This window comes from Vombatus ursinus, unplaced genomic scaffold (genome assembly GCF_900497805.2).
Source record: "Vombatus ursinus unplaced genomic scaffold, bare-nosed wombat genome assembly UNPS02011334.1, whole genome shotgun sequence".
Classification (NCBI taxonomy): domain Eukaryota; kingdom Metazoa; phylum Chordata; class Mammalia; order Diprotodontia; family Vombatidae; genus Vombatus; species Vombatus ursinus.
In genome coordinates this window covers 1,946,324-2,054,404 of record NW_020951112.1, presented here as the reverse complement: position 1 = coordinate 2,054,404, position 108,081 = coordinate 1,946,324, and the positions used below count along the sequence as shown (strand labels likewise).

Genomic DNA, 108,081 nt, shown 5'->3' with positions numbered 1-108,081 from the left:
ATTTCCTGTGCCTGTAAAATATTCTCTCCCTACTTTATGAAATTGTTGTGAGATCCAAATTTACACATACACTTATTTTATTTTATTATTCTATTTATTCATTCAAAAATATAAAATTTCCTATATCTGTAAAATATTCTCTCCCTACTTTAAGAGATTGTTGTGTGATTCAAATTTACACACACACATACATACACACACTCTTATTCATTCATTCATTTATTTATAGTGCTAGGTTTGAAGTCAAGAAGACCTCTAACATGTTTTAGCTCTATGATTATGGGCAAATCACTTAACCTTTTTGTGGCTAAGAAAACTCTATAAGACTGTAATTGAGGGAAGGTTACTATGATAAGTCTCCTGTCATTTATGCCTTGGTCAGAACATTTTTAGAGGATTTCGTTCAATCCTGGGCATTACAGTTTAGGAAAGACTTGAAAAATAAACTTGAAAAAAAAAATCACAATGGCAGCCAGAATGGGGAAAACCTTGATTCCATGCCTTTTGAGGATCAATTGGAGTAATTGGGTATGTTTAGATTTGGTGGAAGGAGTGAGAGATGCTAGCTGTCCACTACTGTCTACAAGTATCTGAAGACCGAGCATGTGAAAGGTGGATCAGGCTTGTTCTGTTTGACCCCAGGGCCAGGAGTAATGGGGAGGAATTACCAAGAGGCAAACTTGGGTGTTGTGTTGGAAAAATTTGACCAAAAATCACAGCTGCTCACAAGCGGAATGATCAGTGTCAGAGATGAGAGGAGGCTGGAAAAATGAATGATGAGTCATGTGCAAAATGTTTTTTAAAGTCTCCCCATTGTAGGTGTCCAAGCAGAAGCTGGATGACCACTAGTCATGTTGTCATGGGGATTCCTTTCATATAGGGGAGAGGTAGACCAGACAACGGCCAAAGTCCCTTCTAACTCAAAAATTCTGTGATTCTGTGATCTCTCATGTAATGGGTTTTCCCTCTCTTTTCTTTTCTAAAGCTGTAACCAGCCCACCTACTCTTCTGGCTATTGACTCTGTAACTGATACTACCGTGACGATGAGATGGAGGCCCCCGGACCAGATTGGTGCAGCAGGTTTAGATGGCTATGTGTTAGAGTATTGCTTTGAAGGAAGTAAGTAACGACTATGAAAGTGTCTTCCTAGGGTTTACAATAATGACAGCAGTCATTCGGGGAGACCTTTCTCACCATGTTTTCTCCTTTCCTTGGTAGGTCATCTCTTTCACACTAAGAACAAGGCTGAAGTGAATTCTTTAAAAAAATATATATATGTATATATATGAAATTTAGCTCCTCCAGGATGTGTTCTTAATTAGCCCTTCCTATACTGATTGGCTAATGCTCCCAACATAAGCCTCCTCTTACTAAGCCTAGTGACCTTGGTGCTGTGCATTTCTGCTGAGACACCGAAAGTAAAGGTCCCAAAAAGGCAACTTTAGGACTCATAGTCCTTTCATCAATGGAATTGATTCTTCCACAAGATAACCAATGTTTGTTTAGGATGAGCGGATTTGGCAATCCTACCACAAACTGTGGTGCAGGGAGAGAGCTCAGGATTTAGAAATCAATGACCTGGATTTGAATCCTGGCTCTGCCGCTCATCACCTGTGTGACCTTAGGCAAGTCACTTCTTCTCTTTGGCCCTCAGTTTTCTTATCTGTGAAACAAGTTCACCTCCAAGGCCCATTCCAGCCCCAAATCTGTGATCCTATGAGATGAGATATTAGCCTAACTGCCCACCCAAGTAACACTCCAAGGTGTTGAGCCACTGACTCACGTGCAGAGACTTCACACTGACCTGAGCTTCCCGTCCTTCACAGGATAAACGAACAATAAGTAAACGTAAAGAACATGTTTTTTTAAAAAAGTTCTTTCTCAGTTTGTGAAGTTGACAGCCCTGTGTCCTGATAGTCAATGGAACAGGTTCAGCCCCTGATCAATGCGCCTTATCCCATGTCTTAGGGATAGAAATCACCCTTAAGAACGGGAGGGGAGAGAGAAGCAGTAGAGGCCCAGAGGAAGCAGGAACAAGGCGGGATACAGAACTAAGAGGCAAGGAACACAGAGACGAATGGTTGGGAAAGCACAAACCAGGGCATTGCTTACAACCCTAAGAGGGATGGGGTAGGAGCAAGGCCTCCTTAGTTCTTCACTGTATCCTCGTCAAGAACCAAAGACACAGTCATGGTAGTCGAGTGCAGAAATCAAGGAGGTCCCAGTCAAAGATCGGTAAGCAAACCTGACCTCCTTCTAGCTTCCGTCTTCATTCTAGGACATGTTAGGTAAAGATATCGTTAGAGAAGCCTACTAACTTTTCTACAAAAACAGAAGAAATGAGATTCCCTTTCATGTTTAAAATTCACCTTCTTTGAATAGTTCTTGGACCCTACAATCTTAAAACCATCAGATGAGAAAGATTCTGGATTCAGAGATTCTGGGGGTGGGTTGAACAGAGGCTTATAGAAAAGAAAATTCTTGTGCAGAGAGACTTCACAAAGAAATGCCCATCCCCAGGATTAGAGCATCGTCTCTGGTCAGGACGGAAGAACAGATGGGAACGAGATGAAGACATAGTCAACTTGGTTTCAGCTGTCACATGCTTCTCACCCTGAGATCTGCCCCAATACTTCCAATAAAAGATGCCATCCTGAATGAATGGGGGAAACCAAGGGAAAGGGGAAGAGAGATCACAGCCTAGAACCTCCATCACACCACCCCAAGCCACCATCGCATTATAAATACTCACAAGATGCTTTGAGTGACATAATTTCTCGAATGCCTCTCAGGGTTGATGTACTGAAATTCCAATTCTTGCAACATTTCGAATAACCCTGAACTTCCTCCTCCCCCATTTATAATAATGTTTACAGTTAACCATACAGAATTGTTCAGTCTTATGTTTGATGTGGCCATTGACCACAGATGTTTGTGTTGTATGAAACAGAGCAAATTCTTTACTCTTTTCTTTCCGATAGGTTTAAAATGTAAGAAGATGCCACAAAATGATAGCTGGCTGTCATTTTGGTGTTACCCACCTTTAGATAAAATACAATGAATGTATTTTACATAATTTTGTGTGTGAGCTGTGTAGATACATATGCATATATATGCCCATATATACATATGTATATGTACACAGTCATTATTATGTATCTATTTTGCCCCCCATAACACGACTTTGGAGTCACCTGTCTCTGAAAGTTTAACGTCTATATCTTTCTAGTTTCTTCCTGTGGTCTTTTCTTTCTCTCTTTGGCTGCCCTGTTCTTCAGTCTCTCAATGGCTGTGTCCCCCAAAACTAATTTTTCTATAATGTTTTAATGCTTTTGGAAAATGTCAGATTTTGTTCTGTAAGAAAAACCTTTCTTTGTAAGATGGTGTGTTATTTCTGGCTCTGCCTTTCTCTTGTTTATGCCTGCCGTATTTTATTCTTTCTTCTACACGTTTTCTTTTTCCCCTTGCATTGTCGATGGTCTTCTCTTCTGTATGACGTGGTGTTCATTCCCTTTCCTCACCACCCACCCACTCCCAGCACTTCTTTCGTCTTCTTCTTTAGAGTGATTTACTTTTAAAGGGGGTTGGGGATTTTAACATTTTTATCCCCTCCTTCCTCGTGCTTCATTTTTATTCTGCTTCCTCTTGTTCCCTCCTCCCCCATTTATTGTTAACTTTATCGTTTCTCCTTTGTTTTCTTTTCAGTCTCCTGTTTTCACTCTCTCTTCGCCCATCTTTCTCCTCTTTAAGAGACCCACCACAACAGGCATTGCACGATCTCTTTCTTTTAGGACTTTACCTACTTCTCTGTCTCAGCTGTAAGAAAATCCCTGTTCCTGGGTCCTTCTCCCCTTCAAAGCCATAGTCTCTTCTCCTTATAACTCTCATATCCTCAGGCCTCAGGCCATCAGCTAAGCCGTCCTTCTTCCCTCCTCCCATCTGGAACATGGGAACTGAGAACTCAGTTGCTTCCTTGGGAGTTTCAACAACTGCCCGCTATAGTCTCAGATGCTTTCCAGCTCCTTTTGAAATTCAAACATGAATCCCTTAGAACTAAAGGCCCTGTTGTCATGGAATGGTGGGCTGGAAATGAAGGCCTAGGGGTGACCCTAGGATCTGAGAGAATCCTGGGAGAGCCCACAGGAGGAGGACTGTGATCCCTGGGGAGCTTTGGGGCTGCTCCTGGGCCTGTGTTACTTTTCCATGACCTCCTATTGGCCCTCTGACAGCCCTAGAGAGAAAAGGTGGGTGAGGGGGAATTTAAGCAGGGAGTTCCAGACTGGGAACACGGATAAGTCTCCCATGTGCTCAGCCTCTGTGCCGAGACCTAGGTGGTGTCTCCTTCCCTGGACTCTGTGTCTTCAGAGAGACAGAGGAAGAGCTGTAAATCACCTCTATCCCACTCTCTGCAAACCTTAAAGCACTCTATGAATGTGTGGTCTAACGATTACTGAGAGGCAGTGTGGGGTAGTGGATAGAGACTTGGCCTTGAAGCCAGGAAGGAGACCTGGGTTTAAGTCCAGTCTCTGACACACACTGATTGTGTGACCCTGTACAAGTCACAACTTCTCCGTACTTAGTCATATCCCTAAGATTTGGGAGGTTGCCGAGAAAGCGCCAACCTCCACGGACAGAGGGAGTTTCCTTACCTAGGAGGTCCTATGTGACTGACGTCCCAATTCCAGTCTCTTTTCCCTCTCATTATTAGTTGTTGTTGTTATGATTATCATTATTATTGCAGAGTAGAAAGGTCTAGACAAAGAACAGAGATGAACACGGCGCTACAAATAATGTCTGGGGAGGCGCGCTGGGTGGTTTCATGCCCCGCCACACCTGGATCCCTATTCCCCGTCAGCCTGTTGGTCTTCTTCTTATCTCTTCCTCTCTGCACTTGGAGGTGCTTCGCTTCGCTTTTCTTTCTCTCTTGCCCTTCTTCACTGTGACTGGAGCCCGGGGCTCAGCATGACCATGAGTAGGCTCCTGAGCGGCCACCCACAGGATAGGAAACTTGACCTCACGAGAACTCTACCTAGAAATTTGTTGGTGTCTCTCTCCTGATCGCTTTCCTGAAGATGGATATCTTTGCACACTTTGCATTACTTACTAACAGAGAATGCTAACTACTGATACAATACTCCTCTTTGTGTGAAAGTGGGTGTCTTGGATTAATTTTAATGATGACCTCTTACAAGGTACATCGCCAAAACAGTCTGATGAAAAGGGGGAGGCTGCGTATGATCTTTCAGGTACAGTATTCCGTGGAAGTATGAAGCTTTTTACTCAATGGTGTAGATGTCTGGGAATAGCTCATGGTGAATGGTGAAATTAACTGACCCTCTCCCTGCCATCTCCACATAAAGGAGCCCCTAGAAATCAGAGGAAAAGTTTAGGGATCTGAGTCTTCTCACCCCATCCTTATGCAGCCAATGGAAACATAACTGCAAAGAACAGCGTAGAAACTGGAATGCTTGCAACAGTCTTCACCTAGCCCACATCCTGCGGGTGAGGATGGGCCACCCCCTCACTTGGTGCTGGGTTTGGGCTTAGGGGTGGAACCTCGAAGTGTTTGAGCTTTTTAGGCAGAGAGGAAAGAAAGACCACTGGCGATTTGGATTCAAATTCTGGCTCTTCAGCTTACTCCCCGTATGATCTCAGGCAAACTGCTTAACCTCCAGGCTTCAGGTATCTCACCTGGACTTAGTCATCTCTGAGGTTCTACCTGGCTTTAAAGCTGTGACGCTCTGAATGATAGCAAATGCAAATTGGCTCTCTGGTCAATGGACCCAGTTTTCTCCTCACCAGTAGTGATGTATCAGTCTTCAATCTGGTTCCCCACCTTAATATTTGAGTCTCGGTGATGCACTTGCAGAGAGGAAGCGTACGTAACTGTTTATAGCTATAAATTATGCTGATGCCTTCGTCATCCGTATCGGTACTTTTCATTGCTTTCTGAATTTTTATGAATACAAATAGCTAAGTGGAATGATGATATCAGTTATTATCAAACCACAGAGAGAAAACAAGTAGAAGAGTACTCTAGGTACGTAATGTCCCCTTCTGGCGTGTCCTCTTGTGGTAGACGTGAACCTGCAGTCCTCAGATGCCATGCCAGCAAAGCACCAGTTCTGACAGTACCTACCAAGCTGGAAAACCTCTGAATATGGGCCTGGTTCTAGACTCTGTCTGCCTCTGTCTCCCAAGAGTCAACCTAAATAAGGTGCTTTGGCCGCAGGTGCTGGGGTTTTTTTAGATATATTAATTCTCAGTGACCATCTGCCAAGTTCCAGAGGGGTCATCGGTGGAGGATGAAATAACAGATTCAGTTCAATTCATCAGGCATTTATGAAGAGCCTACTATGTGCAAGGGAGTATGCATGTGCTGGGAATAGAAAGACAGAAACAAAGCAGTCCTTGCCCTCACAGAGCTTACTTTCTGCTCTTGAAGCACAGCTGCCACTATAGATTGCACATTATATTATATAGCCAGAAAATTAGAGGGTATTCAGAAATCACAGAATTCCCTTCTAGTAACAATTTATTTGAGACCTCAAAATTAAACAATTTTAATGCCATTTTCCGTTTAAATTTTTTAAATGTCTAGCCCTTTTTTCTCTGTCTGGACCCAAAGTCTCATGCCCTAGTTTCATTATTGATAATAAAATACAATTTGGAGTTTCTGCTGCCTGAGATTTCAGGTTAAATACTGCATGAGAATAACTAGAGAATTCTTCCTTCTTTTTCCTTTCTTTTTTACTTATTAGCGGAGGACTGGATAGTGGCCAACCCAGAACTGACTGATAAAACTAAATACACCATCACTGGCCTTCCAACGGATGCCAGAATCTTTGTGAGAGTGAAAGCTGTGAACGCTGCTGGCGCCAGTGAACCCAAATATTACGGACAACCAATCCTAGTCAGAGAGATTATTGGTAAGTTATGACAATTTTTTATTTCTCACCTGTCCCCTCCTCTGTTCCTTCCTCCTCTCCACTCTCCCTTCACCACGCTGAATCTTCTCATATCTTCTCTCCTTAAATGATATATTTACCAATGACTCCCAGAAGTTAGAAATCAAAGAACCATTGATCTCTGTTCAAGCAGAAAGAGCATCAGTCCTGAGTGAAAAAGATCTGAGGTTTTCAGTGGACTACAAGTTCCCTATGAGCCAACATATAACATAGTAGCCAGGAAAAAAAGCTAATACTTGGATAAGGAGAGTCATAACAGCTGGCATATAGAGTGTTACAAGACTTAATGGAGCTTTCAAATGTAGAATTGATATCAAAATTGCTTCCCTTTTCAATGGGTGGGGGAGTGGCAGAAAGGAGGGAGAGAATTTAGAACTCGATTTTTTTTAAACATTAAAAGTAAATAAATGATAAGTTGTTAAAAATACCTTGCAGAATGCCTTGAACATGGGTTAGGTAGTTCTTCCCCAACAGATCAATAAAAAGACATGGACAGAAATGAGATGAGATCAGAGACATTGAGCAAGTTGTGTTCTGCACCATTGAAAAGACTTCCCACATCGTTTTAAATCATGTGTCCAATGAGGTAGATGACAGATCAATAGTGCTACTGCATTCTCCTTGTTCAGACTCCATCAGGAGCATTTTGTCCAGCTCTGGGCAGCCTCTCTTAGGAAGGACATTGGTCACTGGAGAATGACCAGAGAAGAAGAGTAGGACGGTGATGGGGCTGGACACCATGCTGTACAGAAACGAGGGATATTAAGTGTAGGGAGGAAGATACTTAGAGAAGATGAGATAGCTGCTTTCACGCATATGAACTATTGTCATGTTGAAAACCTTTGCTCTGCTTGATCTTAGAGTATTTCTATCCAGAGAAAACGCTTTGGCTAAACGTGGTGTAAATGAGCCGCTAACTGCATAGACCTGGTCAATGGAAAATGTCTCCATTTGGGGCACCATGAAGTTTGCTGTTTCTGTTATGTAAGCTCATTTCCTACATAGTCTGGGAAAAACCTGACAGTTCAAAAATGTTGTTTCTTCTGTTAGAACCTCCCAAGATTCGTATCCCTCGACATCTGAAGCAAACCTATATTCGAAGAGTTGGAGAGGCTGTAAATCTTGTCATTCCTTTCCAGGTAACAATGACATGGAAGCCTTTTCTCTGTTCTAAGGGCATCTGGTCCAAGATGTTAGGAAATGGAGATGGGGTGACAGTGAGGTTTAGGCAACCATGAGGAAGCTCTTTCTGAAAGGGAAGGTCGTTAAACACTGAAATTGGTTTGGACAAAGCCCACAGAATCAAGGAAAATTGCTTTTCTGTCCGAGATGGATTAGGTCTGTTCTTAATTTAAAGTTGGAGGTAAGGAGAGGGGGAAGGAGGGTGGGCCTGGGAAAATAAGTGACCCTTTAAGGTCCTTTCTAGTGGAAACCTGGCTGTCCTTTTAAACAAAGCCCAACATTCAGAAAATAATGCTTTCTGCTATGGAAGGGGCTTCCTGGTTTTAGGTTAAAACTAATCCATTTGAAATATAATCAGGAATTTTAGATGGTTGTATGAGTCATACAAATATGGGCCTATATATGCCTTCAAAAAACATTTTCAGAAATCACTTTGACCCACCAAATTCTATATGGCTTATGAAATTAAAATCAGTTTCTACTTAGTACCAACCCTCTACCTTGCCAGTAACTGTGCCTTCGTGAAAGGGTGAGACTCAATGGGGGCTTGCCTTATGTAGTCAACCACCAGCCTAAGCCCTTCTGAATTGACTTGAATGTATTAACCATTTTTTTATTGCTGCCCCAAAATACACATCGAGGCAGCGTAATACAGAAGATAAATCCTTGAGTCAGGAGGGCCTCGATTCGAACACTGCAGCCGTGTGACCCCTTTGTGTATTCTCAAAGAACACAGCCACGTTAAATAGCTTCTTTGTTTCACTTTGGGTTTTTATTTTCCTTTCTTTTTAGGGAAAACCAAGGCCAGAGTTAGCTTGGAAGAAGGATGGTGCTGTTATGGATAAGAACCAAATAAACATACGCAACTCTGAAACGGATACCATCATTTTTATCAGAAAAGCAGAGAGGAGTCACTCAGGGAAATATGATCTGGAAGTGAAAGTGGACAAATTTGTGGAGACTGCCTCAATAGATATTCAGATAGTTGGTAGGTTTAAAGAAAGAAAACAATGTATTTTTGTCAAAGTAGTATAGAGCTCTAATTTTACCAATTATAATAGCAAGTGTAGAAATGAGGCTTTTTTTTTAGATTAATACAGCTATGCCCCACTTTCAGAAAATCAGTTGCACAAAATTCCAAAATTTAATAAACAAATCGGTTCCTCTTTCCCTTTCCACCCACCACCCAATTTTTCATGTTACAATTTTTTTTTTTATTTTTGCCAAAAAATTCTCCATGAGTAGCCTTTCAACTGCCTTCTGAAGGCATTTTATGTCCAGGTACATGAAGGTGTGCTAGGTGACCCAGCGGATAGAACCCCAGGCCTCGAGTCAGGAAGACTCATCTCCTAGAGTTCAAATCCAGCCTCAGACCCTCACTAGCTGTGTGACCCTGGGTGTGTCATTTAACCCTGTTTGCCTCAGTTTCCTCATCTGTAAAATGAGCTGGAGGAGGAAATGGCAAACCACTTTGGTATCTCTGCCAAGAAAACCCCAAATGGGGTCACAGAGAGTCAGACATGACTGAAATACAACTGAACAACAACATGAGACTTTCCCAATGGCCAAATGATTTTCAGTTGTTGCCTGTAGTACTGTTCTAGAGGGAAATTACCATCTCTAAGCAGTTTTATGGATTCTTTCTGGATGTTCATTATTGGAGTAGATTTGTGTCAGTACACGTAGGAGTCATTGACTGACGTTTCTAAATTCAGCCTCAGAGCTACTGCAGACCTCAACAACTCAACTGCCCTGCCTTCCTTGCTGTTCTAACACTCTTCTAGAATGCTAATCTTTAACCAAAATTTGGAAAATTGCTAACAGAAAATTCATCATAATCAATAAATCGTAGTCATTTCTAAGCATTGGAGAGTGGAGGAGATGACTTCCCAAAGTCCCTCCTACTTCTGTCATTCTATCATCTCGGCAAGGTCAAAAAGTGTGTTGAAGACTAGCAGAGGTAAAGAATTCTTATTGGAACTTCTAATCCATCTTTTGACTACCCTCCCCCCTGCACCCAAAGTAGTGATTTCTTATGGCAAAAGTCAGCACTTTGGGGCTAATTTATATAACCCAATTATATTAACCATGCTTTTCTGGCTGAAAAAAAACTTAAATGAAGAAGAACATTGAGGTTGTAATGTGTTTTGAGATATGCCATAGCTGTGTTGTAAAAGAAAACACATTTTCTCCACAAAGTAAATTATGAGCATCCAGATTATGTACTACTCAAAGTGGGAAGAAAGAGATTCAGAAATGTTCTTCTGACAGCTATAGATAGAAAGATAAATAAATAGATAGATAGATATAAATACAGATACAGATTGGTGGAAAATGGCCTGACTGTAACATTGTGCTTTTTGTTTTCTCAGACCGTCCTGGCCCGCCCCAAGTTGTGAAGATTGAAGATGTCTGGGGAGAAAACGCTGCCTTGACATGGACACCACCAAAGGATGATGGAAATGCTGCCATTACAGGGTACACAATTCAAAAAGCTGACAAGAAGAGTATGGTAAGTTTTTATTTCTCTGAGGCAGCAAGGAGAAAAATTTTTTATTTCAAATTTGTACTATCTAATTTCATTGGTGAAATATATGTGTGTCTATTTATGTGTGCGTGTAGATAAATGAATCAATCAATAAGCATTTATTAAGCGCCTACTGCATGACAAATCAAATGAGGAAGCAATTTTCAAGGAGCTTACATTTTAACAGGGGAGACGACAAGCACATATAGAGGTCCATACACAACAAATATAGAGAGAATAAATACAAAAACCACAAAGCAGTTAGAGAGGGAGGGCACTGGGGAGTCGGAGGGATCAAGAAAAACCTTGTGTGGAGGGTGGGACTTGATTCTAGGAGGCACAGATGAGGAGGGAGGGCACTCCCTGCGTGGGAGCCTGTGCAAAGGCAGGGAGGTGAGATATAGAGTGTTTTGTGTGTGGAGCATAGGGAAGGACAGTGTGGCTGTATCAAAGAGCGGGGGGGGGGGGGGGGGGGGACTAATGTCCAGGAGCCTAGAAAGAGAGGTTTTGGGCAGGGACTTTAAAAGCTGAACAGAGGAGGCAAGACGGAGACACCCTGGCCTACTGAGCAGGGAAGCCACATGTCAGACACGACACGTGTTTAAGGAAAACCATTTTGGCAGCTGTTTGAATAGGCTGGAGTGGGGAGGCCATTGCACACGTCTAGGTGAAAGGGGAGACCTAAGGGGAGAGAAAAAACTTAGTGTAACAGATGTGGTGAAGGTAGAAATTGCAAGCCTGGTCAACCTGACATTTGGGCTGAGGGAGAAAAAGGAGTTGAGGATGACAATAAGCTTAGGAATCTGGGAAAATCAAGAGAGGGCAAGGCCTTCAACAGAAACAGGGGAGTTTGGAAGAGGAGAGGTGTTGGAGGTAGGGGAGAAGTTGGTGGTGTGCGTCTGATGCACGTCAATCCGTGAATCATCGTCACAGAGACAAGAATCGAACTCGGGAAGCAGGTGAGGCCACCAGGAGAGTGAGAATGGAGAGAGAAGAGAAGGCACGCCCAGCTGGCTTTGGGGAGATCGTGAGCAGGCAGACGATTCAGCTGATGAACCAGCAAAGGAGGCTGAGAAGGAACAGTCACACGGGGGCAGTGAAAACCCAGAGGAGAGAGAGCGTCACAAATACAGCAGACAGATCAAAAAGGGCGTGAGGAGAAAGGATCATCAGACCTGGCAATGGAGAGATTGTTGGTATCTTTGGAAAGAGTAGTCTCCTTTGGGTGATGAGGTCAGAAGCCAAATTACAAAGGGGGGAGAGTTACAAGCATAGACAGCTTTTTCTAGGAGTTTGACTGGGGACGGGAGGAGAGACTCAGGATGATGACTTGGAAGGATGATAGAGTCTAGTGAAGGTTTTTTAAGGCTAAGATTTCGAATGTTTGAAGGCAGCCGTGGGGAAGGAATCAGTAGGTGAAAATTGAAGATTAGAGAGAAATGATTAAAAGTTCAATTGACTGGAGGGGATGGAATCTGGGGAGTGTTAGTAGAGATGCTGGCCTATCAGGGATTAGGAGAAGGAGGAGATAATGGGAGATAATGCCACCGGGTTTGAGATGAAGAGAGAAGAGAGGGCTCACAGCAAAGGGCTTCAGTCTTCTCGGTAAAGCAAGAGGTGAAGTCCTCTGCTGAGAGAGTGAGAGGAGGGTAAAGGTGTGGGAGGCTTGAGAAGCAAAGAGAAGGTTTGGAACAGCTTCTGTAGGCAGTGAGATGAGGAAGGATTGAGGGAGGAATGACAGGATTGCCTTGCAGTGAGGGCCCAGTTAAAGCTGGCTAACTAACATTAACTTATAGTGTAACCACTGTTGTGACTTTCCCCAACTCTCTTCAGCAGTACTGTAAGTGAGAGCAGAGGATGGGAAATACACAGGGGAACGTGTATCCATCCTTTCAGATGCACAGCCAAGTCTTAAGAGTGTCTTAATGACCTATCATTTTAAAAAAAATCCAGGAACACCCAGAATTTTTAAACTGGATTGTTTATATTGAACAGGTTATTTTTGAAGAAGTGCTTTGAATTACTAAATGTTTGTTGGAGATTCTTCTATGAAGAATCAGAAGCAGAAATTCCCTCTTTGTCAGAGTCCTTTGAGTACCAAGATGTCCCCTGGCCTGCACCGCTGACTCGCTGTAAGGGGGAGAGCAGGTCTGGCTTGCTGAGATACTGTCCAGGATGAAGTGGTCACTGAGTTTAAGTCACAGAGTTATCGCAAAAAATCTGCTTTGATTTTTTCAGTATGACCCAATGTCTGGGAACCCAAATGTACGAATCACAGGTCTCAACAATCCAGCTTTGACTTAGAAGCTAACTCCAAGGAAATCACTTGAGATCCTCATAGAGATTAAGTGACTTGCCTAGCTAGAGTCACAAGGCTAGGCAGGTATCTGAGGTGAGATTCGACCTCAGGTCTTCCTGCCTCCAGGTGCAGCACTGTCTCCACTACCCCAGGCTGCCTCTGGCCAGATAGGGAGAAGAGTTGGGGTGAGGGGCAGGGAAAGGTATCATACAATACATCTTAACAAAATAAAGGCAAGCTAACCCAGGATCAGCTTAAAAATAGGTTTGCTCCATACCCCTTTCTACCATCTGAAACCTCATCACCTTTAGTGTGCTTTGGTTTTCTTTCTTTTTTTTTAAATCATTATCATGTATGTGCTGTCCTGGGCCTGATGATCTTCCTTTGCATCCCTTCACAGCTTCATTCCATATTTCTGTGTGTGTCCTTTGCTGTCCCCACTTTGACAGCTACAAATAGTTTTGTACAAAGATAGCCTTTACTTCCCTTTCATGATATCTTTAGGATAGATCTCAACAATGAGACCACCGGGTCAAAGTCAGTTTTGTGACATATTGTCAGACTGATCTCAATTCAATTCAAAAACCATTTTGGGCTACAAGCTGGATAGGAAAAGACAAAACAGTCCCTACCCTCAAGAAGCTTTCAGTCTACTGTTGGGATACAAAAATATACACAAATACAAGTACTTACTAAAAAAATGGAAAAATAAATACAAAATGATATGGGGACAGGGCACGAAATTAATGCTGGTACAGAGCTTTACGTAGATAAAAACTGAAGGCTCAGTTGTAGCTCTTTTGACGAGTCATAGGGCTTATTCACTGGCGCTAGAGCTGGCCTTGTCTAGTTCACCCCCTTCTTTGGACAGACTAGTGAGGAGAGAACCTAAACCCTTTTTGCTGCCCTTTCTTTCAGTATTTGCATTTCTTGTATTACCACCTCAGGCTTGGAAGAGAAGGGAGTGGTCATCTGGTGCAAGCCACTACCCACTGCCAGGCTCTTGTGTTTCAAAGTCAGATAAGTTTCTAGAAGCTTTCCTGGACTCTTCAACATGAAAAAAGATCTTTTGAAGTTTCTTCCTAAGTGTAGGGGAGTTAAGACACCCCTGGATCACCTCAAAGCCCCTGAAAATTAACTCCCAGAAAGAGGTAGTGAAGTTTTCATTCCTATGAGCCCCTGTTTTGATAAGTCTCTGGCGCGTTCTGTGACCAGGCTCACGACTGGATGCAGTTTTATTCCAAACGTCATAAGAGGAGATTCTGTCTCTTCAAGATGAAGCTAACAAAGTCAGGTAACTCCACCGCCTCCCTTCTCCGGTAGCTGGAAGGAGACCTCAAAGGCCGCCTCAAGGCCCAGGGAGGTCACTTTGGCAATAAGTATCAGAGGCAGGACTTGAACCCACGTCCTCTGATTCCAGAGCCAATGATCCTTCCAGTGTGCCATGCTGAAGTCCTATTCTGCCGGCTTATCAAGGCATAGAGGGGAAAAGGTACCACAGTGGATGGAATGTGAGACATGAACTCCAGAAAGCCTGGGTTTGAATCCTACCTTGGACGCTTGCCAGATTGCGAACCTAGACAAGTCACTTATCCTTTCTGGGCCTCAGTTTCCTCATCTGTAAAATGAGAGAACTGGACTAGAGTCAGAGATCTCTTCTAACTCTAGATTTGTGATCCCATTATTTTAACTCCATTGTATGTTGATAAGCATAGGTAACTCTGGAAGGGCTCCTCAGCAGACTAACCACAGGGTGAGGAAAGATCATCCACTAAATTATGAAGTTGATGGAAGGAACAAAACCACAGGGAGTGGCATAAAGCAAAGTGTGTGTGTGTGTGTGTGTGTGTGTGTGTGTGTGTGTGTGTGTGTGCATTTCCCCCCAAACAGCCCCTGGTGTGGAGTGTGGACCGACCACGGTTGAAAATCATTCCTGTTACTGATAGAAAGTCTTTTGGCATTAATACCTCTCAGCATGGATTTATTTACTGAAGGCGTAGAAGTAATAGGAGACAAGGAGAAAATTGGAAAGGGCAGTGTGAACGTGCTATGGAAAGAGAGCTGAATTTGGAGACAGAGGACTAGGTTTAAATCTTGGGTCTAACACTTACTACCTGGCTGACTTGAGTTAAGTCACTCCACCATTCTGCACCTCAGTTTCCTTATCTGTAAAATGAAATGGTTGGAGTAAATGACCTCTAAGGACCCCTTCTAGCTCTCAGTCTAGAATCTTAGACCAAAGGAAGAAGCAGAACTCTAGAATTTCAGACACCCCTGAGCAGACTATTTTTATATCTCATCTTCTTTCCATTTTTCTGGATAGATATTACATAATTTGATCAGATTTGGTATCTGGAGTATTATCTTTCATCAAAACATGGGCCTCCAGGGAGTTGGGCAGATGGATGACTTATAAGCTAAGTGTCTGAGCATCTAAGACTTCCTAAGACCTGCGGGCTGTGCCAGAAATCACAAGTTCAAAAATAGTGAAAGGGCATATCCAAAGCTGATTCTAAATGTTGATCCTCAGAGCGCTCGAATACAGACCTGGCAAAAAAGTCCACAAAGTATGAGCTGCGGCCTTTTCACCAGCCTTCCCTTCTCAGCAGTGGCGTGACCCTGAGGACCTTTACTGCAAATGATAGCCACCTACAGCTGCTGCACATTACATTGGCTAAGCCAGGAGTTCTTCATCTGGGGTTTTGTGAACTTGGTTTTTTTATGCAAATAGTATTTTATTTTTCCAATTTCATGGTAAGATAGTTTTCAACATTCATTTTTCATAAGATTTTGAGTTCCAAATTTTTTTTCCTCCCTTCTTTTCCTCCCCGCTCCCCAAGACAGCAAGCAATCTGGTACAGGTTATACGTGTGCAATCACGTTAAACATATTTTCACATTAGTCATGTTGTGGGAGAAGAAACAGAACAAAAGGGAAAAAACACAAAAAAAAAACAAAGAAAGTGAAAATAGTCTGCTTTCACCTGCATTCAGACTCCATAGCTCTTTCTCTGGATACAGATAGCGTTTTCCATCATGAATGTGTTGGAATTGTCTTAGATCATTGTATTGCTAAGAAAAGCTAAGAAATAGTTGATTATCTCACAATGTTGCTGTTACTATGTACAACGTTGTTAACTTGTATTTTTAAAAAAATATTTTAGTAACCATTTCAATGTACTTGGCTTCCTTTGTACTCCTATGTACTTTATGTTCTGCATTTAAAACCATGATTCTGAGAAGGGGCTCACAGGTTCACCAGACACTGCCCAAGGGGTGAGTCCATGACACAAGAAAGGTGAAGAATTCCTGGTATTGGCTACATAGGATGTGTGCTTCAGCACAGGGGCCCAGGGAAGCCATAGCCTCCAGGTGTCCCCAGGTGATAGTTCCAAGTATTGTGCCATTCTGGGCAGCTAGTGGGGTGGTACAGGGGATAGAGCATAAGGCCTGGAATCAGGAAGACCTAAGTTCTAATCCAGCCTCAGACCCTACCTAGCTGTGGGACCCTGGGCAAGTCACTTAACCTCTGTTTCCGCAACTGTAAAATAGCAGTAATAATAGCTCCATCCTTGCTGCCCCGATCACTGGCTATTCTAACATGATATTGCTAGCCTGCTGACAATTGATAATCCCCCTCTGATTCTATATTTCTAGGACTACCTATCCTTGTCAGGTCAGTGCCCATAGCACTCAAAGACCAGCACAAGGTTAGCTAGCAAATGGGACAGCACCCTTGTGAAATGGCCATCATTTAGACATTTGGGGCTGGCCAGAGCAGGGAACAGAGGAGAGAGAGAAGAGAGAGTGACCAGAGAGTGACCAAGGAAGAGAGAATTCCTAATTGCCCAGGAAGCAACCAAGCCACCCCTTTTAACTCTGAGTGTTGAGTTTTTCCCAATCAATCTGGGTCCAGTTCCAATTTAGTGAAAAAGAATATTCTTTAGAGCCTGGGCCTTGTGTGAATTTGTTTCATTATACTTGATAAAATGAGTATTTGACTTAAATAGTCTTTTTCTCACTTAAAATACCAAAACTGCAAAGAAGGGAATTGTGACCCATGTAGAAAATATATTATATTTATAATTATTCTTTTATCTAAAAAAAGCCCCCTCTATATATGTATGTGTGTGTATATTTATACACACACATACATATATACATACACACACACATATATGCATAGTTTTTTCTCCATCAGCTGTACTAAATGTGAATGACAAGGTATATATATTCTATCAGTCATACTAAACTTAAACATTCTTTGAATGATTAAGAGATAATTAAAAGTAACTGTTATTTTAATACAACTACTGGTGCTCATTTGTTAATATTATAATTAAGCCAAATTGTTACTATAAATGATGACTAATTTTTCTCTAGTGATTTACTTTAATTTACTTCCAGAGATAGGTAAGTTGGTACTAAAAAGTAGCACAGTTTATTGGTAAGGATGCTGGACCTGTGGTCAAATCCTTGCTCTCATACTTGCTGGTTGTTTGAACCCTTAACCTCTGAGCCTCAGTTTCCTCATCTGAAAAACCTCATCTGTGGGCTAACAGGCCCACAGAGATGCTGTGAGGATCAAATGTCATCCTATATCCAAGGTGCTTTGCAAACTTTAACGTACTATATTAGTTGTTACTATTATTATTTAAAATTGTATTGCTATATAATCATATTACTATAATTTTGTTGAATGGCAAGTAGCAGAGTTGGTATCTGGACTCAGTTCATAGGTCTCCACACTCAGTGTTTTTTGACTGCACTACATTATAAAGACAAAAATTTAATTTTTTTTAAAGGGGGCAACCACACCTGCCCCGAAGGCCTGAGTTTCACCCGACTCTTTGTGGGCTCTGTTTTCCAGGAATGGTTCACTGTCATTGAGCACTATCATAGAACTAATGCTACCATCACTGAACTCGTCATAGGAAACGAATATTACTTCCGGGTGTTTGCTGAAAACATGTGTGGTCTCAGTGAGGAGGCGACAATGACGAAAGAGAGTGCAGTGATTGCCAAGGACGGTGAGTTTGGAGCCTTGGTTCCAAACAGCTGAGTCGGGCTGGAGGGGGTGGGGAGAAGTCACTCTAGGAAAGGAAAAAGAAAGCTAACTGTTCAGAGATTTTAAACTAATAAAGTAAATAAAGAAAGTAAATGTTCAGAGATATTAAAAGTAGTATTAAAAACCAATATTAGTTTTCAGTCACCGTCCTTTAAAACATAACCCTTTAAATCCTTTCCAGTTTCTGGCCATTTGTCTTGGCCGCTCATGTGCCAAGACAAAAATCCAAGGGGAAAAGGAATCTTTGTTTCATTAACACAAGCTGCCTCGAGGCTTGGACATTCCTGAAACAAACCCTAACTTGCTTGGCAGGGAGGAGGGGGCAGATTGAATTCAGGCAACAATCCTTTCATTTCTGAATACAGCCTCTAGCATGTAAGCTCCTCAAAGGCAGGGACAGAGTCGTCTTTGCTTTTGTCTCTCAGTCCTGGTGCAAAAGAAATGCTTGTTGTTGCATTAACTTGGTCAGGAGACTTTCCTATAGGAGAAAGCACACTGAGTTTGTCCTCAGAGGAGCTACTAGGTCATATTCTGACTTCTTACCTGTATGATCTTAGGGAAGCTCCCCATCTGAAAAATGATGGGGCTGGACGTGTGTTCACATTCAGGCTCTTTCACGCATTATCTGTATGACTTTGGACCTGTCAACTAACCTCTCTAGACCTCAGTTTCCTCATCTAGACGACCTCTCATTTCCCTTTCACTTCTCAGTCTATGAGCCCATGATCACAAGGCCGCTGGGATCCCTTCCATCTCTAAATCTGCTCCCCATTAGCATCTCTCCAGGGCCTTCGTATCCCACGATCCTTCTTCCTAGACAGGAAGGCCATAGAAAGGGGATGAGAAGTGACTTCTCCAAATCACGTGCCAATTTGAAAAGCAACTTCTATTTTCCTGCTCAGTGCATGTCTGATTGAATACCTCGTTAGTCAAGGGAAGGCAGAGAGGGCAGAACCAGCAGAGGGATGCCTGTGGGTACCTATTTACATGTATGCACACATACAGGAAACCAAAGGACTGACTGCATACGTGCCATCTGATGTTTGCCAGGCTACTTTGAGGTTGGAAAACATGCCATTTGGGACGTGTGTGTGCTCCAAATGTTCATTTTTTTGGGCTATTTCATAGATTTTTTTTTCCCCTCTGTGTGTGTTGTTTTTCCCTCTAGGAAAAGTCTACAAAAACCCTGTGTATGAAGACTTTGATTTCACTGAAGCACCGATGTTTACTCAGCCTCTGGTGAACACTTATGCCATAGCAGGCTATAACGCAACCCTGAACTGCAGCGTCCGAGGAAATCCAAAGGTACGATCCATCAGTCCCTGTGCTGTGTGCTGCGTACAAGGTTGCCCTGGACAAAGCTGCCGGGCAAACCTTGTCTCACAAAAGCCTCCATAGGATGCTAAAAACATGGCACAGTGGAGAGAGCAGTGTCTCTGGAATCAGAGGCCCTGAATTCAAATCCCACCTCTGCCACTCACTACCCACATCACCTTGGGCAGAATGCTTCTCATCTGTGAGATGAGACTGGTTGAACTAACTGGCCTTTGAAGTCGCCTCGCCTCCCTGGCCCTCAGTTTACTGATCTGTAGAATGAGGACCCCTGAGGTCCCTTCCAGCTCTTTTCCTGTGAGGTTATTATGACCCCATTGGGCTGTCATGTTGTTCCTCTGGAGTTAGCTTCCCCTGAAGTTAATGAACGGCATTTTCCAAGTGTATTCAGTTTTGCCAGAAGCCAATTCCTATCAGGCAGGATGTGCCTGTGTGTGCTTTTTAAGTTTGCTACTATATCATCAGAAAAACAAACAATATGTTAGCCTTTCAAATGCTATTTTCTCTCTTCCCTGGGGATAAGTAATCATTTGCACAGTAAATACAGTAATATGGGAATGCTAATGATTCTTTAATTCTCAGGGCTGGCTTCCATCAGGAAAGACAGGAGGTTTGGGGGTGAGTGTTTTTTAAGGGAGGGTTAGAGGCGGCAGGATAGTGTGATGGGGAGGAACATTTGCTTTGGTATCAAGGGTCCGGGGTTCAAATCCCGTCTCTGCTGCTTCCTAGCTTTGCGATCAGCTAGTAGGTAGTGAGTGAAGTCATTCGGCTGAAGAAAAGCTATTTCAGTGAAGTCTGACCCTGGGTTCTGGAGGAGACTGCTGTGAAAAAAGAGAATGTTCCTCCAAGAAGTTCCATAGTGAAGGAGAGGAGGGTGTATTGGAAAGAGAGAGTGGATCGGAGTCAGGATCTGAGGCTAGATCTGAGCTCTTCACTGTTTAAACCAAGTCACTTAATGCATCTCGGCCTCAGTTTCCTCATCTGCAGAATGAGGGCACTACTTGTCCTACCAATCTCTCAGGTTTTGAGGTTTGAAACACTTTGTAAGCCTTAAAGTGCTAGAAAAACAAAACCTTTGACAGGGGGAGGAGGCAAAAGTAGTCAGTAGTGATCCTTTCTGAAGTGTCTGCAAAGGATCTCAAGACATGACGGATGAGTTAATATCATGGCCACTACAGATCTGTAAAGGGGTGCTATCTCTCTACTCTAACACAGTAACTCTGAATAAATCTGTCTTCTTTCTCCAGGACTACTCATTAGCATTCTCTGCCCAAATAGTAAACATAACTTAATCAAAACAACAACAACACCAAATGTTGTTGCTGTGGATTCTTTTTCCTCTTTCCCTATAAATCTTGCTTTGAAATTCTGTGTTACACACCAAAAAGCAGCTGAATGTTGACTCTTGTCATGACCAAATGTGGTCTAGGAGAACAGATGATGAGAACACACCTCCCTCCTCTCTGCAGAGAGTTGGGGGACTCGAGGTGTGGAGCGTTGCGTACGTTGTTAGGCTTGGTACTGTATTGATTAGTCTTGTTCAAATGTTTTTCTTTGTAACAAAAAAAAAAAAAAGAAAGAAAGGTTTCAATGCCGGGGGGGAGATAATGTAAGGAAATGACTGTGATGTAAAACCAAAAACCATCAATGTAACTTATGTTCATTGGCTTTGATGCTCCTCTTTTTATCATTTTTTATCATACATTTGCCTCCATTTTCTTCCCCCTCCTATCATAATTACAGCCTAAAATAACCTGGTTGAAAAACAAAGTTGCCATCTTGAATGACCCGAGATATAGGATGTTCAGCAACCAAGGAGTGTGTACTTTGGAGATCCGTAAGCCCAGCCCCTATGATGGAGGAACCTACAGCTGCCTAGCAGTCAATGACCTGGGGACGGCGGAAGTGGAATGCAAGCTGGAGGTGAAAGGTAGGGTCTCTAAAATCCTTCCTAATGCGCTGAAGTGAACGACATCCTGCTCTTGTATTTTTTAATCATCTCTGTTAAGTCCAAAGACAAAAAATAAGTTTATAGTGTTTAAAATGGGAGAGAAGCTTTTAAATCTCCCTTCATACTGACATCATACGTAAGGGCAACAGAGTCATTTAATGTGGGTCTGTGTTATCCTCTGTAAGTCTTATCTGCTCAAGGTACAGTGACTGACATCAGTGGACTGCCCAGGGGTGAGCAGTTTGGTGAGTATAGATGGAACAACAGTGATGACATCCCAGGAAAGTGATCTCAGAGAAATGAATTTATTGAATGAAATGGTGATTCAAGAGGAAAGATTAACTTTTTTTAAGTTTTTGAGCCAAATAATCATTTTAACATCAGGGGAAGGATATAATATATACCTGGGTAACTGCTATTGGCATACTTAAGAACACATTAAACACATGCAACAGGTGGATGGGATGTCATCTGAAAAGCTGATTTTAAAAAGTCCGGGAGAACCTATGTTTCTATTGATGCTTTTTATTTGTATTTGTTTTGAAAGATGTTACTTTAAAAAAATGCATTTTAAGCCATGAGGATGCTTAAGGATATATGGACTGCAGATTTCCTTGGCATAACTTGCCAAATCATGGTTATTCTTTGTCAACCCATTCAACATGGCCCCTTTGGCCACAATGTCCTAAGAACTCTTTGGGGAAACAAAAAATACCAGAGTAAGTGTAAGTATTTTTGTTTACCCATGGAACATAGCATGATGGGTTATGACCTTTATGCCGTATGTTTCTCCTGGAAACCAGAATGTGTTTTGAGTTTCCATTGACCCCCTTCCACCAACAGGATGACCTTGACTAGAACGTCTGGCATGATCCTGAAGCATCCTTTCTTGCTCTCATTGCATTAAACTCTTGAGGACATGAGTTTTCTTACATTTCTATAAGATGGAATCCTAAACTAGGAAATGGGACATGGACTTGGAGTCAGGAAGACCTGAGTTCAAATCCTGGTTCTGATATTTACTAGCTGTGCAACTCATGGCACTTCTTCTAAATCTGAGTTTCCTTCTCAGTAAAACGAGTGGGAGTTGGGAGAGTGAGAGTGGGAACTTGATGGCCTTTGAAGTCCCTTGCAGCCCTACATCTATGTGCCCATGTTCCTGGGGTGGGTTGTTTTTTTTTAACCCTATTTACTCATGAAAAAGCTCCCCTTTGATGTCTGTTTCTGAAATTCAAAGAACAAATGCTCAAGGGATTTCAACTATGAAATTGATTTTTTTAATCTAAAAATCTACTAAAAGGATCTTCTAAAAGTCAAATGAGTAAATATGATAGAGAATTGAATATGTACCTTTAAAAAAAAGAATTATCATGTAAGCTTAATTTTAAGCCTTTTTTTCCTAATGGTTTTGTCTTTGGTTATATAGCAGAATTTATATTCACTGTGAATGCATAACAGGAATTATTTTTTTCTGAATAGGTGACTTTCAAATCAAATATAAAGGATATTACATTTTTACAAGTTTTACAGCTGTGACGGTCATTCCAGTATTTTTCCTGCTGCTTTCTTGACTTAATCAGAGGTTTGTTTTGGATTCAAACCAAACAACCAATAGTTAAAAATACTTTATCTTGCATCTCAGCTGATACCATTTCAGCTTAATTTCAACAGTTAGCATTGTTATTTTTATTACACTGACAGTGTTTATGTAGAAATTTGAAAGGCACCTTCTAAAAAATAATTCCTCTATACCATGTTTTGAAAGTAAATTAAATCTGCTGATCGTATAAAATTATAATATCATAAAAGCAATTTAGAAAAATGTATTTTGGGGGGATTAAATGTGGGACACTCCTAATGCTTTGCCATTTGAATTTTAAATAAGAATTTTGTTGTTAGGAAATCATGTATCAGTCAGTGAATTCATGAAAATGTGATGTGAGCTTTGATAGCTTGGAAAACATTGTTGGTACTGAAGGCAATAGCTGATTAAGCAGAGTTAAACTGTTTAAAATTTAAAAGGTAAGAATGTCGGCTGAGAATTGATAAATACCAGTCCCACTATTCTAATTCTGCAGTGATATATCAAGGATTAAATACCCCAGGACAACCAGTCTTCTTGGCGGGGCGGCAACAGGTTTAAAAAATTCATATCCCACTGGATATTACTTTCCATTCCATTCCTATTTTACATGAAAATGCATTTTGCATGTAAAGCTTGCCTTTCCTTCTGCTTTTAGACTGTCCTCATTAGTACTCATGGCATACAACAGCTATGTCATGAGTGAGGAAGGCCAAATTATTCAAGAACAGTAAACTAACAGAGATAAGTTATCAGGTAGGAAGTCAGGTAGCGTAACAGGTCACAAAATTACAACTACGAAGCACCTTATTTTTAACAACAAGGCCACTATGAGCTTGGGAACCAACAAAACCGTGTCTTCACATGTCTCAGACTCCCTCTCGGACAGGTGTCAAACATGCACCGCACAGCATTCCTGAGTACAACTGAACCAGATTAAAACATAACTGAGAAAAATGTAATAAAATAAATAAAAATGAGAGAAAACGTGATGATATCACAATTTAAAACCAAATCCACATTCGGTCCGTGGGGATCCTTGTGAGTGGAAGAAGAGCCCCTGTTTCTCTTTGAGACTGACACCACTGCTTCAAGACGAGTTTATGAAGAGGTTTGGGACCCTTTGGCCATAGGTTTGACCTTTAGGGACTTGACAAGCCCTGTCTATGTCTACAACAAGCCCTATCAGGCAGTCGGAACATTTTCATGTGGCTGAAATTAGTGTGGAGATTTATGTCCCTAAATGAAACCTGAGACCCTTCCAGGACCCTGCATGAAGGCGTGTCATGTATAAAGCTAGGCTTGCTTCACACATGATATATATATTTTCAAATCATAGCATAAGCAGGAACAGTCATTTTAATTTGGGATACAAAATATGTGAAGTAGAGTATCTGAAGGAAAAGAGTTTTATGGAATCTGACTGGGCCTCCTCACCTGTAAGATCAGGGGCTGGACTGAATGAGAGACCTTCAATGTCCATGTACATCACTGATTTACATATATATGTGCATATGCTCACATATGTATGTGTAGATACAGACACATTTTTATGTTCAATTCTTCCCAATCCAAAAGCATCGATTAGGATTCGGTCTGTGAGGTGGGTGAAGAAGAAATTTGTTACCCTCAGACATAGAGGCCACAATAAATTTTCCTTGTGCATCCCCAGAGCTTACCACAATGCCTGGCAGTCAGTGCTTAATAAAGGTTTCCTGATTGACTGATTGATTGATTGATTGATTGATTATGAACTTTCAGAAATTATATTTATAGCCTCCAAAATAGGAGGAAATTGAAACTATCTTTTAAAATACATTTTCTGGATTATAATCATAAAGGTAGCCAGGTAGTACAGTAGATCAGGTTCTGGGCTTGGAGTCAGGAAGACCTGAGTTCAAATCCTACCTCAGACACCTACTAGCTATATGACCCTGGGCAAATCACTTCATCTCCCTGGGCCTGGGTTTCCTCATCTGTAAAATACCTCTTTGGACTCAATGGTCCTTTCTAGTTCCATGTTTGTGATCCCGTAATCAACCAATCAACAAGTATGTGATATGCCAGGCATATTTCTCGGCACTAGAATTACAGAAACAAAAATTAAATCGTCCCTGTTCTCAAGGAATTCACATCTTAAGTATTACGTCATAGCCATTCAGTCCGAGCACTTAATACTGAACTCCTCTCAGTCGTCCTCTAGATCAGGGGTATGCTAAGGGCTTCTGTTCATTCAAACCCTCCAATTTAAAACGTGAGACTTTATATATAACGAGCTCAGATCACAATGTCCAACAGGGCCCCGCAGGCTAACCTAGATTTACTTGATAATTTTGCCTTTTTGAGTTTCCACATATATATATGTATCATAGTGCGATGTCTGTGTTTTTCTTTTGTTGAAAAACACCATATATATATGTTGTAGTTTCTTTTAAGCTTACGGTTTGGAAGCTATTACCATAAACATCCACCTCACAATCTGATTGGCTCTACCATCCGCTAAGGCAAAAGACTAGGAGTTAATTCCCCTGGTCCTGCCTATTAATAAAGCTTTCCCATATTAATGAGCCCTTTGAAGTGGTACTGGATCCTGCCTTTATTTTCCATATGCTTCTATTTTCTCCATCTTTTACATGACTAAGGATACATTAAATCATCTCCTCATCTACCGTAACTGTGAAAATAATTTTATCCAACAAGTCATCCACCTTGGTGTCAGCCCTTTATTAATGCTTATAACTTCTCTCTCTCTCTCTCCCTTAGTTGTAGCGCAGTAAGGATTTTTGAATGTATAGTGTCATCTCAGGTAAGCTTTCATATGGTTTCGGCCTATGAAGCTTATGACTGTCATAAGCCATACAGAGCCTGTAGAGTATGGCATGATTTTCATTATGTGACCTAATGAAAATGGTATGTCCTTAATCATTAATTGAGTAGTTTAAATGTGTATTTCAGAAACTTTGAAATTAACCGCTAGTACTCACCCATCACAATAACCCCAGCATCCTAAGAAACTTGTTTATGTCACAAGATAGAGCATGAGGCCTTGAACATAGCTGGAGACTGCGGGACAGCACCTTGCAGCTAACTGCATCAAGGAATGGACCCATAAACAAATGGCAGCATCTCTTCTGAGACGTGATTGGATTTTTTTCTTTTTCACTTTAAGAAAAGAATGGTTTTCTGGGACTTGCATCGGGGAAGTTTTCTAAGAATGTCAAACAGCATGCTGCTTTTGTCTGAATTGCACCTTTGTTAGAGATTAGTAAAGCCCTTCCCTAAGAGGGGTTGGTAGGTTGTTCCAAAAGGTTCTCTCTGAAAGGATTCAATTTTTTAGAAAACAAACTTAGAAACAAAGGTAAGTCCAAGGGATCAGTGGGTGTTCACACCAAATACAAGGGCAGTCCTGTTACTTTCAGTGAATTCAATTTTCAATAAATTTTTAATTCATCGTCTTCCCCACATTGGCCCCCAGAAAGAAAACAAAAAAAGATATCCTGGTTGGCTTATTTAAGCTTTATTCAGGAGTTGTCCCATTGTTCCTACCCCTATTTTGCTGGGTCAGAATCCCCGCTTAATTAGAAGATTGAAGGTTAAGCTGGAGAGGCGGCATGGCGTACAAGTAGCTAACGGAGTGGGGAAGACCTGAGCTTGTATCTGATCTCAGATGGTCGCTAGCTACGTGAACCTGGGCAAGTCACTGCCTCTCAGTTACCCAGGCACCACTCTAAGACTACACGCTGAAGGGGAGATATTGGTCTGCATTAGAGGAGGGAGTTTCGCCAGAAGGAAATCACAGATGGAGCCCTCCATCCTTCACCTTTCAGGTGAAAGTGGATCTTGGTGCTCATCCACAGTTTGGGTGAATTCACTCCACTGTGTGGCTCGTACATATACACACACAGAGTATTCTCACCTATGCTCAAAGAGGAGCCGATATTTCGAAATCACCAAATTTGAACCACAATGTGTATCTGGAGTGCTTAGGAGGCCTGCTCTGAAACTTGCCTCTTCCTCTGCAATGCCAGCAAACACCAAAGTCAGGACACGATGCCCCAGCAGGAACCGAAAGGCTCTTTGTCCCAGCTTCTCAGAGCAGCTAGCCCCCCCAACAACAAAGTCAGCCTGTCTCTCTCAGCTATGTTGAACTATTTCCTTTTCTCCTCCTTTGTAGGTGGCCTTTCCTTCTGCAGGCTTCTTTTGCAAGGTGTTCCTCCAAACATAATTGATTCATATTTGCGAGACGTGGAATCAAGCAATCCTGAGGGAAACTGAGTCTGCCCAGTGCTTCCCTGCTACTGTAGTGAAAACTGGTTGCCAATGGGAAAACATTTTTTTTTTGTTATTGTTCTTCCAATAGCAACCCAAGTGTGGTCATTTCTTTCCTCCTTCTGTTGAAAATAAAATATTCCCACGGATGGCTTAGAGTGGGCATTCTTGGAAAGACCCAGATTGGAAGTCAGGCTTTCGGTAATGTTCAGCCTTGCTTTGTGTTTGATGATAATTGTATTTAAAAAAAGAAAAAAGAAAAAAGAAAAAGAAAGAAAGGAAAGTGGGGAGAATAAGCATGTACTGTGATTTGTGTATGTCAAACTGCAGAGTGCTGTAAGTGTATAGTGCTAAGTGAGAGGCAATGCGGGACAATGTCAAACCTAAAATCTAGCCATGGGGAAAATGGATTTTTCTCAGCTTCCAGTATCGTTCGTCTAGGACGGCACACCCCTCTTTGGCCCAATACCAGCGGCCCCCTGCATTAGCCAGTTTCAATCTAATTCACTAAAAGTGTTCTATTCCCAAGACCTCACCTTGAAAATCAATTTGTTCTCAACAGAAGGCAAAATGTGTTCAGTTAATTGTATAATAATCTTAAAAACAAAGTGTTTATGTTGGAGAGAAAAAAAACCTGCCCGCATCTTGTTGTGTGTGTATCTTTTTTTTTTTTTTTTGGTGGTGGTGGTGGTGGGGAGAGGAGTAAACTTACCTTAGATTAAACAGCTAAAAACAACAGGCCAGTCCCTCCACTGATGCCTAGTCCCCCACCCTGGCTGAGGCTATAGGTGTCCCACCCATTCCCAGGGCCACATGAAAGGAAGCCTTACAGATAGATTTGTTTTAAAGTTGAGCAGCCCACAATAGTTTTGCTGTCATCTTTCTGGCAGCTTCTCCCACATTTCCTGGGGTGGTGGTTGGGGCGGGGTGTGGGGGGAGGGTTGGGAGAGGAAGTTGGCTAGGGGAAGATGAGGAAGAATGTAGTTCTTGCTATTTTTTTTGATAGCCCACACATCCATAACTACTCAGGAGCCCCAAAGCATCGTGGGCTGATTTTTTATAGGCATAATGTAGAATTACAAAATCTTAAGTGGTTCTTGTTGTATTGGAGCTGGGGGATAATGGTAGTAGTAATTAATAAACTAATTAATGATGCTTGCTCATATTGATAGAATGTTTTAAAGTTTATAAAGTGCTTTATATACATTATCTCATTTGATCCTTACAAAAACTCTCTGGAGTAGCTGCTATAGGTATTATTATCCCTACTTTACAGATAAGGAAACTGAGGCTCAGGGCATTAGGCAGCCAGGTGGCACAAAATAGGGTGTGAGACTTGGAATCAGGAAGACCTGAATTCAAATCTTGCTTCAGACATTTACGAGCTGTGTGGTCTTGTACGAGTCACTTAACCTCTCTCAGCCTTAGTTTTCTCATCTGTAAAGTGGTAATAATAATAATAATAATAATAACATCTACCTCACAGGGTGGTTGTGAGGATCAAAAGAAATAGTATGCAAAGTGTGTTGCAAAACTCAGAGCACTCCATGACTTGCTCAAGGTCTCATGGCTTATATGTTTCAGGCAACACTTGAATCCAGGTGCTGTCGCTGTCCATTACGCCATGTTACCTCAGTGGGTACAGATGATTAGGACTGGTGTGACCAGGAAGAGGAAGAAGGGGGTGGGGGAGGGAGTGCAGGGAGTTGCAGTGTTTGGGGAGAAGGTAACAAACTGGACCTGGCTATCCCATCTCTCCCCCTGGCTGCCAGATTTGAAGAAAGTGCAGCCTACATTCACTGCCTCTTCTCACTACCACTCCCTTCTCACTCCACAGCAATATGGTTTCCCATTGCCAACAGTCTACTGAAACAGCTCTAAGTCTGCTAATGACCTCCTTATTGCTCAATCCCATGGTCTCTTTCCTGTTCTCATTCTGCTGGGCCTCTTTGTATCATACGATACCTTTGCCTTCTCTGTCTCCTGTGCGGGCTTCTCTCATCATCCCATCTCTTCATCTCATGCAGGAGATGAAATATAATGGAATCGCATCTCAACTTCAGTCATCTATACCTTAATTGATGTGGATATTCCTTCCAATGCTACTACTCATACTCCCTTTGCAGTTTAGTAGCTGATAGCTACGGGGGGCCAGGGACCTACTCAAGGGGTTTCAACTGGTCCTTGGACACACACACACACACACACACACACACACACACACACACACACACAAACACACACACACACAGAGCTACCAGGCCCCTACTCTAAATATCTTCAATTTTATAGCCATAGTGTGAAATAAAAATTTAATTGTATAGCCCCAGGATTAATTTAACATTAAGAATTCCAGTTTTTGCCAACTTGTTCATTTGTAATACATGAAACACTATGTTTGTAATAAGGAAAAATGTGTACATTCACAACCTCATCACCTCTTACCTAGGCTGTTATAATTGCCTCCCACGTGGTCTACCTACCTCTAGTCAATGCTTTCTCCATTCCATCCCTCACAGAGTTGCCAAAATAATCTTCAAAATGTTCCTGTCACACCATTTCTCAAAACTTTTTCAATGGCTCTCAATTGTCTATAGAATGTAACCTCCTTGGTTTAGCAATTAAGGTCCTTTGTAACATATCTCTAACCTCACTTTCTAGTCATCTTTCAGAGTACTCCCTTCCACACATTCTGTATTCCAGCTAAACTGAACTGTTAGCTGCTGTCTGATCTCATTCAGCCCTTTCCCACCTTGATACATCCATGCAGCCCGTCCCTAGGGCTTAGAATACTTCTCATCTCCCCTCAAGCCCCAGCTTAGGGTCCCTTCATTAAGCCCTCCCTACCCCTAAGCGCTCTCTCTCTCTCTCTCTCTTTCTCTCCCCCTCCCCCTCCCTCCCTCTCTCTCTCTCCCTCTCTCTCTTCACATTTTTCTAGAGTACTTTGTTTTAGTATCCGCCTTGAGCTTAACACATGAGTTGAGCGAATGTCTCCTCCAAGTAGACATTCCCCCAGTGGAATAGGAAATGGGCAGATGGGAACAATTGTTTCCATGACCATGAAGGCAGCTGAAGCAGGCTCTGTGGAGTGATGAGAGCTTGGTCAGACATCAAAGATGCCAAGGTCATCCACTGTATCCCTGGCCATCACCAGTCATCTTGACTTTTGTCCTGCCCCCGGATTTGATGACTGGAAGAGAGTGAGGCACACGACTTTGCACAACTCTGCCTCAGTTAAATCCAGTTCACACACGTCATCGCTCCATGATGTCACTGGTCCTCTTCAAAAATGAAAGACAAACAATAATAACAGCACATTCACATATTATCCTAATGGGTCTAAAATATTCCCACACATAGACCCCATCGAATATTACACCTCTGAAAGCAGGGATTGTTTCATCTTTCTTTTGATCCCTAGTATCTTCCACATAAGCATTTTTTTAAAAAAATGTTTTGAATTGAAATAAGCATAGTTGTCTGGCTCTCCCCGATCCTATTAACAGGAGCAATGGGGAATGGTGGGGGGAGAGGTTGATGGGAAGACAAATGGTGAGACATGGATGGGACAGAAAGCACTCCCCTCACTCCTACTGAAGGTCCAGGAGAAAGGACATAAGGACCATGAGTCATGACTCTCTACTAGGGCTGACCACTCCTCAGTGACTGACATAAGCTAAAGTCAGAAGTCAGAGATCTCTGGGGAAATCATCCTCCTTACGGCCACCATCTTGCAGCAGATTGCAAGTTTGAAGCTCCAGGATGAGCTAAGAGTCCAACACCAGAGTTTGTGTGTGGGGTGTGGGGTAATGATCATTCCTATGGGAAAAATGAGTTGAACATATGTGGGCACTACCATGACACTGTTTTGCCTGCTTGAGCGAGCACTCAAATGAAACAGTGACTAGAAGTGCTAGGTCCAGATCAATCCTAGAGGTGATTGCCTCATCCTAGTTTGACGAGACTTCCAGGGTTGGTACAAGCAGTGGGCTGGAAGCTGTTTGGTGCCTGGTTTATTATTTTATTATGCTTTCTGTTCTCTGATCATTATGTACTATTTATTTGCTTATGGATTCTATGTCAAGAGTAGTTGCATGTCCTATCTAAGTGCATTTATCTGCTTCTGTATAAAGCCTCCATCATCATGCCAAAGTTGTATGACTAGCACTTACTGAAGTAGAGACAATATAAAAGAAGGAAGTGTAGTGAGTCAGTGGATGGGACTCAGAGCTCATTTTGATTAGGTAGATAATAATAATAGCTAGCATTTATATAGTGCTTTAAGGTTTATAAAGTACTTGTTATGTTATTTCATTTGATCCCAACAACCACCCTGTAAGGTAGGTGATATTTATAGCCCCCATTTTACAGATGAGGAAACTGAGGCAGAGGAAGGTTAAGTGACTTGCCCCATATCCAGGGTTATACAACTAGTAAGGGTAAGTGGCAGGATTTGAACTCAGGCCTTCCTGACTCCAAACCCAGCACAGAACTGGCTTAGCACTTCCTCCTTATCAAAGTGTGCTGGACAGCAGAGGCTTCTACAGAACTCTTAAACGTACTGTGCTAGAAATACTGCCTGGTGATTAAATATGCGAATCAAAAATCTCAGTGTGTCAAAAAAGAGCCCCCCAGGCTCCCCATGGATCTGGTGTTGGACCAGCTAGAGACATTGTTGTGACCCAAGCAGGAAGGACTCACCTTGTGGAGCTGTGCATTAAAGAAGCCATGACTCGGGGCAGCTAGGTGGCGCTGCAGTGGAGGGAGCGCCAGCCCTGGAGTCAGGAGGACCTGAGTTCAAATTTGACTGTGTGACTCTGAGCAGTCAAAAAAAAAAAAAAGCCATGACGTATGTTCTGTCATTTGGTTCTAAATAACTTGGCCCCTTTTCTTTCTATGTATAGATGTTCCTAGTCTTCCCATTGGGCCTTCCAGGACACCTAGTTTTGTTTTGGAAAAAGTCAGCACAAAACAATACTTGGAGTGTGTTTGTGTGTGTGTGTGTGTGTGTGTGGTCACTCTCAAAACATTTTTCAAGATAAACTTTTAATTTGTAAATATAAAGCACAATCATTTACTACACATTTCTTCCTTGGAAATTAAATACTCATTTGTTTTCTTGGACATGCATATTGAACACTTTAAAAAACTTGTTATATCCAAAGACAAGTAAATTAAGCCATTAGTAAAAACAAACAAACAAACAAAAATGGAGGGTTTAATGCTTTGCCAGTTTAGATTTTAATTAGGATAGATCTCAAATAGTGAAAGGCAGCAGGGCTGGAGGATAGAGAATCACTCTTAGTATCAAGAGAATCTGGGTTCCAGTCCTATCGCTGGCATCTTGTAACTTTTACAACTCACTTAATCTTACTGCCCCAGACAACTTTCTGGGCTTATAAATCGCAGGCGCCAGATATCGATATGCTTGGGTAGAGGGAACACCTTACTGTGAGTTCCTTAGATTAATAAATCACAATTCTGATCTTAAAAAAAATTGAAATGACATTATTTATATCTGTTATAGAGGCAGCTAGGTGGCCCAGTGGGTGGAGTGCTGCGCCAGAAATTAGGAAAACCTAAACTCAAATCATGCCTCAGACACTCGCTAACTGTGTGACCCTGGGCAAGTCACTTATCCTCTGCCTGCTGAATTTCCTCAGCTGTAAAATGGAAATAATGCCTACCCCACAGGGTTGTTGTGAAGATGAAACAGGGGGCTGTGCTTAAAAGCACAGTGCCTGGAATGAGGTAGGTTTTTAATAAATGCTCATTCCCTCTTCTCCCCCCCCCCCATTAATAAACACTCAATTGTGTGCTATGTGTGTTCAGTGGCACGCTGAAAGGTGAACAAAGCTGAGGGGCACACACACACACACACACACACACACACACACACTATACATAATATATATATATATATATATATATATATATGCCTCTACTGTCCCAAGCATGCCGTGTTGTTATATAGGGAGGACAACAAACAAAATACATTTAGGGGAGTGTGGGGGGAAAGAAACCTTGGCCCACCATTGTTAGGAAAGAAACCACCGTGGGGAGGGAGCCGAGAAAGGGAGCTGGGGTAGAAGTGCGTGTGGGACTAGGGGGAGGGGTTGAGGAATGACATCTGGCAGCTTGCAGAAGCTTGCATCTTGTAATTCGTCTCAGTAGAGATGTTTCTACCTGTTAAAGGCATACAAGGGATATTGGTGCCCCCTAAATTTCCTGAACCCTAGTGCAAAATTCTGGTTGCCTCACCTTTGTTGCAGTTCTACACAACAAAGACAAAGAGGTCTTGGTTCACTCACAGGAAGGTGCACTCCTCTACCTAGCAGAAAGCTGGAACTCTAGTAAAGGAAGTGGAAAGCAGCCCTTCTTCAGAGGAGAAAATTGTTTGAGAAATATGTGAAAACGGGATATTGCATGTACTTTCAAAGGGTTGAACCTCTATGTCCCAGAAGCCACGGCAGCTTCCCAGAGAAGGTCCCATGCTCAGGACAACGTCAGTAAGGGCAGCCTTGTTGGGCTTCAGTCCAGCTATCAGACTCTGGTGCTTGAAGCTCAAGCAGCATTCACAGATGGTCGTTCAGGCTGATTGGAGAAATGTGGAGCCCACTGAAGAGTCCGTGAAAAATCTCCAGCAGCTGCTGTGGAGGCGGCGTGGAAATAGGGTCATGCCTTAAGGAGTGGGTCTCAAGCCCAGGGAACTTATGGAACTGGTTTGTTGGGTCCTCTCTTTCCACGCTCCCTGTCCCTAAATGGAGTTTCTCCCCTCTAAACCGTGTCTCCAAGGTGTACAACTGGAACTGGATTCTTCCAGGGGGTAGAAAAGGAGATTTCTTTTTCTACCCAAATCGGAGAATTACTTTGCTTGGGTTTTGGCAGTGCCTTGAAGGTAGCAGATAATTGAAAAATGCTTGTTGTCACTTACTGGCTCCGTGACCCTGGCTCACTCATGTAGCTTTTCTGTGCCCAGCTTCCTCATCTATAAAATGAGGGGGTTAGAGTCGATGACCTCAAAGGTGCCTGACACCTCTAAATCTCTGATCTTTTGAATAATATCATTTGATGAACTGGTTTTGTTTCTGGTCAATTCATTAAAGGAACTTAAGGGATATTAAAGGAATTGAATTTTTGTATCATAGTCTAATCATTGTGGAGAGCAAATGGAAATCTGCAATGTCAAAGAATTACTTTTCAACCCATTCTTAGGACTCTGTCTGAAAATTATCATAAAAAGGAAAACACATCCAAAAAAAAAATGTTCTGTGTAATAGGTAGAAAATTGGATGGTACAGATAGTTCAATAATTGGAGAATGACTCAATAAATGACTATGTTAATAGAATATTCAGTTGCCATAAAAAAATTGGAACCATATAAGGACGACCTCGAGCTTGTGCACACACAGGCACAGACAGACAGACAGACAGACACACACACACACACACACACACCTGGAGAAAATGATGCAAAGGTCAGCAAAACCAGAGCTCTACGTGCATTGACTACAGTACAGAAAGGAAAGGAAGTAAAGAAGGAGGGAAGGAAGAAAGGAAGAAAGGAAGGAAGGAAAGAAGGAAGAAAGGAAAGAAGATTTTTAGGAAGAAAAGATTACTTGTAGCTGAAGGCGGGACCAGAGACAACAGACTGAGATAATCGTAGGAAAGATGCAGTGAGCATGTAAATACCAGGTTCATCAATTGGGGAATGGCTGAAGAGATGATAGTGTATGAATGTAATGGAATATTAGCGCTCCATAAAAACTGATGAGGAAGATAGATTAAAAGAAATATGGTATGATGTATTAATTGATGTCCAGTAAAATAAGCAGAATCAGAACAATTTATGTGAAGGAGAAGCAACTTTGAAAGATCAAAGAATTCTGACCAAAGCACTGATCCATCTTCACGAGGCTGATGAAACATCCCTCCCACCTCTTGGCAGACAGAGGCTAGACTAGAGATCTGGAATCAGAGGCATTCTCTGACACAGCAAATGTGTTCATTTGTTTAGCTTGGCTGTACATATTTGTTACAAGGGAGGCCTTCTACTTTGGTGCTTGGAAAGAAGGCTAGAGGATAGTGAATGATATTTTAAAAAGCATTTAAAAAAACATTTTTAAACCATATAGAAGATATATATCCTCTGACACTGTGGTACTACTACCCCAAAGAGCTCAAAGAGAGAGGGACTATATATGTCCCAAAGAAGTCTAAGATAGAGGGAAAGGATTCATATTTACAAAATTACTATCGTGTCTTAAGAAATGACAAATTTAGCAGATTCAGAGAAACTTGGGAAGATGTATGATTTGATAGAGAGAGAAATGTACCAAAACGAGAATAATTCCCACAGTGACCACAAAAATAATATGAAGGAAAACAGCTTTGAAAGACCTTAGAATTATGATCAAAGCCGTGAGCAAAAGTGTCTGTTGTGATGAAACTTGCCTCCTGCCTCCTGCCAGAGAGTGAGAGAAAGAGATACACAAGGAGATGGGCATCCTCAGACACACACACACACACACACACACACACACAGAGCCGACGCAGTGGTAGGATCATACTCATTTGTTATGAGAGACAGTGTCTACTGAGGAGAAGGGAGGGAGACTATGAGAGCAGGTTAGAGGGTAGTAACACACAAGCATGCACATGCATGCATATACACATACATAGACACACACAACATAAGCATGCATGTACATACATTACAATGCACATGTGTATACATGTCTATACATATATGATGTGTGCGCACATATAGTACTGCACATCTACATATACATCTGCATAGAGGCATGCGAATACATACAATACAATAAACTTACACTGTACACAATACATGTTTACATGTATACATACACATGCATGAGTGTGATGCATATGTACATATATACAATATCCACCTATACATACGCACAAGTACTTCTTAATCAATCATTAGGTATTCATCAGGACTCACTATGTACCAGGGAATGTGCTAGCCACTGGTGCTGCAGCTACAAAGAATCAAACAATCCTGACTCACAAGAAACTTACATTCAGAAGGTGAAGTCAACATTTTATACATACACGCACGCACGCGCACACATACATGTAAACACACATGCATGTATATACATATAGACATAGACATGCATATTTACACATATGCACACACATGTATATACACACAAGAACATATATACATACATACACATACTCATTTGTACATGAGCACATATGTACACGTGCATATATACACACATGCACATATGTGCATATACACGTATATACATATATACACATATACATATGTGCATGTGCTTATATGTTTATACATATAGGCATATACACAAAACACATATGCATATGCACATATATACCTACACGTGTATGTATACATATATGCACGTGTACATGTGTATGCATATATACATACACATACACGTTTATGCACATACACATATATGTATATACACATAAAGCATATATACCTATACACACATACACTGTATGTACAGGTACACACATGCACACATGTGCAGATACATGTATATACACATATACTATATACACATATATACACATACATATATTTACAGCATTAATATAATGTGACTGAATGAAAATATATACAACATAGTTAAATACAAGATCTTTGGGAGAGAGAGCACTAGAAGCTGGAGGGATCTGGAAAGTCTTTCATGAGGAGGATGGTGTTCAATCTGTGTCTTAAAGGAAGAGAGGCCCTCTGATGCGGAAGGAAGGAGAGTGCACTCCAGGCATGGGGGACAGCCAGTGCAAAGGCTCAGAGAGGGGAGATGGGATGTCCTGAGTAGCAAGCGTTGCTCCACACCCACGCTCTTCTGCTTGGCTAATTCCGAGAGCCTGGATTTCATCACTGGCGCTATACCAGTCATCTTGATTTCTGTCTTACCGCTGGACTTCAGTGTCTCTAGAGGAGAGAGGCCTACGACTTTGAGCACCTCCGTCTCCCTTAAATCCAATACATGCATACGTCAGGGAATCTAGTTTGTCCGGATCGCAGAGGGCAGGACGGGGTGTAACCTCCAGTGAAGCTGTTAGGTTGAAACGAGGCTGTCTAGAACTGTAAAAGCTGAACAGAGGAGTTAATACAGTGTTTTAATCGAAAAGTAATAGGAGGGGCAGCTAGGTGGCGCAGTGGATACAGCACTGGCCCTGGAGTCAGGAGGACCCGAGTTCAAATTCGGCCTCACACACATAACACTCACTAGCTGTGTGACCCTGGGCAAGTCACTTAACCCCACTGCCTAGCCAAAGAAAAAGGAAAGACAAGTAATAGGAAACCCCTGGATTTGGTTGAACGATTTGGATTTGCATTTAAGGAAAGTTATTTTGGACAGCAGTCTGTAGGAGGAACTGAAGTAGTGAGAGGCTAAAAGCAGAAAGACCACTTAAGAGGCTGGTGCAATAATTCAGGCAAGAGGTGCTAAAGTCTCGAATTACACAGGAGGGAGGGGAGAGAACGTCAGGAGATGTGACGGACGTAGAAACAGCAAGATTTGGATGTGAGGCATGACTGTCCTGAGAGAAGTCCATAGATTCTTATTAAAATCCCTTTCTTGCTTTTTTTTGCATTGAAATATTTGTGGTGGTTGTTGACGATGAAAAAGTTTATGATGAAAAACATTTAATTTTTTAAAAATTCACAGAAAAAAAAAGGAGGAGACTAAGGCATGTTTGTTACTAACGTTGTTAAACCTAATTATCTGGGAACAGAGACTGGAGCTCAGAGAGTTCAGAGAACTCCCAGATGAGGAAGCTCCCACAATATAGATCAGCAGCTTATAGTTTTAGGGAGGTGCCTAGATCGTGGAGTGGTTAAGTGATTTGTCCAGGATCACACAGCCAGCAGGTACAGCTTACACAAGGGTCATAACACCATCGCTTTAGAGATGGAAGGGACCTTAGAGGTCAATGAGTCCAACCCCCATCCCCACCTCTGTAATCTTGGGAAGATAAAGAGTAACTAATTGAAGAGATCTATATGCAAGTTATTGGATTAAGAGTTGAATCTCTGACAGTCTATTTTCTTAAAAACAGCAGAATTACTTTCTCAAATACAGATTGAGAAGTAAATTTACCATCCCTTGGCTCAGAGCTTTGGTTCTAATTTGCAGGAACCTCTTAGGTTCCTTCCCTCTGGAAGAGAAAAAAAAATCATGATTGAGGGTCTTCAATCCTATAAAATGATTGATTTGGGGAGGGGTCCCCAGACCACAAAAGCTTGACTTTATCCTGGGAACTTTATATGATGAAAATATAAACAAAAAAATTTTTTTAATTCATACCACAATGGAGAATATTGATGCTGAAGTCAGAGGTACTAGGTTCAAATCCTACCTCGGATATTTACCTATATGACCTTGGACAAGTCACTTAACCTCCCTGGGCCTCAGTTTCTCCATCTGACAGAACTGCATTATATGGCCTGTGAGTTCCTTTCCAAACTCTTGATCTACAATTCTATTATCCTAACTATATGGTGTTAAGTAATACTGGTTTATACAACCCATTTCTTACTGTTTGACCTCAGGCAAGTCTCTGAACTTCCTAGGCCTCAGTTTCCCCATCTGCAAAATAAGGAAGCTGGACTAGATGCTGTCCAGGTCTATGGTATTATAAATCTCTTTGCAAGATCTTTGGTCACATTGTTAACCTGTCTTGAAGAATAATTAACACTCTAATAGATTGTAAATTATTTGATCAAATGCTGAAGGGACTATGGGAAAACAGGTACTTGGTTGCACAGTTAGTAGAGTGTAATTTGGAACAATCCAAATTGGAGAGCAATTGGGAGCTACATCCACAGAGCTATTAAACTGTGCATAGCCCTTGACCCAGCAACACCATTACTAAGGCTGTACCCTGAAAAGATCAAAGTAGAAAAGGACCCAAATGTACAAAAATACTTACAGCAGCTCTATTGTGGTGGCAAAGGACAAGAAACTGAGGGGGTGCCCATGATCTGGGGATGGATGAACAAGGCATGGGAGGAAAATGAAGGCTCCAGAAAATTCTGGAAGATGTGCATGAACTGATAATAGAGTGAAGCCAGAAGAACCAGAACCAGTGAAACAGTAACAACAAGATTGCAAAGATAATCAACTCTGAAAGACTTAGGAATTCTGATCAACACAATAACCGATCAGTTCCAAAGGACCCGTGAGAAAACATGATATCCATCTCCTGAGAGAGAACCGCGGACTCAGTGCTGCTTGAAGCAGATTTTATTTTCTTTCTCTCTTTCTTCCTTCCTGCCTCCCTCCCTCTCTTTTTTCTTTCTTTCTCCTTCCTTTCCCTCTCTCCTTTCCCTTCTCTCCCTCCCTTTCTCTTTCCTTTCCTTCCTTCCTCTTTCCCTCCTTCCCTCTTCTTTCTTTCTTTTCTTTCTTTCTGCCTCCTTCCCTCCCTTCTTTCTTTCTCCTTCCTTTCCCTCCCCTTCTTCCCTCTTTTCCTTCCTTCTTTCCCTCCTTCCTTCTTGTTTTTTTTTTTAGACACTAATGCAGGAATTTGTTTTGCATAACCACACATTTTTGTGATAGGTTTTGTTTTTCTTACATTCTCAGTGAGTAGGGGAAGGGGAGGAGAGAGGGAGCTGAAAATACAACTGCATTTTTAAAAATACACAGTCAATGGATTCTAGATTTGCAAACCCCAGGTTTTTTTTCAGCCCCCAAGGAGGGTTAGACCTTCGAGGACTTTAACGTGTTACTGTTGCGCCTGATTCAGCCCTATGAGAAAGTGTAACATTTTGTGGGAACTTGGCCAAAGGAATGGCTGGAGAAGAGCTAGAGAGTGGGTGAAAAGTCACACAAGAACAGCTCGCGTAGGACATGAACCGTGAACCTCAGAACTGGGTTTCCAGTTCCCAGCGTCCTAGCACCTACCCAGGAGCGGCTTTCAGAAGCCCCGATCAGCGCTTTCCAGCAGAGACATCACGGCAGAGAGATGCATGTACCGACGGCCCTGGGGATCCTCTCTTTCCCCTTTCATCACAGGCACTGCCTCCTTCACAGTTTCTGAGCTTGCTCTCCACCCTGGAAGACTGACGGTCGATCCATCCCCATAGGGTGGAGAGCCAGATGGGTATCCGACAGGCCTCCTCATGGCACGTTGTGCAACAGAGAATGTCTGTGACAGAATCCTCCTGCTCAGCAGTTCCATTGTTAGGTATGGGGCCCTGGAGGGTATCTGGGGCAGGGTGCCTGTGGCGTGTAGGGGTCAAGGGGCAGAGAAGTGCAGAGAGGGTCACAATCCAGGGAATCACAGGCTTTTTGATGAGAGAGACAGAGACAGAGACAGAGAAAGACAGGCACAGAGAGAGACAGAGAGAAAGAGACAGAGAGAAACAGAGACAGAGAGAGACAAAGAGAGAGACACAGAGACAGAGACAGAGACAGAGAGAGTGAGGAGATCTGAAATCAACCTGCTCCTTTCATAAGGGAGGCCCTGAGAACTTGACCTTGTCCCCAGAAGAACTAGAAAGAGCCCAGGGCCGGGGGTGGGGAACCTGCAGCCTCGAGACCACATTTGGTCCTCTAGGTCCTCAAGTGCGGCCTGGGCCCCAGGCCCTCTGGTTTCCAGCACAGCCAATGTTCTCCCTCTCCATGACACTGCGTACCCCACCTTCCATGACCCCACGTACCTGGGCTCCCTCTATTCCTGGAGGGAAGAGGGAGGAGTGAGCATCCCTATGGAGGCCTTTCTTAAGAGCTAAAAACACGGCACCCTCTTTTCGTTTAGTGCTGAGAGGGGCCACTCAGGCTTTTCTGTGTCCTCCCGTGGGGCCAGGGTCTATCGCAAGGATGAAGCCCACATGTTTGGTGCTTATGTGAACAATGGCCTTGACCTAGGGCCCTGTCCCTTGCTATCTATGAATCACTGGACAAATCACTTAAGTCTCTGCGTCTCCGTGTGCTTCTCTGTAAAATGGATTGGGACCAGATGGTCTCTAAGGTTCCTTTCGAGGTCTAAATCTCAGGTCTTTGCTATCTCCTTACACAAAGTCAAGCCAATCAACCCACCGATAAACATTCACTGAGTGCCCACGATGTGCCAACCACTGTTAAGTGCCACACAGGATGCCAGGCCTTCCAGCCAAGAGCTGGTTGATAGGAATCATAAGTATCTGTGCCAGGGCTTCAGGACCACGGGCAGGGAGGCAGATATCAGCTCAGTGTAAGGAAAAACTTCCTAACAATCGCAGAAACCAGTATTGCCCTTTACTAGAGGCCAAATAACCCACTTTTTAAAGGATCATTGACCTTGAGCTGGAGGGACTCTTAAAGGCCATCTCTAGACCAGCCCTCTCATTTTATAGATGAGAAAACTGAGGCCCAGAGAAGTGACCCACCCAAGATCGCACAAGCAGAGCTGGACTGGCAGAGGTGATTCCAGCTGGCCGGTCTACAGTTGGACTAAATGACCGGAGGGGCCTGCAGACCTAGCCCCTCATCATGGGACTGCTCAAGGCCTGCCCTCTGGGGGCCCTTCCAGCTTTAGATCGATAGTGCTCTGTAAAAAGGGCAATTTAAGTCATTACACGTGGCATGTGACCTCCCTGGGCCTCAGTTTCCCCAGCTGTAAAACGGGGGGATTGGACCAGATGGCCTCAGGGGTGCCTTACTGCCCTCGGGCTACGGTCCTATGTAATGTGAGACAGATTAAACCATGACCCAGCCATCACGTGCCTCAGTTTCCCCTCTGTGGCCATCCTTTCCGCAGCTCGCCTGGAGGCGGGGCCTCGGCTCGCGTGCCCAAGCCCAGGGCGCTCCCCAGGAGAGGCCTCCCGAGGCCAGTGCGCAGGCGCGCGCGTGCCCGTCCCCAGGGCTGCAGCGTGCCAGGAGCGTGCGCGCACGTGCGCGCGGAGCCCCTCCCCCTCGCGTGAGAGAACTAACGGCCCCGCCCCGCGAGGGGTCCCGCCCCCAAGGCCCCGCCCCGCCCCTCCGCCGGCGCCCGCCTCCCGCCGTCCCTTCCTCCGTCTGCCCTGAGCTCGCTCGGAGGCGGCGGGGGCTGCGGCGGCCATGGCGGCCTCGGAGGCGGGCGGCGGGCACGGCGGGCAGGGCGGCCCCGGCCCGGGCGGCTTCCCGGCGGTCCCGGGGGACTGCGGCTCGGGCTCGTGGGCGCTGTGGGCGCTGTCGGCCCCGCTGAGCCCCGCGCAGCTGCGGCGGCTGGAGGAGCATCGCTACTCGGCGGCCGGCACGTCGCTGCTCGAGCCGCTGCTGCAGCCCTTCTGGCGCTGGCTCGTGGAGCGCGTCCCGCTCTGGCTGGCGCCCAACGCCATCACCCTGAGCGGGCTGCTGGTCAACATGCTCAGCACGCTGCTGCTCATCTTCTACTGCCCCACGGTCACGGAGGAGGTGAGGAGGGCGCGCGACCCCCCGCCGGGCGCGACGCCCCCCGCCGAGCGCGCCCCGCGCGGGGACACCCAGTGCAGACCCCCTCTCCTCCGAGCACGACCCCCGCTAGAACACCCAGTACAGACCACCCCCAGCCGAGTGCTCTCCCCGCTGGGACACCCGACCCGCCCCCACCCCTCCGAGCGCACCCCCCCGGGGACACCCAGTACAGACCCCCAATCCTCTGGTTCACGGAGGAGGTGAGGACCCGCCCCCGGAGGCAGGCACACGCTCATTCACTCTCTCTCCCCCCCTTCTCTTTCTCTGCAGTGCTCCCTCCTTCAGAGACTCCCCGGCGCCCTTCCTTGCACTTGCCCAACAGAGCCCCCAGTGTCTTCCCCTGGAGCTCGTGCCCACCCCCCACTAACTGTGACCAGTGCACTCAGGCACTTCCCCCCAGGGGTCTCCATCTACCTTTTGAGCTCCTGGAGCTGCCCCCCAGAGGGCCCTCCCAGCGGGCCCTCCCAGCATCCCCTGCCCCTTTCTTTCCCCGGGTCCTTGAGCCCCTCACAAAGTAGACCTAAGGAAAACACTTCCCTAAGCACTCATGGGACCAGAAATGTAGCTAGAGCTGGAAGGATTCAAGACACCAGAAAGGCCCTCTAGGCCACCCCACCACCTTTTTACAGATGAGGAAACTGAGGCCAAGAGATGTGATTTGTGACCCACTCACAGCGGGGACCAGAGATTTAGAACTGGAAGAGTCCTTGAAGTTCCTCCTCTCAGTTTACAAATGGGGAAACTGAGACTTGGGGACAGGGTCAAGTGACTTGCCCCAAAGTCTCACAGGTAGTAAGAGGCAAAGCCAGAGTGCACTTTCCACAGCACCAAGTTGAGAGCTCACAAAAGTGATTGTCTTTATTAAAGTAAGAGCCAAGATGGTCTAGTCCAGCCCTCTTATTTTACAGATCAGGGAACTGAGGCCCATAGAAAGACCTTGGTCACTCAGCTAGTAAAGGATCGGAGAACCTCCTCATCTCCTTCCTTCCATGGGGTACTAGGTGGTGCCTGATCAGCTTTTATTGTAGACTTGAAAGCTAGAAGGCCCCTTGGAGCTCATTTAGCCCTCCCTCCCTCATTTTATAGGTGATGAAACTGAGGCACACTGAGAGTCACGCCGGGACCAAGGTCTCCCTGGCCTGGGAACGGGCAGAGCCATCTTTTCTCCCCTCTGCCAGCTGCCACTTTTAAATATTGACTTTGTGTCCGACTGCATTGGCCAAGACCCGAGTGATGCCCTTTGACCACTGTCAGAACCCTGTTTGTTGCTTGTAGTTACAGAAAGTCTTGCATTTCCTGGTACTTATCAAGATTACTTCTTAAATATAGCTTCCTGAAAAACACACACACACACACACACACCCCGCACCCACTCCTGTACCTGGTGCATTTAAAAAAAAAAGAGGTGGGGGCCTCAGGTCCTGCCCCTCTCCCCAAATTCCTCCTCTGGTTGCCTGACACCACTTAGGTGATGTCCCATTATTATGTATTGGACATAGCCCCTGGCCTTTGGGCATCCCCTTTTGGCATGGCTGAGACAGAATGAACTCTGCCGCAGAGAAGTGCATCCCCTTGTTGTCTGAACATCATTTGTTATTTGAAGAGACTTTTCGGAATATCAGGTTACAGTACAGTACGAGGGGGGAATTTCATAATTCATGCTCACAATCTGGCTGTTTCTGATGGGTTCAGTTAGTGAGATTGACTTTGGCAGCTTGGCTTTTGGAGAGTTGTTGTACAAGAAATGTAAAATCAGCTTTTCAGGGTGTGTTGTGGTGGGGGAGCTGTTTGACAGAAAGATGTAAAATATACTGCTCTGCCCTGGTGCCCTGAGGGTGCATTGAGCCTTTGAGAGTTAAACTTCGCCGGGTGCTCAGCTTTGTGAGTTGATGTAGGCCAGGGCATTTAAGTCACAGATCAAGGACGGGCAGAATTTTCCTTCCAGAAGCTTTCCAGAGCCGGGGGGGGGGGGGGGGGGGGGGCCCGGGGGGGGCGGGGGGGGGGGGGGGCAGGGGGGGGGGGGGCTGCACCTGGTCGCCCGGGAAGGTTTCTCCTTTCACTGGTCACAGAAGGGAAAGCCCAAAAGCTCCGGAGCCTCCCATAATGTTTGCCCCTTAAAACCTTGCCCATTTGGGCCCCAGCCTCACCCTGGTGCCCTCCTTCTGAGGGGGCCTCCAGTTTATCCAGTTGTTTGCCCTTTAGGCTATGAGCTCCCTGAGGGCAGGGTCCACAGTGCCTGGTAAAACAGTAGGGGCTTAATAAATGCTGGTTGTTGTGGACGTACTCTGAGGTGCAGCCGGATGGCCAGGGCCGTTGCCGCGTAGGCTCTGCTGCAGAGTGGCTTTCCCCTGTCCCCGGAACATAGCCCCTCCTGTCCTCCTACAGGGCCTTGAGCTGCCTGAGACCACCCTAGAAATGACCTCCGACTCCCTGAACTTGCTGTTTTCTCTGGTAGAAAGGAAACTCCCTGAGGTCAGGGAGTGTTTGATGAGTTTTCTTTGTAACCTCCCATGGTTAGCCCAGTGCTTGCTTCGTGAGTGCTCAATCGATGCTTCTTGGGGGTTTGCCTCTAACCAGCTGAATGGAAGCCTCCTGAGGACAGGGACAATTTCATTTCCGTCTCTGTCCCTAGGGCCTGGCAGAGTGCTTGACACATGGTAAGCACCCAGTTGTAGAATGAATGGATTCATCGAAAGGTTCATTGAGACCAGGTGACTCCATCCAGGATTTACCCGATATTCTACTGTGTCGGCCAACGAGAATTCATTATGTGCCAGGCACTTTGGCTAAGGACTGGGGCACGAGGAGGGTTGGAGAAGGCAGCCCCTCTTCTCAGAAAGCTTGTGATCACCCCGTGACATCTCGGGTGATCCCTAGAGAGCAGGGGGGGGGCGGTCATGGGCGAGGCTGGACAGGGCTGCTGTCGGCCAGGCTGTTGACCCATCCTTGATCCTGTGACTTAGAGGGTGGGCCAGAGACCGGCTTGGGGATGGGGGGTAACCTTCAGAAATGAACTGACTCATAGGTCACCATAGACCTCAGACAAGGGTGATCCTGTTCACAATAAAAGCACTTGTCTCGCCATTCTGACCTGTGCCCTAGAGACTGAGGAGAAAGCACGATCCTGGGAGTGCAGGAAGGGGCCGGGCTCCCCCGAGGGAGTGCCATCGTTAGCGCTGGTTCACCTGGCATGCAGTGCAGGCCTTGCACGGTTCTAGCCTCCTCCTTGATTCGTCAGCGTCTGGGGTAGTTCTGGGAGAGCAGGACAGAGATGAAGAGAGGAGGAACGCAGAAAGTGGAACCCTGCCTCCCCCAGCTTGTCCCCTTGCCCTGGGCCCTCACAGAGAGACCTGGGGAAGGACTGACCGCGTCACGCAATTCAGACTTTTCTCGAAGTCGATGCTTCTTGTGGCATTCTAGGATGGGGAAGAGAAAGGGGCCTCACAGGCCTCTCGTCCTGCTGTATGGTTTTATGGACAAAGCCTGTGATGCCCAGGGGTGAGGCAGCTTGTTTGAGGTCACCACGGAGGGGCACTAGAGCTGGGATTCGAACCCAGAGCCCCGGAGGCCAAATTGTGCTCTTTCCATTTCAGAACCAAGGAGTAGATGGGCCGTGGCCTTTCACTGCCAAGAAAGGCTGTCCCGAATTTGACTTATCTGAGCTCTTGGTCCCCTATGGGTTGGGGAGATTGTTTACTCAGCCTCGAATATCTCAGGCTTGCACACCCAGGGCTGCAAAGCTGTCTTTGTGTCTCCGTTTACAGAAAGCCAGAAAGTCCCAGATTTTGTCTAGAGATAGGAGCCGCTCAGCTCCCTCTGTTGAGGGGAAAGGGCGGGAGGAAGCCTCAATGAAACTAAGGGGTTTGCTCTCATTGAGTAATCACAAATTATAGCTTCTTTTCTGCTATGGCGTGAAGAGAGCCTTATTGGCAGACCCTGGGAATGCAACGCTTCCTGCTCTTTTAACTGGATCCCTCAGACCGGGAGAGCACAGGTTCGGGGCTGATCAGATCTTGTCTTGGAAACCCTTGACTGCATTTTGCTTTGAGCTGTAGCTGTGTTCCGTCATTATTTTGGGGCAGTGCAGACAGACGTGGAGGTCAAATGATTTTACAAGCTTTACTTTGAATATGAGGTAACTGTGCCTCATTCTCGCAGTTTAGCCATTACTCATGGTTCTGTTTTATGGGATCAGCTGGGGAGTCCCTTCTGTACGGACTTGGGGAGTTTTCTCTCATATTTTTGGGGATAATAGCAATCCACTTCCTATGGGGTTTGCCTTTTCTGCCATGTAGTATTACACGCCGTAGAGTTTAAGCTCCCCAAGGGCAAGGCTGGTTTCATTTTTATCTTTTCTCCAAAGTGTAGCAGAGGGCCTGATACGTAGTGGGCTTTTTGAACGAACCAGTCAATGAGCTTCATGCCCATAGACTTGAGCTTGATCTCCTCTCCTCTGATCTCCTGTCGGTGTGCATTCTGTGCATCCTGTGTTAATGAAGCGCCTTGGCTGTTTAAGCTGCTCATTCTTGTCACCTGGTGTGGTCATCGCCACCTGCCGTAAGTCTTTTAGTGGGATCGGGCAGCTGTGGTTGATATACTTCTGAAGACTTCTAAGAGCAAAGAATTACTTTAAAAGTACAAAAATAAATCGTCTCAGGCATTCTAGTGTAATCCTGCTTCTTCCAGGGTCAGCGTGCTGAGTTTAAATGGAATTTAGTTATTTAAAAACATTTATTGAGTCTCCATAACTTGTAGGGTAGAATTTTTTCAGGAGAGGGAGGGTTGGTGGACATATACATTTCCCTCATGTAGGGAATTCGTGGGTGAGGAAACTCTGTCTGCTGAGGCAGACGGCAGCTCTTGTATAGTGACCAGTCTGAGAGAGTTATGGCCAGTGGGGGACAGGGGGGATTGGAGTCCATCATCCCCTCTGGACCAGCCTCTATCCATCCGTTGCTTCATGCTGTAAAGCCACAGACAGACAGACAGGTATCGGGAGAGAGGTGTGCATGTGTACGTGGGGTAGATAGGTTTTTCAGTGGAAGATGTGTTCTTTGAGAAGATTACATGACAGAGAGAAAGCTAACAAACGCATGAAAGGCATATAATATTTTTACTTAGCGCATGGTTTCTTAAAGGTCTGAGAGCTGTTCTTGTGCTCACCCTGTCTGTCCCTCCCCTAATAAGGGAGAAGAGATTCCTTCCCTTTCCCTTCCTGTCCTCATTGGTTTAGAATGAAAGGATGAGGAGAATCCCTCTCATGTTCAGAATCCCTTGGCTAATGTTTCTTAAGGCTTTTCTTGCCTTTCCATGCTTTACAAACGGTGTGAATTAACCTGAGGGTTTCTTTCTGGGAAGTTGGGTGAGGCCTGTTACGTTTTGTGGACACAGAGAAGGTGTATGAATCCCACGTGGCAGGTCCTGGATAAGTCTTGTCTCGGCCCTGCCTGAAAGACAGCAGCTGCCCTCTTTTGAAGGGGGCCAACTGAAAAGTATGATGAAGTTCTATCATCATTACAGTTAACGACTGATTGATAAATTCATCTTTAGATATTAATAATTTGATATTTGTTTTCTTTGGAATTGGAATCAGGAAAGCCTAGGTTCCAGTCCAGCTCAGATACTTATGAGCTATGCAACCAGGGGCATGCTAATTTCTTGAAGCCTGTTGTGAAAATCTAATATTACAACACCTCAAGCTGGTTCTTCCACTGACTGTCAGCTCTTAGGAGAGCCCATGGGGGGCTCCTTGCCAGCTTGAGCTGGCCATCCCAGGTACCTTCCTCACCTGGCCCATCCAGGTAATAGCAGGATGGTCGGTTTTCTAGTTAAATCTTTTGAGGAAGTTGAGTCTGTGTTTAAGTGTAGAGCAAATAGAATACCTCACCATCCACTGGGGATCCTTCACCTTGGACCCTTTATGACTCTTCTCCATTCCAGGGGTGAGTACTCATGTCCCTGCTTTGTGCCAGGATTGATGTTGTTTTTTATCAGGTCACTGAACAGGGTTGTTTGTATAGTTTCATCTAGAAGCTGTGTGAGAACTGGCTCCTAGCAGAGCTGGTTGTTAAATTTTTAGTGTGGGCATTTATACCTCAGAAATCTGTGAAGTCTCCAAATCAGGGATGGATTTGTTTGGTTGATTGTCTAGATGAGGGAAAATGATGGAGAAAATGTTAATCATTCAGGTTAAACTGAGAAATGTGTCTTGGCTGCATTTCTTTGGAGATCCGGTTGTTAAACATTTCCCAGCACACCTGCCCCTGGTGAGCTACTTGTCCTTCTGCACGGCCCCATGATGGTTTGTGAAAGAACCCGGGAGGAGCTTTGCTGAGCCCCATGTGTCTTCATAACTCACAAGTGATGAGGGTGTTGGGACCTCGTGTGCCATGTCTTGGATTAGTTGTGAAATGGTGAAGTCGCAGCAGTCCATGGCAAAGCCTCTGCCAGTGGCAGCTCGTCTCTGGCATTGCCACCTCGGAGTTATTTTGATTTGCATTTCTCTCTTGGGACGTAGAACCATCTTCCAGCCATTCCGTGTTCCCAGTGGCCCTTCCCGAGGCTGAGCTATCTTATATCAGGTTGCAGGGTCCCCCCAGCACGCCAGGAGCAGAACGCAGCGATTTCCTCACCCGGGCCTGTTGTGCTCCTTGACCTTTGGGCCTGCATCGCAGCAGGCTTTGGGACATATCTCAAACTCAGCATGTCTAAAACATAAGCCAGGGTCTCCCCCACCCACCCCAAGGTGGGTCTGAAGGTCTGACCGCTTCTGAAGGTCCTCCTCTGCCGGTCACCCACCTTTGCATCCGTGGTGCCGTCCCTGATGCCTCCCGTGGCCCATCAGTGGCCAGAGCCTGTCATTCCTACCTCAGCAGCCTCTCTTAGTGGCTGACTCTGCTCAGGCAGCCTCCCCCTGGTTCGGGCTTTGATCACTTCCTCCTCCAGTCTGTCCTCTACCAAGCTGCCGGACAGATTTACCTGAAACAGAGAGAGAAGGCACTAGTGCGTTTGGGAAAGCAGGAGGTGGTGTTGTAAAAATGCAGGCTGAGGCTGGAGAGCTAGGCTGAGGCCAAGGGAGTTTGTACCGAATCCTCAGCGGGACTGTATTGGCAGGGGAATGACATGGTCAGAGCTTCGATGGGGCAGAGTCACTTTGGCTGCAGGGTGCAGGATGGGCTGTGAACTTGTTTCTTAAAAAATATTTTGAGTTTCATTACAATTGGCTTCCTTTGAAATCCTACATATTTTATCTTATGCATTTAAAAGCACGGCTGAAAAGGGGGTCCATAGACTTATGCATCGTCAAAGAGCAGTCACCAAAAGGTGAAGATCCCTGATCTCGGTCTAGAACATCAAGGGTGTGGAAGGAGCGGTGCCTGTGATATCCAGTATAAGCTAAGGCCTTGGGAAGAATTGCTAAAAGCAGAAAACCAAAGGCAAACCCCCAAGGCCTCTGGTGGGGACAGGAAAGAGCAGGTGAGGGGGGTGGGGAGCCTTGGGGCCTTTGCATAGGAGGGCGGTCATCAGTGCAGGTGACCGAACGTGGGCAGAATATTGTGCCAGGCACAAGAGATGCTATGCTGGGTGTAAGACTGTGACATGGCTGTGGGCTCCTCAGTCAAGAGTTGGAAGGGATTGGGACCTCAGAGGCCCGGAAGAGGGAACTGGGCTCAGCAGCAAATGCAGGAGAGGGGTCTTCACCATGAGGAATGTACCCTGGGACGCATTCGCTTGCGACACATGGACACGCTCTAGCATCTGTGTCCCCTCTTTGCCTCAGCCCAGCACTTTCAGGCGCCCTCCCCTCCCACCTGTTTTACTCAGCCCCAGACAGGCCCAGGTCTGCACGCGAGGATGGATCACAGGATCACGGTCCCCACGGACGCCAGAGGACCACTTTTCTTTGCACAGATGCTGCCTTTGTACCGAGGAGGCTCCCTTCGTGAAGCTGATTTGTGACCAGATTGTATTACTGTTATTCCTTGTGTCTAAGAGATCCTTGCGCTGACCCAGCACCCCACCCTCATTGTCTTCGCTTAATGTCCCTGGTCTCCTTCTCCCTGGATCTCATCCCCCATCAGCTTTCCATGACGGTCTCCATGACATCCCAGCACCCACCACTCCTGCTCTCGTTCACAGCAAAGCCCGGTAAGTCGAGTTAATTTTTCCACCATGAGGATGGCTATGAATGAAGTCATGACAGCAGCGCACAGCCCCAAACCAAGTTTCCCTAACCCCAGTGTCGTCCCCACGTGTCACAGCTTATCCAGTAGAGTTTTTTTTTAAAAAAAAATGTGAATGTAAACACCAGAAAAGCAATTCTGTGCCCACAGCAGAACACAAAAAGAGGATTCTGTACAAAACCATCCATCTCCGTTTTCTGCAGTTTGTCTATGCTTCCTCCCAAACTTGTTTACTTCTGTGCATTTTTTAAAAAGTTACAATAGGCCTCTTTTTTTTTCCATCATTCTCGCTAGCCCCCTTTCTTCCCAACTGCCCCTGTCCAGTTAAACAGGAGACAGCAAGAGGGGAAAACACCAGGTAACAAGCAGAGTTAAGCAAAACAGACCCACGCAGTGGCCACGTCCAGACCCCCAGACCCGGATGCCTGTTTGTGCCCCGAGTCCGTCCCTTCTCTGTCAGGAGCTGAGTGCCGTGCATCGTGTAACGTGGTTGGTCGCAGCTCTTCAGTCTTGCAGGTACTTTTCTGTGCCCTGACATTCTCTGGGTTCTGCCCACTTCATTCTGCTTCAGTTCACGTAACCCAGGATTTTCTGAAATCATCTCTCATCATTTCTCCAGACCAGTCACATTCCATTTCTTTCCTATGTCACAATGTGTTCAGTCATTTCCTAGCTATCTAAGGGTGATCTAAGGCACCTCCCTTAGGTTCCAGCTCTTTGCTTTGCTTTTAATCCTCTTGTCAGGATCAGGAGGTTTGTTTGGCTTGTGACTGTCCTCTCCCTGACATTATCCTCCTTCTTGGAAACTTGTAGCTTCTGTCATTGACGTCAGGTTCCTGAGCTGTATAGGACCTGGAGAGGAAAAAGAAATTAATCATTGGCTTTCTGAGAGGAGCCGGGGGAGGTCTTTCTCTTGTGACACCTGAGTCGGCCGCTGGTGCCTTCAGATCCTAAGCCTCTGGCCCTTGCTGATGCATACTGTGTTGGCAGTCTTCCTACTCGAGCTTGTCTGGATCTATGACACCTAACCCGGTGTCCCCAGATCTTATGAGATGGGGGCTCTGTTCGTTTTGTTCACTATGCACCAGCTTTGTCCAGTTCTTTCAGGGTAAGGCTGATGACCGTGACCATGGCCATGGCAAATTGTTCACCGTTCTTCAGGATTTCCAAAAATTCTTCCATCACCTTTGTCCAGTTCCATAGCGTGAGGTGATGAGGGCCTGCACCAGGCAGGTAGAAGCATCAGAGGGGAGAAGGGGGTATATACAAAAGGTGTTACAAAGATGGAATCGATAGGGCCTGGCGACAGATTGGATATAGGAGCTGAGAGAGTGAGGAACAGAGGATAACACCTAGGTTATGAGCCTGGGAGACTTGGAGGATGGTAGTGCCTTCCACAGAAAGAGAAAAGTTAGGAAGAGGAGAGAGGCGACTTATGGGAAAAGATTATGTGTTCAGTTTGGACGTGTTGAGTTTGTGATGTCTACAGGACGTCCAGTTTGAGATGTCCAATAGGCAATTGAAGATGCAATACTATAGGTCAGAAGAGGGTAGAGCTGGATAAAGAGATCTGGAAATTGCTTTGTATTTAAATCCATAGGAGCTGATGGTATCACCAAGCAAAAGGGCAGAGGGAAGAGAGGAGCGGGACCAGGACAGAGCCTCGGGGACAGCCAGCCTTGGTGGGCATGACCTCCATGAGTCTGATGGGTAGGGGGAGAACCAGGAGGAGAGGCCGATTTTTGTGTCATTAATATCTAGAGAGGAGTGAGTATCAAGGAGAAGAGAGAGATCGAGGTTGTCCAAGGCTGAGATGAGGGAGAAAAGACCATTCGATTTGGCAATTGAGAGAGGCTTGGGAGAGGGCGACTGTGGTTGAAAGAAGATGTTGGAAGTCAGACTGCAAAGAGTTAAGAAGAGGGTGGGGAGAGAGGAAACGATTGTAGATGGCCCTTCTCAGGTTTAGCTACAAAAGGGAGGAGACATTGGGAAGATCCCTTGTGAGCCAGACGGGATCAAGGGGAAGGTTTTTGAAAGATGGTGCTGACGTGGGAATGCTTGTAGGTGAGGAAGGAGAGATTGGAGGCAATGAAGGAGTGGGGGATGAGAGGAGCAAACTGCTGGAGAGATAGGGTAGAGGGCGGCGAGCAACGAGGTGGCGTGACTTGACCGGGGTGGCACGGCTACATAAGTGTCTGAGGCTGGATTTGAACTCACTTCTTCAGCCTCCAGGTCCAGTGTTCCATCCCATGTGCTGCCAGCCTCAAAATAAAACAGCCTTGAGGTCCTGCCTCATCCATGATCAATGTTACCTCATCATGTGAAAACACGGGTGAAGGAAGAGATAGTGGCTTCCACTGTGACTTTTTATTTTGTGCAGACTTTTCATTTTATTTTAACATAATCAGGCGTATTTAACTCGAGTTCAGTAAGTCCATCTGTTTGTCGAGTTGAGGTGAAAAATACCCTTCCTCATTCCTCCATTGAGATAAATACTTGATTCCATTTTCTTCTGTTTTCTAGAGTTCTTTTTAAAAAAAAGCTTGTCTCTTACTCAGCTGGAATTTACTGAAATATATGATGTAAGATGTGGATTCAAGTCCCTTTCCTACCAAACTGCCAGTTTTTCTCCAGTGTGTTTGTTACATAAGGAATCTTTCTCCAGTTTTTGTTTCGAAGGGTTTTGTCAGACAGGCCTCATTTTTATAGAGTTGGCCAGGTGTCAGGTGTATGTAATCAGTCCCAGTGATTTATTGATCACTTTCATGATAGCCCCTTCCTGATCTCTTTATACTCTAGGAGCACAAAGCTTCCACCTTGGGCTTTTCATTTCCAGGGAACTTTGGATGTTCTTGCCCACTCGTTTTTCCATATAAATTTCAGGATGATTTTTTTCCTGGTTCCATAAAGAAGCCCCCTGGTGTTTTGATTGTTATCTTCAGCGCATTCATTTGTGGGACCTCACATCCTTCTTGAATTCCTAAAGGCAGACATTCTCTTTACGGCTTCTGTCTCAGGTGGCCAGAACCACATTCTTACCCCAACCCCAACCCTTCTCTTCCCCTTCCCACCCCACCCACGACTCCATTCGAGGTTTCTGTAGTGCCCTGATGAGGTAGTTCTACTCATTTATTTCTTAGAAGTAACCGAGAGGAAGTGGTTTCAGGTGGGGATCAGTCAATCAATAACTATTTCTTAAGCACTTACTGTGTGCCAGGCCCTGTGCTAATCGATAGGCATACAAGGAAAGGCCAAAAAAAAAAAAGGCCCTGCCCTCAAGGAGCTCACATTCTATTGGGACAGACAACATGCAAAACATTGCACATGCAAGCTATATAGGGTGTAAATGGAGGATAATCGGTGGGGGGGGGGCAGAGGTGAAGCACAGGCCATGGCTTCTTGTAGAAGGAGAGTCAAGTCTTGTAGGATGCTGGAAGGTACAGGTGAGGAGGGGGAGCCTTCCGGGCATGGGGACAGCCGTGCAGGGGCCACAAGAAGGCCAGGGTCATTAGGTAAGAGGGAGGAGCCCCTCGGAGCGGGGGAGGGTCAAGATAGGCGTCTCTTAGACCCCTCCAAATGGTGTCACTTCACGGGTGTCATCGAATGGAATCAAGGAATAAGGAGGATTGATTTTGGTCCCGGTGATCCACTAGCTCTTTGATCTTTCTGTCGACTAGTAGCAGTTATGGTGGGGTTTTTGTTTTGTTTTGTTTTTTAATTTAGACACACGACTACTAGGAATCAGAATGATCACAAACTTTTCCCTCAGTCCTTGGCAGGCAGCCTTGAGCCGGTTAGGATGACCATCTGTGGCTCATTTTTGCATTGCTCCTGAGTGGGCGGCCTTAGCAGCTGGTGTGCTGTGCTGTGGGCACTCGCTGGGGGGGGGCAGGTGGGCGGGCAGGCAGGGAGGCACCCAGTGGGAGATGCCTTCCACCGACGTGCTTGGCCTTTCCAGCAGGAGTTGGGCCGTACAAACAGCTGCTATGAAGAATGAGGACTGAGTGGAGCCCAGGAAAGGGAGACGTGCAGGGCATTGCACGGAGGTCATCCGTTTTTTAAAAGCCTGTGTACCCTTCTGCAGAACAGTGGGATGTGAGGGTGAAATTGCCATCTCACCCTGTGATCACAGGTCCATCTCAAATGATCCAGCACTTTTAAGGCCGTGGATTTTACACAAGTGTGATTTTGTTCTATTTGTCATCTGAAGTAGAGCAAATGAGTATATTTACAAAGTCTGACAATTCTTACACAGATTTTGTGGCAATGTTATTAATTACAAGAAAAGTTAACAGGACTTTTATACATACTGCAAAAGACATTGCTTTAAAACACAAAATTCTCAAGTCTTTCTTCCCATTTTGTTATAGTCGTGGGCATTTCTCTGTCCAGCTCTACATCCTGTGTTAATTTCACTCAGTTTTCAGAACTTCTCTAAATTTGATCTTTTTAATGGTTGTCAGCCACGCTTGTAAAATGTATTGATCTAAATTGAATAGTAGTGTTTAGAAGGTGTCCCAAAATGGTCTTGGATTTTCAGATTTCTTCTACTCTCAAGAGATTTGTTTTTATGTTGCCTACTAAAAACAAAAACATTAAAGAGAATTATTCTTTATTGTGTATCAGTAAAATTTTGTAAACCCAAATGAAGTTATGAATTCATTAATTTATGTTATCCTATCATTTTAAAATGAAGTTCTTGTTTTCCATATGAAAGTTAGATCTTAGTTTCTCTCTTAGTGAACTCCTCATTAACCAGAATATTCATCCAGAAAACTCTTTTTCTGATTAATCTGGCTTTTGAGAATGATCATAGATGCTGTATCTAGATTATTATTTTGCCAAGAGTTAAAATGAAAATTGTATATGCACTTAACGTAATCTTTGAAACTTTGGAAGTTATTTCAGGATCTTGTAAATACCATAGATTAATCATTTTAAATGTTATTTTTATAGTACTGTGAGAAAATTCTGGTTGTTGGAGCTTTTTAAAATATTTAATATTTTATATTTCCCAATTACATGTTAAAACCGTCTGTTTTATCCTTTGGCTTTTTATCAGTTGGGGAATGGCTTTCATTTCCCTCACCTCCCCAGTTTGACTCAGTTCTCTATATATTTGAGAAGTGAGAGCTTTATCAGAAAAACTTGCTATAAATTTTTTTTTCACAGAGTTACTGTGTATTTTCCTCTGTCCAGTTCCCCCCTACTGCCACCCCACCCCCCACCATTTATCTTTCTCTCCTCTTTTCACCTTGTCCATCTTCCAAAGTGTTTGCTTCTGATTGTTGCTTCCTCCAATCTGCCCTCCCTTCTATCAGCTCCATCCCTTCTCTTATCCCCTTTTCCTCTTACTTTCCTGTAAGGTACAATTGATTTTTATACCCAACTAAGTGTGTATGTTATTCCCTCTTTGAGCCAGTACTGATAAGAGTAAGGTTTGAGTGCTCCCCTCCCACCTCCGCCATCTTCCCCCTACTCTAATAGCTCTTATGCCTCTTTTATGTGAGATAATTTCCCCCATTCTACCTCTCCCTTTCCCCTTCTACCAGTCCATTCCTCTTCTCACCCCCAATTTTATTTTTTTAGATATCATCCCATCATATTCAACTCACTGCCATCCCTTCTATTTATGTATATAGACAGAACTGCCCTAATAATTATAAAGTTCTTAGGAGTTACAAGTATCATTTTCTTATGTAGGAATGTTTTAACCTTATTGAATCTGATTTATTTTTTTCCTGCTTACCTTTTTATTATTCTCTTGAGTCCTGTATTTGTCAGTCAGATTTTTTGTTCATCAGGAATGCTTGAAAGTCCTCTATTTCATTGAATGTCCATTTTTCCCCCTGAAGGCTTATACTCCAGGCAGATGATTCTTGGTTGTAATCCTAGCTCCTTTGCTCTCTGGATTATCATTCCAAGCCCTCTGGTTCTTTAATGTAGAAGCTGCTAAATCTTGTGTTATCTCAACTTTGGCTCCATGATATTTGAATTGTTTCTTTCTGGCTCCTAGCAGTATTTTCTCCTTGACCTGGGAGCTCTGTAATTTGGTTATAATATTCCTGGAAGTTTTCATTTTGGGATTTCTTTTAGGAGATGGGTGGATTCTTTCCATTTTTATTTTACCCTCTGGTGCGAGGATATTAGGGCAGTTTTCCTTGGTAATTTCTTGAAAGGTGATGTCGAGGCTCTTTTTTGAATCATGCCTTTCAATAATTCTTAAATTATCTCTCCTTGATCTATTTTCCACATCAGTTATTTTTCCAGTGAGATATTTTACATTTTCTTCTATTTTTTATTCTTTTGATTTTGTTGTATTGTTTTTTGATGTCTCATTGTTGGAAATTTCTGATAGTTTTGATTCATCTGACTTCAGATGGACCAGTTCATGAAGTGGCCCAAGGCACTTCCAGAAGGACCCCCTACTCTTACCTTTTATTATGCTACCGCTAGCCACCTGTTATCACTGTAGTGGACCGTGTTTATGCATCAACCTGCCTGAATGTTCCATGTTCTCCAGGGCATACCTGTGCCAGAGGCCGTGGATGTGGGTGATTTTGTTCAGTGTAATTTGAGTCTTAAATTGTTTTCTTTGAAAAGTAATCATATGGGTACAGTTTATGTGTTCTGTATGAGCAACAGGGACTTTGTATGAGTTTGAGTCACTTATGTAAGTTACAAAGAACTTTGTATGAGCTTTAAAATGAAAGGACTTGATTAGTGTCTCCTGCTCATTTCAGTTCCTACATTTGGGGGAGCGTGTGCCTCTCCAAGTGAGTGTTTGTGTAGTAATCCAGGGTCTGCACCAGAGAGTGGAAAAGAAGAAAGACCATGCACAAGCTTACCTGCCTGAAAAGGATTCCCTCGAGCAGGGCTTCTTAGACTTTTTCACCTCAAGACCCTTTCAGTGCCCACAGTTTAAGAAGCACTGCGGGCCTAGAGCATACTTAGAGCTGGCTGCAGATGAGAGAGAGGTGCTGAATGAGCCCCCAGTCTGCATCCAAGAGCTCCCTCCAGATGGCTTCCCGTCTCCCCTTAGGTGTAAGTAGAACCCCATCTCCCTGTTGGAGATGATGTTCCACTAGGGGTCAGGGAGTGGAGGGAGGGTGTCCGGGCACCTGCTCTTCCCCATTTATACTTTGGGAACCTTCAGCTCAGAAGTGGCTGAGGGCAATGAGAGCATGACATGTCAGTATTTCCTCATTAATTTAAGATAAGCTAATAACAAGGGGCAGTGGAAGATCTTCTTCATGTTTCCATGTGCTGTAGGGCCTTGCGGACCCTGATGGACAGTTATCTGTGAAAGGATTATTGGGAAAAGAGAAAATTTCAAGTTGTTTTAATTTAAGTTTAGGTTGTTTTTAAGCAAAGAAAGCCTGACACAATTAATTCTTAGAGGATACCAGCTGGTCATGAATTTTTCCCTTGAGTTCTGGGAATAGTGTTAGTTAGGTACATTTCCTCTAGTGGGAATCAAAAGTATGGCTTTTTCCCTCAGGATTCTACATTGGAATGCTAATGCAGAATCAAGAAAGGAGAAGAAATAAATTCCAATACAAAGATCCCAGGAAGGGGTGAAGGGCCTGATTCATTAATATGGCTTTGTGTGCCTGCATGTACATATATATGAACATATATTTACAAGCAATATTAATTCACTTATATTCCACAGAATTTGTAGTTACCAAATTCTAAGAAGCAAACATATCCTTAAAACTCATATTAAGAGGGGTGATAGAAACCACAAACCTGACACCGTGATTGAATCATGAAAGTTACCCAACTCTGTAAATAACCCTAAAGCACCTCTTGTGAATATTGTTGTGCATTCTTATTGAATTCGTGTAAGATAAGGAAGACATTTGTCGATAAAGTAGGGATCTCGAAAGATCTCAGCAGACTAAAATATGGGGTAAATGTAAGAATCCCCTTGCCCTGCACTTCTCTGATGGGTCTCTTTGATCTCAGCGAGGTAGGCATGGCACCACCTGCAGGGTTACAGGTAGCCAGCCATCCTGGCCATCCGTCTCGTTCACCTCTTATCCAGGTGTCCTCCAGGAGATCTGCCACTGGAGGAGCCTCACCTGTCATGGCGGGGAGGCTTCCTCACCTTCCCTGGATACCAGTTAACTACGTGGGCTCAGTTCTCCCTCATTCCTGCTCTTTGGGACCAACTCATCTTTTTTTTTTTTTCCTGGTCATGGAGTGGCCACGACTAGTGAATTTACCAAGTGTCCAGCCTCCTGGTGAGGAGCTTTTTCTGTCTGGATCCAGGCTGGGCCTTGGGAAGCAGATACTGCCTTTTGCTGGCACTGTCCTAATAAAGCTGAAATTTAATAGAGCTGGACAAGAGTCCTCCGTTATCAGCCGCATGAGTAGAGGGTGAGGGAGACATGAGATCTGTATGAAAAAGACAAGTGGGAAATCATCTGTTCTAGGCAGCGTGATGGCTGCCTGGGAGGGAGGAGAGGAGGAGCAGCACTGGGACCACAGTGACGTGTGATTGCAAGCTAGCCGTCACCATCACTTAGAAAAGGGGGGTTGGGCTAGATCATCTCTAGGGCCATTTCTGACCTGAAGATTGACCCTTAATGAGCACACAATCAACTAGCGAACCTCAACATAGAAAAGAATGGCAAGACACCATCAGTTCGAGGAGTCCTCCAGGAAAGAGTAAAGATGTATGATTAAAGCTTTGATTGCTTGGCCAGCCTAAAAATGTATTGAATGATTTCAAATTAATTATTCTATGGAACTGCAATAAGAAAACACAACACAAAGGAAAAGGTGTAGATTGACTAGGTAGAGTTTGAATTGCTTTCAGCCAGAAACTAATTAGTTGAAATTAATGGGCTTTATAATCTCTTTGTATTTAGGCACCATTATGGATATTCCTAATATGTGGCCTGGGCCTCTTCATCTACCAATCACTGGATGCCATTGATGGGAAACAAGCCAGAAGAACAAACAGCTGTTCTCCTTTAGGAGAACTTTTTGACCATGGTTGTGATTCTATTTCCACAGGTAAATCAATAGACTTTTCAACTCCGTTTTTGTAGCATTAAGAGCTTGGGGTCTGCTTCAGATGTTAAGTGGCTTAAATCTTGCTATTTTCTATCTTTTTTTTTTTTTTGGAAAGAGCTATAGCTTTTTAGAGCAGTGTTAAGCACAGTATACGTAAGAAATGTTGGTGTACTGTGCTACATGTTTGGGGTTGGGGTGTTTTGTTTTGATCTGGAGCAATTAGGAGTTCTGGTTGAGAAAATTCCCCCTACAAATGCTGATGTGCAAATGACAGTCTTACAGAGTTTCCTGGAGACACTGAGAGGTTCCATAGATTATCCAAGGTCACAGAGTACATTGGACATCCTCCTGGACCGCGGTCCTCCTGACTGACTACAAGGCCTAGCCTTGTATCTACTGTGCCACAAGTTACCTGCATTTTATGCCATGGGTATATTTCCAAATTGAATTAATGTTAAACATCTACTATACACAGAGTAGTTAAGAAATAAAAATAAAATAAAATAAAAAGTTTATGTAATGATGTCATATTTCTAGAAATAAAATCCATTTTCTCTTTCTCTTACACTTGTCATAATTTCAGGCGAGCCATGTGATGGTTGGTCTTCAATTGACAGTGGCTCCTAAGTGAATGGTCTGTCTTTAAAACCACTTACACATAAGTCAAGTGAGCTTCCATTGTTATCAGTTTTGTAGTGAATCCTTTTGTAAAATAGGTCTGTTGGTAATGTCAGTGATTACTGCCTTAATGACCAGTTTAGGAAATTTAGAAAGATTTTAAAAATACATCTGTTCCAAATAATTCAGTGAACTTCCGGTAAAGTGAAAAGTCCAGCTGTGCCCAGTTGCCCTGAGAAACACCCCAACAAAGGTGAAAGAGAGCCCCGGAGGAAGCCAGAACACGTACACACCTCCGTCTCCTTCAGGGCAGCACCAGAAAACTGGAATCCCGGGGGCCTGATGGTAGGAGACCTGAAGGTCACAAGATCTCCGGACCCGGCAGCAGATCCAAGCTGACGAAGCAGATGAAACAAACTCCCAGGAGGTGACTGTCGGGCAGAAGAAGATGAGGCCGAGGCAGCGGGCCGTGTACACTCAAGAGGCTTGACACCAGCCCCATTTCAGTACCTGGTCAAGGCCCATCAGGGCCGTAATGAGGAAAAAGTTGACTTCTTGTCTGTGACTGCCCAAAGAGGCAGAGGCAGGGCCCTCCCAGAGGCCTTGAGCCAGCACAACTCCCAATTTTCTCTTGAGACCTATTGGTGATACAACAGGGATAAAGCAATTCACAGGCGAGGGATTGGGGCCGAGAATGGGCCCTGAGCCCAGCTCTGAGGCCCGCTCCTTCTCCCATGCCCCAGTTGCAGAAGAACACAGGGAGTCAATCACTCTCTCTGGAACCATGGCGGCAGCATCCAGTCTGCTGTGGAGACAGGACCAGTGCCTGGCCACCTTGGATTACAGGAGGGGATGGAGCTTGGTCCCAGCACCAAAGTCCCAATCCAGGAATTCAGACTAAAGACATTGGGAAACAGAAGAAAATTCCTGATACTGTGAAGAACTCCTTTGAGTCAAGACAGGCTCAGAAAAGAGCTTGTCATTCTTCACAGTGAGTGCAGGGAGAGTCTCAGAAGAAAAGAGTGGTCAGACCTTGGCAGGTGTGAGGGGCCACAAGAAATGTAGTGGGAGCCCCCAAGAAGGAGAAGAGACTGCGCTTAGAACAGAAAGAGAAACTCTTAGCCAAATCATAGGGAACCTCAAAAATAAAATGGAGCTAACATAATTCAGATGATTCAGTGAAGCAACAAAATAATGCAACGGAGTTAGAGACTGAAAAAATGAAAGGAACATGTGAAGCGAGTCACTGCTGTCAAAAAACAGTTGGCCTGGAATACAGCGTGGGAAGATAGAATTAATCTCCCCCTAAAACAGGACCAGACAAAAAATCTGCACACCATATTTCAACAAATCACAAAAGAAAACGGTCCACAAAGATTAAATCTAGGGAGAAAATGGAATGAAAATGGAAAGAATCCATTGGCTACCTCCTGAAAAAAAAATTGAAATTACTCAGGAATATTATAGTCAAAATCCAAACCTTCCAGGTCAGAGAAAAAAACGCTGCAAACATCCATAAGGAAAGAGTTCAAGTCCTGGGGGGCCTCAGTCAGGATCACATGAGACAATGATGTCACTCCAGTAAAGGAAAAGAAAATGGCAATATGACAGCAAAAAAGGCCGAAGAGAAAGGCAAAGTGCAATCCTGCCCGGGGAAACATGGGCTTTTAGCAGAATAGAGAACTGTGAAGCCGGCTTAATGAAAAGATAGAATCTAAGAAAGACAAACAGGAAACAAATAAAACCTAGAAAGGTAAATACATTTGAGCACTTCAAAGGAGCTCAATGGTGATCAAGTGTCTTTGATTGTCTTTTCCTCCACTTGATTTCATATTCCTCCCACACCCTTACAGTAAGACTTCTTTTAATTTACACTTAAAAATCTTTAGGGGCTGTGGAAGGGTGTGGGGGGAGAGAGAAGGGGAGGGACTGAGACCATAAGATCTGCCTATCAGACCTAGACAAATCCAACAAAAAAGATAACTAAAAAGTTAAGAAACCAAATAGAATTTTAGAAAAGATAGGTTTAATAGACCTTTGACAACGACTGAAGGGGAATTAAAAGGCAACATGATCAGCATTTTTTTGTGAGGCAATGGGATGAAGTGACTTGCCCACGGTCACACAGCTAGCAAGTGTCAAGTGTCTGAGGACAGATTTGAACTCTGGTCTTTCTGAATCTAGAGCCGGTGCCTTATCCGCTACACCATCTAGCTGCCCCTTGATCAGTATTTCTTAAACCCTTCCTGTATGTCAGGCAGTGTATGAGGAGCTGGGGACACGAAGAAAAGCCAAAGATGGATGGTCCTGGCCTTAAGAAGCCTCCTTTTTCATTATTTATGGGGAGGGTTGGGAAAGATCTGCAGAATTGCCGACTTCACTCCATCGTCTTGGCTTTACCCTTCAAGGAGTTTTCCGTCTAATTTGCCCTAATAGGGGAAGACAACCCCCCAAAAGGAGCTGGAAGGCAGGAGGGGGAGGGGTTTGAGGATGAGGTGAAGGGACTAGCCCGCAGGCGTGGTATGGAAGTCTGGAAAGACAAGCACAGCCAAGAGGTTGGTGGAGGCCCCAAGAAGAATTCCACAGTGAGAAGAGAGGGCAGCAGGGGATGAAGGATGTCCTCGTGCAAGGCTGAAGCTAAGGCGTGGCATTGAAATCCTGAAAGTTAGGAGCCCAGCTGCAAGGGCTTTGCCCCTCCCCCTTTTGAGTGGCAGGGCATAAGGGAAAAAAAAAACCTTATAATTGCAGAGAAGCAGAAATGGTCAATTTAGCCTTTACCAGCCACAACGTGATAAATGTAATCAATAAAGGGTTGTTTGAAGAAAAGCTTCAAACTCATTGGAGACTAAAGAATAAAATACTAAAGAACTGTGCTTCAGATTCCAGTGGCTTCCTGTTGTCTCTAGGATAAAACGAAAACCCCTCTGTTTAGCTTTTGAAGCCCTACAAAACCCAGCCCTCTGACCTTTCTGTCTGATTGGGCCCTGCTTCCCCTTGTACCCTCACCAGCTCAGCCTAGGCTTCTCTCACAGTACCTGTGAGGCCACCCATGCAAAGGCACTGAGGTGGGAGGTGGGGGGTGAGGAAGAAGTGGTGGTCAACTGGCTGATAGGAATGCCCTGGAATGGGTGGTGTAGGATCATCACCTGGCCGGAGTTCGGTGGCCAGAGCCTCGAGGCAGGGAGTCTGGCCTGAAGTCCGGCGCTGGCTTCAAGGCAAGAGGTGCCGAGGGCCTGTGTGTGAGTGAGGGGCGACAGAGCCTTAGAGACGCAGCAAAACGTCCAGACTGGCTTGTGGGGGGGGGTCATTTCAGCTTCTAATTTAGCCAGCTGTTAATCGTCCCTCTTGTGTCGGCTGAGCTCCCAATGTTGGGTAGTTTGCATTGCACGGTGTGGCTGTTTGTCAACTTGGCATGTGCACAAGGGATAAATGAAAGTCCTTTCTGCCCTGGCCTGACGACTCTTGTGGTGGTTCAGCGACCCCGCCGGCTGCCCAGTCCCCTCCATTGGTGCCTGCCGTGCCCCTAGGTGGAGTCCAGTATGAATTCTAAAACCCCAGCGGTCTCCAGCTGCTTCCTCACTGTATGTTTGCTTTCTCTTTCAGTGTTTGTGGCTCTCGGAGCCTCGATCGCCATTCGCTTGGGATCAGACCCCAACTGGCTGTTTTTCTGCTGTTTTGTTGGGATGTTCATGTTTTATTGTGCTCATTGGCAAACCTACGTGTCGGGAGTGCTGAGATTTGGAAAGTAAGTAGACTTTGTTAACTGATGCCTAATGAAAAATGTGATACTTGCTTTAAGCACTTTGGTGATCAGCTACCAGGACTTGGTTATCCACACTGATGGGAGGCCGAGCGTGCTGTCATTCACGACATTACTCTCCCTGCCACGCCTTTTACCAGACATTGGAATGGAGCAACGTTGGTGGATGTGAATCCCACCTTTTCTGTTTCCCAGATCGTGCTTTAGCCAGGGATTCTTAACCAGGGAGATCAAGTTCAGACTTGTTCTTTTAAATATGTGGACGGCTGTACTTCACCAGAATTGGTTTTTGTTATTTTATTTTATGCATTTAAATACAAAAAAAAAACCTTATAATTGCAGAGAAGCAGAAATGGTCAATTTAGCCTTTACCAGCCACAACTTCTCGGAAGGGGTCCTGAGGCTTCTCCAGACACTGCCTGAGGAGTCCAGGACACAGAAAAGGTACAGATTCCCTGGGCTGGCCTAATGAGGCTGCTTAGGAGCCACAGAATGGAGGGAGAACCCAAGAGCTCAGGTCATTCTATAAGCAGTGCTCAGCACACAAACAATTGTTTGTGTAGGAGTTTGTTGCTCTGTGAAATCAAAGGGATGACTCTTCTTTGGATGGCGGCATCAGCCTGTGTGACTTGTGACCTGTGACCTAAGCTGGGATTCCTCCCGACGGAAACCTCCACAAAAGAGCCTGCTTTGTTGGCCCCTTCCCAAATGCCTTTCTCTTTCTGGCCTGGGAAAGGAGCACCGTGCTAGGCTTCTCCCCTGAGAGAGGCTGCAGGAACTCGCCTCCTCCCTTCCCGTCCCTCTGGTAGCCTCCCTGTCTGATGGACTGCTGCTCCTTGTGATGTAGGAGGGGAGATGCTCTAAGCCCTTGGAGAAAGTAAGGAGGAACACTGCTCGGTCATTGCCAGGCCGCTGTTTGATGTGTAATTAATTCGTTCATTCGTCAGGCATTTCTTCAGCAGATGGCTTTGGTGAGCCTGGTCCCACACAGCCTATGTGTAAGGTAGTAGAGAAAGAGGCATTGGAACACTTGAGACATCTCTGTCTTTGATAAGAACTGATGTAAAACTTGGCAGAAGCTCGGCAGAAATGGGATTTAAACCAACAGCTTTGTGCCATGTACCACAATGAGCTGTTGTATCAAGATGTGAGCCTGAATTTGAAAGGAAAACCTTAAACTTTTTAAAGAATGAGATCACTTAGCTGTGGCTAGTTAGTGAAGGAGTTCTTGGCCAAATAAGAGAGGTGATCACAAAGGACAGAGTAGTGATTTTAGTACATGGAGTTGACGAGCTTTTGCACAAACAAAATCAGTGCAGCTGCAGTCAGTTGGGGGGTGGGAGGGTGTGTCTAATATCCAAAATATATAAGACCGAGATTCATTCTGCAGTGGATAAACTGATCAAAGGATATGAGCAAACCACTCTCAAAAGAAAAATTGCAAACCATTAGTAATCATATGAAAGATTGCTCCAAATCACCAGTAATAATAGAAATGTAAATCAAAGCGACTCTTGACATTTCACCTCATACTTAGAAAATTGTCAAAGGTGATGAAAGATGGAGATGGTCAGTAGTAAAGGATCCGTGGAAAGATAGGCACATGGATACACTGTTGGTGCTGGAAGCTGGTCCATCCTGTAAAGCTATTTGGAATTAGGCTTAAAAAGTGAATCAAGGGCCCAAGAGAGCCCAACCCCTCACGAGGTCAAAAGCGGAAAGGTGTCATAGATGCCAAAATGTTCAGAATGTGTTTGTGATGGCAAAGAGCTGGAAACAGTGCATGCCCAGTGACTCCCAAATGGCTAAACAGATTTTGGGGTGGGAACATCATGGAATAATCCAACACTATAAGAAATAGTGAATGTGGAGGATTCAGAGAAGACTTAGGAAATGATTCTGCAGGCGATAGGGAGCCTCTGGAAGTCCTTGAGCAGGGGCTGTGGTGTGGTCAGACGGCTGAGAGGAGAATGAACTGGAGTGGAAAGACACTTGAGCTGGGGGACAAGTTAGAGTTTGTTGGAATAGTCTGGGAAGAAAGCGATAGAAGTCTGAAAACACCCCAGAGACATCGTGAAAGTAGAAACGAGAATTGGTGATGGATTGGTTACATGGGGTGAGTGAGGAGTCAAGGAGAAAACAGGTTATGGGCCTTGATGACTGAGAGTTTGGGGGAAAAGACGGTTCTGTTTGGGACACATGGAGTTTGAGATGTCCACGAGGCATTTGGAGAGATGAGGGCGGATGTCTGGATCTGGGGATCATCCACATAGAGAGGCTGTGGAGGGAAAAGAACATCCATACAGACAATTAAAGAAAAAGATACAGGGGAGTGAACCAGCAGCCGTGGAGATTAGGGTAGACGGCTTCTCATCAGGGCTGCAACCTGAGCTGAGCCCTCAGGATTCTGTAGAGTTCCCTAAGGAGGGAATGTACTGAAGGTGTAGAGAGAGGACAGCCTGGACAAAGGCATGGAGTTGGGAAATGGCCTGGCACGTGAAGAGAACAAGGCAAGCCTGTTGGGCTTTGTAAGAGTTAGAATGAGTAAGATGCAGAGTCCGTCCAGCTAACTTTGGGCTTCTGACCGTGGCACCCGGGTCTGGGTGGGATAGGGCAGGTTTGTCCTCCAAGTGATTTTTAATAACTTTGTCATCCTCCGATTATTATATATATCATCATCTATGTCCCCACATAGCCTCGTCTTCCTCACTGTGCCGTGATCTAACTTGCATGAAGTAGCTTGACTTTTCTTTGAAGTTCCTCACACCCCTCCCCAGTCTGTAGTGCTCCCCCACAGCCTCTCAGCACACGCACGTTTGGGAAATGAGATGGGTGAATTGCCCTCTTTGGTGTAAGATGAAAGTACCTGTGATTTGTCTTAACTGTTTGCTCCAAAGAGCTCGTTTTGGCCTGCTTCTGTCCCCATCTCATCTGCTCCCAGGGCCCCCCTCCCCTCATGTGCCTGTCTTCAATCCTGACCTCTCTAAAGAGCTCCCGAGACCCCTGTGCTAACTGTCCACAGGACGTCTCTCTCCGCTGCTTCTGGCCCTGGTCTCCTGACTGCTCGCTGGGCGGCACCTGCCCCCTTCACCGTCTCCTCCTCGCCGCCCCCTGCACCGTCTCCTCCTCGCAGACCTGGGAGGCCCGAGCCAGTCTCCCTTCGCGGCTTCCTCCCCACCTCGTGCCGCTGACCCCAGCCTGGCAGGGCCCTCCCTCCCTGAATGTAACTTGTGTGTGTGCCTGCCTGCCTTCTCTGACCTCTTCTCCCTTCTGCTCTGCAGCTTGCCCACCGCCAGGGGTGGGGAACTTGCCGCCTCAGGGCCACATGCAGCCTTCTCGGTCCTCGGGTACAGCCTTTGACCAGGTCCAAACCTCAGAGAACAAATTCCCTTCATAAAAGGATTTGTTCTGTAAACCTTGGACTTGGTCGGAAGGCTGCAGCTGAGGGCCTCGAGGCCACAGGGTCCCCACCCCTGGCCCAGCCCTTACCTGACCAGCCCTCTTCTCATACATGTCACCTGAACCAGACGAGTCCGTGTACTCCCTACCATGCCTTTTGTTCTCCCGCCTCCAAGCCTTTGCTCTTGCTCTTCCCTGTGCCGAGAATGCCCTTTCCCCTTTTCGGTTGTTGAATTCCTACACATGATTTAAAGCCAGACTGATAAAAACCCCAGAAGTGTCCCCTGAACCTCCTGAGTGCTAACGGCCAGCAGGCCCCCTAGATCTCACACAGCACTTTCCTTTACAGCAACTCGATGCACTTATCGGGTAACATTTTGCATTTTAGTTCTATTTGTTGCATTCCCCCTATGAGACAGTAAGTTTCATGAAGCCAGGGGCTTGGTGTGGCCCCTGTGCTTAGCACTGTACTGGGCACACAGTAAGGATTAAATATAATAAAGATTGGTTGAATGAATTAACCTTTACTCATTTAATGGTAGGAAAAAAAGGAGCTTTATCTTCGAAATTTCTCTGAAATGCTGCCCAGGACTTTGCACCCTCGTAAAGTGCATGCCAGTTCTGCTGACCTTGATTTCTGAACCCCACGTTTAAGTTGTTTATTTGCATATTCAAAGTCGGTAAACATTTTGTGTTTTTTTCCTTCCTCCTTTCCTCCCGCTTCTCTTTAGACTGGATGTAACTGAAGTTCAGCTAGCTATAGTTACTGTCTTTATTTTAACCTCATTTGGAGGAACATCAATGTGGGATTATATTGTAAGTATTCACATCTATATTTTTAGCCCTTTTGCTTAGGTGGGAAGACATCTGTAGATTTTTCTCTGTAAAAGCTTGAATTATACTGAATGCACTGACGTGTCCAAGGACCAGCCTGTCTAAGTGTGGGGAGCTGGGTCAGAAGTTGGCCCTGCTGACTTGTGAAGCCTTCTTCTGTTTCCATAGTTGCCATGGTAGAAAGCAGAAAAGGAAGGAGAGGGTGCTAAGGATCACTCAGCAATCAGCCCATCTACAAATATTGATGGAGCTGCCAGCCCTGTCAATGAGCAGATGGTAAATAAAGCATTATAATCTCAGAGGAAAGTTTTTGTGATTAGAAGAAATGGTGGGCTGGTCATGGAGAAAGCAAAAAATGAAAGATAAGAGAGGAACAGCCAAAGGACACATTGTGTTTGGGCGGATCTCTGGAAAGATACGCCCAGGACAGGCGACTGTAAGAGAGCTGGATACTGCATCAGCGGAGGGAGTGCCCACAGTTAAAGTGTGTTGGGTCTCAAATGTGTTATTTCTCCTTTAGTATGGTTCTTATTTTTAGAATGCTTTTTTCTTTTATGCTTTACTGTTCTTTCCCCTTTTGTATTAAATTAATAATATATAGAGGGGGAAAAAAACTGCCTTCTATCTGATAAAATTTAAATGATACTATTCTTTCAGGCCTAAAATGATAGATTTAACATGTAGGATAAATATTTTTTCCAAAAAATAAATTCAGCAGAAGGTTTCACATTAGTAAAAAGCCAGTTGCTCTATTAGAAAAGAAAATCAAAATGTTAATTCTAAGTATTTTTTGTACACAATTTCTTGAAAACTAGCGAAGGGGAGCCATCAGTAGTCTGGCATCCCCTCACCTTCCCCATGTTATTCTCAGACTGCCTACCTCCCTGTATTCTGTACGGGTTCCTCGATTGGTGATTTCTTTGCACATCGGTTATTTGGCTAAGGTGGTCACAGCGTGATGCTGATAAGAACAAGTTCAAGATTTGTTTTAGAAACAAATCTGGAGCAGAAATCAGTTGCATGACTACCAGCTGTCCATGCCCATAATTGTCCATCACGCAGATATCTGCGGTAGTAGGTCATGAGAGACCAGGCCCTCGTGTTCTAGGGATGTTAGCTGGTCCCTGCCCCTGTTCCCTGCAGTTGATGAAGACGGGCATGCCCGGGATGAGCTCATAGCCAGTGGGTGCTGGTGCGAAGGCCCGTTGTCTGTCATCAGCAGCACAGGGAATGAAAGGGTGGGCTCGGGAACAGGCTAGGGTTCTGGACTTGAGGGATTGATTTAAAAGGCCTCCACAGGTGTGGGAGAAACCATCTAGTACTGAAATAATGTTGCTTAGTGACTTTGTAAGAGTTACTCATCTAACTTTCCCGGTTATGTTGTGGATGTGGTCAGGGACTTCGCAGATTTTTAAAATGAGATTGCTGTTCTTTTGAAATATTAAAGAGAGGACTGGTGGTAATTCACTGTCAACTTTTCTTCTTAACTCTTTCGCTGCCTTTGGAAGCTTTCACGAAGCAGCATTTGGCGGCCAGAAGGTAATGACCGTGTTATTCATTACTGATGGATATGCTGTGATTCAGAACGTTCACAAGCACGTGTGTCCGTGTGTACCATGGCACATCATTTGTGTGAAGGCCACTGGCAGTGTTTGCCTTCCCTTTGATGTTCACTTACATGGGGGCTGCTGCCCAGACGTGACCTGTCCTTATTCACGGCTATCAGACACGGTTATCGTGTAACTATCTGTACACGCAGCAGAATGTAGTGGACAGATTGTCTCCGTGTAATGATGAAAGAGCCAAGAAAAATGTCAACTACATTAAGTTGAATGTGTGACTTTCATTTGAACAAGAATAAAGGGCCCCAAAGTGTAGTGACCTCTAAAGAAAACTTTAACGTTGGTATACTGAATACCTAAAATTTCTTTCTCCTTTCCCCCCTCCAAAGATCCCTGTGATTGAAGTAAAACTGAAGCTTTTCCCCCTTCTCGGAATAGTGGCAGGAGCATTTTTTTCCTGTTCTAATTACTTCCACACCATCCTCAGTGGCGGAGTTGGCAAGAATGGATCCACAATAGCAGTAAGACAATTCAAAAGCATTTTGTTTCCCTGCAGTATTGAGCTCATGTCGTTGCTTAATTTTACAAATAGAGTTAACCCGCAGAAATAGACGCTTGTCCCTTGCGTCACAGGAACTGAAGACTGGGGGTTAGAAAGGGCCTTAAAGGCCTCACCCACTTTATGCGACTGGATGCTTCATGTGCTGAGGCTGCCGCTGCCTCTTTGAAGCAGTTTTGTGGGGAGGGGGGTTTGAACATGATGCATAATCACTCTTCTCCACCAGTAAAGTGGAGGGTGAGACTCTATTACTTATTCTGTTCACTGCCTCGATTTGGAGGGCAGGGGGATGAGACAGCACCCAAGAAGATGGTGGAGAAACTTTTTTTTAATTTTATTTTTTTTTTAATGTGAGGCAGTTGGGGTTAAGTGACTTGCTCAGAGTCACACAGCTAGTTAGTGTCATGTGTCTGAGGCCGCATTTGAACTCAGGTCCTCCTGACTCCAGGGCCGGTGCTCTATCCACTGCGCCACCTAGCTGCTCCTGGAGAAACTTTTAAAAATGAATTTCGTGAAATCTGGAATTCAAAATCTTATAAAAATTGTCTTTACATGTAATTGGAAAAAATACTTTTTGAAAAAAGAAAAAAGTGAATTTCATTAAGGATTTCAGTTTCACTGAGAGTATTTAGATAGTGCTACATTCTTGCCTGTGCTTTGACAAACTGCCCTCAAGGGGGTGCTTCGATTGTGCCTTTGTAAAGCCGGGCTGGCTTCTGAACCAGACCTGCCCACCCTGGGGGTCGGGTTGTCCCAGAAGGCTCAATGCTTATTTCAGCGATGCCATTACTCAAAACATCTTTGGAACAAACATTTTTTTGAGAATCACTCTCAAAGCCTGCCACCTTCCCCCTCTTTGGAATAGAAAAATATAGAATAGAAGAAGAGGAAAATAGAAAAATAGCTTGTGATTTTTAGAAACAACCGAAACTTGACCAAAGTTGAGCCTGGGGAGTAATACTCGTTAGGGGGACCCCATTGCTAAAAAGGGGTGTCTTCACTGTCACATGGCTCCAAAGGCAGTGACAAAAGAGGTCTAAAAACATTTTGAGCATTGAGATAAGGGCATGATAGCCTCCTCCAAAATCAGTCCTTCACTGATTGTGAAGGACAACCCCTCAGCTGGAACATTTGTTCAAAAAAAAAAAAGGCACATTCCTCTGTTATGCTTTGTAAGCAAGTTAAACTGTCCTGTGACTAACGCTGAGCAGCATAGAGTAAGCACACAGAAGCTATTGGGTTGGTTGGTAAGTTGTAGCTTGAATCTAATAACATGGGTAATCCATTTATCTAGATAAATTAACAGGTTTTAGTGGTGGTTAGCGCCCACAGCTAATATTTTACTAAGGAAGAAACACCCCCAGTTTAAAGAATAAGAAAATTACTATTGCTTCTGAGTTATTGCTGCTTTAATAGCACTATAGAAGACAAAAATATGAAAACTTATTTCCTGCTTTCTTCTTTAGGGCACCAGTGTTCTGTCACCTGGCATCCATATAGGACTAATTATTCTTCTGGCCATAATGATCTGCAAAAAATCTGCAACACAGCTGTTTGAAAAACATCCCTGTCTTTATATTATGATGTTTGGGTGTGTGTATGCCAAAGTCACACAAAAATTGGTGGTAAGCAGTTTAGTTAAAACTGTGTATCTGTGTGTGTGTGTGTGTGTGTGTGTGTGTGTTTGGTCCTCAAGAGAAACTGGTACAGACGGCCAGGGCAGTGAGTGACAAGTGTAGGTTGTGTCCTATCAAGTCCTCTTGTCGCCATGACATCCCCGTTCTAATGGTTGGTCAAAGTTATTTCTGTAATCCAACTTCTAAAAATCAAACCGTATCCTAACATGAACCATTTAGTAGAGAAAGAATTAGACTAAACTAACATACATTATAAAACCTCATTGGCTGTACATTTTTAGTTATTCATGTTAACTTAGATACAAATAAATTGAATAAGCTAGACATCTCTGTAAGACAGTTTAACTAATGTTCCCAGAAGCGTAAGCACTAAATGATCTTTGGAATCATTTTCTGTCTTAATAGGAAGACTTATTTTTTTTTTTAAGTAAAGCATAAACTGTTCAAATCTGTGGGAGTCTATACAGCTTTTTATCAAATTATTGTGTCATTTAACAATTTCTAGATCATTCATTTGCCCTTTTTATTAAATAGGTTGCTCACATGACCAAAAGTAAACTAAGTCTACAGGACCCTGCATTTATTGGGCCAGGTCTTCTGTTTTTGGACCAGTACTTCAACAATTTTATAGACGAATACATTGTTCTGTGGGTAGCAATGGTGAGTGAGCACTTTGGTGCTAAGCTTTTGATCTTTTTGTAGATAATACGAAACATCCCCTCTCCTCCTGCACTCCTAGCATCTGACTCTTACTTCTATACCACTATAGTAAAGGCCCTTGGGGAACTGCTGCTGCTAAAAGCAGTCCTGCCTGCAGCCTTTTGGATTTCTATCCATGTCTTCTCTCTGTCTGCCTCTAACTGGCCCAAGGCACACAGTAGAGGTGAAATTGGTCACATAGCTAGTGTCAGAAGTGGGATTTGAACCCAGGTGTGGTACTCTCCACTGTGCTGGGCTGCTCTTCCTTCAGACCTGCCTGATGTGCACACGCACTAGCTGTGACCATGGCCGTCTCCCATAACCTCTCAAAGCACCCTTCCTACACCACCAAGCATTTTAAACCTATGGACAACAGATGGTTTGTAAGGTGGCCCTTGGGCTGGTCTCTATAATGCTACTTAATTTCCTTTTTCTGACATGACTTTACTTTAAGGTTTTAATAATACCCTTTCTTGGTTATTTCATCCAGAAATAAGTCCCTGCCTTCATGCTTCCACTAACAGATCTCATTCAGATGGGTAGGGAATATTTATTAATAAAATTAGGTTATTAATTCAGTAACTACATGTCATTCCTTTTCCCCTGTAAGTTGACACTCATCCTTCAAGGAGCTGGTGCAACCCCTTCTTCTCTCTCAAAGACGACAAGTGCCTGTCTCCCAACCTGACCCTCTGCCCCAGCGAGGCACCAGAATGACCAAAGGGCACCTTGTTACATGAACGGTGATCTGTTTTGTCTCTTTCTTTTTCAAGTTGATCTCTTCACTTGATTTGCTGAGATACTCCACTGCTGTCATCTTGCAGATTGCAAATCACTTTCATTTACAAGTCTTCAGGATTCCATTTCCTCATGCACCTGAACAGGTTCAAAACCATAATGACTGACTAATAGCCCAAGGAGAAGAGAAGCGATTAAGGGAACCCTAGGAGTGAAGGAAACCCTGCTTTTAGGAATACAGATAAGAAGCTTTCCAAGAAAACCAAGTCCCTGAAAAGCACATTAATGTGGCCGTAACTGTCAGATAAGAGATTTAATATAAAGCTAAGTCCTGCAGATTCTGTTGTGTGTTTGTTTCAGTCATGAAGCCCTTACCACACATTCTCTTTCATCGTTGAGACTGGGTCTTAAAGTACAAATCTGTTCCATAACTGGGCTGGGAACAGAGAAGTTTCAACGTTAATAGTATGGGAGAATCAGTGAAGTTTGCCTTAAGAAATTAATTAGCTAAAATGGCTATTTTGAATGTTTTTAATATTAATTTTTACATTATTAGTCTTTCTTTTATCTGTGAAAAAACTTTTAAGGCAGTTCACTTTTTAGACACACCTCAAGTGCATGGCTCATAATGCTGTCTTAATTTAATAATGGGCAAAAGTGGTAAAGATGTGCATGCATCTCAAGTTAAATCAAAAACAGTGTTTACAAGAGAAGATTTTATCAACCCAGCATTGTTTGCCATTTTTCTGTTAACAGATGCAAAGGTGATCATTGTTCCACTACTAGAGAAATTACTAGCTCCTATATGGATTAGTTCTTAAGTCTATTAATATTTTTCCAGTAACAGTAAGAACTGATAAATGATTTAGAACTATTGTTGATTATCGAAGTTTAGAAATTATTGGGATTTGTGTTACCCACAGAAAAGCAAGAATTGTCTACAAACAACTACAATTTAAAAACCACTATAGCAAAATAACCCTACTTCTTAAAATCCAGGCCACATATTGATTGAATAGCAGTACCTCAAAAGAATTCCAACTTCTAATAATCTTAGTTTCAAATGATTCTCCCAGCCCTTTTCAATTTATTCATTATTTATTACAAATGCCACCAGTCTCCCAGTCCCAAAATGAATAATCAGAAAGACAATCAGAGAACTACTTCACATATTATTAACAAGCTGGGGAAAATGCTGATTTTGCACTGAATTATAAAAACTCATTTGTCCTCTCTTCAAAGGAGAAAATAGTCCTTAGAAGAACTAAATATGATGAAAAACATCCTACAGCTAGTTATGAAGAACTTTTTCCCCCAACAGACTAAATTCAATACATACCCTACCCCTCTTCAAATTCTGAAACAGAACTGAAGATCTGTTTTGCCAGTATAGACTTTGCCCCAAGAGTAAAATTACATCCCTCTATAGGATTCTGCAGAAAGAATAATGTTCCTCTTAATTCATAATGCAAAATTATCTTTAACTGCTTCTTTTGTAAACTACCACAGAGAATCTGTATGGACTTGTATTAGCCTAGAAAAACTCAAATTGGGGGAAGAGGGAAAGTGTGAAAAGTGAGAAAGTCACTCCTCTCCTCCTATTGGGCACATTATTCATTTTGATCCTTTGATTTTCAGTAACTACAAGCTTAACCAAATGATTTTCAAGCATGTGCTAATTAATTCTGTATTTACTAAATTCAAATGTGATTGTAGATTTCATGTGCTACATGTAAAAAAGTACACAGGCAAAATATTGCTTAAACTTGAATGAGAAAGTAAAATCAAAATTCCATGTTATTTCATGTAAATATTAATTTGGAAAGAATACTTGTTTTTGCATAAAGGCAGATATGAAATACCCCAAGCAAGAATGTTAAATAGCAGTATCAATCTCTAAAATGTACATATGTTTATGAAATGTTTTCAATCAGTGAGTGCCAAGAGCCTGTTATTTAATTATAAATAACTTTCATTCCTTAGAACTGAAGTTCAGATACTCTGTTCAGTCTTTCAAACTAATGAATCACTTTCTTGGCTGTTTCATTTACTATAGAACACAAACTGATTTTTAAAAAACATCAATGTATATATACTTACATGTTTCTCAGGACTCAGTCCAATTTTTAGCAGTTGAGATGGTTAGTATTTTGTGCAGCTAAAAAGAGCTAGTGAGGCTGAAATGTGAAATTCAATTCAATCTTTATTGCTAGAAGCCATTAGCTTTTAATTGCTAACAATGGGGGGGAAATAGTTCACTAATACCAAAGAACCTGAAAGATAGTACATTTAAACTTGCTCTTTATTATTCATGTAGGCATTTTCAATCAATATAAAACAGAAGATCTTGCACTGATAAACAAGCCACGTAACAGTAGATAACCTTTAAACTCGATTTCTAAAGCCACAGCCAATATTTGCATTTCCTTCAGCTAATGGTTGTAATTGTATCATATTACTCAGGTCCAAGTTCATTCTTCAAAGAGCCATCAGAATAACATGGACTGAAGAGATTTTCGAACACTTGCCATTTCTTGCTGCTGCTGTTACAAGAAAGGAGATATTAAAGAAATGTTTAATAACTTTCATAAGTGACTTTAATATACTATTTGATAAAAAACATGTAATGATTTAATCTTAATTTTTTCAGTTAAAAATATACCATATTATTATTACTTACAGTGTCCATCATAATTTTCTTTTGTAACATGGCCATTTCTTTTCTAAGTTCATTTTGTGCACCTGTAAGAAGGCTTTCGTGATTCTTCTCCAAGTCTTCCATATTCTACAAAGTAAAAGGCCAATACTTGGTTATTAAATACTACTTGTCTGTTCTAAAGTCTAATGATTCAAGAGTTAGCTATTAATAGTGAAGTACACACAATTATCTGCCCCATGAGTGTGCTGGGTTAATGGAAGAGGCAGGAAACCCTCAAACCCTCTTATCTACCTTCTTAGGTACAGGAGACAAGGGCTGAATGAATCCTGTTAGAAATGTCCATTATTACTAGTAAACATACGGGAGAATAATAAGCAAGGCAAAAATAACCATATTTGTGATAGCAGTAATACAGTTTAAGGTCCCCTATGGGCTGTGCAGGCATTGGGCTAAATGCTGGGGATACAAAGAGATGTATGTACCAGTTGAATTAGGCCAGTTGTTATACCATGAGAGACACAAGATATGCGTATGCAGAGAGATATATATATATGTATGTATATGTATATATATGTATATATGTATGTGTATATCTATCTATCTATCTATATATATATATATTTAGTAAAATAGCATTTTTTAGGCCTACTATATAGTATTTAAGATTCTGTGACAAGCTGGAGGAGAAAGGGGTGAGAAAAGGTTTCCTGAACAGTATCATCTGAAGACAATAATCCAAGTTTCTTACTAATAGTCATTTTCAACCTTCCCTCCAAATGGTCCTTAGTGATTTAGGAGAGGACCTAATTTACCTAGCAATACTTTATCAATAATTGATTTAGGAGAAGACCTAATTTACCTAGCAATACTTTATCAATAATTAGTTTGTATCAACACAAATTTATTAAATAGCTAACATTTAGATACAGCATTTACTATGTGCTCTATACACTGTGCTAAGCACTTTATAATGATTACATTTGATCTTCATAACGACCCTGGGGGGAGGAGCCTGAAGCCTCATTTCAACTCAGGACTTCTTGAGCCCGGGCTTGGAATTCTATCCGTTCTTAGTAACGAATTCTGACAGACTTGTACCACATAACTTCAGAACTCAAAGGAGGCTGACAGGCTGAGGGTGTCCTGCAAGTCTTAGCGCGCTTTCGGCTGTATGTGGAGATTTAGGTACAAAGGCAAGAATCGCCAGGTCTTCCAACCAGACTTCACCAAGTCCTTTGTTGTTACTGGACTGCCCTCTATATTCTCTGCAGCTTAATAGTTTCTTTCCTAAACTGGTACCTAGAATCGAAAATAGACTATGTGGTCTGACCAGGGCAGACTACCTCTATATTTGTTTTCTTGATATTTTGATAGCAGCATTTCAATAGAATTAGTATCTTTGTTATCCTTTGTTTTTATTTCATGCATTTAAGAACATGATTTTGAGAAACAGTCCATAGGCTTCACTGCCCTGCAAAAGGGGGCCAAGACACAGAAAGGTTAAAAAAAAAAAACCTGTTCTGAGGTCAGTCAACAAGTGTATATAATTATTAATAGTAGCGGGCATTTACACAGCACCTACAAAATGATCTCATTTGTTTGTCACGACAACCTTGGAAGGAGGGTGCTAACATTCTCCCCATGTGACAGTTGAGGCATCTGGTTAAATTACTTGCCCCAGAGTCACCCAGCCACTGTCTGAGGCTGGATTTGAACTTGGGTCTCCCTGACTCCAGGCCCAGAGCTTTCTATAAATAAAAGCGCAAACAGCCCCTTTCCTCCCCCCTCCTCTCTCCTCAGTTGTCTCACCTAATGGGAGAGACAACACGCCAACAACAACGATGCACACACAGCATCCCTACAGAAGAGATAGGGGGGTCACCTCAGAAGGAAAGCACCCAACCATGAGGGGAACCGGACAGACCTGCTGCAGAAGGTGGGATGTGAGCGGGGCCTGAATCAAGCCAGGGCAGCCCAGAGGCAGAGTTAAGGAGGGATGGACGGGGGTGGCATGTCCAGGCTGTGAGGTCAGAAAGCACGGAGATCACAGAGTATGAGGGGGGACAGTCAAGGTTATAAAAAGCCCAAGACAGGATTTCCCATTTGGTCTTGGAGGTAAGAGGGAGCCAAGCAGGGGCTGCCATGATCACACCTGTACCGTAGGAAGGTCACTGGCCCCGAATGGAGGGGATTGGGATGTGGAAAGATGAGGCCAGGTGGACCTAGCAGAAATTGACTGCAGGAGTCTGGGTGAGAGGTGACAAGGGCCTGTACCAGGCAGGGGACGGTGAGTGGAGAGAAGGTACGTCCACAAGAAAGGTGGATCAATCACCTTCTGAAGCAGCCCATCCCACTTCTGTCAAGTTCTAATGGTTAGGATGTTTTGTTTTGTTTTTTCCTTGAAACCAAGCCTGAATCTGTCTCTCCTCCACCCACTGCTCCTGTTTCAATCCTCTGGACCCAAACCAAGAAAAGCCTAATCCTTCCTACACACAACCCTTCAAATACCTGAGCACAGTTATCACATCCCCTACTGAGGCTGATCATCTAGAAATGACAGCAGAAGAAGATGTCACCTTCATCACAGGGGATTGGAATGCTAAAGTAGGAAATCAAAAGATAATTGGAATAACAGGCAAGTTTGGCCCTGGAGTACAAAATGAGGCAGGGCAGAAGCCAATGGAGTTTGGTCAAGATAACTTGTTGGCCATAGCAAACACTTTTTCAATGCAAAAGGTGACTCTGCACATGGACATCAGATAATCAATACAGAAATCAGATCGATTATATACTTGGCAGCCAAAAATGGAGCTCTATAGAGTTGGTTAAAACAAGACCTAGAGCCCACTATGGTTCAGATCATGAATCTCTTAGTGCAAAATTCAGACAAACTGAAAAAAGTAGGGGACACTATCAGAACATATAAGTATGATCTAAATAACATCCTTTATGAATATGAAATGGAAATGATGAATAGATTTAATGGATTTGATCTGGTAGACAGTGTGCCTGAAGAACTATGGACAGAGGCTCATGATACCATACAGTATACAGGAGGCAGCAACAAAAAACATCCAAAAGAAAAAGCAGAGCCAAGAAAGCAAAATGGCAGTCTGATGAGGCTTTACAAACAGCTGAGGAAAGGGAAAGATATAGCCAATCGAATGCAGAATTGCAGATAATAGCAAGGTAAGAAAAAAAAAGGTTTACTTAAATGGGCAAAGCAAAAAAAAAAAAAAATGGAAAACAACAGAATGGAAAAAATGAGAAATTAGAGATAGAGAATAATATAGAGAATGTTTCTTGCAAAAATGGGCAAACAACAAAAATGGCAGGGACTTACAGAAGTAGAAGAGATTAAGAAAAATGGCAAGAATATTGTTGTTCAGGTTTTTCAGTGATGTACGACTTCACGACTTCACCACTCCTTGTGGGATTTTCTTGGCGGAGATACTGGAGTGGTTTGCCATTTCCTTCTCCAGTTCAGTTTACAGATGAGGAAACTGAAGAAAAGAGTGTTAAGTGACTTGCCCAGGATCACACAACTAGAAAGTCTAGATCTGAATTCAGGGAAATGAGTCTTCCTGACTCCAGGCCTGGCACTCTATCTACTGCACTATCTAGCTACCCTGGGCAAGAATACACAAAAGAACTATACAAGAAAAGCCTTAACATCACCAATAACCATGATGGTTACTGACCTAGAGCCAGACATCCTGAAGAATGAAATCAAGTGGGCCTGCCTTAGGAAGCCTTGTTAACAATAAGGCTAGTAGCAGTGATGGAATTCCAGCTGTACTATTTAAAACCCTCAAAGATGAGGGTGTTAAAGTGCTGCACTCCATACACCAGCGAATTTGGAAAACTCAACAGTTGCTAATGGTCCCAACCCTACAGAAGGGCAATGCCAGGGAACGTCCAAATGACCAAACAATTGTGCTCATTTCACACACTAGCAAGGTCATGCTTAAGATTCTGCAAGCTAGGCTTCTGCAATACGTGAACCAAGAATCACCCGAAGAGCAGCTGGGTTTTCCGAGAGGCAGAGTAACTAGAGACCAAATTGCCAACATTCACTGAATTATGGAGAAAGCAAGGGAGTTCCAAAAAACATCAACTTCTGCTCCATTCGCTCCACTAAAGCCTCTGACTGTCTGGATCACAACAAAATGAGTCAAGTCCTCAAAGGGCTGGGAGCACCAGATCATCTTACTTGCCTCCTGAGGAACCTGTATGGGGGTCAAGAAGTAACAGAACCAAACATGGAACAACTGATCAGTTAAAGACTGGCAAGGCTGTATATTGTCACCTTGTTTATTTAACTTAAATGCAAAGTACATCGTGCAAAATGCCAGGCTGGACAAATCAAAGGAAGGAATTCTGTTTGCCAGGAGAAAGATCAACCATCTCAGATACACAGACGCTACCGCTCTGATGGCAGAAAATGAAGAGAAATCAAGAAGCCTCTTATGAGGATGAAAGAGGAGAACGTATAAGCTGATTTGAAGCTTAACATTAAAAAAAAAAAAAGATCTTGGCAACTGGTCCCATTGCTTCTGGCAAATGGAGGGAGAAGAAATGGAAGCGATGCTAGATTTTATATTCTTAGGTTCAAAGACCAGTGCAGACAGCAACTGCAGTCATGAAATTAAAAGACACTTGTTCCTTGGAAGGAAAGCTATGGCAAATCTGGACAGCAAACTAAAAAGCAGAGCTATCACCTTGCCAACAAATGTCTGTACATTCAAAGCTACAGTTTTTCCAGTAGCAATGTATGGCTGTGAGGAAGGAAAACTGAGCATACAGAATTGATACTTTTGAATTGTGGTGCTGGAGAAGACTTCTGAGAATCCCTTGGACAGCAAGGAGCTCAAATCATTCAGTGTTTAAAGAAATTAATTCAGACTATTCACTAGAAAGTCATATACTGAAACTGAAGCTGAAATATTTGGCCACAGAATTGGCCATTGTGGGGGGGAGGTAGGTAGGGTGTGTGTGTGTGTGTGTGTGTGTGTGTGTGTGTGTAAATAGGGTACTCACCTCCAGATAGCTTCCTGTTTTCCCTAGTATGTGAAGTCTCCCAGAAGCCCCTACTGCTTAGGCAGTGTGGATTACTACTATAACAGGGTTGGGGAAGGGACATGGGACAGGCACATGGTGTATAATGGATGCTTTGATATCATTATGTTCCTTTTACCACTTTGTTTAAACATTTTTCTAAAGCAATGATATTTATAGAGGTAACTAAAGCATACAAAAGAGATGTTAAGGAACTTAATGGGTTAGAAGATGAAGGCAAACAAGCCAAGTAATCCAACTGAAGGAAATACTAATGCAACCCTAAATGCAGACAAGAATCCAACAACACCCATGTGGCAGGAGAACTAAAGGGAACAATCAGCTGCCCTGACATCCTGACAGAGGAACAGAAGGGACTGACAAACCCCCACCAGAGCTCTCTGGTTTGGTTTTGTTGAACCCTTTACACCTGGTTGACTTTGTTCTTGGACAGCATCCCACCTGCAGCCAAACTCCGGCTGGATGACTCTCAAATCCACCTGTCCAGCCCTAACCTCACTGCGCTTCTCATCAGCGTTTCCAACTCCTTACTGGACATCTTGGCTCATGATTCTCCCGCCAATGCCCTGAAACCCTCTCTTCTTCACCGCTCTCTTCCCAGGCCTCCAGGCCCACCCCCTCAGTGTCCTCATCAACTCTTCCCTCTCTCATCCCCCATTTCCAAGCTGTTGCCAAAGCCTATCAAGGTCACCTTCGTAACATCTCTCACATATGCTCCCCTCTCTCTTGACGCTGCCCCCACTCTAGTACAGTTCCTCATCACCTCACACCTGGACTAGTAAAATAGCTACTGGTGTGTTTGCCTGCCACAAAGCTCTCCTCACTCCAGTCCATCTTCCACTCAGCTGTCACTAGGGATCCTAAAACTCCATGGCTTCCTGTCATCTATAGGATCAAATAAAAAATCCTCTGGCATTCAAAGCCTTTCACAACCTGGACCTTCTCCCCACCAACCTTTCCAGTCTTCTTACAACCTACCCCTCCCCCAACATTCTGTGATCCACTTATACTGACCTGCTTGCTCTTTTTTACACAAGACCTGCCATCTCCCCACAAGAGCATTTTTATTGGCCCTTTCCGAAACCTGGAATACTCTCCCTCTTCATCCTCACCTCCTGGCTTCCTTTAAGTCCCAGCTAAAATCCCAACTACTACATAAAGTCTTTCCCAATGCCCTTTAATTCTAGTGGCCTCCTTCTGTTAATTATTTCTAATTTATCCTGTCTATAGCTTGTTTGTACAGTCATTTGCATGCTGTCTCCCCCACCAAATTCCTTCAGAGCAGGGATTGTCTTTTTTTTGCCTTTGTTTGTCTCCTAGTGCTTATCATAGTGCTTGGCACACAGTAGGCATTCAACATTTACTAACTAATAGATGGTTAGTAAAATGTCAGAGCTTGTACTCCAGCAACAGAGAAAGCCAAGGGTAACCTCTAAAACACAATGGAGTATTGAAATAGAGCTTCTGTCAACATTTCCCATCAATTCAGAAAAACTGTAAAAGCTCCCATTATGTTCTTGAAATGTAGTAAGATAATGCATATACCAGACCTTTAAGAACTGTTCATATAGTTGTTTAATTGTTTTCAGTCTCTGGCTCTGAACTATTCTGGCTTGTTGGAAAACCTTTTGCTGTTGTCGAAACATATTCTAAAAGCAAAAATAAGATAGTCAAGATCTTACAAAATGAAAATTATGGCTACAAAAATTCAACCCTAGATTTAATAATGACTGAATAGCAACAAATTCATTATCACCATGGTCTAATAGTCCTATTTACCTGTCACTACATAAAATAATTCTTAAAGCATGTCAAAAGGAAAACAACACATATTTAACTCTACTGAAAGGTTAGGAATGGACATTATCTTAGTCCCTGTGTAGCAAAGACAGACATGAATCTTCTTCCACCAGAACCTGTTCCTCTGGACTCCATTATTTCTATCTGAATTGAGAATGACTTTGAGGTTGCAAACCTGGGGACTATGATAGTGATGCTCTCAACAGAAATAGAAAGTCAGAGAGGAGGATTTGAGAGTAACGATGAGTTCTTTATTGAAGCCTTTCCCGATAATTTCAGTCAATAATAACTGTTCCATACTCAAACTACTTATAGCTCTTTTCTTACCCCTCCTTCATGCATTTACTATGCATTGTTTTTTTATCATCTTCTTCTGTCATAGTCCTCTATCAGACTATAAATCCCATGAATATAGGAATCAAGTTTTATCTACATTTTCTGTTTTTCTAGCACACAGTAAGTGCTCAATAAATGTATAATAACAATAGCTAGTATTTTATTTATAAAGTACTTTAAGGTTTGCAAAGTGCTTTGCTAATATTATCTTATTTTATCCCTATAACATCTCAGAGAGTAGGTGCTATTATATCCTCATTTTACAGATGAGGACTTCAGGCAGACAGAAGTGACTTCCCCTTGGGTCATACAACCAGACGCCAGATTTGAACTTGGGTTCATTGAACTCCAGGTTCAACGCTGTATCCACTGTGCCACCTAGCTGCCTTTAGTGTGTATGTACATGTGTGCGTGTACATTTTTTTTTTTTACTGTAACACTTAACAAATATAAAAAAAGGTTATAGATTTAACTATTTATTGCTGATAATATTTGTTACATGGTAAAATCTATTTTAGAAGAGAGCTTCAAGTAATAGAGGTTATGAATTGAAGTATGATTTGTGAGAATTGGCCAACAGGATAATATAAATAATCAAAAGTGAGCTATAATCATCAGACCTGAATCGCTCATTCTAGCACTGGCGATCCTTCAACATGTGGCTGGCCCCACTCTCTGGTCTCCGGACCACTTCAGCCACTCGTCTATTCACTGTTTCCAACACAAACCACTCTCCTCGGTTCACAATATTCCTTTTGCCTACAAGTCCCTCTCCTTCCCTTCCCAAGTAGCCAGATGCTTCTTGTCCTTTCCTTCTTCCAAATGAGATTTCTACTACAGAAGTCTTCACTAACTACTCAATTCAGCCTCCTTATCTTGCATCCCTCCTTCTACCTGGAATTGTTATTTCTTTCATATGGATAGAGCTTATCTTCTCATGAGATGATAAACTCACAAGAGTGGGATCTCTGCTTCTTTATAGGAAATGGGATATAGGAGATAGAGCAGCAGCCTTGAAGTCAGGAAGACCAGCTATATGACCCCAAGCAAGTCACTTAATCTCTTCCAGCCTCAGTTTCTCATTAACAAAATGGGGATAATAATAGTGCTTACTCACAAGGTTGAGAGGCTCAAAAGATTTTATCTGTACAACGTTTTGCAAAATATAAAGTGCTAAACGTGAACTATTATTTCTGTCTCTCCATAGCCAATAGACATTATAAGTGCTGAATAAATATTTGCTGAATTGTTGAAACATTTAGTTAGCAGTTGAGTTGTTGAAATATTTAGTTACTGTACACCTAAGTTATTTAAATATAACTAAATGAATTATACAAATACACATTAGCTAAATGTGCCAATTCAACAAACATTTTCTGTGTGTACATTTGTAACACTGTATTATGTGCTATGGGGAAGTACAATGAAGTATGTTATTTTAAAAGGAAAAAAATTATCATTCTTAGCATGAAATCACAAATTCTTAGAGATGGGCAATGTAAAGTAACTGTGATATGATCAATTAATTTGTGTTAACTTCAACTGCAAGACATGGTTAACTGAAGCACTCCCGTATCAATGTAAAATCAATGTAAAACCTAAGCACTCAAAGAGGAGAGCTGACATAATCATATAGACAACAGACCTGAAAACAACCAATATATTTTTTCTGTTAGACCAAATGAGGGGACAGGATACAATGGATGGTTAAAAGTCCTACATCTAAAATCCCACAAGGAAAACTACTCCATAGCCACCTCTCTTAGGATATACTACACAAGTAATTTTTAAATAACACAGTAGAAGTGCTTTGGCTATTTAAGAATCAGGAAAAAATTTAAAATATTTTATGACTTTGTGATTTAAAGACATTTATTACTAATTTTAGTTATGAAGCAAGTAATAACCAATATTAGTGGTATTCTACCACTTTTTTTTTAAGAAGAGAAGGAAGACATGATAAAATGAAAAGAAAGACATGCAAAGTAAAGAGTACTGGGTTCAAATTCTGGCTTTGACACTTCTTTGCTTTATGACCACAGGCAAGACATTAAAATTCATTGAGCTTTAGTATCCTTATCTGTAAAATGGGGATAATATTTGCATGAAGTTGTTATAAGGAAAATGAGTCAATACTAATATTATGACTTCTGATCTTTTAAAGTAGAAGAAAATTGGCTTTTCTGGGCACATGCCCAGTTTGACCCTGAATCTGTGAAGGTAACACAGCTAACAAGACCACATGACAGAACGAGCCACGGGCAAGGGCAGATCATTCAATTCCACAGGATTATTACCAGGCAATTATCTGTATTTTTCCACAGTTAATTATAAAATATCAACTATAAAGTATGCCAAGTACAATACCAACAGCTAGTTTTTCTTCCTGTTCCTCAGCTTTCTGAACATCCACATCCCACTGCTGAAATAAGGTCAGGAACTGCTGAGAATATTCTTGGTTGAGTTTTTGCCTATTAAAAGAACCATGAACACCATTATTATCATTATTAAAATTAATCAATTTTCTGAAGTAACTGAACAATTTACATAACTAATCAAGTGTTTCATCATAAAGGGGAGGTGACTCTGAGTTGTCACACCACTGGAATGAAATTCTAGCAAATTCAATCAAACTTTAAACACCTAGCAGTGGACTATCTGCCACCACCGGACCAACCTATCTGGATTCAGAAACACTGCTAGAAGAGTGGTCATCAGGTAGTGATTACTTTTTACCACAACTACTAATGAAAACAAACTACTAAGGGATGGAGTGACTGCAATTTGTACAAGTAGAAGAGCTACCCATACTGATTAAATCACAGATCCATGAAAGAGAAGTAATTAATGTAATATAAAAAAAGGTAAGGCATTAATACTACCAGAATTTTTTGAGGGAAGTTGTTAAATATAAGTATTTAAAAAATTTTTTTTGAGTCATCTTTTATCATTTTGGGTTACAATCATAGAGAAAAGTGCTCAGGATTTCACAAAATGGCAAGAGAACATCATTCACTGGGAAAAAATTCCAGGGCTACATTTCCCATTTCTCTTGTCCAGGACTCTTATTGGCAGAGAGTTTTCTGACAGATGGGGGTTTTTTTTTTTTTTTTTAGGCAATTGGCGTTAAGTGACTTGCCCAGGGTCACACAGCTAGTAAGTGTCAAGTGTTTGGTCTGAGGCCGCATTTGAACTCAGGTCCTCCTGACTTCAAGGCCGGTGCTCTATCCACTGCACCACCTAACTGCCCCAGAGAAGAGTGAAATTAGCACCACTCTCAGCCTTGACACTTTTTTTTTTCCTTTTTTTTAGGCAATTGGGGTTAAGTGACTTGCCCAAGGTTACACAGCCAGCAAGTGTCAAGTGTTTGGTCTGAAGCCAGATTTGAACTCAGGTCCTCCTGACTTCAAGGCCGGTGCTCTATCCACTGCACCACCTAGCTGCCCCTCAGACGCCTTAAAAGACAAAGCTGGCAAAGTGGAGGTGAAGAGAGCCACCAAAGGAAAGCTACAGACTGGAGTCACAAGAAGACAGGAGGGGCAATACATGGAAGGGGATCACCATGGCATTCCTGAACTCAGAAGTACCTGAATTCTGATAGAGCTGAAAGGTTTCCTCCAAAGTCCACGCAGCAGGTAGCAATGAACCCTACACTTCTGCCAGTGGACTATAAGTTCTGAAATAACTGTATTATTCTAGCTGGGATAGATTATAATCATTCTGGAATTTATAAGGAATTTATTTTACTTATTATTTATCCATAGCGACAGATAACATTCTATTACTTGATTGTCTTACACTGCATTTCTCTTGATTAACTACTTTCCTGTGACTCTTGCACAGTCTGTAAACAGAACATGTGAGCTTGGGATTTCATTTGCAAAATGGTTAACAGCTAGTTAACAATGACAGGGGTCCCTACTCCAGGGGAAAAGTCCTCAGAGTTTTCTGGCACCTGATCTTACATAGAGTTTTTCTCTAACATAAAATTTTGTGACTTTTGTTCTTGAAAAAGGATGGAATTTTTATCATGATCACAGAAAAGGTTTTTTTTTTCCAATTAGAATTAGTGGAAGTGGGAGAAAATAGTTTTTTATTAATTGAAAAAAATTAAGATATGATTGATGGGGGAAAACATATTTTGTTCTACCAAATTAAGTGCTTTTGAAAAAATCAATAAACAAAAAATACTAAGGAAAACTAATTTTGGCTTGAAACAAATATTTGATGTCAATTTTATACTTTAAAAGAATAAATGGGTTCATTTCAAAATATGAATATGAATTTATGATATAATTAGGTTATATAAGATTTCAATATATTTATATCAATTTACTTTTCTCTACTTTAGCACTACACAGATTTCATTCAATGACTGATCCAACAAAATTCATAAAATATTTTATGAACTCCTAAGTACATAACAGTAACAAATGTTTTTTTAAATAAAAAATTTACTTTTGCAAAAAAACAATTTTTTTTAACAAACAGTAACAAATGAGAACAGACGACTGAAAGATGACTATCAGCAGATTGAATTAAGAGGGTTTTATGGAGGACATAGATTATGAGTTGGTACTTAAAGAATGGGAAGGAAGAGGTCAAAAGGCAGAAAAACTGGGAGGAGAAAGGGGACTCCAGGTACAGAGATGGTGTAAACAAAGAAAAAGAGATGGGAAATCACAGGACATGTCTGAGCAACAAACAGTCCATCAGGCTGGGCTGTAAAACACTTAAAGAGAGTTGTATGAGACAAAAGTGTTAAGGTAGGAAGATCAGAAAGATAGATTCTAGAGTCTTCCATGTCAGGCTAAGGAGCCTAAATTTCATTAAACAGTGAAGATGGAACACTGAGTATTTTTTAGAAGTGTCAGGTCCTGTGCATTAAGAAAATTAAAATAGCAGCATTACGTAGGATGAAAGATGGGGAAGAAATGGCAGCAGGGAGAAAGGTTAAGGAAACCAGTGCAGCATTGCAGATGAGAGGTAACAACGGCCTAAACTGGGATAACAATAGAAATATTGTAAATATCTAATCAACCATTTTAATATATTGGATGAAGGAGGAGTCAAAATGAAGCCAAGATAGGCTACTGGGAGGATGATGCCACTGACAGAAGGGAGTCAAGAACGGCAAGCTTAGGGAGAAAGATGGCTTGAGGTGCTAATGGGCCTATCCACATAAATACAGAATTAGAGCTGGAAGGGATCTAAAGAGTCATCTACATCTTGCCTCTTCATTTCAGAGATGAGGAAAATGAGGACCAAAAGAGAGCAGTGTCATTTCAGCCAGATGAGGTCTCAGATCCCGCACTCAATTGAAGTCCTCTGACTTCAATGCCCTTTCTAGTAAACCGTGCCTTTATCTTTTATTTTTAAGGAAAACAAAGATGACTTATGTGTTTCCTAGAAAAATGTTCATATGCTGTTGTGAGTGACAAGACCCAGAAAGGAGTCACTTCATTCTGAACCCTAGCCTTCACGAGGAGTTCGCTTTCCTGATCTCTAGAAGAAGGAACAGCAGATGTGGGCCTTGACAGACCCACCCAGACACAGCACGTCGGGATTTCTACTTCAGATGGACATGTAGGAAACGTCTATTTTTTTTTTTCTAAGAAAGACATGCTGTGAAAACTGGTCAAAAGCAGAGGTTCTTAACTTGGGGCTCTCTGAACTTTCTTAAAAACTATTTTGAATTACAAATATTTTGGTTTCCCTTGTAACCCCATATATTTTATCTTATGCTTTTAAAAACATTAGCACAATGCCTGGGACATAGTAGTTGATATGTAAATTCTTATTCTCTTCTCTATTCCCTTAGCCCCTTTTCTACACTCCCATTTTCCAAGAGGAAATTGGAAATATGAATATGTGGCCACACAGAGAGATCAGAATTGGAGATGTAGATTGGTAGTCCTCCACAAAGACTTAAAGCCAAAACACTAGTTCTCCCAAAGCAGACAATACAAAAAGAAACCTAAGAACAAATCCTTTAAGAACAGCCAGAAAGATAAGGGCCAGTGAAGAGAATGATAAAATTTCAGATTAAAGCTCTCAGAGGTCTTCTAATCCAATCCCCACACGAAAATGAATACCTCTACAGCAAGTGGTGTTAAACTCAAACAGAAAGAGGGGCCAGTAATCCGTACACAAGGGTCCCTGTGAGCAGCATACTGACTTAGCTTTAAAATATAATCTTATCCATTTTTAATTATTCTGTTCAATATTTCCAATTACATCTGAATCTGGTTCAGGTCGCACTCAGGACACAGGAATGTTGTGGGCCACGTGTTTGACCCATGGGCTCTAGAGCAGCTCTGACCAGCAGTCACCCATACAGGGCTTGCTGTTCTCTAGTAAGAAAGAACTCAAGAAGCAGTCAGAGGCAGGAGAAAGCCTACAAGAGTGTGACACAAAGGGAAGATGTTCAGCAGGAACAAGTAGTCAACAGCATCAGTTTCCATAGAAGTCAAAGAAAAAAACCACTGATCTTGAGCATCAAGAAGTGACTTCCTCTTTGAGGACTGAGGGTGTGAATATAGGATAGTAAAAGCTTTTCTCTCTCACACTTAGAGAAAAACAGTCCAATATGTTTTTCAGTTAGTACACCATTAAACACAAAATAAAACTACCTTTTCACTGCACATTTTGCATTCATGTTGGAAAAAAAGATAGTTATTAAAGAAAAATAAATCCTTACCTCTGCTCTTGTTGTGTTTTCCACACATGCTCAATTTTCTGATTGCTAGTTTTAAGAGAAGCCTTAGTATACATTTCCAATCTTTTCCTCTTTGCAAGGAGAGCCTTGTTAATATCAGCTATAATGAAATATTTATCAAAATTTCACGTTGTGAAGTTTATATACTGACAACACAAATTTAAGCAAACTGATTTGAGTTCATCACCTAGTAGTTCATTACTACTAGGAAGCCTTGATATATTTAAATTTAAAATATGCATTGTACCAACTGTTACAAAAAGGTGGTTCTTTCCCTAATTTATAATCTTTTTCCTAGAAAAATGCTTCCAGGTGGGCTACAGAAATTCTTGCAACTTTTTATAACATCTAAAATCCAGTGCTTTTCACTACATTCTTTATCTACCTCCCCCCAATATTGGAGTATGTTTAAGTAAAGGGTAACTTATTCTCTCTTTCCTAGATTACATGTGTATATAAATGATTTTGAGGATGAACGCTAATTCTTTCATGTTTTAAGTTATAAATTTGATGAAATTTTCTACTCAAGATAGAAAATATCAATGAATTTAGAGAATTTACAGAAAATAAAAGCATACTCAAGAATTTCTGAAATTCAAGCTTTTAATTAGCTCAAATCTAATCCCACCAATAATCATTTATATGCACCATGGCATAAATTAAATGTAGCTCATAAAACTACTTCATTAGTGATTGCATCTAAGAATAGGCAGTCTATCATATGTGTGTATGTGTGTGTGTGTGTTTGTAATTTAACTTATTTAAGCTATAGTGTTGTACAATGGAAAAAGCAATGGAACTGGACTCAAAAGATTTGGGTTCAAATCCTACATCTGACATTACCCTGTGACCTTGGGCAAGTCACTTAACCTTCAATGGTATCAGTTGGCTCTGTGAAAAACAATAATAGCTAATAATACATCTATGTGGTACTATGTCTGCTAACAGCTTTACTAATATTATCTCATTTTATCTTTACAATAGCCCTGAGAGAAAGATGCTTTTATTATCTACATTTTACAGATGACCAGAGGGAAGCAAACAGAAGCTATGTGAGGTGCCCAAGGTCACACAGATAACAAACGTCTGGTGTGCTATTTGAACTCAAAGCTTCTTAGCTCCAGGCCCCAGGCCCTAAACCAGGGTGCCCTCTAGAGAAGATTGGACTAAAATGGCCTCTGAGGTCACCTCTAGCCCAAGATCAAAGCCTGCGTGTTATTTTGGGAGACAATGAATGCACCTTGAGAACAAGAATGGCTTCGTTTTTCTCTTTGCATCCCCAGTTCCTAGCACTGTGCCTGGAATATAGGAGGCATTTAATAAACTCTTACTAGAGTCTAGGCTGGACCTCCCCAGTTCCTTTTCCATACAGTATTTCCTAGATTAAGTTAAATGTGAATATAAAAATACATTCCTACTAAACGCTTTCCTTCAGCACAGCTACTCATTCTTCACATTAAAAATGAGCAAACAATGAGGGAACCCTACATACCAAATACATCTCTAAAATCAAATGTAAGTGAAACAGTACACAAGGCCCACAAACCTCTTGAAGTCTGGCCATCCTATGATTCTATCATCTTCTACAAATTTTACCAAGCATAAGCTTTAAACAAGAGTATCTTTAAATATAATGGAATCTTGGAACATACCTCCAAATCTTTCCAACATGTTCTGTACTTCACCCCTAAAGAAATTATAATTTAGTTGTACATTTTTAAAAATATTTCGAAAGGAGTATTTTTTTCATAGAGCATTTTCTACTTGCAAAGTAGACTTGTATAAAAACATTTAACTAAAAACCCTACAAAGTGTAGGCATAGAGAGATCTTTTTTTTAATATAAAAAGCAACTATCCAAAACCAAAGGCATGCATCATATATAATGAGGATAAACGAGATATAAGTACAAGAGTAAAGCAACGATGTGAACCCACTCTCTCCTCTACTATTTGATATAGTTCTGGAAACGCTAGCAACAGCAATAAGATGAGAGAAAGAAATTACAGGCATAAAAATAGGTACAGAAGAGTTAAAACTCTCTACTGGCTGATATGATGGTATAATTGGGAAATGTTGGGAAATCAGCAAACATACCAATTAAGACAATAACTTCATCAAAGGTGAATGCAAAATAAACACTTAAGGAACAAAATAGATAAAAAGAATAAAATAAACCCTCAAAATACAATCTACAAAATAAACCCACAAAAATCAACTTCATTTCTATAATAACAAAATAAAAAAAAATAGAAAGGGAAATCCCAATCCAAATAACTACAGAATCCACAAAATATCTGAGAATTGACCTAAGAAAGCACGAAAAAGACTTGTATAGATTCAATTACAAAGTGTTCCTTAAGGAAATAAAGAACTTTAAAAAGCTGCATGACTGAAACAAGCCCAATGACAATACAACCAAAGTTAATTTACACTTTTAATGCTATACCAATCAAATTACCAAGAGGATGCTTTATAGAATGTGACAAAATAGTAACAAAATTTGTTTGGAAAAAAACCAAAAGATCTAAAATATTAAGTGAAATAGTGAAAAGAAGTAGAGGTGAAGGGGGAATAGCATTTTCAGATTTTGAACTATATTATAAAACAGAAGTCATTGAAACCATCTGGTATTGGTTTAAAAAAAAATAGAAAAAGGAGATCAATGGAAGAGACTAGATAGCAAAGAATCAGAAACAATGGAACCCAATAATCCAGTGTACCATAAATCGGGAAACATAAATTACTTGAGGAAAAAGAACCTCCCTGAACAAGCTGGAAAACTGGAAAGCAATCTGGCAGAAAGCTTACCACCCCTTACATTCTAAATGGATCCATGACCTTAATATTAAAGCTTATACTCTTAAAAAAATCACTATTACTAAAAAGAAGTGCAATTCAAAACAACCAAGCGGTTGCACCTCAACCCCTGCTGATTGGCAAAATGACTATAAAATGACAACAATCAAGGCTGGAGGAGTTATGGGATGATAGGTGTGCCAATTCATTGTGGGTGGAGCTGCGAATTGGTACAAGCATTTTGGAAGGCAATTTGGAACTATGCGCATAAAGTGACTCAAATGTCTACACCCTTTGACCTAGGGTGAAACAATTCCATTACTGAGCTTATATCCCAAAGAAAATATAAATAAGAAGAAAGTCTCCATATCCACCAATCTATTTATAGTAGCACTTTTTGTGATAACCCCAAATTGAAAACAAAGTAGATGCCCATTGACAGGGGAATGGCTAAACAAATTGCAGTGCATAAATGTAATAGCATATTACTACGTGGTAAGAAATGATGAATTGATAAATACAGAGAAGTATGGAAAGATCTACATGAACTGAGGCAAAGTAAAGTAAGCAGAGCCAAGAAAACAAAATACACAATAACAATGTAAATGAAAAGCACCACACACACACAAACACAAACTAAAAGTTAATACGGCAGAATTATAAACATCAAGCATGACCTAAAAGAAGACATATAGGTAGACACACTCTCTTTGCAAAGAAATTCACAGGTGTGGCACATTACATGTTTTCAGACATTTCTAATATTTTCATCAGCTGTGCTAATTTTTCCTCTTTCTTTTTTTCTTATTTTTTGTGGGGATTGGGGAGATCTTTAAAAAAGATTATTTGTTATATGAATGGCTGTCTAGGAGGAAGAGGGATACTGGAGGAAATTATGATACAAAAAAAAATATATCACTAAAAATTTATTTTAAAAAATTAACTGAATGAGATAAACTATTTTAATGATATTACCCCATATCTTCTTCAACTGTTTCATGACTAATGACTGTAGAAGGTCTTTTTTTCCCATGCTTTTCAATTACTGTCGTCTCTTCTAGAATTATGACAAAAGAGAAGAGTTGAAAATTAAGTTTGCTACTGTGGAAGATTCTCATGAAGCAATATTCTCATCTTTTGACCTTTTAGGTTACTGACTACAGTAAAGCTTTTTAAAACTATGCTTTGTTTTCACAACTATGTGGTATGGTGGTGATTCAAGGTACTCAAAGGCTGTGCCATTAGCATAGGTCCTACCAAAATGGAAAGGTTTTATGTGCAGGCCCAGTAACTGTATATCATTTGAGGAGCACTCTAGCTAAATTTGAAGAGGCGCATTGCCAGACCGGCTAAAGGATGATGACATTTCAATCATATTAGCCCAAAAAGGCTACTGACTAAGGTAGAGAGGGGATGTGACCTTCATCAGCTGAAGGAGACCAGGGAAATCAAAGACAAAGTATGAAAATTTCACCCATCTATAACCTAATTAATCATAGGGTATCTGAGTTCTTAAAGGCTATAATAATATATCACAAACATACATATGTATGAGCACATGAAATAAATGCAAACTTTGGGGGAAGAATATAAACTCTATTCTATTTATGTATTATGAATTATAAAATACACAATGCAATGCATTTCACACAACTATGAGCAGTATATACAACTGTTATCAGGATGTAAATTTGTTATACTGTACCTTCCCTAGCATATTCCTCAGAACCACTCAGATCTTTCTTGTCTTCTTTGTCAAAATCATAAGCTCGGCTCACTTGAGCTTCCATTGCTAGTTTCCCAGATTTCCCTGCATGTTTTCTTCCTGAAGGTGCCATAATTAGGCAATTTCTTACTGTAATAAGCGCAATATTTTAAACATTCATTTTAATTCCAAAGATTAAATCTTAAAGACATGACATAAGATATGTATATATAACATAAGATATACGAAAGAGGTGGGCACCAGTAAGGAATAATCAGACCATCAACAAACATATTAAGTTCTGACTATGGGCAAGGAAGGTATCAGGTGCAAAGTATAAATACAAAGCATAAAACAATCCCTGCTTTTAAGGAACTTGCATTTTTGCTAGAGAGCCATGGACATACACTGGCACGTACAGAATATATGCAGATAGACACACAAATAATTATATGGTAATGACACTAGCAGTTGTGGGGATTAGGAAAAGTTCTATGTAAAAAGTGGTCTTTTTGCTGTGTCTTGTGGGAAGTTAGGGATTTGAGAAAGCACAAGGGAGAAGGGAGTGCATTTTAAGACCAGCAGGTGACCAGCAAAGGCATAAAGACGGGAAATAGACTGTATGAGAACAACTAGAAAGTTAGTTTGGCTGGAATTGAAAATGGGAAGGAGACTATCCATGAAGTTGGAGTCTGGCTATAGCCAAGTTATGAAGAGCTGGAAAGTCAAACAGCACTGTTTTCTACTTCATTTTGGAGGTACACAGGGAGCCACTGAAATTTTCTTAAGAGAGTGACATGGACATATCTGCTCTTAAGAAAAACCACTTTGGCATCCATATAAAGTATAGATTGGAGTGGGGAGAGAGACCTGAGGAAGGTAGACCAACTAGCAGGCCATTGTTAATTGTCCAGCTGAAGGATTCCCCACTTAACATATTCCTGGACTATGCTACTTCCCCACTGGTTGCACTGACCAAGTGGAGATGACTGCCCTGAGGTTTACTTTGCTGATTTTTGAGCTCTGGCTAACATAACTATTTTTAAAAAAATATTTGTTTTTATTTCATTAAGTATTTCTCAATTACATGTAAAAATTTTTTAACATTGATTTTTTAAAAATTTGGTTTCCAAATTCTCTCCCCCTGCAGAAGGCAAGCAATATAATATTAAATTATACATGTGAAGTTACACAAAATATATTTCCATGTTAAGCATGGTACAAAAGAAATCACATACAAAAAAGTAAGAAAAATAAAGAAAGTAAAAAAAAGCATGCTTCAATCTGCACTCAGAGTTCATCAGTTCTCTGTCTGGAGGTGGACAGCATTTTCCATCATGCATCCTTCGGAGCTGTCTTGATCAGTTTCTAAGTCTTTCACAGTTGATGATCCTTACAACGTTGCTGTTACTGTGTACAGTGTTTTCCTCGTTCTGCTCACTTCACTGCGCATCAGTTCATATAAGACTTGCCAGGTTTTTCTGCAACCATCCCCGTCATCATTTCTTACAGCACAATAGTATTCCATCACAATCATACACCACAACTTGTTCAACCAATCCCCAGTTGATGGACATCCCCTCACTTCCAATTCTTTGTTACCACAAAAAAAAAGCCACCATAAAGATTTTTGTACATGCAGGCCCTTTTCCTTTTTCTCCGATTTCTTTGGGATACAGTCCTAGTAGTGGTATTACTGGGCCAAAGGGTGTGCAGTTTTATAGCCCTTTTCTTGTAGTTCCAAATTACTTTCCAAAATAGTTGGACTAGTTTACATCTCCAGTAACAGTGCATTAGTGTGATGACCATGTCTTGAGAAGTGTCAGCAATGCTGTTCACTTTAATCTCAGCTCAACTCAGTCTCTGGACTGCTAGTTTAGTTTACTATGTTTAGAATTCCAGTAGAAAGAATCCTGACAAGGAATTGAAGTATGTGGTGTTGTAGTCCTGCTTGGGCCACTAACAGTACATAAACTTTGCCAAATCACTTACTGTCACGCTGCCTCAATTTCCCCATTTGTAAAACAGGAATAATAGCACCTGTCTTAAATATTTAATATGGTTGTTGGGTGAATCAATTGATGAAAATCTGAAAAAAAGTTAAACAGGCACTACAAACCCAACGTAACAAAACAACCAACTACTTCAGTAAGTACCATGGGAAATATTGGTCTATAAAAAGGCCAAATACAATGGTGCTTTCTCAGCCCTCATCCTTCTTGACCTCTCTGCAGCTTATGACACCACTGATCACCTTCTCCTTGATACTCTCTTCTCTTTTTGGGACACTCTTCCCCCCCACCCCCAGTTTTCCTCCCACCTATCAGACCTCTCCTCTTCTGTATGCTTTGCTAGATATTCATTCAGGTTATGACTCTAACCATGGGTATCTCATAGGGCTCTGTTCTGGGGCCAATACAAAATCTTCAGTTTGGCATTCAAAGTCTTTTATAACTTGGCCCATCCCTACCTTTCCAGTCTTCTCACACTTCACCCTCATACTCTGCAATCCAGTGAGACTGGCCTCCTACTTGCTCCTCACACAAGACATTCCATCTGTCACCCTTTTCGACTTGGAATGTTCTCCTTCCTTATTTCCACCTCCTGACTTTCTTCAAATTTCAGATTAAACCCTGCCTTTCACAGAAAACCTTTTCTCTGTTGATTATTTCCTATTTATCCTGTTTATAGCTCCTTTGTACATATGTGTTTGCATGTTGAAACAGAAGACTTTGAAGTATTTCTGAATTTCTGATGAAAGACCAGAGTTTTTATATATATTATATAATATGTGTACATACACACACACATACTGTGAAGTTCAAATACAGGAGTCAAGAGAAACATACAACATAAATGAAGAATGATAATGGACTAAACAGGGATAAATTGCTTACATTCAAATATGGAGAGAAGATAAATATATCCCCTTGGAAGCCTATCATCATCAAAAATCATAAAGGGAATAATCTAATCAGATAAAAGGCCTGGGAGTGATTCTGTTATGTCTTGATCTTAAAAAAGAATAGAAAAAGGAAGAGAAAAGGAATACACTGGGGGAAAGGAGATGAAGGTAAGGGAAAATTATGTCACATAAGCAGAGTGCCTAAGAGTAGATGTATATACAAACAAGAAGAGTGGAGAAATGAATGACATGTGAACCTCACTCTTACTGAACTGGTCAAATGGTGGAGTATATACACACAGAGTTGAGTACAAAACTTTATTTCACTCAAAAGGAAAATAAGAGGGTAGGGGGAATTAGAGGAAGAGTAGATCAAAGGAGGGATTAGTTCTAAGCAAACAAAGAATGTACAAAAATATAGTTCTTTTTGAGGTGGCAAAGAATGGGGTTATGAGAGGATGGCTGAATAAGTTATAATACATAAATGTGAGAGAAAATTGCACTTAAGAAATGAAGATGATGGTTTCAGAAAAACCTTGGAAGACTCATATGAACTGATGCAGGGTAAGGTGAACAGAATCAGAACATTACAACAATGTGGTAAAGAAACAACTTTGAAAAATGAGAGACTCTATCCTTAATGACTAAGATTCCAGAGGATTAATGATGAAGGGGGGTGTGTGTGTGGGTGTGGGTGTGTGTGTGTGTGTCTCTGTGTGTGTGTGTGTGTGTGTGTGTGTGATAGCCAATACATAAATTTGTTTTGCTCCACCATACATGTTAGCAAGAGGGGTTTTGCGTTTCTTTCATTCTCAACAAGGGGCAAAAGGGGGGAGGAAAGAAAGTGGATTTTTCCTAAACGGAAAACATGTGTAATTTTTAAAAATCAGTATTAGTAGATTGAGAAAACTAAGTGTCAAAAATTTGGGGGGTCAGTTTTCTTTTCTTTTACTGAATATTATTTGTTATAAGGGGAAACTTCCATTTTGTGTAGAAGGGGGAAGATTTAATGGATTATGATAGAGATTTTTTAAAAATTAAGTCTGTCAATAAAACATTAATAAAACTCAAAGGAGAAAAAAGTCCAGAAGGAAACATAAAAATGGCAATTTTGTTACTACCATGTCAAATTTCAGATACTTAAAAAACTGTATGTAACATGTATTTATGATTTCATATACAATCCTCTTTTTTATTCTTCTCTGTTGAAATGTGTTTTTAAATTTTTTGTTTTGCTGTGTTTTTAAGAAAGGCTTTGGATAAGGCCACAGGTGATAGATGATACACAGATTACACACAGCAGTACAAAAGACAGTCTAAGTGCAGCTACACCCTTCACTAGAAAGTTGGCCATTAGCAAAAATAAATTTGGGGGGGAGGCGGGGCTGCCAAAACCAGACCTCATATTTTATAAAGCTCAGAGAAGCTGCAATTCAAACTGATGGAAGAAGCGTCAACAGTGGTCAAATCATGGAAGTTCTGAAATATATGAACAGTTAGTTTAAATAGTTTAGTTATATAGTTAGTTAAATAGTTAGTTTAGTTATATAGTTAAATAGTTGAATTCTGAAATATATGAACAGTTAGTTTAAACAGTTTATATAGTTAGTTAAATAGTTTAGTTATATAGTTAAATAGTTTAGTTCTGAAATGTATGAACAGTTAGTTTAAATAGTTTATATAGTTAGTTAAATAGTTCAGTTATATAGTTAAATAGTTTAGTTCTGAAATATATGAACAGTTAGTTTAAATAGTTTATATAGTTAGTTAAATAGTTCAGTTATATAGTTAAATAGTTCTGAAATATATTAATAGTTAGTTTAAAATACTTAAATGTGTGTTGTTGTTTTTTTTTTTAATCAAGAGAAATCCTCTGTTTCGTTTTATAGGCCGAGTATGAAGACAGGCTTTTTTTTTTTTTCCTTAAGTCATTCAAGGCAACTCCCCGTGAGAAAACCAGCAGCAAACCTGCAAATTGTGGCGGCCTGGTGAAATGACTCACCCAGGGTGACACACCCAAACGTGGCACACTTGACCCCGGGTTTTCCTGCCCCCTCTCCCACGCAGAGGGGGGCCTCCCCCCGCCCCCCCGAACCTCAGGCGGGAACCTCCGCGGGCTCCTCTCTGCATGCCCCGCAGCTGAGGCTCAGAGAGAGCACGTGACAGATGCTTGACTGACCACCAGACACCCACGGGCTCACACCTTCCGGCCAAGCCGGGCCAGGGGTTCGGAACCTTTTTTATTTAATCATGACACCCCCTCCCCCACTCTGGCAGCGGGTGAAGCCTGCGGGAACCCCTTTTCAGAAAAATACTTCCAACTTCATAAAATAAAATAGATAGGAATAAAATAAAACACCCCAGGCCCCAAGGACGCTGCAATAGCGATCAGAACTCATTCAAACGAGCTCGCGGACCCGAACTTCGAGAACCCCGGACCGACACGTGATCATTCGCCTTCACGGAGCGCGGAAGAAAGTGTCGCTCCTCGTTCCCCCTCCACTGCCAGACAACGCTCAAACCGAGGCCTTGCTAGGGCTCTCTGGGCCTCAGCTTCCTCATCTGTACAATGGAAGGGGCGCGGCCTGGGTGACCCCCGAGGCCCATTCCGGCTCTAAGGCCAGGAGCCTACAAGTTCCTGCCCCTCGCTGGGCCTCAGTTTCCCCATCTGTCCACAGCGGCCGGGCATGGGGGAGGGTAATATTTACCTCAGTCGCCGGGGGTGGGGGGAGGAGCCTCCTTCAGACCTTCCCTGGACTCTACCCGGCCCCTGGGAGGGCGGCGGCCTCTCACCCAGGACCCAGGACCCCAAGCCGGCCCTCGGACCTCGGACACTACAAGGACCTTGGAGGCGAGGGGCGACGGCGGAGTCCCACGCTGCGGCTACGCGAGGCGCGAGGCGGGAAGGCGAGCATGCGCTCACGAGCTCAGGAGCGCTCCGGCCCTACTGCGCAGGCGTGAAGGGCGGGGGAGGGGGGGCAGCGGGGGAAAATGAACCTTGTGGGGGAGGGACGGAAGAGGTGCGAGGGGGATGGGAAGGAAAGGAGGGAGAGAGGAGAAAGGGAAGGGAGGGGAGAAGAAGGAAAAGGAAAAAGGAAGGGGAGAAAGAGAAAAAAGAGAGAGGGATGAGACAGAAAGAGATGGGAATTGTTCATTCTTAATTTCCTGCTATTAATTTTTATTTATGGACAGCTAGGTGATGTCAGGGAGATTCATCCTCCTGAGTGCAAATTGGCCTCAGGCACCTCCTAGCTGTGCGACCCTGGGCAAGTCACTTCACCCTGTTTGCCTCAGTTTCCTCCTCTGTAAAATGAGCCGGAGAAGGAAATGGCAGTATCATTGCCAAGAAAACCCCAAATGGGGTCACCGAGAGTCAGACAGGACTGAACAACAAAATTTTATTTGTGAGGAAGGGAAGGAAGGGGTCAAGGTGGTTTCTCCTTTGGAAGGTTACTGACCCCTGGGATGTGAAAACCGACATCCCTCAGATAAGAAGCCAAAAAGGGAGTCCAGGCTTCCCAAATAATTTGACTTAAGAGTCATAGACATATAAGTCTCCCCTGTCTCAATCAGCCAGTTGTGAACCCCCTAGATACAGTTTATAATCTGTAACCTGACTCAGTTTACCTTTCACTAGTTTTGTTTTAGATGTCCTGTGATGTTATGATTCTGTTCAATTAAGTTTGTTTAACTTTCATATAACATTAAAGGAGGCCTGGGATTATGAATTTATGTTTTCTAACTTTCATAGCCAAAGGAATGTAGGAGATTGTTACATGTAAAAGATTTATTTCTCTGTCACTCTGATGTAATGTTGTCTTTAGAAAGCTTTTCAGAAACTCAATTAGGGGCTCAAGGGTTATTTTTCTATCCCCCTGAACCTGTGCTTAAGCACAATAAAACCTAGGTTTTTACCTGTATATTTTGCGTTGTGGTACATCTATTTCAGCAGTAGTTACCTACCACACTGACCTCCCTGGCTTCCTTTAAGTCCCAGCCAAAACCCTTCCTCCTACAGGAAGCTTTCTCCAAGCCCTCTTCATTCCAGTGCCTTCCCTCTGTGGGTTATTTCCTATTTACCCTGTATACAGCTTGCCTTGTACATATTTGTTTGCATATTCTCCTCTCCCATTAGATTGAGGGTAGGGACTGCCTGCCTCTTTGTGTATCCCCATCGGATTAGCAGGATACCTGGCACAAAGTAGGGCACTTAATAAATGTTTATTGAATGATGGATTGTTTCCCCCATTAGACTGTGAGCTCCTGGAGGGCAAGGACTGTCTTTTGCCTCTCTTTGTATCCTTAGCACTTAGCACAGTGCCTGGCACAGAGTAGATGCTTAGTAAATATTTACTGAATAAATGAATGACTGAATGAATGAATATTTCTTCCATAAAGGGAGGAAAAAGGGAAGGAGGAAGAGAAAAGAGAAAAGAGAAAAGGATAAGAAAGGGGGGGGGAGAAGGGAAAGAGGAAGAGAAAGGAAAGAGATGAAAAGGAAAGGAGAAAGATGAGAAAGGCAGAGAGGAATAGGAAGAAAGAAAAAAGGGAGAGGAAGAAGAAAAGGAGAAGAGAAAGGGAAGAAAGGAAGAGTGGGAGGGAGAGATAAGAAGCACAGAGAGGGGAAGAAGGAAGGGGAGGAACAGATAGATAAGAAAAGGAGAGAAGAGACAAAGGAAAAGAAAAGGGGATAGAAGAGAAGAAGAGTGAGAAGGGAAGGAGAGAAAGGAGGGGTGGGAGAAACAAGAAAGGGAGGGGAGGAAAAGAAAGGAAAGAGGAGAGGAAGAGAAAAAGATGGAGGGATATGACAGAGGGGAAGAAGAGAGGAAAAAAGGTGGGAGGGATAGGAAGGAAAGGGAAGGAGGGATGAGAATGGGTGGGGTGGGGAGAGGGAAATAAAGTTAAAGTTAGGAAATAATATACTTCTAAATAAGTAAAATTTCCTTTCACATACTCATTAGAATAGATATTTTTAATAACTCAGTTCTTTTTAGAAAATACAAAATAAAACAAAAATGCTACGTAGCCACAACATATGGTTAAAAGCTTAATAAACCATAAAGTGTTCTCTCTTTCCCTCTCTTCCTTTCTTTTTCCCTCTTTCTCCCCTCCCTCTCCTCTCTCCGTCTCCTTCCCTCCCTCTTCCCCTTCCTCCCTTTCTTTCCCTGTCTCTTCTCTTTTCTTCTCTTTTTCTCCCTCCCTCTTCCTTTTCTCTTCCTCCTTTCCTCTCTCCTCCTTCCCTCTTACTCTCGACTTCCTCTTTCCCCCTCTTTTCCTCTCTCTCCCTTCCTCCCTCTTTCTCTCCCCTCTCTCCCATTCTTTCTTACACATATATACAGATACATGACATTAATGTTTCAGAGCAAATATCAATTTAGAAATTAACTATCAATTTAAACTATACATATCTAAATATTCTCAAAAATAATTCCTATCAGCAGGTGTACTACTAACTGGACCTTGCTTCAAGTTGTACTTCTTTACTTCTTGTTTCATTATTGTCTTTATACCCTTAATTAGTGCATTTTATAATTTTTTTTTTTTTTGGTAATTTAAAAAAATGATGGTGGACACCAATCTGTTCATTAGGATGGCTCAATGTCGCCATCTGGTGTTCTGACCCAGCTATGCCTAGGTATTCTTGACCATTTTAAAATAATTTTTTTTTTAATGAAATGAGGCAGCAAAGGATCTAGATTGATATAATTAACTCAGATGAAAAGTAAATTATCTGGATCTGTGATTTTATTAAGTAATAGGCCTTTCCTACTAGAATTTTTGTGAGGATCGAATAAGAATACTGGTAAAATACTTTGAAAACCTTAAGACGCTACATAAATGTGAGCTATTATTACCAGTATGCTTAATAGGAAGTCCTTTTCCAGAACTCAGAAAGTGTACATACAACTAGAAGAATTGACTAGTAAAAGCTACTAAAAATGATAGCTAGTATCTATATATAAGGTTTACAAATTGGTTTATAAATATTATCTCATTGATCTTCACAACAACCTTGGAAGAGAGATACTATCTATATTCTCATTTTCAGATGAAGAAACTGAGGCAGCCAGTCATGAAATGGCTTACCCAAGGTCACCCACCTACTAAGTGTTTGAGGCTGGATTTGAACGCAGGTTTTCCCGACTCTAGCCCCAGCCTTCCATCCACTAAGGCAAGATGCTGTCTTTATGTCTATGAATACGAATAGACAGGGTTGTTTTTGTTTTTGTAACTAAGAAACCCATTTATCCAAATCATAGCAAAACTATGCAGAGTGAAAGAGTTCTCCTATTGGGGGTGACATGACTCAAGTCGACCAGGAGAGTCCTGGATCTCTCACCCAATGAGGAGCTATCCCAGAAGGCTCTAGCCGAGCAAGCTGGGGAGAGAGACACACTGGAGATTGCTCTCCTCTCGGGCTGAGTCCTTTCGGCAGTCTCCAGTGGGGTTGGCACCACCATTCATCTTCTCCATCTTCCCACTCAAAGCTGGAAGCCACAGCTGGTTAACAAACATTTATGGTCTGCTATGTGACTGGCACTGAGAATACAAAAACAATCCTTGCCCTCAAGGAGCTTACTTTATTGTCATGGGGGAGGGGAAGACGAAGGTATCCCTTGTGGGGGGAGGGGAGAGCACGTGGTAAAGTCCAGTTTGCAGGTGGAGGTAGAGAAGAATAAGACATGGAGAATCTGGGAGGAGCCATCTGATCAGAGGGGAGACCAACAGGGGCAGTGTGTGAATTCAAGGGCTGGAGTGAGCATCCAGATGACTTGTTTCTGGGACATACTGGTGAATAATAACCATATTGACATTCTTTATGTAAATGAAGCCAGAAGACAAAAAGTGCAGATAAGTAGAAGGTTTGCCATTTCCTTCTCCAGCTTATTTTTCAGATGAAGAAACTGAGGTAAACAGGGTGACGTGACTTGTATAGAGTCACACATCTAGTAAATGTCTACAAGTCTTCCTGACTCAAGACCCAGTGCTCTGTCCACTGCACAATGTTGCTGCCCAACTGATAACATGCTGACAAAAAAGGAAATCACTCGTTACTAATGTGGAAGTCATGTCCAAATCAGCTACATATAATCAGACCACTAACTTCTTAGAGAGAAGATCAGGACTCACACACAGCCAGAAGGAATTATAACAATGAGAAAAATACATGCAATGGAATTAAAACAACTCTAACCCAACCTGTTTAAACAAGTCATTTACATCAAAAAGAGTCAAGTAGATGGAGGAATGGGCATCATTACAAATTATAACCATTTCCCAAAGAAGTTCAACTCCATGTAACTCAATTGTCATCACAAGGAAAACAAAAGGTCTCCTGTGCCAACCTAGACATTACTACAGAAGTCTAGAAACCACTTCAACCTAGATGCACTGATCTCCTTTGCCAGGGAGGGAGCTACAGCAGTTAATGGGAAACACTGGCATTATATATATATATATGCACGTGTGCATATATACACATTACATATATACACATATGTACATATAAACACATGTGTACACATACATGTGAGTGTTGTATATACATTTTATATGACAGATATAAAGAAATATACATTTGGAAAATTCTACAGAGGATGATGGAAAATCATCAGCAGTGTCATTTCATCAAAGAAGAAGAAGCTATAGAGGGAAAACCATTAAAGTTTGGCAAGAGATCCAAATAAGCACTTTTGGGTCAATTAAGGGTGAGATAAAGTAGGGCAGCAATGACAAAAAAATGGAAGAGATCTACAAAGACCTTTATAATAAATTCTTTTTGCCATCAAGGACTGTGGAGCCTCCACATTTAGACTCTAACCTTGCAGTCCCAGAATGTGCTAATGAAGAAGTAGAAATTTTGCTTCAAAAAAACAAACAAACATGAGAAGAGCAGCTACATTAAACTAAGTAAGCAGGGAGGAAGGAGGCAACAGAATTGGGAGAAGGCTGAGGGATCATTTCTCAGGGTGTTTGAAAGGGGAAAAGATACTGGAGGTGTGGAAAAAAAATCTTGGACCTTAATGTTAATGATTTAAAAAGTGACCAAGAAAATATCAATACTTACAAAACCATAATCAAGTGTCCCACCAAAAGACATAGCATTTGTAAAAAGTACTTAGCACCATACCTGGTATATGGTAGGTGCTATATAAATGCTTATTCCCTCCTCTTTCCCACCTCTACACATTTTTTAATGAGAATAATCTACACACACCTTGATGATAGCTGTGATCAATGTAACAGAAAAGCCCAGGCAGGCTTTCACAAACAAAACTCTCTACCTGGCATACCTTTATATGACTGAAAGGCACTGATAATACAAGATCACATGGTGCTTACTGTTGACAAAAAGTATTCGATTTGGTGGAACACATCACGGCTTTAAAAGCTGTTCTCCACCAAAGAGCATACAGTTCATATAGCAAACTCACACAAAAATAATTTGTTGAATGTTTTTGAGTGCATGGATAAAGGAATGAAGGAATGTTGGTGAGCCATGTGGGGGCCCAGACCTATAAAACACTAGTAAAGAAATTACTTTAAATATCTATGTATATATACACATATTTGCAAATACTAATCTATAAATATATTATATATGCAGTAATTATACAATATATAGTATATTTATATAATATATAGTGTTGGACTTACACCTGAGCTCCTTGAGATTTTAGCACAGTGCCTGGCACACAGCAGGCACTTAATAAATGCTTGTTGACTGACTTGGGGTGAAGAAGGCTCAAATTAAAATCCTACTTCTAACACTCGCCACATGACCCTGGGCCAACCACTTAATGTCTCTTAGCCTCCATTTCTCTATCTTTAAAATAATAATAATAACAATAGTTAACATTTATATAGCACTTTCTATATGCCAGACAATGTGCTAAGTACCTTACAAATGTTATATCATTTGATCTTCACAACAGCCTTGGGAGATGGCACTGTTATTATCTCTGTTTAACAGATGAGGAAACTGAGGCAAAGAGAGGTGAAATGACTTGTCCAGAGTCACAGTTATTAAGTGTCTGAGGTCAGATTTGAACCCAGGCACCACCCAAATGCCTAAAACAGCACCTGCCTCACAGAATTGTGAGGATTGATGTGTAAACCTGAAATTCCAGTCTAAATGCCAGCTATCATTAGCTAATACTTTATCACAGTCTAACAAAGAGACATCTAAAGGGAAGGATTACATCTCCTTTATCAGTCTAGCTCCAAAATCTCTCCCTTTAAGATAGGAAACTGTCCTTCTCCAACTTCCTCACTGCTAATAAAGCCTACCCTGGATAAAGGAAGTCCCTTTGCTTGTCCAGAAATGCATTCATAACAGAGGGAAGAGCTGAAATGAATATTTCACAGTTTGAATGTTGAAGACATTTACAAATACAGTGAAAAATGTCACCATTTATATTATTTGTGAAAAGACCACTAGCTGGCACTGGTGGGCCACGTGGTAGAAATTAAACATGATGAAATCACATTGGATGTTCAGACAATAAAAGTGGATTTTAAATGTCATTGGTAAAGAGTAGATGTTAGAGGTAAAAAGAGACTGAGGCTAGAAATAGCTCCAGGCTGGGCATAAAGACACCTAGGTTTTAGTCTCTGGATTGAATGATCTCCAAGCCCCCTTCCTATTCTTAACGTTTCTTAATTTGACAAGAGAGAATCGTCAAAGTGAATTTTCTTTTTTTTTTAAAGAGACATTATAACATACAAATTGCCGCTTACCATTCTTGCGTGAAGATACAGTACTTTTAATTTCAGCAGTATCAAATTGGAAAAACGTCTGTTTAGTGTTCTGAAATTGACTTGAAAGGGGGTGGAGATATGGATGAAAGGACATTTCCCCAAGTGCCTGGGCCCAGAGCATGGTGATCCCCATGAAACATGTGCCCGTGACATCAAGGGTGAAAGGCATGGAAGGAGACAGAGAAAGTAAAGGCCCCATGTGGCTTTCATGACCACGAGAAAGATGAGCTATTTGACCAGTAGCCAGACTAACACAGGATGTTTCAGGGTTAATGGACAAGGAAGTAATGTGTGGAACCAGCTAATGCCCATTGGTAGAGTATATAGTATGTAACACTAATAGGTGGTATGACGTACTATATGCTTGCATATGACCCCTTTGATGTTTCTTCTTCCCATAACAGAATGTAAGTTCTTTTAGAGTAGGTGTTGTCTTGTTTTCTTCTTCTTGTATCCCCAGCACTTGGCACGGTGCCTGACATAATAAATGTGCTCTCTCCTCTCCTTCCCTCCCTCTCCCCCTCTCCCTTCCTTCCCTCCTTCCCCCCACTCTCTCTGCTTCCCTCTCTCCGCAACTTTATTATGGATGTTATTTACTTAAGACCTATGTATCTGGGATAATGTGTCTATAACAATCCTATATGTAACTTAAGCTATTAAATGACACATACCTACAGTCTGCCTATATGCATGTAC

General features: G+C 42.5%; 3 protein-coding genes across 3 annotated transcripts in view; 2 read left to right on the top strand and 1 right to left on the bottom strand.

Annotated features, from left to right (window-relative positions):
• MYBPC1 (myosin binding protein C, slow type) overlaps nt 1–27,811 on the top strand; it is a 73,260-nt gene extending 45,449 nt beyond the window's left edge. The window contains exons 20-28 of the mRNA XM_027855798.1: nt 986–1,120; nt 6,763–6,930; nt 8,020–8,108; nt 8,944–9,139; nt 10,524–10,663; nt 17,847–18,006; nt 19,213–19,349; nt 21,120–21,306; nt 27,084–27,811. Coding sequence (XP_027711599.1) covers nt 986–1,120; nt 6,763–6,930; nt 8,020–8,108; nt 8,944–9,139; nt 10,524–10,663; nt 17,847–18,006; nt 19,213–19,349; nt 21,120–21,306; nt 27,084–27,184 — 1,313 coding nt within the window. The 3' untranslated portion in view covers nt 27,185–27,811. The remainder of the gene's footprint in view (nt 1–985; nt 1,121–6,762; nt 6,931–8,019; nt 8,109–8,943; nt 9,140–10,523; nt 10,664–17,846; nt 18,007–19,212; nt 19,350–21,119; nt 21,307–27,083) is intronic.
• Nucleotides 27,812–42,232: 14,421 nt separating this feature from the next.
• CHPT1 (choline phosphotransferase 1) lies at nt 42,233–76,241 on the top strand. The gene is made up of 9 exons (XM_027855884.1): nt 42,233–42,568; nt 59,670–59,817; nt 64,039–64,180; nt 68,326–68,410; nt 70,380–70,511; nt 72,016–72,174; nt 72,721–72,846; nt 73,659–73,769; nt 76,087–76,241. The coding sequence occupies exons 1-9, from the start codon at nt 42,233–42,235 to the stop codon at nt 76,129–76,131; spliced, it is 1,284 nt and encodes a 427-aa protein (XP_027711685.1). The 3' UTR covers nt 76,132–76,241.
• Nucleotides 74,120–100,416, bottom strand: SYCP3 (synaptonemal complex protein 3). The gene is made up of 9 exons (XM_027855885.1): nt 100,332–100,416; nt 94,719–94,868; nt 93,989–94,070; nt 91,868–91,902; nt 90,198–90,315; nt 85,869–85,968; nt 82,912–83,010; nt 76,304–76,408; nt 74,120–76,166 (listed from the first exon to the last, which is right to left on the bottom strand). Exons 2-9 carry the CDS (start codon nt 94,849–94,851, stop codon nt 76,113–76,115), a joined length of 726 nt encoding a protein of 241 aa, XP_027711686.1. The 5' UTR covers nt 94,852–94,868; nt 100,332–100,416; the 3' UTR covers nt 74,120–76,112.
• Nucleotides 100,417–108,081: the final 7,665 nt, after the last annotated feature.

Excerpts from the sequence above, each read along its gene's own strand:
- SYCP3 (XM_027855885.1), bottom strand. The coding sequence starts at position 94,851 with ATGGCACCTTCAGGAAGAAAACATGCAGGGAAATCTGGGAAACTAGCA. Across the intron at positions 90,316-91,867 it reads CATGTTGGAAAGATTTGGAG|CTGATATTAACAAGGCTCTC; the intron begins GTATGTTCCAAG and ends ATTTCATTATAG. Across the intron at positions 76,167-76,303 it reads AGAAAATTATGATGGACACT|CAGCAGCAAGAAATGGCAAG; the intron begins GTAAGTAATAAT and ends TTCTTGTAACAG.
- CHPT1 (XM_027855884.1), top strand. The coding sequence starts at position 42,233 with ATGGCGGCCTCGGAGGCGGGCGGCGGGCACGGCGGGCAGGGCGGCCCC. Across the intron at positions 72,847-73,658 it reads TTGTTCTGTGGGTAGCAATG|TTGATCTCTTCACTTGATTT; the intron begins GTGAGTGAGCAC and ends TTCTTTTTCAAG. Across the intron at positions 73,770-76,086 it reads TTCCTCATGCACCTGAACAG|GTCCAAGTTCATTCTTCAAA; the intron begins GTTCAAAACCAT and ends CATATTACTCAG.